Source organism: Melospiza melodia, chromosome 9 (assembly GCF_035770615.1).
Source record: "Melospiza melodia melodia isolate bMelMel2 chromosome 9, bMelMel2.pri, whole genome shotgun sequence".
Classification (NCBI taxonomy): Eukaryota; Metazoa; Chordata; class Aves; order Passeriformes; family Passerellidae; genus Melospiza; species Melospiza melodia.
Genome location: NC_086202.1, coordinates 35,471,486 through 35,613,238, shown reverse-complemented (window position 1 = coordinate 35,613,238; position 141,753 = coordinate 35,471,486). Strand labels below are relative to the sequence as shown.

Here is a 141,753-nt window from a genome sequence, read left to right as displayed (position 1 = left end):
CTGGGAAAGTCCTTTCAGGTTGTCTTTTCCAAGGGTGACTATCTCCCTTAGGCTTGGTCAACCTGTTTAACACTGCCCCAACATCAAACACAGTTTTAAGAACACAAACGCCATGCTGCCTTTGGATTTGGATTCTCAGGTCTCCTGCCAGGACAGAATCAGGGATCCGTTCAAGGCTGGCTCAGGTTACAGCCAGTGGCACGCTGTGCATGGGACACCAGCACTGCTGACAGCCACAAGGTGTTAAAATCCTGCACGGACAGCAGCCAGCCTGAGCTGCTATTTCCTTTGTGAGGCACCACTGAGGCAAGGTGGCAAGGGCCTTGAGCAGCCCCCAGACGTGGCTGGGAGCAGGACCTGAGCTGCACTGCTCCACACGTCCAGTGGGGAGCTGGTGGGAGCAGCAGCCCAGGCTGAGACACAAACTGCATCCCACAGGCAGGAGCAATCCAGGGGCTGAGCACTTGCAGGGAAACAGCAGGGGAAGTGCCCACTGTCTGCAGCAGAGACAGGTGTCATCTGCATAAGAGGGTGGCCTCAGATGGACAGTCTGTGGCTTTCTCTCAGTCACTGTGGCATTTTTTGTCCTTTAAGCATTTTTGTTGCAAGGCACGTATAATTCTAGGGCTGATATATATAATATATATCACGTATAATTCACATGGCCTGATGGATAGACACCTTGGTGTTTTTCCCACCTCTGCCACTCTGTTGCTTGGTGGCCTTTGGTGATCAATGAATGCTTTTCATTCTTGGAGTATTCCTCCCTTTCCTCCTCAGGGAAACAAGGCCACTCTGAGCTGCCTTAAGATAAACTGCTGACAAGGGTCAAAGGAAGAAATAAATGAATAAACAGTCAGTAACAAGGAGTTTCAAGGCAAAGTTTGATTACTTTGCAAGTCCTGAATCTCATGGTGCCCACGAAGGCATCCTCCTCCAGGCTTGGAGAGGTTCCTGTCGACCAGGACATCACTCAAAAGCCTGTTTATGTTCAGCTCACACCTCCAGGGCACGCGTGCCACGTGTCATCCAGGGAAAGGCAGTGAGAGGGGCTGAGGGTGACCTGAGAAGCCCTTAGGGACACCAGTGAGTAAGCCTCCCTCACTCTCAATGCTTTGAAGCTGATAGAAGAACAACCATTCCATTGCAATGACTCTGTGCCCTTCCCAAGCTCCTCCATGTTTTCAGGGGCTCTGTCAGCCTGGCAGCATGCATGGCACCAACATTATCTCTTTGGGAAGAGGTTAGGAACAAGCTTTCTTGGGGCCATCATTCTGGACAGCCAGAGCTTGCAAAGCAGGCCAGAGCATTGCCAGTCGTCCTGTGGATGGGCAGGGTCACTCCTGAAAGCTTTACTGAAGGCCCACACTGCAGCTGAGCGGCTGCACTCACTCATAACAAGAATTACACCAGGACACGACCACAGTGGCTGGCTGCAAAGAGAGGCTCAGCCAGCCACGTTTGCTGTGGGGCAGAGCCAAGGTGTTGAGCAACACCCAGCACGGACAGGCACATCTGCTGCCAGGTGTCCCTGACACAACCTAATGGTGCCCACGCATCTCCCGAGTCCCCACCTCCCAGAACCTCTTGCAGGGACACACATTTAGCAAACAAGTGTAAACCACCATCAAATCTGAGTGGCTGCACTTCACAGCCACTTCAGCTCAGGCCCAAACAACTGCACGGAGTCCACACTTGCAAAGACAGAGACCGTGTGTGGCTGGAAAGGAACAGTTTGTTTTGGTTTCACTTCCCTGCCCACACCTCTCTGAAACTGCCCTCTGTTTGCCTGGGATATTTGCAGGCATGCAATGTTTTCCTGGCTGACTTCACGAGGGACACTGTGGTCCTAACAGGCTCTGCCTTTGACTCCTGTGCTGCTGCGGCCAAGTCCTTGGATTCCTCTGTGGAGTAAATCAAATAATGTGTGCAGAAGCAGATGTGAAAAAAATAACATATGCAGAAGAACTGACATGTTAAACTATAAGCAATAACTGCAGGTGTGCAAGAGAGCTCCAGGGCTGATGCTCATTGCTCCATTGGATAAAAAAAAAAAATTAAAAGTCTGGAGGACCGGGCAGCTACACAGTAGGACCCAAGTCAAATTCAGGCAATTTTCCCCAAAAACTGGCATTTTGCAAAGTATGGAGACTGCAACACCAAACACTCTCAGGCTGCAAACAGTTCCCACCAGGCCCTGTCCCCTTTGATGCTCCCCTTGCACGGGACTGGGAGGCCCAGCAGCAGGGACTTATGAGAACTGGTTTCTGAAAATAAGGAAAACAAGTTTCCTGAGGGAAAACAAAACTCAGGCTTGTTTCACTTTGAAGCCTTGTTTGTTTGCTGCCTTTGGAAAAAATGAAGGAAAATAGCGATGGCTTCGATGAAAAGAAAAGCCCAAATGCAGAAAGAAAGAATGAAAAATTAAATATTGTTTTTTGACAAAATCATATTGCCTGGCTGCACTGCTGTGTCTATGTCAGACACAGCTCAGAATAAATGAGAGTCCTCACAACCATTGCTGGCAAGAGCCACTAAAAATTCCACTGAAAATGGCCACTCTGGACCTCTCACCACCTCTATTCATATAAATTCTGTGCAGTTTCTAGGAATGGTATAGTCCAACAGCAGGTATATTTATCAATCTGTTAATGGCAAGCTCTTGCCGAGCACACGCCAGGGTCACCAGCTCCCTCTTCTTGCTCTGCCTCCACCTAGACAGAGCCCACTTTGCAGGTTTTTCCTCTCCCACCCCACCGTGCCAAGGAGCACCTGCTGGGGCTCAAAGCCTCCTTCCACCAGGGAATCAATTTCCTAAGTACTCCCATCTGGCAGATTTCTTGGGGCTACACTTCCAAAGAACCATGCAAGGGTTGTTGTGGGGGAGCAGTGCTGGAAAGTGCATGGAATAACAGAACAAACCCTAGAATGATTCAGAGTGGAAGGGACCTTAAAGATCAGCTCATTCCAGCGCCCTCTCATGAGCAGGGACACCTTCCACTAGATGAGGTTCTCCAAGCTCTGTCCAGCTTGGCTTTGACCAGTTCCAGGGATGGGGCAGCCACAGATGCTCTGGACAACCTGTGCCTCATCCCCCTCTAAGAATTTCTTCCTAATGTAGATCTCTCCTCTTTCAATTTGAAGCCAGACACTAAGCAGTTAAGTATTTTTTCTGTGTGAGCAGCAAATCAGTCCATCAAGCTGCTCCCTCATGCTCCCAGCCTCACGAGGACAAAACCACAACGAATGATCCAAAGAAGTAGTCCTCAACATCCCCTTTTAGCCCTAAGCCAACTAATCTGCACAGTCACAAACTATACGCAATTCTACAATATACCAGAGGGAGGGATACCTTTCCTGGCAGAGCTGTGTCTCAGTTTACATCACAATTGCCATAAAATCATGTTATCTGCATTTAACTTTGCACAAATCTATCAAATCTATCCTATAGTCAAAACTGATTGTCTCACAAAATACACGTTATCAGTTTCAAGTGCCAAAGCAACTTTTCTTGCTCCTTGCTTAGACAAAACACCTTCTTGCCTCAGAAAATGAGCACATTACAGGGTTTCTTACATGATAAGAGAAACCTGTGTTGTCATCACAGCATCTAGTACTCTGAAACTGAAAACCCACCCAAATACTTCCCTTGAAATGAGAAAATGGAACTAAAAAGCTGTGTGTGGACCCAGCAGTGGGGTCCGCAGGGCCTGAGCCGACCCCTCAGACCTCAGGGTCTGCCACTTGAACCCACAGCCATACAGATGAAATTCACATTTCTAGACTAGTTTTCCACCTTCTCCTCGCATAAATGATGTGACCCAAACCCAGGTTGTGTCGGGTTGGAGGTGCCCAGCTGTCACCCAGAGAGTCACTCACATGCCCCATCACGGCATCTCCTCAGGTGGGACGGGGTAGGATGGGGTAGCACCCCCACCTCCTCCTCATCCCCCTAGTCCCCTCTAGGCTGTTCAGCACTTTTTCCCCCCCTCATTTCTATTTTCCAGCATTTTCCCCGTCCTTACCTCACTCTGCCCAAGGTGTCACACCAACGGGTCTGAGGGGCTGGGCTGAGGCGGCTGAGCCGCCAGAACCGGCTGGAACCGGCTGTACCTCGGGCAGTTCCCGCCTTCCTTCGGAGATCTCTCTGTCCTGCCATCATTGCCGGGCATTCCCGCCTGCCCTCACAGACCCCCTCAGCCCCACTGCCATCATTGCCGGGCATTCCCGCCTGCCGTCACAGACCCCCTCAGCCCCGCTGCCATCATTGCCGGGCATTCCCGCCTGCCCTCACAGACCCCCTCAGCCCCGCTGCCATCATTGCCGGGCATTCCCGCCTGCCCTCACAGACCCCCTCAGCCCCGCTGCTATCACCGGGCATTCCCGCCTGTCCTCTCAGACCCCCTCAGCCCCACTGCCATCATTGCCGGGCATTCCCGCCTGCCCTCACAGACCCCCTCAGCCCCACCGGGCATTCCCGCCTGTCCTCACAGACCCCCTCAGCCCCACTGCCATCATTGCCGGGCATTCCCGCCTGCCCTCACAGACCCCCTCAGCCCCGCTGCCATCATTGCCGGGCATTCCCGCCTGCCCTCACAGACCCCCTCAGCCCCGCTGCTATCACCGGGCATTCCCGCCTGTCCTCTCAGACCCCCTCAGCCCCACTGCCATCATTGCCGGGCATTCCCGCCTGCCCTCACAGACCCCCTCAGCCCCACCGGGCATTCCCGCCTGTCCTCACAGACCCCCTCAGCCCCACTGCCATCATTGCCGGGCATTCCCGCCTGTCCTCACAGACCCCCTCAGCCCCACTGCCATCATTGCCGGGCATTCCCGCCTGCCTTCACAGACCCCCTCAGCCCCACCGGGCATTCCCGCCTGCCCTCACAGACCCCCTCAGCCCCACCGGGCATTCCCGCCTGTCCTCACAGACCCCCTCAGCCCCACTGCCATCATTGCCGGGCATTCCCGCCTGTCCTCACAGACCCCCTCAGCCCCACCGCCATCATTGCCGGGCATTCCCGCCTGCCCTCACAGACCCCGTCAGCCCCACTGCCATCATTGCCGGGCATTCCCGGCTGTCCTCACAGACCCACTCAGCCCCACCGCCATCCTCGTGCATTCCTGCCTGTCCTCACAGACCCCCTCAGCCCCACTGCCATCATTGCCGGGCATTCCCGCCTGCCATCACAGACCCCCTCAGCCCCACTGCCATCCCTGCCTGTCCTCACAGACCCACTCAGCCCCACCGCCATCCTCGTGCATTCCCGCCTGCCCTCACAGACCCCCTCAGCCCCACTGCCATCCCTGCCTGTCCTCACAGACTCCCTCAGCCCCACCGGGCATTCCTGCCTGTCCTCACAGACCCCTCAGCCCCACCGCCATCATCGGGCATTCCTGCCTGTCCTCTCAGACCCCCTCAGCCCCACTGCCATCCCTGGACATTCCCACCTTCCTTCAAAGACCCTGCAGCTCCACTGCCAAACCTGGATATTCCTGCCTGTCCTCACAGACCCCCCTCAGCCCCACGACTATCCCCAAGCATTCCTGCCTGTCCTCACAGACCCTCTCAGCCCCACCATCATCCCTGGGCATTCCTGCCTGTCCTCACAGCCCTCCTCAGCCCCAGTGCCATCCCCAGGCAGTTCCTGCCTCCCCTCCGAGATCCCTCATCCCTAGTGCCATCCCTGGGCAGGGGACACCTGCTCAGCCTCGGTGGTTTGGATACCTGGGATAAACGTGCCTGTGCTCAAGGAGCCTCCTGTTCCTCACAGGGACCACTGAGTTCTTCCCTTCAGCTGCCATCTCTGGGGGTCTCGCCCTGTGCACAGATGCATCGCCATGTTCAACACACCCCTCTCCCCACCTCAACCCAAGTTTCACAAAATGACACTAATTACATTATAAACACTGCCCTTCCTTCCCCCCCACCACCACCTCCATGTGTTTTCACTTCAGCTAAACAGCAGAAATATTTCCTGGCAGCTGTCTTCAATTGAGGGCAGGGAGGGAGGTGAGCTGGTAGGGAGGAGACCTGTGGAAGGGACACACTCTTAAAGCCTCTTCAGAAGGAAAAAAAAAAAAAAAAAAAAAAAAGGGAAAGGGAGAAGGAAAGGCGTCATTGCTCAGTCATGATGTCAGTAATGCTGAACACAGCCATGGGGAAAGCAGGCAGTGAATACCAGCCCCATTACCTCAGGTTCTGATGGCAAAGCCTGTGCATCCATCCACCCTGCACATGCAGCTGCACCAAGCATGGTCCCCATGGCTGGGTTCAGAGGATCTTCACAAGAGGCAGAGAAGCTTTTCAAAAACCTGTCTGGAATAGGAACCCACTGACAAATCCCCCCAACTGCAAGAAACTGTACAATGGTAAAGATGGTTTGCTGTCTTAGGGGTGAGGGGGTGCTTTCACACACTGCTTCCCAAGCCCTGGAAACCTGAAGTGCCCCTGAAATGCCTCTTCCCAACTGGCAATCTCCTGCAGGAGGTGTGCAGAACCTGCTGGCAGCAGGGGTAGAAAGTGATGCTACCTTGGCTTTATTCACAGTTGCAAGCTGAAGATCAGGACTAGAAAAATCAAGGATTACAAGGCAGAGGTTCATGATCCAAACTTGCTCCCTATCAAGGAGCACTTGGAGCTGGATAGAAACTCTACAGCTCCTCTTCGGGGACAAGGGCCCATGGCATCACATTCCTGTGCAGAACTGTCCTGCACCACAAGAGCAATACAGTGAAGTATCACTTGTAAGCGGGCAATTTCACCTCACCCCCATTCTCCCCATGCACACATAGTGCTTCTTTTCCTGCAGTACACGAGGTTCTCTTCAATGTTACAACACTTCCAGCTGATTCACTTGTACTTTTTTTCATAACCTTGCTGAGACACATGAAAAATAAATAAATAAACAACGCAGTGCAAAGCTGTTTTAACTTCCTGGCTTCCCTTCTTCTTTCTATAATCCCAGTTTTTCTAGGACCTTGTACCAGAAACTGACATTTATTTACACTTGAAACACACTCCTGCTTGTCCCAGCCCCTATGTTGAAGCAGCCATTTCCAGAAGGAAAGTCCAGTAATTAACAATCATCAGAACTCTGGTGGCTAATCACTCTGCATGAGTTATATTTCTACTTGCATTTTCAGACAGCACCATCCCTCCTCTATTGATCCCCTCATCCATAAAAGCCAGATCCCAACCAGCCCTTTCCAGGCCACTCCAGCCTTTATTTTGCTGCGCCACAGGCTTGAAGGGTAAATATCCCATGCAGGTTTCATCATGCCATAAAAACCAAAACATCTCAACTGGGCACTTGCTTCACTTCAATATCCTGCAGAAACCCCCAAATGCCCACAAAAAATGGGCAGACACAGCCAGCCACATTCAATACTCAGAGCTCCACCTGGATGGGAACATCCAAAAAATCCTAATTTTACAACATCCTCTTTACCTTTCATCTCATGCTACACCCACAGTGGGAGAAGCTGTGCCCCACCTTGCCACACAAGCTCTTCCCCTCAGTCCTTACAACAATCAGCCTGCAATCAGGAAGGTTCCTCTTGCTGCCACGCTTCGTGGTGGTCCCAATTAATCCCATGGAGTCAGAGCACAGCACGTAATCGGGAGCTCGCCCGCACAGTCGGCCACTGGAAGCCCCAGACACGCTGTATTTATCTGTAAATCAAAGTGAAGCTAAGCAGCTCCCTGGCCCTGACACCGTTGGTGTGTCTCCCAGAACATTTTACAAATTGCTTCTATGACATGCTCCGTGCCTCTCCACGTTGGACAACGTGTTTACTCAAGGGTTTCTTCCGAAAAAACGCCAAGGACAGCCTGTTGGGACCAGAATAAATTCAAGAGGATATGCTGTCCTGTTTTATTTTTTACCCATCAGCAGCTATTGTGCTGTTTAAAGAACTCAGAAGAGTTTTGTTACTGGAAAGCTTTTCAACACTTTGATTTCTACTTTTTTTATCCTTCTTTTCTCTGCAAAATTCCACTTGCAACCCCCCCCTCCCCTTTTTTTTCTGGGTGATTATGCTAAAACTTCTGCTCAAAGGCTTTTGGCCACATTTTGCCCTCAGATATGCACATTCAACTGCCAGTGAAATTAGTGGCTTGTTTGCATGCGAGTTGGAGGAAGGAATTTGGCTCCATCGGCAACATTTTCTGAGTGGTCACAGAGTGCAATGCACACCAAATTTTTGGACCCCTGCTTCAGACACCACAGCCAAGAGGCAGCTAAATTCCCAGACCACCTCAAGTGGCATACCAAAACCTTCACACTGGTGAGCAGTGCAGGAAACACACTGAGGCCTTGGCACTGGAGGGGCTGTGACATATCCCCATGGAATGCCAGCATGGGAGCCAGATGCTGGTTTTGCTCTCCAGGACTTCACTGCTCTTCTGGTCACAACCCAGCTCAGCAGGTAGGGAAGTTGGTGCTACACATTAAAAACATGCAGTACCCACACATTGAGGATCTCCCTGAGGTTCTTGGTGGGCTCGTGAGTGATTCACCTCATGCAGGAGCAGCTCCCTCCCTCTCCCACTGGCTGCAGAGGGAGATGAGTGTCTCCATGCGCTGCCTGGAGTTATTTCACCAGACATCCACAGGCTCAGATGTCACATCCCATCAGATACCCCCCACAAAGGCAGAGTGGAAGGAGGTTTGCTTTCATCCTTCCTGGCATCTGGAAATGTAACAGCCACTCTTCGATCATCTGCTCCTCTTCAGGCTCATACCTTCCATGTGTGGAGGCAGAAAAAAGGACCTCAGGGGTGGCTCCTGCAGTTGACCCCAGCAGGAAGAGCGGGTCACAGAAAGGCTGTTTTGAGGACTGTGGCAGACTCAGGTAACAACTCAACTGACTTTGTGCCCAAAAGTCAGACAAGACCAAGCTCAGGCCTTTCCCACAGACATATGCGCATTTAAATGTGAGCACACGCACACATTTAAATACATACAGGCAAACATAAAATTAACATCCCTCAGCCCTTATTGGTTCTAGTGGAAAGGAATTAGCACGCAAGCCAGCCTTGTGCTGGGAGCCTGGTGTGACCAAGCCATTTTGGGGAGGCTTGGCTCCTTTCCTATGGCTGTGCCAGCCTGGTGCTCTTCATGGACAAATCTGCCATTACATGGAAGCTGGGACAGAGGAAGCAGCGCTGTGCATGGCCGGTCCCCTTGTTTTTTGGTTAGTGGCAATGAATGGTAATGAATTCCAAGATGGGTGGAGGGTGGAAAAATGAACCAGCCCAGCCTTAATCCCTTTTGTTTGCTCAGCTAAGAGCATAATCTTCAAATGCCCACAGACAGTTCTTCAGAAGAAGGAGGATAAAGAGCAGAGGATGTAACATGCGCGACACATTTCCAGTCCAAAGGCCTTCCTGGTACTTCTGTCTGTCTGTGTTCCAAACCACTCCAGGCTGAGATGGTGTTTTCTCCCCTGGGTATCTCTGACCCAGGGTGCAGCCAACATACTTTTCAAACTTGATTTTTCCCTTTCTTGGGTTTTAGGAAACACCCTAAAACACACCCTGAAATGGGCTGTTTCTAGAGATGTCCCAGGTTAGCTGTTGAACAAAAGACAAATAAGGCATTTCCAGTCTACAGAACTGAATCCTGATTTTTGTCTATAGGATTTCTTAGCACCTCTGGACCAGCACCTTCTTCCAGGAATATGCAAATGACTCAGTTGTTGAAGCTGCTAAATCTTTCAGTCATTCAGTTGATTTTCTCGGCCTTTATCCTGCAGTTCATGTTCTGCAACAGTCCCACTGACCTCCATGAACAAACACTCCTTGCCATCAACAAGAGCATCAGAAGGTGACTTTGTAGGAACACACAGGACTTACAGACCCATTGGGATAGTGCAGTGCTTTCAGACCTTCTGCCCCGACAGTGCTCACAAACAAACTGCAACAGCTTCACCTTGATTTTAGACCTGAAATAGAAATATTTCTATTCCTCAGAAGGCTCTCTACCTCAGTAAATGTGAGGGGGTTTTTTTGGACTGAACTTGTCCTCTGGCATCCAAGTAGTCCCAGTGGATCTGAACCAAAAGAAACTTCAATAAACTGCTCAGCTAAAAGATCAGAAATAATTGCCCCCAAAGGAAGGACCTCTCCAGTGTCACAGCTACACAACACAGTGATAAAACTGAGTAAAACTGGTCTCGGTCTCTGTTGACTCCTGAGATCTGGATGGATTTTGTTGCCATCACTTTGAACTGAAGGACACAAAAGACCTCATTTAGTCTTACTTCTTCGTTCCCTGCCATAAAAGCCAGGAAATGCAGTAATATGGCATTTCCAGTGCCATTTCATTCACTTTGTGCCTGAATTATTTTTATTTCCCAAGGCAAATGGAGAAGCGTGAGACAAGCGTCCGTCCTTAATTCCAAATTTCCTGCCATTGCCCAATTTAAACCATAGATTCAACGTTGTTAGGACATTTTCTTCTATATGTGTCTTACTATTGATGTTAACCACTTACTGTTTATTTCCTACAGCAGCTGGGAACATGGAAACATGTACTGAAAGGACTGAGTCACCTCCCTGTTGTCTCATGCTAACCTTGCACGGTTCAGTAAGGTCATTTTTGACTCCAAATTCAGGAGCCCCTCGTTGTGGCTGAACACAGACCTTCAAAGAGAAGGAACAAGTAGCAAGGAGCCCTGCCAAAACAGGGAAGGCCAAACAAACAGCGAGCAGGGGCGGACAGTGGACCTTAAATCCCACTGAATGCAAAGCAGATAGTGCTGAAGGAAAGGGATCTCCCGCTCGTCTGTCTGGTGGTCAGAGCAGCCAGGATTCCAGCTCTTTGTGGAGAACAAGGGCTGGCAGGGATGGAGGAGAGCCTTTATTTCCTCCTCAGTTTACACCACTGGCTGGAGGCGAGCCCCCAGCAGCAGCCCCTGGCACCAGCCTCAGGACCCCTCCATGGACTCAGCTTGGGTTAATGACATCCATCTTCCCTGGGAGCAAGGGATTTGTTGTGGAAACCCTGCCAAAAGAGCCTGACTTTGGCTTCTCTTCCCAAACATTTGTGGAAAGGCTGCAAAGCATCTGCTAGGGCCCGAAGCTGAAGATAAGCCAAAGGCAAGCAAGGATAGATGTCCCATTAGGATTATAATTCCTGCCAGAGATGTGATGCAGCATCGGATCCCGGGTCTCCTGGGTAGGGATGGATAGAGGATCTGCTTCTTCCTTCCCTCCTTTTTCCAAAATCTTCCTCCAGAAAAGTAAAATCTGGAAAGGCTAAATCTAGGGGGTCCATAGGCACCAGGGGTGAGAGCTCAATGGTTCCTTGCTGCCCACACCACTTTTGCACATCTCCCTTGGTAAGGAGAGGTAAGCAAAGGTGCAAGGAAAACATAATTAAGTTCCTATTTTTTTAGGGAAATAAAGGAAAAACAAAGATGGAGGATATGAGACTGCCAGCAGGAAACCAGGTCTTGGCAAAGTGAGGTGTAATGAACAGAAAACACCAGTCCATAAGGCTCTCCGCAGGGGATGCTCACAACTGTAATGGAGCCATCAAGAAATTATTGTTTTCCTTTCAGTAACACCTCAAGCTCAATTTACAACAAAGGAGAGAGAGCTGTAAAAGAGTTGGAAGTCTCTTCACCCGCTGCAGCTTCCCAGGGACTGCATGAGGCCAGTTCAATTTGCACCTTTTATCACCCCCGCCTGTGTTTCACTTGTTTGCAGGAACCCTCACCCCTAGGCAATAAAACCAAAATTACTGCAGAAAGCAGAGCAAAGAAACTGCTTGCTTGGAATCCAAAGGGGCTTTACTGAGGTGAGAGCTGCCAAAAAGCACTGCTGGACCACTCTGCCCCAAGCACCCAAAAGCCCTGATCCCACTAGTGCCCCTCACACAACACTGGAGCAGTACAAAATGAGCTCCCCATTACCTCGAATGCCTTCCCATCCATGCATTTCCTCCAACCTCTACTTGAAAGCCCCAGCCCAACAGGAACCTGGAGGCTGAACCCTAACCCTTAAAAAAAATACAATTTCCCCCACATTTTAGGGAGCCACAGCTGCTCAACAGCCAGCAGCACCGTGCCTGTTTTAGGCTCAGCCCAAAACACAGGAAGCTGACCTGCTCTACTTGGTTTTTTAGCTTGCAAGCTTTTCCCCCAGCTTGGCTGTTTGCTCTTGTCATGGAAGTATGGACCAGCCCTCCAAATTACAGCCTGTTGTAGGGCCCAGCTGCTAACCAAGACTCTCTCAAAACTTTTTCCATCATTTGTCTTCTCCATTCCTGGGAATTGGGGTCCACAGGGCTCCCTGCCTCTCTCCCAGTGCAGCACTGCTGAGGATGTGAATGGCCTCCAGGAGCTGGTGCACTCATCAGCCAGGACACACAGCACCTGCATGCAAAGGCAGCAGCAGGGGAAATAAAGCTTTCTGCCACGGGGGTTGATCAGGGTGCATTTTTAGGGGCCTAACTGTGTTAATGATCCACAAGCAGCCAGAAGCAATCCCCAGCTTGCTCCAAAATGCCAAAGGCATTTTTGCCCATCATCTTCAGGGTTCTGTACCGGCAAGAAATTAGCAATACAGGCAGCCCTGCTTCTGTGGGCTGATAATTGCTGTGAGCTGATAAAGTGCAGCTCTTCAGGCTGCTGTGACCTGCCAAGCACCCCTTCCCTGACCCAGAACTCCTCTCCCACTCAGCTTTGCTTTCAGGAAAAATTAGGCTGAGTTTCAAGCAAACCTGGGCTGAGCTTCAAGTGAGCCTGAGCCAACTCCTAATTTATGCAGTCAGTGCATTGTTTGGGGTCAAAACCACAAGACACATGAAGGCTTTGCCTCATTTCTGCTCCAACCTGCAAGCACATCTGAGACTGCAATTCTCAGCCAGCAGTGCTCTGGACCACAGCACAGTGCAGGGGCAAAAGGCAGCAGGGCTCAGAGGCCAGGCTGGAGCAAAGGGTTAATGCACGGGGGGGCAAGTCCAGCCCAGGCAGTTATTTCAGGATTTCCCTCCAAAGTGATGAATTCTCAAAAAAACCCAAACCTCACTGCAGGGAAAGATGCTGTTACTCTTGATTAGGCAGAGGTGCACCTTAATCAGTAACCCTTTACCTGAGAGGGCACTGCACAAAAGGTGAAGTCAGAAACAGGCTTGTGAAAGAGGCAGAGGGGCTGGAGGTCACCCCCAGTTAGCAGGGTGTAGGAAAATGCTTTTTTATTTAAGGGTACTCCAGAGACTGGCTGCATTTTACAGACACCGGGGTATCAGAGGGGTTATCATACGTGTCTGTTACACTGACGATACTTAGCTTTGCCCCTTTTGAAACATGAAAACTGACTCCTGTCCTGGTCACTTCTTGCAGGGCAAGACAGAAGAGACTTGCAGTGGAAAACAAGGGCCAGAAAAGCCACTGAGTCACTTCCACAGCTGCACATCCAGAGCCCCTCTGCTCCCCACCCTGACTTAGACTATTTGCACCGCATCAGTGCTGCCAGAAAGGCAGCTCCAAATGCAGGAGAAGGTCTCCTGCCTCATAGCAGATCTGCCAGGTGAACTGAAGAGCAAAAGGTCAGACTTGCTCCTTTTAAGACCTCTATTCAACTCCTGTAAAATTCACAGAGAAAGATTTGGCACCATAAAACCCCAAACCACCTTAAATTAGCAAAAGGAAATGGTAAATTAAAGTAGTATCAGGGCACTAAGGTAGGATACCCCCATTCTCATAAATTTTAGCAACAGCACAGCTGGAAAAATTGGTCAAGCTTCACCAGGAACTTCAGTTCCATAGAAAAATCCCCACATATCTGTGGCATATTGGTGTGACATACAAAATACATTCAAGCCACCATTTCACAGCATCAGCACAAGAGGCAAACCACTGTGTGCAAACAAGGGGTCTGTAACTGCTTTCACAGCAAACACTGGCCTGGAAGTGGCACCAAAAAGGTGTCATGGAGGTTTCCATCTCAGTGGAGGAGGACAAAGGAGAACAGCTCTTCTCCTCTGAGAATTTTGCTCATTTCTATGAGAAAGTTTAGTCTTGCTGGGAGGTTGCATTTATATTGTGGCTGAAGGGCTGCTCCAAACTGGAGACCAGTAAGTTAAACAATCTCCCCAGCTTGTCTTTGTCCTGCAAATATGTTCCACAGTGCTTCAACAGTTTGGGCAACAGTGGGGCTGTGTGTCATGTATTATTTCTGTCCATCTGGAAGAAGCATTAACCACAAATAAGCAAATTTGCTTGTTTTCTACTGCAAAGAAAGAAGAGCCTTGCCAGAGCAATGCTCACTTCCCCCAGTGACAGATGTTTTGGGTATGCTGGGGTACCAACAGGCTGCATGTAAACCAAGAATCACCCTCCTCCACCCTGAGAAACTGCCAAGTTTTATGGGCTGAGATGCTGAAAAACTAGAAAGAGAGGGAAGAAAAAAAAGATATCTTTTAAAACTGACCTTTTCCTATGAGTCAAGTTTAGTTATTCCCTGGGTTTCTGACCTGGTGTCCCTGTGGGGTGAAGCTTTCCCAGTGGGTCTCCACTCCCCCTTGCCCTGCCAGTTTTTGCAGCTTGCAGACGAGGTAGAAGGAGCTGGCCAGGATGGCTGCCTGGTTAAGGATGGAGGCACAAAAGCAGAGCCCCCTGTGGACCATCTGAACTGGTGCTTGGGGGGGAAAAAAGCCAAATCAGGGGATTGCAAACTTCAAGTGCCAGCCCCACACTCCCTGTATCCATACACACTTTTCCTCCCCCACCTTCTCATACACATACAGGCCACTGCTTTCCCTCCTCCAACCTCCCACATGAGCCAGGGGGACAGAATGAAATCAATAAATAACTACTGTTAGCTCCTGCATTTTCAAAGTGGCACTCGGGGATTTGAGTACATGCAACTTTCATTAACCTCATTTAGAGTCAAAAGCGTAACACCTTGGCCACTGCCCTGCAAACGCTGAGACTTTGCTGCAAGCCACTGCTGCTGGCAAGCCCCTGCTGTTTCTTTGCCTAGACCAAGGCTGAGGTTTGGGTTTGCTTTTGGCTTTTTTATTGCTTTGCTTGGGGTTTTTGGATTGTTATTTTTTTTTGTTTGGGTTTTTTTTTTTTTTTTTCCAAAGAGGAGCAGTTGGTGTCCTGAATTTCTCATTCTCCCATTATTGTTTTTGATTGCTGACATTATTCAGAGGTGATCTGAGATCCAAGGCCATCACATCCCCATATGTCAAGGTTTCAGCAGCAGGCTGACAAAGTGCTCTGTGCTCTACTGCTAACTTACATCTGCTTGGAAGGGACACCCAGACAGTCTCATTTCTTGTAGAAGGTGCCCCAAAATTGTGTGGGCTGGGAGCTCCTGGCTCAGATGGCGTTTGTCATTCCTTTTACAAACAACCCTTGCTTTACAGCAGGTAAAAACCAAGGGCTCACTTGCTGCAGGCATTACTGCAGCCTGAGAGCAGAGGATTTCTGATTTCTGTGTTTTTCCAGCCTTGATAGGCAAGGGGTGGAATCAGCAAATTAAAGCAATCACAGTGTTCGTTGTCTTTGCCCTGAGTGGCACTGAGCAGCTCTCCAAACCACACCTCAGTAGCACATTACATTTACACCCTGATCAGCCCAGAACTTTGACTGTGTATTTTTAGAGAAGCTTTAGAAAATACGTCAATTGTCTTCCCTTTTGGGAAGAAAAAAATATCCTTTCCGAGAAGACTAGTTTCTAATCAGGTCTGGCTGCAGAAGAAAAGATCCTTCCACAGGAAACAGCCATCAGAAAGGTTTCCAAAATGTTCAGCAGCAAGTTTGGGAGGCAGGTGAATTGTTCATAGAATCCTAGGATGGTTTGGGTTGGAAGGTACCTTAACAATCATTGTGTTCCAAAGCCCTGCCACAGGCAGGGACACCTTCCACTAAACCACATTGCTCCACCTGGCCTTGAAAAGTTCCAGGAATGTGGTATCCACAGCTTCTCTCATCAACTTGCACAAGTGCCTCACTGTAAATAAGTTATTTCTAATATCTAACCTAAATCTACTTTCCTTCAGCTTAAAGCCATTCCCCCTTATCCAGGGAATTGTTGCAAGGTTTTCCTTTCTACTCATTTTCTCTTCTTATCTACTAGAAAGCAGACAAGAAAAATAGAGAAAACGTTAATTTCTCTAAAATTACAAAACAAAACCAAACATTTGTAAGAAAAATGGCAAAGAAAGAAACATGGATATGTAAATTTCATGTAACTGAAAACACTACTTCAGGTAAAGATACTTCCATAAGTTCATTCCCATGGAAAAAAACCCCAAACATAAAACATTTGTAACACTTTTGTCAGAATGTTTTTAAACAAATGCCTTTTGTTTAAAGAAATTCAGCTGCATCTCGAGCAGTTTAGCACATGTAAAGAAAGTGTGCAGGCTGTTGGCAAAGTTATTTCTCTGTCAGAGCAGTTGCAAGGATTTCTTATTAAAGAGAGCAGCTCTGAGCTCTTTTCCTCTCCCTCAGCATCACCAGTGTGGATGATGAATCCATGAGCTTGGTCAGTGGAAAAAGCTTCATTATTCTATACATTAGCTAAAAAAAAACTACACAGAGGCTGGTTTTGCTCAGTGAACGACTTGTTTTCAGCTGCACTTAAGCAAAGCTTTCGGGTCGTGTCTGGAGATGAGTGAACAAACCCCCAAAATCTGTATTTGTACACACGGATGCTCTTCCATACACCTGGTGATAACAGAACAGGGCCATCCAGGGAGAGCCACTGGCACAGGGAGATACACACTGTTGTACACAGCTGTGGAGCAGTGAAATTTATGAAACCCTTTACTACGTCCTCAGACATCTGGCTTCGCCTCTCCGGTGTCTGATACAAGTTGTACTCACACAGTGTTCCCCTCAAGCACATGGGAAGATTGTGCTTTTTTTAACCTTTTTATAAGGTCACCCATTTTGTTCAAACCCTGAGAGAAGTGAGAAGCCTTGGGGTTTTCTCCCTCCCTGCCCTTAGCTCAGGCTGAAGCCAGCCAGTGTGGGGAAGACACATCAGATGCATGGAAGTGCTGCCATCATAACTCACTTCATTTCTGCAATAAGCTGACCAAACCCATCACCAGACAGAACTGTGTGTAAATACTGAGTCTCTGCTCGGTTCTGCACCTACACCTGGTTGCAGAGGGGTACAAGTTCAGCAGCAAACCCTACCTGGGCTGCAGGAGCACACACCTCTCTCACCATCAGCCTTCCCCTCACATAGCACGGGATCTGCCAGCCTAAAAATAGGCAGCCCTTCGACAGCTGATCCCCACACAAAGGGCCCTCCGTGTCCCAGGAATTCCACATGGCTGACAGGCAGGGGAGCAGCCCTGCTTTGTGCCCCAAATACCGCTGTCAGTCTGTCTGTCCCTGCCCAGCACCGCAGCATCCCCACAGCTGAGCTCGCCGCAAGCCCCAGCAGCCCCGCACGCCCCCGCAGATGCCTCTCCCTGAGAAAGCCGGCATGGATTTACACCAGCGCATAAAAACTTGGGCTCTTATCATCCTCACAGCCTGGGCTGATTTGCCACAGAAGAGGTCCTTCTGCTCCTTTTCCTTCTTCAGCCTAAATCTGTTCATTGTAGCCTTTATGGTGGTGCTTTACAGCATCCACACAAACTGCTCAGGGCAGGACATGCTCATCATAGGAGCCAAAGCCTGCCAAGTCTGACAGCAAGCTAGGAGACAAAGCCAGACCCCAAACAGCACAAAGCTGCCTGAAAGGCATCAAAATTATGCCACAGGTAAAGATATGGCAGTTTTGAAAATGGCCAGCAAGCTCGGAAAGGACCTGCTGCCTGCTGGTGTGCCACTCTGGGTATTTTAAATACCCTTGGAGTGCCAGTATTGCTATGGCAAATCATTGCAAAACCTCATCAAAGCCAAAGCATTGTTAGGTTGGTGGTTTTGTTCCTACCCTGAGAGCAGGTAGGAAAAGGAGCATGTGCAGACTGCAGCACAGCCCAGGCAGAGAGGGAAACAGGGAGGAAAAGCCTCGGTGAGGCTGCCCAGAATGACCATGGGCAGGAGGACAAGCCAGGACCCCACAGAGAGCCCTTTATCCAAGAGCAGTGGATAAGGCTGGATAAGCCTCGACCTGGGGCAGCACATGGCAGGTACCACCCTAAATTACAAGGGATAGAGCTGAGACAAGCAGGACACCTTTTTAGGACAGCAGGAGCCTTGTGTAGGAGCTGTCTGGGCAGGCAAGGCTCCGGCCGGGGGGTCCATCCCAGTGCCACCTGCCATGGCCAGTCAGCACCGCAGAGCGAGCCCACTGCACACGGACACAGCTCCATGGCAGGCTGATAAATGCCTTATCTTGTCGTTCCATTATCCATGTGCACTTAAAGCCTGGAGCAGATTTCACTGGCTCCCAGCTGCGCTGCCCCGCTCGCGCCTGCCAGGCTGGGCAGCAGAAAGGTGCGAGAGCTGCTCTGACACCAAATCTCTTTGTTGTCTATTTATACCCTGCCCTCTGGAAGCAGCTCACTGGCGGCTGTCACTTGGTGTCTTATCTCCCCTCGCTTTGCAAACTGTCTCCTGGCAGCCCTCAGCACCCCTGCCACCGCCTGGGAGGCTGCTCCCTTCCCACTCACTGGGGTTTTGTTAAAAATGTGATCATCACAAGGCACTGTTTGGTTAAAAGGCAGGGCTCCGCTCTTTGCCAAAGATCTCAAGATCCAAGCCCTTGCCTTCATCTCGTTCTTGGCTTTAGAAGTTGATGCCTCCTGCTACAAAAGTCGCTCTGATTTTTTAAGATTTTCTAAGCCTTCTGATGTTTACATTCTTGTAACAAACTTTCTCACACACTTTCTGTAAATAACTTATTGTTTTGCATTCTTTTATGGAAGAAGAGAAATTTGACAGACTGTTGGTTTGTCCAGTGTCATTGGAGAGGTGGCACTGGTGGCACCCTCCAATCCACTGTCACTTTTGGAAATCTATAAATGTTGGAGTCAGAAAATAAACTTCCCTTTTCCACCTTGAGAGCAGCAGTGTGTGCACTCGTGTTGTTTCGTGTCCTATAGTGACAGTTACCTAAGGCAGGGCACTAAATAAAATTCATCACAGTGAACTCCAGCCATGCCTGTTTGCATAGCCTTAGATCTCAAAGTCCTTTTAAAAGAATTTCTGTATCATTATTCCCATTTTATAAAAGGCAGAAAACCAGAGGCACAGCAGAATCAAATGACTGCACATGTACACTCAGAAGCCACGATCCCAAAGCCTTTGAGTTTGTAAGGCATCAAGAGGAGCAGGTCAGCAGTGACTGACCCATGGATCCACAGAGCACCCCCCTCCCTTCACTATCAGCACTTGAGGCCCATTCTGTTCACATCTGCAGGGACTTCCAAAGAAACCAAACCACCTTCACCAGCCATGACACAGTATTTGACTTGGCCCAGAGAAATTTCCCATTAAACCATCTCTCGTGGCACAATCTCCCTCCCAGAGGAGGCCCAGAGTGGCACTGGGGCCCAGCACCACCCAGGGATGTGTCCCAGGGAAGGACCGTGGTGTACCCTGCTGGGAACACCCCCAGCCCTCTGTTAATCCCCATTTTCCCCAGCTCAGGCGGCAGACAGGCATCCAGGCACCAGGACTGACAGACAGGGGGGTTTATGAGCAGCCCGTGTCTCTGCACCCCAGGGAGCCTCCAGCTGTCTCTGGAGCTGCCTGCAAAGCCACAAGGGCAGAAAGTGTCAGCTGGGGCTGGGGGAGCCCTCCCTGCCCGGCTCCTGTTGCACAGTCAGCTGGGGATGGAGGAGGATGAGGAGGGCAGCCATGGGAAGCAGCCAGGCTGTTGGTTCCTGCTGGTCATGGAAGAGTAAAATAGCCAGAACAGGGAGGGAGTAGGAGCAAAGGGTGCTGTGGGCAGGTGAAAGGAGGCAATGGGGTGCCAGGATGAGTGATCCCACCACAGCAGCAGGGACACACGCAGGAGGGGTGACCATGCCCCAGGAGCAGAGAACCATCACAGAAAGGCCTGGGCTGGCAGGGACCTTAAATATCATCTGGTTCCACTCCCCAGCCATGGGCAGGGACACCTTCCACCAGATGAGCTCACAGCCCCATCCAACCTGACCTTGAACACTTCCAGGATGGGCCATTCTCAGTTTATCTGGGCAACATGGGCCGGTCCCTCACCACTCACACAGGGAGGAATTTCTTTCTGACATCTCATTTAAATCTCTCCTTGCTTGGTTTGAAAATGTTCCTCCTTCTTCTACCACTATTAAAAGTCACTCTGTTTTTATAAGTACTGAAAGGCAGCACTGAGCATCACTGGGGACAGGCTTGCACCTGAGCATCCTCTTCCTTTCACCCAGCCCGGCCTTCTCTCCCGGCTGTTCATTCATGCTGCCTGTCCTCAGGAGCAGGCTGGAAATGCGCTCCCAGCTCCGAAAAGCTGCTGCCATCTCCTGGAAAGAGGCTCCATCCCTGGAGAGCGGCGGGAGCGCCCTGGGAGCGCCAGGACACACGGCAGGCAGGAAACAGCACAAGATGATGCCCTCACAGCAGGCATCAGGGCCCCAGCACCCCCAGAAGGCTGGGGGGGAAAACACTGTGCTCCCCGGGTCTCCTTCCCTCTGCAAAACAGAACTGCCCAAAATAAAACCCACCCCTTCCACAGCTCCACACTGAGATAACTGGCAGTCCCAGAAACCTCTCTCCGATGCTGATAAACACATCTGGCAAACAGTCCCCTAAAAAGGAAAAAATCTGAGCCGTCTCTCCCCAATGCTGCTAGAGCAAGGAGTTGGGATTGCCTTCCCCGAAGAGCAAGGCACAGCTGATGGCCCCACAGCAGGCTGCTGGTGCCCAGGAGCTCTGAGCTGGCCCCAGGAAACGTCGCTGCAGTATTTATATCCTTTTATTACACTTTAAACCACTGGGGAGAAACAGGTGCAGAGCTGTCTGTGAAAGAGTGGCCAGCAAGTACCCCCCACCAAGCCCTGAGCTGTTATATACACCAGGACAGACACACACACAAGGGAGCTGTTATATACACCAGGACAGACGCACACACAAGGGAGGACAGAGCTGCACCTTTTAAATCACTGCTGAGTGCCAAAGTCATGGATGAAACCAGTCCAGGAGAAGGACCCACAGTAAAGAGCTGATGGGTAGATTAAACACAATTAATCTGGCAAGGACAGCCCATGCAGCAGTTCAGAGGGGTCACAGTCAGCTGGAGATACCCACAAGTGCCTGAGGGAATCTTTTCTGGCTTCTTCAACAAATAAATCACTGCTGCCCTTCCAGTGCCAGTCCAGGAGTGCAGTCTCAGGGGGATCTGCTGTCTCACAGATGCCCAGAACAGGCTGGAAAGGCCATTTGTGGTGTGCACAGGGCTTGGGCTGTACCTCTTACCCTGTTTCTCAGCCAGCAGTCCAATGGTCAATCTGTCATTCCTCTGCAGAGAGGCTGGGATGTCTCCTTGAGGATAAAACAACTCTTCTGGACACACACCAGGCTCTGCCCATTTGAGAGCCTCTGAAACCTACCCACCTTCTTCCTTAGAAGGAGAATGGTTGGCACATTTCCTTGAGGAACCTCCAAGGAAAAATCCTTTTCCAAACCAGAGTGGAGCCACAGCAGCCTCCAGGGAACCAGAACAGAAGCATGGCCCAGGATGGGAACATTATTGCCCTCACCCTAGGCAGGGTGCCACCATCTAACCTGAAATAAACCTGACCCAGACCCTCCCAAGGCAAAATTCAGGGACAACTGGAAGACACCAGCAGTTTTTTAGCCTGAAGTCAGCTGAAACAAAAGTCAAGTGCCCTCACTGAGCAGATCAGCAGTGCCACAATTTGGGTTGTGTTTGGGGACACCTCCCAGACCTGTCCAGCCAAAAACACATCAAGGGAGAGCACCAGGTGATACCTTCAGGGTCACAGCTGGCTGGCCAGCACTCACTTTTCCTTAACAAGGATGAAGGGTGGGTTTAGGATTAACAGTGTAACAGCCCAGTGCTCCAGCCTGCCTGGCTTGGAGCAGCAGTGAGCTGGGCAGCAGAACTCAGTGGAAGCACCTGGATTCAGCTTGTCTGCTTCTCACAGGAAGGACACAGGAAGCCTTGGACTAATGGATCCAGCATTAATACTTCACTGCTAGAAACCAAAGCCGAGTTTAGCTTTGAAACCCAGCTTTTATGGGTATAGGCATTACCCAGTGCTGCCCCACACTGCATTACTGCAGAGCAGGATAAATCCAGGTGCCACTGTGACAACTACTGTACTGAAAACGAGCCCTTTTCCTTCCCTTTCTTCCCAGGCAGGGGAGATCAATGTCAGAGTCCCCTGCAGCCGAGCACCTCATAAATCTCCCCTCTGGAAGCAGGGCAGCCCCCCTGAGGGTGCAGGGATAAAGCAGGTATTGTTCAGCCAGACCCAGGTACGCCGCAGGGAGCGTCTGCACCGAAACCCAAACGCGAGTGCCGTGGGCCAGGCTGCTGGGACAGCCAGCCCTGACAAAGGGCTGCACTTTCCTCCCAGCCAGGCTCCAGGGGATTGTGCTTCCGAGCCTCACGTGGCTTCCGAACAGCCATGCACTTGGGAATGGCTGAAATGGAAATCCCAAGATCAAGTTTGGCTCCTCCGCTCTCCTCCTGCACGTGTGGTGGGGGGGTATCTGCTGCTGGACAAAGCTGGGAGGTTCCATTTCCCCCAGTACCATCCCCAGCAGGACAGAGCAAAGCTTTCACAGCCCACCTACCAGCATCCTCCTCCTTGGCTTCAAGGCAAAGCTCAGGGCACCTTTCCACCCCAACAGCCTGGGTTTGCAGATCTATCCAACATCTGGCTCGGCAAGGGGAGACCCCATCCTCTGTGTCACTGCCATGGGGAAACCACTTCCTCTCCCTCCACACACCTCCCCTGGGGAACCAAAGGTCAGGGGAACAGAGGGAAATTTATGGGCTTCCCCTCCTAAAAGACTTCTCCAGATGGGTCTCCAATGGTGGATTTTTTTTCCAGGTGAAGGGAGAGAGGAGGAGGGAAGGAGAGGTGGGGAGATGGGTAAGGCCAAGACCACAGGTCAGTCACACTTTTCTCCTCACAGCGAGCACGTAGGGCAGAAGGACCAGCGAGGGATCAGGCTGCTATTCCCTCTCAAGCTGTGATGGCAGCAGAAGATGTCAGGCTCAACGGCATGCACAAAGCCAGCCCAGGCTCTGCACTCCCAGCTCACACCCAAATCCCCATCACAGCAGCTGGAGTTGCCCCCTGGAAAATCTCCTTGTGCACACAGCACTGCTTTGGTGGTTTGAAGCACCAGCCCACGCTGGGAAGCAGCAGTGTTTTAGTTGCACAGAGGCACTGCACCCTGCAACACCCTGCCTGTATTGCAGCCAGACCTGCAAGCACCAGCCTCGCCAAAGCCGCCGGCAGCAGGGCCAGGGGTGACATTATTTCAGTGCCCTGCTCTCCATAGCTGTCACCTGCGGGCAGCCAGCACAGCAGGGCTACAGGCATCACCCAGCCTGCCCGGATTGCCTGTCAGGAAGAGGAAATGCCACGCATTTTCCAGCCGCTTGTACGTGTGCCAGGTCTGAGTGCCACCCCTAAAAATACCCCCGGGAGGGAGAGATGTCACTGGCCGCTCATTCACTCACTGCAGCGCACACTTCTGCTCAAATGGGGCAGCTGAGAGAGCCCAGCCTGGGCTCCTGCTCCTCCCCACACGGGTCACACGGTGACAGCCCAGCATCACCCACCACAAGGCAGCAGCAGAGCCACGGGAACACATCACACTGGCAGGAGCCCACACCCCAGGAGCGGCTCTCAGCACCTGTGGGGCACGCCAGGGATTTCAACCTGTGCTCCTGCAGCGCTCCTGTCTGACCATGGGCAGCCCTGCATTGCTTTAGCCCAAAACATTCTGATCCCTCTGGCAAAAGACACCAGGCACCTTGAGGGCTTCCCAAAAATCGCTCCTCAGGAGAGATGGGGCAGTGGCACCCACGCAGAGCGTCAACATCCAGCCACAAAAAGCATTCCTCAGCTCCAGACATGTGCACCCAGCAGGCCTGAAGCTATGTCGCGGACACCTTTTACGAAAAGTCCTTTCTTTAGGACTTTTCCTCCTGAGAAACTCAGAGGCCTCAGGAACAGAATGTAAACAATGATGATCTGCTGCTGTGGAATGCAACAGGTGCATCTGTGATTGGTCTCATGTGGCTGTTTCTAATTAATGGCTAATCACAGTCAGCTGGCTCAGACTCTCTGTCCAAGACACAAGCTTTTATCATAATTCCATTCCTTTTCTATTCTTAGCTTAGCTAGCCTTCTGAGGAAATCCTTTCTTCTATTCTTTTAGTATAGTTTTAATATAATATATATCATAAAATAATAAATCAGCCTTCTGAAACATGGAGTCAGATCCTCATCTCTTCCCTCATCCTAAGACCCTGTGAACACTGTCACAAAGCAGCTCTCCTGATTTTTGGGGTTTTTTTTAACTGAACAGTGCCTTATTTCCAGTTCTGACTTATCCAGGGTAAATCAGGATGAAACCATGCAAGTCACTAAGAATTACCTTCTTGTTTTCAGCTGCTTTCATGCCCCTAATAGGAAGAGATGGCTGGGACAGTTCAGGGAGGCATTACACACCTGGGCTGAGCTGGATGTCATCCCCCTGCAGCCTGAGCTGTTCCTCTGGGACATTTGCACCTCTAAAAATCTACCACAATCCAGAGCTATCACACTGCTGGCACAGAGCAGGCAGAGCTCAGCAGTGTCTCTTACCTCCCCTCCAAAAAGATCCCTGCAGCTGGTGGTACCCACATAATTCTGCTGACATCAGTCTGAAACGAGGGAGAGCTTTGCCGTTTGCTGTTGAAGCAGTGCCACCCTCTCACCCCAGCACCTCACAGAACAAGGTGCAAAGGGCACCCACACACAGCAAGATGGACAAAACACCTTGGGAGCCTTCCCAGGGCCAAGAAAGGCAACAGCTGCAGCTCAGCAGCCACACTGCAAAGGCAGCAGAGCCCACCTCTACCCAGGATATAGCACAGGCAGAACTTTGCTGCCCAATTAATATAGAGAATTTAAGAGTTTAAACTTAAAGAGCTTAAATACCAGGCTGGCTAAGCAAGACTCCACAGTAATTATTTAGAGCAAAATAATGCACTTTTTTCTGTTCAGTACATTCCTGTCACCTCTCTGAAGCCACCTCAAGCCCTGCTTGAATATGTGGACTGTGCAGGCCCACCTGATGGCTGTAAGCATCCCAGGACAAAAGGCTCCTGTGAGGATGAAGCGGGTGTCCAGGGAGTGCAGAGGCCACCAGGGGCACATCAGCAGCTGCCCCAGATCCAAAGGGATGCAGCAGCACCATGGGGAAAATTGATGATGATGAGGGAAGTGCACCAGGCTGCGTGCTGGCCCCGCAGATTGATGGCCTCTGCAACAAACCCCACATAATGGCCAAGTTCAGGCTGCACTGGCCGGGAGCTGAAAGGCAACAGCCATAAATAAACTGGGAAAAAGGGGGAAGACAGAAAGCTGGCAGGGATAAATAAATACTCATGCTACAGCAGGGCTGGGGGCAGGCACAGGAGCAGCAGCAGAATGGGATGCAGCCCACACTGGGATGGAGGTGCTGCCTCAGATGTGGCTGTTTTGGGGTGAAATTTCCCCATTTGATAACACCGAGGTGTTTCCTCCCCAAACCATCTTTTCACTCAAAACCAAAGCCAAGTGGGGATAGGGAGGGCAGGGGTGCCACACGTCCTCCCCCCAAAATATAGTGCACGGAGATAAAAGTAACCAAAGGTGCTTGGGACAAGGGATTTTAGCGTTATAGTCCCACTATTGCCTGTGGAAACCGAGGGCACTGGGAATATTTCCCTGTCTGCTCTGGGGTGCCATGACCCTCAGGGGAACACTGAGCTTGACCCTCATTCATAGAGAAAGTTTCCTAAACTCCAGCTCCAGAATAGATTAGAATCCACTAAGTGTGAAGTGGATTGTAGAGAGCAGTGTAGGTGTATCACTTAGGAGGGAAATTTGGGATTTTTAGTATGTTGGGGATGGAAGCAAGATGGAGGGCACAGGGTGTCATCCTGGGTTTCTTCTTCATGCTTCTTCTCCTTCTTTGGGTGGCATTTTGTAACTGGGTGGAAAAGTCCACATTGCAGGCTTTTAGGGATCAGTTAAAAAGGGAGGTAATCTAGGTGTCAGTTCTTAATTGGATAGTTTAGCTTTTAAACACCTTGTACCAAGAGATTGTTGGCCATTTTTGTGGTGCTTTTCCAGTGTGCTGAGCCTGGTGTGGGCAACGTGCAAAACCCTAGGTAAGATAACAATAAACAAGAACCTGAAGACTGAAAAAATCCAGTGTGTCTCTGTTTCCTGACACAAGACCATCTGGGATGGCCCAACAAGAGTCCCAGAAGTCGGGGAATCGGCAACAGAGACCCCAACAACTACCAAAACTCCAATTTAGTCTGAGGTTTCCAAGACCTGGGCACCTCAGCAAGTGTCTCCCTGCCTGACCTGGCCAGCTGGGCTCTGCTCACCACCTTCCTCAGTGACAGCATCAACCTCAGACCGTTCCCCTTTCACTACTGCCCAACAACCATGAGGGGAGATGGAGGGGGAGCGGAGATGGAGCTTCCCTCATTGTCCCCCATCTGCTTCATTCAGGACAGTTCCTCTGCCCCGGTGTAAATAAACCCTTTGCATTTTGTTGCTGTCTTGTCTCCCTTTTGCCGTTTTTGTCAGGAAAAGCCTTGCCCCGAGGGCGCTGTGATTTACGGCTGCCCCAACAAACGGCAGAGCTGGGAGCCTTGCAGGAGCTGCTCCCTGGCAGCCTGCCTGCACAAACACACTAAAAGTCAGCCCTGGCGTGGGCACTTGAGGAATTGGTGTCCGTACAAAGATGCATTAAATACGGGGAGAAAGACGGGGAGTTTTACAACGGAGGTTTGAAAGGTTTCTCCGGGCTGTTTAACATATGGTGCCTCTTCCCTGCACCTGCCCCTGGCCAGAGCAGCTCCTGCATTCCTGTCCCGAATGCCACTCGAGTCGCTGTCCCCAGTGTGGCGGGGCTGAGCCTGCCTGCGAGGTGAGGGTTTGCGCATCCATGTGCTAACAGGTCATTTTGCCCCAGCCCTCTTCAGCAGATGGGCTTTGCTGGTAGTGGATATACCATAGAGCAGCCCTGCTCAGCCAGGCAAGGTTCTCCGCTTGCTAGCAAAAATATATAATTTTTAAACATTTTTTTTAATATATAACACCGACAAACTTTTATATATATAAATTTTAATGCATAATTTATCTTAATTTATTTTTTATTTTTATTTAATTTTATTTAATACATAATTTAATATATTTTAATTTCTTTTTTCTATTTTTATTTAATTTTATTTACTTTAATACATATTTTAATATCTTTTAATTTCTTTTTATTTTCATTTAATTTTATTTACTTTGTTTAAAGCATATTTTAATATATTTTAATTGATTTTTTATTTTCATTTAATTTATTGATTTATTTTAATTAATGTATTTAATTAATTTTGTTTTAATTTATTTTTATTTAATTTATTAATTTATTCATATTTTATTTTTTTATATTTAAATATATTTTTAACTATATTTTCAATTTAAATATTTTCAATTTAAATATTTTAAATTTAAATATTTTAAATTTAAATATTTATATTTTTTATATTTTAATAATATTTTTTAATGCAATAAGCAGAGATTAAATGTTTTCAAAGTCCATAAATCAAACATTTTGCTCATGAAATCCTCACAACCAGCTCAGCCACAGGGGAGCGCCGACCCAGGGTACCCTGATGGGGAGAACTATTAGGAAAGCAGAGACACAGTGGCAAAAATAACAATGTTTAAAAACTCTCAACATTTCCTCAGTGGCTGCCAGGAGCTCCTCAGCCCTGCCTGTGTTTGGCTGGACCCTCGCTGCCTTCGGGCCAGCCCTGCATCCCACGCAGCCCCACCGCTCTGTTATTGCCATTTGCTCAAATCCCAGGTGCTGCATTAGAGAGGAATACTTTGCATATGCGTTGTCTGTATGTTTTTAAAGTTAATTCCTCCTCTGCCACCTTCTGCTCAACAGATTTGTGCAGCATCACTGCAGAAAGCAGTCAGGAGAGACACACTCAGCCTTGCAAAGCATGGCCAGGCAATGTTCCCTGCCTGATGCCAAAGTTCCAAAAAAACAGAATATAGAAAAATACCATGACCTAAAAGTTTAAAAATGAAGTAAAATAAACACCCCACGGGGCTCTCAATTGCACAAAACATTTTTCTCATGCAAACCCATTGCCATATATGCACTGTCTGGGGTGTGGCCATGCATACATGGGAATGGATTTGTTTTTGGAAGCAGAGGTGGATGGGGAAGCTCTGGAAAGGCAGTTATAAGAACCAATGTGCTGTAAATCTCCTGAATTAAGTGGGACATCATAACCTGTGGTAATTTAGCAGCTCAAGAACCATCATGCTGACCCAGCTGCCATGATGTTACCTTAATTTACCTCCACGTTCTGCCTCCAAAGCAGAGCTCCTCACCCGTCAGGCAACACCCACTGGAAATTGAAGGAAAAGTTGGAAATCTCTCCTGGCTATTTATGCAGATGGCAGGGAATGGATAAAAGAACCACTTCCCCCCCACCTCCCTGAGCCAGGCCAGCAGAGACAGAGCCTGGACCTTGTGTCCTCACCACAGCCACAGCCTGCAGTGGGAAGAGGAAGGTTGTCCTAAGATGAAAAATTTAATGAGGAATGTGTGCTTTGTTTGTTATCGGTTAGAAATGGGAAATCTTTTCTGTTAATTGAGCTGTTTTCTTCATCTCTTCTACAAACTAATTGTCTTGCTGGGAAATATCTTCTGTTAATAGGCTATTGAGTATCACTGCATGACTGATAAAATTACATCATCTTACTGGGAGATGCTCTACTCAGGAGGAGGAGCTAAGCATTTTTATTTAGATATAATCTGAGATTTAGAGCACTAAAACAGCCTTTTCCTGCTAGATTTCCAAAAGAGCAGCTGTCTTCTTTAATAGGTTTCCAGAAAAAGACTAAACTTATCTACATTACTACCAGACTTTAAGAGTAGAACTGTACCCTTCTACAAAATTACTACTTCAACAGAACTAAATCTGTCGCTCTAAGAACACTACAGCCACTATTTAATTAGACTGCTACTAACACCTAACAGGGTGTCAGGTCATATTTTGACTCTGTTAGTAGATTATTTTCTTTTTTTTTTTTTTTTGTACTATTACATTTGTATTTTTAATTTTCCTATTAAAGAACTGTTATTCCTACTCTCATATCTTTACCTGAGAATCCCTTAATTTAAAAACTATAATAATTCAAAAAGAGGAGGTTTGCATTTTCCACATCAAGGTAGGCTCCTGCCTTCCTCAGCAGAGACCTGGCTTTTCAAACCGAGACAAAGATGCAGCCAAACACTCCCAACACCACTGACCCCACCTTTCCCACAAACACATCTGCTGGATGAAACCCTCACCGTGATGAGCTTTCCCCACCCAGCCTCTTCCTACCAGAAAGCTGTTTCTCCATCAGGTACCAACAATCCAGGAAGGGCTGTTCATCTCCAAAGCAGCCAGGGTGCAGGGCATGAGGACCCTGTGAAATAAACTCCAGTGTGGCAGCTGGCTTTACCTGCATGGAGCTGCACGGAGCAGGAGCTCAGCTCTGTCCCCAAATTCACACCCTCCTACCCCTGGAGGAGGAAGGAAAACCTCAGCCACCCCAGATTGGGCTTAAATAGAGCCAGACCATGGGTATGAGTAGGCTCCAGGTGAGGCTGCTCAGGGTCATTATGATGCCTCAGGTTTAGCTTTTATATTTTTCACATTCTGTGCTGCTCTACTGTGTGGGTCTGGGCTTCACATCAGGGGATGGTGAGCTCTGTGCACAGAGCAGGGAGACAAAACAATTCCTGCTCCAGCTGGGCACCAAGGACAAATGACCCAAATCTCAGGCTCAAGAGCATAAACAAAAACAAGCAGGGTGGGACTGCATGGGCTGGAGCTGGAATTGGACAATGAACTGCAAGGTGCAAACGGAGCAGAACTGATCAAAGTGAGAGACCCCGTGGTTGGGCATTTTGGGGCCATTTTGGTTCATCCTGGGTGCAGCCCTAGCTGGGCTCTTGTGGAGCCCAAGGTGCATCCATGGAGGAGATCCTTTGAATAAATCCCTGCTCTATTCTGTAACTCTGTCTGGTCTCTGTTCTAGGCCAGCCTTCCCAAGCCGTCATTAATGAAAATTAATTCCCTCAAGGCCTGACAGAACCAATAACTCTCCCAGGGGTCTTGCCCCTGCTGGGGCTCATCCCTGGGGGTCTCACAGACCTGTCTGTCCCCAGGCTGTGTTTAGATCTGTGACACCAATCCACCTTGCACTGTTCCACTGTGCCCTGGTTAATCCTACCCCAGCCCCTCTGGATCCATGCAGGACTAGTGCTCACAGACTTCCTTTGCCCATCCCCAAAGCAAAGCCCAAAGTCACCCTTGCTCTTGCAGAGCCTGCCATGCTCTCTGGGCAGGGCTCAGGGCAAAAAGCTTCTTTATTTGCCCTGCCAGGCCTTACAGAGCTCAGCTTGGGCATGAGCCCAGCCCTGCAGTATAGGGAAATGTTGGGAAGGATGAAAGTTTGACAAGAAAGTCTCACAGATATGTGTGCTTAGCAGAAAGATTTTTAAATGTAGAGTCTGATGAAGGAATAGAGATGGAAGCAAGTTTTGATATAGAAGAAAAGAATTGCTGACCAGTCTCACTGGATAACCAAGGAGGCAAAGGGTGTGTGAGTTAGAAGGGGTTTTTATGGCTTAGAGCAAAGGATAAACCCACCCCAAACAAGAGGATGTTTGTACCAAGCAGAAAGATAGCACAGGCAAACAAGGCAGCAAATGTGGCAAGTAGAAAAAAGGTCTCAGAATTTTCCACTGCAAGAAAACTGAAAAACAACTTCTAGCTTAAACTGTAATGTACTGACTTTTAGTGACTGGAGAACAGTAACATAAATATGGTAATTATAGTAGTTATGATAGGCTATAGATAATATTTAAGGGATAGATTGGTTCTACTGCATTAAGATGCTCAGCAAAGAAAACTCTACAATGCATTGTAACCAAAAGAAAAGTATATAATGCATTGGAACCAAAAGAAAAGTCTATAATGCACTGTAACCAAAAGAAAAGGGTGTCCAGGCCTGCCTGCAGCTGGAGCTGACAGCTGTGGGCACAGCTCTGTCACCCAGCACCCTGGGCTGCTGTAACACCTTGGATGTAATAAACTGCATTTTGGAGAGCCACCTGGTGTAGGAAAGACATTCTGTGCTGTTCTTGTGAGCCAGCAAAGGCTTCCTGATGATAAGGAAAGCCCCATATCTGTCCTGAGGAAGACACTGAGGTTGTCACCACGGAGATGTGATGAAAGAGAGAAAGTTAAGAGATATGGACTCTAGCTGGCTCACAGAGTAACGTGGCTCCCTGATCACCCACTGAGAACTTTGTTTCTTCCCTATAACCACAGGGCAGTGAGTGTGTCTATTAAGTGAATGTAAATACCTTGAAAGAGTATAAAACCAACACGTTGCTATAACAAATCTCTCTTGCACCCTTCTGATGGAGTCATGGTGCTTTGTGCTGTGTCGTGCTCTATAACGACAGCCTGGAGTCCTGATCCCTCATTTGGGCTCTGACAGGGAATGCACTGGCTGTGCTTCTGGCTGCAGTGAGCCATGGCACCATCCCCTGGGTGCCAGCTGGGTCTGGGACATGCCAGAATCACTAAATCCACCTCTGACAAAACTGGGTCTGTTCCCCGCCAGCCCTGGTGCCAGCCAGGTGTGGCACATGCCAGCATCACCAAATCCACCTCTGACAAAGCCAGGTCTGTTTCCTGCCAGCCCGGGTGCCAGCCAGGTGTGGCACATGCCAGCATCGCCCAAGGCACCTCTGCAGCCAGCCAGGGCTGGGACAACTCTGACGCCTCTTGTTGGGGAAGATGAAACAGGAAAGCCTTAGAAATATGATTGCCTGGCAAAAGATTTTGAGAATATGGAAACTGTAAGAGAGACTGAAATGAAAGCAAGCTTTGAGATACCTCAGTTACTGAACAACTGGAAAACAATGATGTAGCCAAACTGAAAGCAATCCCCTTTTGATGGAACAACACCCTCTGCTTGCAGACAGGCCCAAGGGTCAGAGCAGACCCTACAGCTTGGCAGAAAGGGCCCAAAGAGGAGTTTTTATGGTTTAAAATGTAACACGGTATGGTAATGCAATGATTCTTATAGGCTGTATGTAAATGCTGTAGGATTTGTATCTTGTACTAGATTGGTTAGTGAGAATCAGAATATTCAACACAGAAGATTTATTGTATTGTAACGGGAACCTCACTCTCTTACCCTTTTACTCTCTTACCTTTTTTACTCCCTTATGCTCTTACCCTCTTACTCTCTTACCCTCTCATCCTCTCTGCCCCTCTCTTCTCTGGGGCCTGCTCTGGGCTGTGGCTGGCAGCTCCCAGCAGGGCCCTGCACCCAGGCCCTGTGCAATAAACCCCAAGTTCCATAACCAGAAGAAGATTTATTGTATTGTAACGGGAACCTCGCTCTCTCATCCTCTTTCCCACTCTCTTTACCCCTCTTTCTCTCTCTGGGGCCTGCTCTGAGCTGTGTCTGGCAGCTCCCAGCAGGGCCCTGCACCCAGGCCCTTTGCAATAAACCCCAAATCCCAGCAGGGCCCTGCACCCAGGCCCTGTGCAATAAACCCCAAATTCCACAACCTGGCTGCAGAGATCTCTCATGTCCATCCATCCCAACCATCCCATCCCCTTAGCTCTCACAACCTGTGACAGAGCCGGGTCTGTCCCTCCCCTCCCCAGTGGTGCCCCAGGCCTTGCCCAGGCCGCGGCTCCGCCGTCAATGGGTCCCTGTTCAGAACCCAGGGTTTTATTGGCCCCTCCAGCCCCTCCGATTCCCAGAAACTCTAAAAAGAGAGTTTGATTTCCAGGGTTTTTTCTCAGGGAGTTAGAATCCCTTTCGTCATCGCACACGGCAGAGCGGGGCTGGAGAAAGAGGGAGGGAAATTAAAGTAATTGGGGGGAATTACTGGAATGTGCAAGGCCCCTCCAGACACATCCCTGGCACGGGAAAGCAGCTTCAGTCCCATCTCCCTGCGGCAGGAAAAGCTCTGGATGTCCATAAGCATTTCCCAGCCTTTTGGGGACACAGAGAAGCCCCTGTGCACAGACCCGAGGCAGAGGTGAGATGGAAGCCCTTAGCAGAGGCTTGGGACAGGCTGCCATGGGATGCTTGCCCCCAAAACCCAGCTCACTGCCTTGTCAGAGCCTTTATAAACCCCCAGACTCACACAGAGCAGGGGCATGGCCACTTTGCCCGGCTGAAAAAACCTTTTCAGCTGAAAAATAAGAAAAAAGTACTGAGGAATGTTGACTGGAGTTGATGAAGTCATTAAAGCCATATAAAGAGTAATAGTGTTGAGAAAGGGCCCTTTAACTTCTATTTTGATACAAATATTAAAGCAAAAGTACATTGCTGTGCATTAGTGGTTGAAGTACACCCAGCAGGTTGTTCTGAGAGCTTGTGCAGTTTGGCTCTGGAGAGATGAGGCTTTTTTTTGAAACTAAATTTTTTTTAAATCTTATCTGTACATATCTGTGTATATATATATATATATATGTGTGTGTGTGTATGCCCACACCAAAGCCAGGAGAGGGGACAAGTATTGCCAGGGCTCAAACTCAGGCCACAGGAGGCAAAACTGGCCAGTGCTATAAGAAATGCACATTTTCCCCCCTCTGACCAGGTTTCTCCACACACTATTAGCAGATCTTGTTTCTGCCTGGGCCAGGCTGCTTGGGAATGGTGCAAATGCAAAAATTGAGCAGTTTGATGAAAAAATAAATAACTGCTAAATAAGTAGATGAAGAAATATTTGGGGAGCTGCAAACCGTCTCACTCAGCCACTCTAGCATCGAGTCTGGCCAGAACAGCCATGCCATGGCACGGACCTTCAGGCCAGGAAATGCTCTAAATCAGGCTTCTCCCTGCAGTGTCCTGGGCTGCTTCCTGAGCTATTGTTGGCTTTTTTCACCCTCCTGACGTAGTGTCCTGCAGCACTTCGGGGGCTCCCAGCGTGTGCCAAGAACCCTCTGGCTGTGACGCACCACGTTTTAGGTGGCAACAGCCACTCCTTCCTCAGGGAGCTGGAAGCCAGGGCTGTGAACTGTCTGGAGCTGTCTGCAAAGCAGAGCCCATTGCACTGCTCCAAAGTGTAAGCCATCCCCTGAGTTTTCCTGGATTTGGTCAAATAAAGATAGGGAAGGAAAAAAATAAAATAAAAGCGAGCCACACCTTTCCTCAGCCTGGTTCCCAGGCAATAAAAATATCTTGGAGCAGGAGCCCAGGCTGCACAGCTTGGCCAGTGACACAATCCTGCTGTGAGCCAAGGCAGCAGGGAGCTCACCTACACCCCTTGGCTTTGCTTGGCCATAGGGGGGGATTTTGGGGATCCCAGTTCCCAGGCAGCATCAGCAGAAGTGATTTGAGTGAGGAAATAATTGGCCTTCCCTTCCCAATTCTCCCACAGACCTCCTTCTCCTTCTCCTTCTCCTTCTCCTTCTCCTTCTCCTTCTCCTTCTCCTTCTCCTTCTCCTTCTCCTTCTCCTTCTCCTTCTCCTTCTCCTTCTCCTTCTCCTTCTCCTTCTCCTTCTCCTTCTCCTTCTCCTCCTCCTCCTCCTCCTCCTCCTCCTCCTCCTTCTCCTTCTCCTCCTCCTCCTCCTCCTCCTCCTCCTCCTCCTCCTCCTCCTCCTCCTCCTCCTTCTCCTTCTCCTTCTCCTTCTCCTTCTCCTTCTCCTCCTCCTCCTCCTCCTCCTCCTTCTCCTTCTCTTTCTCCTCCTCCTCCCTGTCCATGGCCTGCCCTGCAAAATCCCAAATCGCTTTTGGGGACCATTCACCCAGGGGTACATTTTTCCAAGTGTCTCTCCAAATACATATGCCAGCAGCAGAGAGGAGGGGAGAGCAAGAAAGAAAACCATTTTGTGACTATCTGTCTGCTTGCAGATCATTAATTCTCCCTGGGGAACCCCAGAGCTCCTTCATCTGCTTTTTGCTGAGTTCAGGTCGGAGGTTTTGGGGTGCAAGTGTGGCTCAGGGAAAGGCAGAGGCGCTCTGGGCTTTAGCAGATCGCTGGGGAGGGATTTGGGCAGGCCACAGGAAAGCTCTTTTCCCGGCTGGGAGGCATCCAGTGAGGACAGAAACAATCCTGGCTGCTGCAGGCTTTTAGAAAAGCAAGAATAGATGTTTATTCGCAGGAAAGCGAGGAACGGAAAAAGTTATCAACGCCATTGTTTGCCACAAATAATTTCACCTTCTCTAGTCATACGAGAATTTTTAAAAAGCTCTTCTCTTGCTTATTTAACATCTCATACCGGGGTAATTGTGCAGCCCCTAGGTGGGTGTGCTCAGCCCCGAGGGCTCGGCTGGAGCTCGCCCCGGCTCTGTTCCCATCCCCTCCGCATCCCTCCCGTGCTCCTGTGCCCCGGACCTGGCATCGGGTTTTACCCAGCAGCTGCCCCTCTGCGGCTGCCTTTGGGGGCTGCCAGCTCCGTGATGCCGTTTGTGGAACCCTTCCACAGCCCGGAGTGTGAGGAATTTCCCGGTGCTCAGCTAAGGAGCCATGCCTGACACACAGACATCATCTGCTCTGTTTGCACAGCACCGAAAAAACAGGAGAGCTAAAGCTTAAAGCATCGCCTTCCCCTGATTGCAGCGGGGTTTGGGGGTTCACGAGCGAGCTTCGGCAATGTCAGAGCAACAGGGGACCGAAAACCTGCCCAAAATTCTGTTCTTGAGGCGGAAATTGCGGTCTGTCCGTCTCTGAGGCATGCTGCTCCTGGGGAATGGCGTGAACCGCAGCTCGCTGCCTTTCCATCGGCACCTCGTGGAGGGCTCCCTGCTCTCCTGCCAGGACCCAGCATCGCCTTTCCCTGCCCCTCGGAGCCCCCAGGACCCATGGCTCCTTGGAAAAGGCGGCGTGCCCAGAGCCCGGCGTGCCCAAAGCCCTGAGTGCCCAAAGCCCTGAGTGCCCAGAGCCCAGTGTGCCCAGAGCCCAGCGTGCCCAAAGCCCTGAATGCCCAAAGCCCAGCGTGCCCAAAGCCCTGAGTGCCCAAAGCCCGGCGTGCCCAAAGCCCTGAATGCCCAAAGCCCAGCATGCCCAAAGCCCTGAGTGCCCAGAGCCCAGCGTGCCCAAAGCCCTGAATGCCCAAAGCCCAGCGTGCCCAAAGCCCTGAGTGCCCAAAGCCCGGCGTGCCCAAAGCCCTGAATGCCCAAAGCCCGGTGTGCCCAAAGCCCAGTGTGCCCAGAGCCCAGCGTGCCCAAAGCCCTGAGTGCCCAAAGCCCTGAGTGCCCAAAGCCCTGAGTGCCCAAAGCCCAGTGTGCCCAAAGCCCGGCGTGCCCAGAGCCCTGAATGCCCAAAGCCCAGTGTGCCCAGAGCCCAGCGTGCCCAAAGCCCAGTGTGCCCAAAGCCCTGAGTGCCCAAAGCCCAGCGTGCCCAAAGCCCTGAGTGCCCAAAGCCCTGAGTGCCCAAAGCCCTGAGTGCCCAGAGCCCGGCGTGCCCAAAGCCCGGCGTGCCCAAAGCCCAGTGTGCCCAGAGCCCAGCGTGCCCAAAGCCCAGTGTGCCCAAAGCCCTGAGTGCCCAAAGCCCAGTGTGCCCAAAGCCCTGAGTGCCCAAAGCCCTGAGTGCCCAAAGCCCGGCGTGCCCAAAGCCCGGCGTGCCCAAAGCCCAGTGTGCCCAGAGCCCAGTGTGCCCAAAGCCCTGAGTGCCCAAAGCCCAGTGTGCCCAGAGCCCAGCGTGCCCAAAGCCCGGTGTGCCCAAAGCCCAGCATGCCCAGAGCCCAGTGTGCCCAGAGCCCGGTGTGCCCAAAGCCCTGAGTGCCCAAAGCCCGCCGTGCCCAAAGCCCGCCGTGCCCGAAGCCGTGTCCGGCCAAGGGCGCAGGGCCCCAGCACCACCTCCTGGTAAGGAGCAGCCATGCACGGCCACAGAACTCCCCAAATCCTGGGCACAGAACCTCCTGGAGAGAGAACCGGGGCTGCCAGACCCCAGTCTTCTCCAGCCAAGCACGGGCATCGCCCCCTCTGCCTGGCACCACAGGCATTTCTCCTCTGCCTGGCACCACCGGCGTCTTCCCCTCTGCCTGGCACCATGAGCATCCTCCCCTGTGCCTGGCACCACCACGGGCACGGTCCCCCGTGCCTGGCACCACCGTGGGCATGGTCCCCTGTGCCTGGCACCGCGGGCACCGTCCCCGCTGCATGCCCCGGTGGCCCAGCTGCCTGCTGCGGGGTGAATAGCGGCGCGGCTCGGCCGAGAGGGGACGGAATTTCATTGGAGATGAATGGGCACCTCCCTGCAGCCCGTGACATTTTCATTGCGGGCTAACAAGGGGAGAAAAATCCAATTAGGCGACAAAGAGGGCCCCTAATCGGCCGTGCAGCCCGGCGTGGGGCAGCCGGGACGGCACAGCATCCACAAGGGAGAGGGGAGAGACCATGGGAAAACAGGGAAACGCTCCAAAAGATTCCCCCTGGGATAGTGAATGTCCCAAAGATTCCCCCTGGGACAGTGAATCTCCCAAAGATTCCTCCCGGGACAGTGAATCTCCCAAAGATTCCTCCTGGGATAGTGAATCTCCCAAAGATTCCCCCTGGGACAGTGAATGTCCCAAATATTCCTCCTGGGACAGTGAATCTCCCAAAGATTCCTCCTGGGACAGTGAATCTCCCAAAGATTCCCCCTGGGACAGTGAATCTCCCAAAGATTCATCCTGTCGTGCTGCAGGATGGCAAGTGCACCCCAAAATTGGATTTACGGTGTTGCTATCTGCACCCCCAGCGTCCCATCTGTCGGTGTCCCAGGTCACTGAGATAAAGTGCCCCAAAGTGAGCTGGGCAAGGCAGGGACATCTCCCCACAGCTACGGATTCCGAGGGCAGGGGTGAGGAACCTGCAGCCAGAATCGTGCTGCTCCTCAAAGAAAATATTAATAAAATTTGGCACCCACCCACCACCAAACATCCAGCAAAACCAAAATCCCGGGAGGAGGTGGGAATGATCCACATCGGGGTTTGTTACACATAAAAAATAATAAATTATTATTTTTCAAACCACAAAAGGGTTTGGATAACCTGTTGCAGTTTTTCCAGCAACAGGTGCCTTTTGCCCTGTCTGAATGCCTGCAGCCAGCAGTGCCATTTATCTCCGAGCTCTGGGTGCCTCAGGGCAGGATTGATGGGGTGCAAACCCCTCCCTGCCCAAATGTGGGGGTGCTGGGGCAGCAGGGCACGCAGGGAGGGCACAGCAGAGCACTGGGAAAGGCAGGGGGGCGCGCTCATAAATAACAGCTGGGTTTGGAGGGAGGCTGACGAACGGCAGTGCTGTGATCCCTCGGGAATTATTAACGGCGGGGGAGAGGCTGGAGCCTTGGCTTTGCCCCAGGAGCTGCTGTGCGGGGAAAGCTGACGGGCAGGGGGAGCAGATGGCCGGGGGAGGCCTGGGGTCCATCCCGGAGCAGGGGCAAGGGGCTGTGCTGAGCCACAGCAGCTGTGCGTGCCCCAGGAGCCCCCCGTGTGTGCCCTGTCCTCCCTGCAGCCCCTCCGGGGGCTCCAGCCGCGGCTCCAGGTGGCCGGCGCTGAGTATTGACCCAGTGCTATCTCTGCTCCCACCTTATCAGGGCTGCAGGCAGCTCTGGGCACCAGCACCTGCCCCATTAATCTTGGCCCTGTCCTGCGGGCTGTGCCTCCAACAGGGAGGGAGCAGCAGGTTTGGGATGATGGATCGGTGCCTGGGAGATGACAGGACAGGTCCCTCTTTCCCCTTCACCTCGGCTGTGCCCCTGCCCCGGAGAGGGGAGCACCCTCTAGACCAGGGCATATTGGTGGCAACTCTTCCCACTGAAATGTGCGTGCTGCAGGCTTGAGGAGGAGAGGAAATGAGCTCCCCTCGTGAGCACGGGGTGGGAAGGAAGGGAGAGACCATTTCCCTGCGTTTCAATCTGAAATAACAAGCTGAACCCGGGTGAGCAGCCCACGTTCCATCCTTCAGGCTGAAGGTGGAGGTGGGATTCCCCAGGGCTGCACAGAGTCCAGGCCAAATCCCGTCTGAGGCCCCGGGAAAAGGAGGTGAAGCCTCCTCACAGCTCTGGCTGAAACGACAACAAAAGGCGGCGATTCTTCATGGCTGCAGCTGCACAACCCCTGGCTTCGAGGGCTAAATGCAGGCAGAAACATCAGGGGGACCACTGAGCACACAGAACTCGTTTGTCCCTCGCACAGAATGGGGAGAGCAGCCCCATATTTTGACCAGGCAGGATCCACGATGGGGTGGCTGAGGTGATTCCAAGTGTCTCACCCCCAGAATTCTGCAATCCACTGTGGCCCAGCAAACACCTCCATGGGGTGCACAGAGCTCACAGGGGCAGGGAGCTCCTAGTGGGAAAACTCACCCTCCTGCTTGTCCCAGGGTTTTCTAGGGACATTCCAGTCAAGAGAATGGGAGGCACAGTGACCCAAGCAAAGGCACCACTGAGCTTTTGCCACAAAAGCCACCAAAGGGAGGGAATGGAGAGGAATGCTGGGGGTGGCATCACACACCTCTGCCATGGGAAGGAAGAGCATCACTGAACAGTCTGAGCAGAGCCCAGCTGGGCAGCCAAGGGCTTGGGTCCACAAGCACACAGCACCTGCCCAGCTCAAAGTGTGAGTGAGCTCTGATTTACCCTTTCCACGTGTGCTGGGCAGTGCAGAGCAGTCCTGTTGGAAAGCAGGGCTGTCACACCAGCCCAGGCTGTGAGCAGAGCACAGGCCATGGCACTGGGGGCTCCTCAGGGTGCTCACTGCTTGCTCGATGCTTTTGGCCTCTCCTTAAGAGCCCCTTGAACCCTCGGGTTAGGTTTCCCTTGGCACAGAAAAGCCCAATTCCGTCGGTGAGGGTGCCACATGAAGCCCAGGCCAGGCTTGAGGTGGCTCAGGGGTGCTGGCACCCAGCACCACACTCCCTCCTGCTCTCCCTGTCCGTGCTGTGCAGACAGGATGGAGTTTCCCCCTTCCTTGCACAAACTGGGGATCTCCTTTCAGCCATTGCTCTTTTTTTTTTTTTTTTTTTTTTTTTTGTATTGATTTTTAAAAGGGGGCACTGCAGCTTTAAAGAGCTTCCCAGACTTGCCTTTGTGACCGGAGGAGAGGGTGGGGTGGTGGCGGAGGTGGGGACCCAGAAGAATGAAATAAAGAGAAGTACAACAAAAAGAAGTTAAAAGTGTGAGTGACAAGTTTTCGGCAACAGGCTCCAGCCCCTGTGGGGTCGTTTGGGCGAAGAATGGCTACAAATGAACAAATGAGCTGGATTTTCATGCTTGGTGGACGGTGAATGAATAAGCATCTTTTAAAACCCTATCAGGAACTCTTTGGATTGTCATTATAGCCGGGAGGGGGGGCGGGCAAAGGCAGACTTTTGAAGGCTGATCATGTGAAAGAATCCCGATTCTTCGCCTTTTCTCTGCCGGCAGGCACGGCTACCCCGAAACGTGCGGGCAGTGCAGCCGCAGCCCAAAATCCTGCCCTGGCACCCAGCATTGTGCCCTGGCACCCAGGATCCTCCCCTGGCACCCAGCATTGTGCCCTGGCACCCAAAATCTTGCCCTGGCACCCAGCATCCTGCCCTGGCACCCAAAATCCTGCCCTGGCACCCAGCATCCTGCCCTGGCACCCAGCATTGTGCCCTGGCACCCAAAATCCTGCCCTGGCACCCAGCATCCTGCCCTGGCACCCAGCATTGTGCCCTGGCACCCAAAATCCTGCCCTGGCACCCAAAATCCTGCCCTGGCACCCAGCATTGTGCCCTGGCACCCAGCACCCTGCCCTGGCACCCAGCACCCTGCCCAGGCCCAGGAGCACTGCTGGGGCACCCTGGCATGTCCCTGGCACCCTGGAGGAGCTGGAGGCTCTGCTCTGCTCTGCTCTGCTGGCAGAGCCATGGAAGGGACGGGCAGCGCTCTGCAGCCTCCTCCTCCTCTTCCTCCTCCTCGGAACCTGCCTGCGGTGTCAGGGGCGCACAATGTGAGAGGGCAGGAAGCAACTCACTTAAAGGCTTGTTTAGGGCGCGGAGTGGAGGCTGGGGTCAAAGGAATTGCCCTGGTATTCTGGGAATCACCTTGGTTTTCCTGGCAAGCCTCCGGGCACGGGGGAGCCGAGCAGGGGCGAGCGGGAGGGGGATGAGTGTGTTGCTGAGGAAAGGAGCGGGGTGTTTCCCCTTCCCTGGCCCTGACAATGAGCCTGGCCTCTCTGAGCCGTGCGGATAATTTACAGCCTCTGCTTTCAGCTGTTTGGTGTCCTCAACCCCCCGTTTTAACCTTGGCTAGAGCAGAGCAGTGGTGAGACAGTTGTAGGAGACTCCGCAGCCAGGGTTTGCTGAGCACCTGTAAAGCCACAGAGGAGAGGGGAGATTCAGAGCGAGACAGGTACAAAACCTCCTTACTCCTGTAATAAATTATAATATCACATATTCAAAGAATCACGGAACTGGGGAATTGGTAAAGTCGGAAAAGACCTTTAAAATCATGGGGTCCAACTGATGTTTAGACTGAAGGAGACCTAAAACTGAATACTGAGTGCATGAGAACAGCAGCTCGTGGTGAGGCATTCTTCCCTGGCTGCAGAAATAGAATCTGAGTTCACCTGGCGTGGGGATTTCAGCGAGCAGGGCTCGGGTTAAGCCGGTTTTCATCCTGTTGCCTGCAGATATGTGAGGGCACAAGGCCGGGCCCCTGAAAGAGCCCCGGTGCCAGCAGCCACCTGTTTGCCCCACACCAGAAAGCGCCGAGGCCACCGTGGCTGTGAAAGCCGGGCACTGGCACTGGGACAGCCCCGCCAAGAGAAATGAGACCATCGTGCACTAAACGTGGGGAAAAGATAAATGGAAAAGGAGTCTTTCAGTCTTCATTATCAAGTTTCCATGGGTTTGCTAAAACCATAGCAACCGGTTCAAGCAATGATTAACCTAATAATGTGGAGGCAAAGGAAAAAAAAAAAAAAAAAAAAACGCATTCAAGCCCCTAAAGAAGTCACTAGTTCTCCAGAGGTAGTAAATCTGGCCCCCCTCCCCTTCCATCCACCCCCAGCCCACAGCCCCACGGCTTCAAGACCAGAAGCATCCCAAGTCTCCAGAAAAAAGGAATCAGCACTGCAGCAAACCCCACTCTAGTGACCCCTTTCTGAAAACACTGCGGCACAGACGTCTTTGTGAACTTTTGGAATACCTGTCGTGCTCTTCTTGCTCCTTTCCTTGCCCATGTCCACCCTGGGGTCTCTTTTTGCCATTTTTTGCAAAAATGCTTCTTTTGCCCATGAGTGAGAGTGTTGTGATCCCCCTCAGTGCCGCGGTGCGTGCAGACAGTGAGGGCAAGGTGACACCTCCTGTGGGGAGCTACGGAGTGGAGCTGGACTGGCAGGGAAAACATTAAATGATTTTATCGCCCAAATAATGACGGTGTTTCCCCTTGCGGCCACACACGGAGGCCTTGGGGCACTTTGCAGACTGTTAGAGCAGGAAAACAATGCACAATTCAGCCAGGAACGGGGGGAAGGGGCAGGGGTACTGTTGGGTCTTTCAGTGTGCCTATCTGATCTCCGACACAGATAGATCACGGTCAGGGCTGTGAGCACACGCGGGGATGGGCACACAGGGCCCTTTCCGAGCCCTGCGGGTTCACAGGGCTCCCTGCGTGAGGGGAGAGAGAGGATCTGACTCTGTGTTTCAGAAGGCTGATTTATTATTTTATGGTATATATTACATTAAAACTATACTAAAAGAATAGAAGAAAAGGTTTCATCAGAAGGCTGGCTAAGAATAGAATAGGAAAGAATGATAACGAAGGTTGTGTATCGGACAGAGAGCCTGAGCCAGCCGACCGTGATTGGCCATTAATCAGAAACAGCCACATGAGACCAATCCCAGATGCACCTGTTGCATTCCACAGCAGCAGATAACCATTGTTTACATTCTGTTCCTGAGGCCTCCCAGCTTCTCAGGAGGAAGAATCCTAAGGAAAGGATTTTCCATAGAAGATGTCTGTGACACCCCACGGCCCGTGTTTCTTCCCAAAGCAGCGATCAGGCAAAGGAGGGGGCTCTGCACAGCTGGACGGCTCCCAGGGGGCAGCAGAAAGTGCAGATCTCCAAAAAAGCTCACGTGGAAAGTGAGATCTGCTCACCTTGCCTGCCAGCACTGGCACCGTGCTGCCCCAGCTCCCTTCTCCCGGCTGTGTGGGGACTGGATCGAGCTGCTTCTCCAAAATCCACCGAGCCCCGCGTGTTCTGTGACCTGCAGTGTCTGCTCAGCACCAGGGCCGTGCCGGCCTCTCCCTTCCTGAGCGGACTGCACCCCAGAACTCCCGAGAGAGGCGCATCGGGAGCGGCTCCGCATCGCCCGGGCCGGGCTGAGGCTCCTCGAGGGCACAGCGGCGCCGTGCCTTCAGCACCATGGCCAGAGCCCGCTGCGGGCCGGGGACCGGGGACCGGGGACCGGGGCTGCGGCGGGCATCGCTCCGCGCTCCCACCGCACCCAGCGCGTCCGATCCGCACCCAGCGCTCCCACCGCACCCAGCGCATCCACCCGCACCCAGTGCTCCCATCCTCACCCAGCGCATCCATCCCCACCCAGCGCTCCCATCCTCACCCATCCCATCCATCCCCACCCAGTGCATCCATCCTCACCCAGCGCATCCACCCGCACCCAGCGCTCCCATCCTCACCCAGCGCATCCATCCCCACCCAGCGCATCCACCCTCACCCAGTGCATCCACCCGCACCCAGCGCGTCCGATCCGCACCCAGCACTCCCATCCTCACCCAGTGCATCCATCCTCACCCAGCACATCCACCCTCACCCAGTGCTCCCATCCTCACCCAGCGCTCCCACCGCAACCAGCGCATCCATCCTCACCCAGGGCATCCATCCTCACCCAGAGCTCCCATCCTGACCCAGCGCATCCATCCTCACCCAGCGCTCCCACCCGCACCCAGCACATCCACCCACACCCAGCGCTCCCACCCGCATCCCAGGGAGCCCGGACAGCGCGCAGGAAGGGGACAGAGGGGCAAGAAGGGGCTCCCCGTGGTTGTCCCCCCATGGGCGGCACGGGGAGCCCGGGCTGCCGTCCCCGCTCGGGTTCCGCCGCTTTGGCTGCGGTGCGGGAAGGGGAGGTTGTTGCGTGACGGGGCGGAGAGGTGTTTGTGCGTGCAGCTCTGTTTGCAGTAACCAAATTTCTTTTGTTCTACAAATTGCCTCAATAGCGTCCCTTTGCCGCGGGCGAGCGGGCTCCGCTGGGAACAATTAGCATCACAATGCGCTTCTGGCCCCGCGGGCCGCTTTGTCTGGCGGCGGCCGCCCCGGCGGGGCAGCGCGGGGCGGGGAGGCGGCCCGGCCGTAAATCCACCCGCTACAAATTGAGTCCCGGCAGGAGAGGGCTGATGGAATTCATGCGGGCTCTCTTCTCACCGCGGCAGCGCCTTTCCCATCTCCTGCGCTCCCCCTGCCCCTGTTCAGAGCTTCACGTTCCGGCTGCTGCCCCCGGGCCCGGCTAAACTCATCCAGGGGAGGGATGGGGTGGCTCTGACCGCGGGCACCAGCGCCGCGTCCTCAAAGAGCCCCGCACCGGGCACAGCTCACCTGGAGACGGGAGCAGCTCTGCGGGGAAAGGCACCTGCAGGGAGAGCCGCGTTTAAATCCGAGCGTGGGCCTGGACGGGCACACTCCCGGGACCCCGCTCTCCATCGCCGCTCCTTCCCCGAGGGGAGCGACCTCTCACCGGGCACCGAGGGAGCCCCGCGGTCCGGCGCTGCCCTCCCTCCTTTTGAAACTCTCAGAGAGCCCTCGGCGATAAAAACACGGCCTCGCACAGGTCTGGGCCGCGACACGCTTTATTTTTCCTCTTCTTTTTCTTCAGAACAACTCAAAATATAGCTGCGGGCGCAGACAGCTGGACCACCGCCGCTGAAAATACTCTTATATACAAAATACACATCTGTTACGAAATACAATCAATAAATACCGATAGCGACAAATTAATATAATTTACCGTTAACGAGTACAAAACCGTGATTTGTTTCTGTCCGGGCAGGGGGCGGGGCGGGGGTCCCGCGGCCCCCCGGCCCTTTGGGGGCTCACAGGAAGGCGGGGAAGGCGGCGGGGCCGCGGCGCAGGGCGGCGGGCGGCGGGGCCGCGGGGCACGGCGAGTCCCAGGCGCCGGGGGCGGCCCCGGGGGGCGGCGGCGGCGCGGGGGGCTCGGGCAGGCCCTGCTCGGCCAGGCGCAGGCTCTGCGTCAGCGCCCAGATGTAGTTGTGCGCGAAGCGCAGCGTCTCGATCTTGGTGAGCTTGGCGTCGTCGGGGAAGGTGGGCAGGACGCTGCGGAGGGCGTCCAGCGCGGAGTTGAGGTGGTGCATGCGGTTTCTCTCGCGGTCGTTCGCCTTCATGCGCCGGCTCCTCTTCTGCTTGCTGAGCGAGCCCTCGCTGCGCGCCTTGCCGCGGCCCCGCCGCGCCTTCCCCTTCCTGCGGGCCGCGTCCCGCGGGGCCAGCGCGGGGCGGGCGGGCGAGGCGCCCCGGCTGCCCGGGGAGGGCCCGCCGGCGCCCGGGGACGGATCCTCCGCGCCTCCGAAATACGGCTGCCCCTCGTCCGGAGAGCGGTGGCTCTGCGGGGCCATGCTGAGAAGGCAGCCCCGCGTCGGGCGGCCCGGGAGAGCGCTGTCCGTGCCCTGTCTGTGCGAGCCGAGCCGGGCCGAGGCTGCGGGGCAGGAGAGCGGCTCTGGCTGCGCGCCCCGCGCTGCTCGAGTGCGGGCAGGGAGCTTGTGCCGCCGGCACACGACCGCCGTGCAGCCCCTATATATAGGGCGGCACACAATGGGGATTTCCCGGCCGGGCGGCGTGTGCGCCCCCCCGCCCGCACCCACCCCTTGGCACGCTTTTATCTTATCAGCCCGACGGGAGCGTGCCGGCTGCGGCACCGCCTCTGCCCCGGACGCGCCGCGAGAGACCGCGCTGCCTTCCACAGCGGGACCCCCGGCGCTGCCCGCCAGCCCTCCCCGGGACGGGACCCCGGCCCTGCCCCGAGGCCGCGCTCCCCGGGCTGCAGCGGGGGTCGGGGCGGGTGCAGGGGCCCAGCGGTAACAGAGGGCTCCCCAGCACTCGGCTGCGGAGCGCGGGGAACCCCCGGACCCCGGGGTGGCTGGGAAGGCGCCGCCGGGCCAGGCGGTGTCTCAGCCGGTGCCAGACGTGAGGGTGCAGCGGGCACCGTTCCGGCTGCGCTCCCCTCGGCACAGCCACAACCCGTTCCCGCTGCTCCGGCGCTGCGGGGCACTCCCGGAACATCCCCTCCGATGTTCCCGACGCCTCCCGTTGAATCGATATTTCACCGTCACCCTTCTCCTGGCCCTGCAGCGCCGGGAACATCCCCGCGCCCCCCGCGCACCGACCGGCCGAGCTGCGGGCGGCGAGCGCCAGCACCGGAGGGCACCGAGCGCCGTTCTCCAGCCCCACTCGCGCCGTGGCTTCGCTCCCACAAGGGAAACGGGGGCTGGATCCCGCGGGGGAAGGACTCTCCCGATGCCCGAGGCCGCCCCGGCCCCGCGGGGCCCGGCGCCGGACCCTGGAGCGGCGGCGCTGCCGCGGGAGCTCGGTGCGCAAAACGTGCCGGGGATTTTTGCGCACCGGCCGCGGCGGGGCGGGGAGCGGCCCGGGCCCGGGTCGCCTTTCCCCGGCCGAGGGCGAGGCACGGGCAGGAGTGCGGCCGGGCTCCCCCTGCACGGCCCGACGCCCCCGGGGGTGCGGGCAGGGCGGCCGGGCGGGCGCAGCCCCGGCGGGGCCGGAGTCCCCCCGTCCCTCACCAAGGCGGCGCGGCGGGGCCCGCTCGGGGATCCCGGGGCCGCAGCGGCCGGGGCGGCCCCGGCGGGCCGTGGCGGGGCGGGGGGCAGCTCCCCGAGCCCGGGCCGCTCCCCGGCCCCACGGGGCAGCCCCGGCGGGCGGTGCCGGCCGTGCGGGGCCGTGCGCGCCTCGGGCCCGGAGCGCGGTGCGGCGGGCGGGCGGCCCCGGCGGGGGAGGCTGCCGAGGGGGGGCGGCCACCGCGGCGGCTCGGGCGCCCCTTCTCGAGGGGCGGCTCGGAGGGCAGCGCAGGATGAATAGGAAGGGCCCGGAGGGGTTGGGGTTTTTTTTTTTTTTGTGCCTGTGCAATTGGATGACAAAAAAATCTGGCGAGCGAGTTTCCAAGCCTCAGACTGCCCACTTCAAACGTCCTTCAAACAAAAGCTGAAGAGGAAAAGAAAGCCCCACCTGGTACCGCTGTTTGCTAAAATAATAATAAATAGATTTCGTTTAATAAATAATTACAAGAGATTGTAAAGTGGAGTACTTTGGGAAGCATTAATCACGGGGCTGGGGGCAGACATCACCTGCTGGCAAACAAGACAACTTTATTGTTAAATCACCTTCCCACTGCCACTTTCCGATAACTCCCTCCCGTCGCCACAAAGCCCGGCCGGGCATGTTTACTCATAGTTAGCATAACAAGCACCATATTACCACGAACGTGATAAAAACCCGCGGGGGCACCGCTGCGGGCTCCCGCTCACACCTGGCCGGGCCGCCCGGCGCGGAGCTGGCACCCAACGAACCTTCCAGGAGGGGCCCTGCCGCCGTTTACATTGGCCTGCTTTATGCTGCTTTACAACAGCTTTACTGCAATCCCTATCTCCCGGCCCTATTTGTCTTATTTTATTGAAAACATATGGTAACCAGCGCGGCCGCGGCGCATCCCTCGCCTGCCAGGCGTCGGCGGCGTTTGGCGAGCCGGGGCTCGGCCGCAGCCCTGCCGCCCGCGCTCCGGGGGCTGTTTGCTCGGCGGAGGGGAGGGTGGACGAGGCCGGGGCCCCTCGGGGTGCTGGGGGTGCCCGCGGGGCCCGGGGGGCTCCGGCCGCTCCATCCGGCGGTGCGCGCCCGCGGGGCCGGGGCTGCGGCGGGGAGCGCACGGCACAGGCACCGGCACCGGGGCCGCAGGCACCGGCACCGAGCCCTCGCCGTCCCGCCCCGCTCCCTCCGGCCCGGCTGCTCAGGAGGAACCGTGATTTGCGCTGCCATATGTCGGGCGGGCCGGCGGAGCAGCTGCGGCCCCGGCCCTACCTATTCGGGGCATTATACCTGCGAGCCCCGCGCCCCCTTTGAGAGGGCAGCGTCTCCTGTTTTGTGACTTTGTTGTGGCGCCCAACAGATGCACGCCGGCCCCTCCCGGCCCTGGCCCCGGTGCTGGGGACACAAGGAGCGCAGATGCCAGGCGCAAGGTGCGCCAGATGCCCCCCTTTGTCAGTTCAAACAATATTTCTCCCTTGCTCCCCCCGCTCCTTCCTCTTCCTGCAGGAGCGGGAGGTGAAGGGGCGCAGAAAGAATTTTATATATATATATATATATATATATATATATATATATATATATATATATAAACAGTGAGGGGAGGAAAGGAGAGCACGGCAAGAGGAGCGCGTCCCCCGGAGCCGCCCGATGGAGCGCACGGGAGGGAGGGAGGGAGGGAGGGAGGGATGGATGGATGGATGGATGGATGGATGGATGGATGGATGGATGGATGGATGGATGGATGGATGGATGGATGGATGGAGCCGGCCCCGGGAATGCCCGCAGGGACGGCAGGAGCAGCCTCGGGGAGCCGTGCAGAGCCTCCGAGCGCTGCCCTGGACGCCGCAGAGCCCTGGGAGCTCCAGATGTGACCGGCCCTCGGCGGCTGTTGTCGCATCAAAGTGTCCCCTGGGGACACGAAAGCGCTCCAGGGGCTGGGAGAACCTCGGCTACGGGAGAGCCGGAGAGGGCCGGGGAAGGAAAGGCTCTGGGGAGACCTCAGAGCCCCTTGCAGGGCCTAAGGGGCTCCAAGAGAGCTGGAGAGGGACCAGGGACAGCATGGAGTGACAGGACAAGGGGGACAATGGGAGAGGGCAGGGATGGATGGGATATTGGGACAGAATTCCTCACCATGAGGGACGTGAGGACCTGGCACAGGCTGCCCAGAGGGGCTGGGGCTGCCCCATCCCTGGAAGTGCCCAAAGCCAGGCTGGACAGGGCTTGCAGCAGCCTGGGACAGTGTGTGGCACCCCTGCCCACGCCACGGCAAGTGGAGCTAGGTGATCTCCAATATTCCTTCCATCCCAATCATTCCTTGGCTCTTTGATTCAGTGCAAGGATAAATAAGCCCTGGGGTGAGGGATGCTGTCACTTCACTGGAAAAGGAGAAGCCCTGATAGAAAGCCCAAGAGTTTTCTCTGGGGCTTTCGCTTTCAGTGTACAATAAACCTCTCTCCATGCTTGTGTGCCCTCAAAACAGCCAGACAGGAGCTGGCTGCAACAGGCTGCGAGAGCAGGCAGCTCTTCTGAGCCATTCTGGATCAGAATGCAGCAGCCCTTAGCAGAGAAAAAACCTGGATTATCTCTGGATGGGAGAGAGGAAAGGAAGAGAAATACCATGGAACAAATGCCAAGTACACGAGGGTCAGTCTGTGATGCTTGCAGGTGGGTCCTGTGAAACCTGTTACCTTAAAGGTTTTATTCAGCCATCCAAGCATCTCCCCAGGCAGAGAAGGGTGGTCCTCACTTCTCTGGGAGCCAGCCAGCCTCTCCTGTCATTCCCAGCTCTGCCAGCCTTGCTCCCCTCCCTGTTTCCCTGAAAAATGGGTTTCTCCTCCACCCTGTTGCCAGCCTGGGCAGACAGGGTGGGTTACACATCTCCTTCACTTGGCTTTTCCAAGTTCTTTAAGTTTTGCACCAAGTTTTGGTGAGCTCTGACGGAATCCAGAACCCACTTGGGCAACACAGACCTGAGGCTTCAGTGCCCATCTGCACCAACCCTCCTTTGGCCACCAGTGAATGATTGCAGGCCGTGGCAATGCTGGGCTCAGAGTGCCACCTTCCTGCCCAGCCCCTCGTTCCTGTGAGGATAAAAAGGTGACTTCTGGCATTTTGATGCACGATGGGGTTGGAGGCACAGCAAGCTGCTTGTGTGGGCTCTCCCTGAAATCCCTCGCTCCCCATCAAACAGACGCGTGACCCTAATGGCCTCCAAAAATGGTGAAAGATGTGCTTACCTCTCTTGGTTTGGAGGCTCCACTGGTCAGGCTTTGATCACACCAGGATCCACCAGAGCTGGCTTTTGAGAAGCAAAAAAGTCACTAAAAACCAGGAGCTGGAAAGGAAACAAATAGCCTGTCCAACCTGGAGAAGGGGCAGAGGTGCCCTGATGGACTCACACCCCACCCACCCCTCTGCAGAGCTTCACCCTTGCTGGTTTTCCATTCCCGTGCTCCCTTGCTGTCGGAACGCAGCGCATCCCTCTGGGTGTCCAGAGTTGCTGGGACCCCTTTTGGGGGCTCACAGACCCTAGCACACAGCCCAGAACACCTGGGGGTTTGATTGTGACCCCTGGAGCAAGTTACCAGCTTTGTATGAGGACCTGAAAGTCACACAGGTTTGAATGGCGTAATAACAAAATGATCACAGGGTGAAAATGTAGATTTTAGGATTTTTGGTACGGGGGTTTTGGGGACAAGATGGAGGAACTTGGGTGTGTCCAGCCTTTCTCCTTCTTCTTCTTGTTCTCCATTTTCTGCAGTGATGCTGGCACTTTGGGATTGGTTTAGAGCAGAAGCTCACTGTCTAACACAGGTGATGGGTATTGGGAATTCAGTGTAAATATGTTATAGGTAGTTTGTAGTATAAAAGGACAACACAGAGTGCCTGTGGCTGCCCTGCTGAGCAGACCTCGGCTGGGCAGAAAGAAAATTTTACAGATAAGAATTAATAAACAGCCTCAAGACAGAAAAGTGAAGAGTCCAGACTCGTTCTTCAGTTGTGTGGGCTGAAACAGAGACACCCTGCACATCTGGGGGGCAGCAATTGACAACCAAACTCCGAGACCTTGTGAGTTTCCCGCATTTTCCATTCCTTTTGTCCCTTTCTAGTCTTCCCAGTTTTCCATTCCCTAGTTTTTCCTTGCTAGTGTCCCCAGTTTTCCATACCCTTGCTAGTTTCCCTAATTTTTCATTCCCTTGCTCCCTTGCTAGTTTCCCCAATTTTCCATTTCCTTGCTACTTTCCCCAGTTTTCCATTCCCTTTCTAGTTTCCCCAGTTTTCCATTCCCTTGCTAGTTTCCCTATTTTCCCATTCCCTTGCTCCCTTGCTAGTTTTCCTTTCTCTTGCACCCTTGCTAGTTTCCCCAGTTTTCCATTCCCTAGTTTTTCTTTGCTAGTCTCCCCAGCTTTCCATTCCCTTGCTAGTTTCCCCAGTTTTCCATTCCCTAGTTTTTCCTTGCTACTTTCCCCAGCTTTCCATTCCCTTGCTCCCTTGCTAGTTTCCCCGGTTTTCCATTCCCTAGTTTTTCCTTGCTACTTTTCCCTATTTTTCCACTCACTTGCTCCCTTGCTAGTTTCCCACTTTTCCATTCCCTTGCTCCCTTGCTAGTTCCCCAGTTTTCCATTTCCTTGCTATTTTCCCTAATTTTCCATTCCCTTGCTCCCTTGCCAGTCTCCCCAGTTTTCCATTCCCTTGCTCCCTTCCCCAGCTTTCCATTTCCTTGCTATTTTCCCTAATTTTCCATTCCCTTGCTCCCTTGCTAGTTACCCCAGCTTTCCATTCCCTTTCTAGTTTCCCCATCTTTCCATCCCCTTTCTCCCTTGCCAGTTTCCCCAGTTTTCCATTCCCTTACCAGTTTTCCATTCCCTTGCTCCCTTCCCCAGCTTTCCATTCCCTTGCTATTTTCCCTAATTTTCCATTCCCTTGCTCCCCTGCTATTTTCCCCGTTTTTCCATTCCCTTGCTCCCTTCCCCAGCTTTCCATTCCCTTGCTATTTTCCCCGTTTTTCCATTCCCTTGCTCCCTCCCCACATCCCACCGCTCTCTCCCGGTGCCTGGTGTCCCCACCGCAGCGTTCCCAGCCGTTCCTGCCCATCTGCCCTCGCAGCCCTTCCCGCAGCCCTTCCCGGGCTCCATCTGCCGAGCTCCCAGCCTTTCAATGGGAGCCTCCTCCTGCCCTGCCCTGCCGCGGCGCTGGGCAGGAGAGGGTTTTCTATCCAGATGGGACCATCTGCTTCCCCAGGCCCAGGTGTGCAATAACCTGGGGAGGTTCCAGCAGCAAAGCCCACGCCAGGACCTCTGTAAAGCTGAGCCCCATAAAAAAAAATCATGTATTTGCAAATTAAAAAATAAAATAAATCGGTGTATTGGCGCCCAAACTGGAGTTTAGCTGCAGCAGGACACCTGTGGGTGTGATTTCGGCGAGGCACAATTTAAGCTGGTGCGGTGGGAGGAAGGCAGTGGTCTCAGGGCAGGTAAGAGCAGGGAGAGCTCGGAGCCCCGGCCACCTGCGTGCAGCAGGGCATTGTCACCGTGCAGGGCATTGTCACCGTGCAGGGCATTGTCACCGTGCGCAGCGCTGTCACCATCTGCCCCAGCTGCAGGAGGGAGCGGCGCAGCCCTGCCCGCAGCTGGCCTGGGGGAGGGAGGGATGCTCCGGCCCCTGCCCATTCAGCATCCCCGGGTTTATCATTGTCCTTCCTTGGCAGGCACCCAGCCCCGGTGCCCCCGGCAGCTCCCGGGGGTTTTTGGGGTCCCTGGCTCCAGCAAAGCCCCCGTGCTCGGGGGTACACTGTGTGACACCCTCCCATCATCCGGCATCCCCTCCGCACCTCCCTCCCCCAGCTCTTCACCGCAATCCCCACCGTTTTCCACCATCATTTAAGTTTCTGAAGTAATTTCTTTTTTCCTTTTTTGTCCTTTTTTTTTTTTTTTTTTTTAAAAAAGCAAACCATCTACCATATGTTCTCCCCTGAAAGGGGCAATTGTTAACAGATCATTAAAACACCGTGGCGAGTGCTCTGAGATTCCTTCCCTCGGTCTTACGCTTTATCCCGTCTCTGTCACCCTTTCAATGCGGCTTTGAGGGCTCTGCTTTTCTAACTTCCTTCTCGGGGGGGAGGAAAAAAAAAAGAAGAGAGAAAGAGCCACTGAAATGACCCTCTTCACAGCTCTCCTCCTTGCTTTTCAATGTCCTCGGCGACACCCCAGCGTAATTGGGGCGGGGGGCCGGCGTGCCGCCGCCGCTGTCGCCGGGCCGGGGGCGGCAGGGCCACATCCTGCCCCGCTCGCAGGGTGACAGGGCTGGGCTGGCAGCGCCAGGGGTGGCAGGGGGGCTGCAGGGAACCTCTCCTTGCGCTGCCGGGCAAGGGCACTGCTCCTCTTGGGGGGCTCAAACAGCACATGCCAGCCAGCCTGGCGCTGCGGGATGTGGCTGGGGATGGCCCCGTGGCACACACGTGTGCAGGCACAGAGAGCTCATCCCCAAAGACCTCATCTCTTAGAGACATCATCCCTTAGAGGCATCATTCCCCAGAGATCTCATCCCTGGAGACCTCATCCCTGGAGACCTCATCACAGAGACCTCATCCCCAGAGACCTCATCCCTGGAGATCTCATCCCCCAGAGACCTCATCCCCTAGAGGCTTCATCCCCAGAGACCTCATCCCTGAGACACCTCATCCCCAAAGATCTCATCCCCCAGAGACCTCATCCCTTAGAAACCTCATCCTTAGAGACCTCATCCCTTAGAAACCTCACCGCTAGAGACCTCATCCTTAGAGACCTCATCCCCCAGAGGCCTCATTCCAGAGGCCTCATCCCTTAGAGACATCATTCCCCAGAGATCTCATCCCTAGAGACCTCATCCCAAAGACCTCATTCCCTAGAGACCTGGTCCCCTAGAGACCTCATCCCTGGACACCTCATCCTGAGAGACCTCATACCCAAAGATCTCATCCCCCAGAGACCTCATCCCTTGGAAACTGCATCTCTTGGAGACCTCATCCCCTAGAAACTCCATCCCCAGAGACCTCACCCCCAGAAACCTCACCCCTAGAGATCTCATCCCTAGAGAGAGACCTCATTCCAGAGACCTCATTCCATAGACACCTCATCCCTTAGAAGCCTCATCCCCAGAGACCTCATCCCCTAAAAACCTTATCCCCAGAGACTTCATCCCCAGAGACCTCTTCCCTAGAGAACTCATTCCCCAGAGACCTCATCCCTTAGAAATCTCATCCCTTGTAGATGTCATCCCTTAGAAACCTAATCCCAGAGACCTCATCCCCCAGGGATCTCATCCCCAGAAACCTCCTCCCCCAGAGACCTCATCCCCAGAGACCTCATCCCTTACAGACATCATTCCCCACAGACCTCATCCCCTCTGGTGCACCAGGTGCTTTCAGCAGCACAGATCCATTATTCCCACTTTGTACGGAAATAAGCTGACAGCTGGCTGGGACGTGAGCAAAGCCCAGAGATGGAGTGTGGATATTCCACCTCCCTTTCCTGGAGAACTCACTCTCTTGTAGGAAACACCAAACAATGGGAAGCTGGGGACCACCAGCTGGGGACCACCTCTGCCTGAGCAATGGCCTTGGGCTGAGGGACCCTTCCTGCAGGCCCTGTGCTCCTGTGATCAGGAGGGACAACGCTTTCAGAACTCACACAGAGGTTCCTTACCTGCATCCTCTCCCCTTCCACCACGGATCTGGCCATTTCTCCAGAGGACCACGGTCCCCAGCTCATCCAGCCAGGGTTTGCACCTCTGCTCCACCTTCCCCAGCAACCAGCACCAGGCCCTGAGAATCTGCACTTGCCCACCTCTCCTCTCCCAGCAGGGCAGCTTTCAGCTCTTCATCAGGACAAACATTCCACAGGGAAAGAAAAGGTACCAGGAAGAAGAAATGCCCGGACTCCCACTTTCCTGAGGGCATTTAACAGCTGCCTTTGCTCTGAACGCCAGGAATCCCTAGTCAAAGAGCTTTAGGAGCACAAATCTACAAACCAGCTTCTGGCTGAATAGTTTTTCCATCTTAAACACTGGTATTTTTCCCCATCGGGGGGCAATCAGCTCATCCCAGCTCCGAGGGACGCAGGCGAAGCTGTGAGCAGCAGCTGTGCCCCGAGTGTCACAGGAGCAGGTGATGATCACCGCAGGGATTTCCCTGGGAGCTGTGCCTGCCCACGGGAGCTTCTGGAAGCAGAGCAGGGCAAAGGGCCTCTGGAGAAACCCTGCACCTGTGTGGATGCAGGCATCTCATTCCCAGCCAGCAGGGATTTAATGATGCCCTGCGGTACCCGCGCCACCAGAGGGAGTCCTGCTCTGTTAATTAAAGATTTCTATTGGTTTTTATTTATTTATTATTTTTACATCCTGCGCACGGGCACCCAGCTCACCCAGGTGCTGTGCCTCGCAAAACAGAGAGGCAAATCTCTTTTTCTGAGCCCTGATGGAAAGCAGGAACACACGGGGCATGAACCACGGGCAGCTCACAGCTGTCAGAGCACACACACAGAATAATGCACGGCTCTGGGATTTTGTGGAGCTGCCTCAGCCTTTCAGGGAGCAGCCAAGGAGCATTTCCTTAAATCAGGTTAAGGATGCATCTGTGAGGAGCAGCCCAGCTGTGGCTGCTCCTGCCAGGAGCACAGGGATTAAATCAGATCAGCATTCTTCACCCACCTGAAGACAATTTTCTCATCACCTCTCTGGGAAGGCAGCTGAGCAGGGAATTGCTGCATCTCTCACCTCCCAGAGGCACCATCCCTCCCTGCAGTCCCCATGGCCTGGGTGCCAAGAGCTAATTCCCTCAGGTCCTAGGGAATGGGAAGGGTCAGGAGCTTCCGAATCAATCATTTATTAAGCAAAATCACACTTTGTGATTGTCAGGTTGACATCACTCCCACCCAAACACCGTGAAGGATGGCTGAAAATTCAGTACAGCCCACAAATCTTTGTAAGGGATAAATGCTCTCCTGTATCCCAAAACACTCTCCCCATTTCATTTAAACCACCTGAGGTTTAACCACACTTGTGCCACCTCCTGGTTTCTGGGCTATCTCATATTTTACAGCACCCCTACATTTACATTTATTAAAATAAATAATGAATTATTATAATTTAATAATAAATTTAATGATAATAATTCATTATTTATTTTAAAATAAATAAACATTTTAATAATAAATTATTATCATTAAATAATAATAATAACAATTATTATTATTTTTAATTTTGATAAATAATAAATTATTTAAATAATTAATTAAATAAATTCATTAAAATAAAAACCCCTTAATTTTGTCGTCAGTTTCTCTTCTATGTCGTTCCCACCTTCCCAGCCCAGTCCCTGCTACAAACCAGCTCCAGCTTTAGCTTTCCCACCCTCCCAAGCTGCTCCTCCTCCCTCTCCTCGTACACCAACCCGCCCTTAAAACACACCTTGCTTTTTAACTTACCAGAACGCATGATTCGAGGCAGAGCCCAGGAAATTTTGGGTGAAAAGAAGCAATTAAATATGTAAGTAGCAGCCACTAGAGTGTGCTGTGGACCTGGCACTGCCCCTGCTGCACTGGGATCTGTCCCTAAAAACCATACAGGAACTGGGTGAATCCTTTTTTTTGCTCCTGGAAATGCACGAAGTTTGCTCAGAAATTCTTGGTGAAGGCAGGGAGTTAAGCAGCAAATGCTGGGTTTTGAAGAAAGCAGGGAAAAAAATGTCCAGGACAAGAAAATAAAATAAAACAAAAACAATAACAAAAAGCAGCAAAGAGACTTCATTTTATAAACAAAATCCACATGTTTTTGTTTTTTTTTAAGAAAAAACGACTCATTGGTTTTATTTCAACAGTAAATCTTAGGAACATCTCGACATACAAGAACTCCAAAAAAATATAAAGTCATAAATCACCTAGTTAATTTACTAAAGGGGAAAAATACAGTACGTCCAAGACTCAAACATCTTGTAAGTTTGTACAAAAGCCACACAGTAATAAACTGCATTAAAAAATAGATCAAGCATTACCTGACTGATTTGACACTGGCATTTCGCAAGGCACTGAGCAATGAAAGCGATCAGCGTCACATCCATTACTGTCAGTAAATTCATCATGATTAGCATAAAACCCCACTATTAAACACAGCTTTCACCTTCCCCGTGTGGATCAGCAAGAAATCTCTCTGGAAGGAGTAAGGAACAAAGCTGGACGAGCACAAACACTCAAACCTGACATCCAGGGATGCAAAGAGAGCTCCTGCAAATGGAAGCCCGGCTCTTCCCCAGCTCCCCGGCTGTGTCAGCTCCCAGCAGTCACTCAGAGGAATGGATGCCCCTCTCAGTGTGCTGGCTGTCCCCTGCACCCTGGCGTGCCCAGCTGGTGCCCATCAGCCCGGGTAGCACAGGCAGCAGCCAGCCCCGGCCCGCTCGGGGGCAGGAGGAGCAGCCCCAAAGAGGCTCTGGCCCAGCTTGTGCTCCGAGATGATGTCCTCCACCCTGGTCACGTACAGCAGCGTCAGCAGCACGCCCAGGAACTGCCAGGGAAACAAAAAAAAGGGCATTGTCACATCACACACGGTGTCAGCTTTGGATTTATAGCTTTACATCATTTGAGAAGACAATTTTCGCTATTGTTGTTTTTCTATGCATTTAATTATTTGTGTTATGGTTTTATATTGGGTTTGTTGTATATAGAGATCATTTGTATATAGGTATTTTCATGTAATACTTCTTAGGATTTGTGTTTAGAGTTGTGAGGGTTAGATTTTTATTATTTTTTGGTTGAGATGTCACAGACATGTTTTATGGAAAGTCCTTTCCTTAGGATTTTTCCTCCTGAGAAGCTGAGAGGCCTCAGAGGAAAAGAAAAACAGTGATTATCTGCTGCTGTGGAATGCAACAGGTGCATCTGGGATTGGTCTCATGTGGTTGTTTCTAATTAATGGCCAATCACAGCCCAGCTGGCTCGGACTCACAGAGTCACAAAATTTGTTATCATTCCATTCCTTTCCTTGCTAGCCTTCTGATGAAATCCTTTCTTCTATTCTTTTAGTATAGTTTTAATATAATATATATCATAAAATAATAAATCAGCCTTCTGAACCATGGAGTCAGATCCTCATCTCTTCCCTCATCCTGAGACTCCTGTGAACACCACCACATACATGGTATTAAGTTTGGATTTATAGTCTTTACATCATTTAAGAAGTTATTTTATTTTTATTGTTATTTTTTTAAGGGTTAAATTTTTTGTTTTATGTTTTTTTATTGGGTTTGTTGTATATAGAAATTGTTTGTATACAGGTATCTTCATGTAATGCATTTTAGGATTTGTGTTTAGAGGTTGTGAGGGTTAGCTCTTTTTATTATTTTTGGGTTGATGATGGTGAGAGAGAGCAGAAAATTTCCAGAGTAGAAATCCATTTTGATTTAAGCGAAATGCACATCTTTGAGTTATGTCTACAGTCTGAAAACACAGCTGTTTAGTCTGACTGCCTGTTCTCATAAAAAGCCTAAGCTCAGAAAAACTACTTCACCCAAAAATAAAGAGAGGAAGACAGAGAGATAAAATAAAATAAAGAGAGAGACAGAGAGGCTGCTGTGAGAACAGGTGAACCTGACCTAAGAATTCTTTCTGATAAAAAAAGAATTAGCAGCAAATATCATGCAAAATTTGTAAAAATGAATATGTAAAAACCTATTGTGAAACTGCAGTATATGGATTTGAGAGAGAGATTTAAAAAAATCCAGATTCCCTAGAGGTGCACATGTCTTTTAGGGAGAGGAATCTCCACGTGCCTCCAGTGCTGTAATAAACATACCAGCTTTACAACTTTCACAAAGTTGTGGAGTTTTATTTAGCTCCACAAAACAATGGGATTATGTGACAGGGATTTTAAATATTTTATTATTGTTTAAAATTGTAGCTTTGTTTGTAGTATTTTAAAGATGGACTAATTAACTAATTATGGATTTATTAGGTTTTTGAGTATAATTTTTTTTTTATCACTTACATTAAATTCAAAATTGAACAGGATTTCACATACTGACAAATGAGATTTTTGATTCAAATGCCAGAATGCAACCCCAGCTCATCAGTTACATTAAATGCAAAAAGAAAACCATGGTTATGGTCAAATGGGATCTCACATACTGACAAACGATTCAAAAGCCAGAATACCACCTCAGCTTATCAGTTACACTGAATTTGAAAATAAATTTATGATTATGGTAAAATGGGATTTCACATACTGACAAATGAGATGTTTGATTCAAATGCCAGAATGCCACCTCAGCTTATCAGTTACATTAAATTCAAAAAGAAAACCATGGTTATGGTAAAATGGGATTTCACATACTGACAAATGAGATTTTGATTTGATTTGATTCAAATGCCAGAATGCCACCCCAGCTTATCAGTTACATTAAAGAGAATTGCCTCACCAAACTCTCCAACAGTGAAGCTACTAAATGACCAGAATGCCACCCCAGCTTATCAGTTAAATTCAAAAAGAAAATTATGATTATGGTCAAATGGGATTTCTGACAAAGGAGATTTTGGTTAAAGTGCCAGAATGCCATCTCAGCTCATCAGTTACATTAAATTCAAAAAGAAAATTATGATTATGGTCAAATGGGATCTCACATACTGACAAATTATCCGAATGCCAGAATGCCTCCTCAGCTTATCAGTTACATTAAACTTGAAAATAAATTTATGATTATGGTAAAATGGGATTTCTGACAAAAGAGATTTTGGTTCAAGTGCCAGAATACCACCTCAGCTTATCAGCTACATTAAATTTGAAAATAAATTTATGAATATGGTAAAACGGGATTGCACATGCTGACAAATGAGATGTTTCATTCAAATGCCAGAAAGCCACCCCAGCTTATCAGTTACATTAAAGAGAATTACCTCACCAAACCCTCCAACAGTGATGCTACGAAATGACCAGAAAGCCACCCCAGCTTATCAGTTACATTAAATTCAAAAAGAAAAGCATGCTTATGGTGAAACGGGATTCCACATCCCCACAAGCCAGACGCTCCCCCTCACCTGGGGCAGCAGGATGCCCAGCAGCACCCCAGCCATGATGCTGTAGTTGTCCAGGAACCAGATGAGCACGGCGTTGGTGCAGCCGCGGACGTGGATGACGTGCTGAACGCTCAAGCGCTGCAAAACACCGGGGGCAGGGCTCAGCAGGAGCTGCACTGCTGGGAGATACCTGTGGCACCTCAAAACTCTGGGAGCCACATGTGGTCTGCCCTCCCACCCCTTTAAACCCACCGAGTTTAACCAAAACCTCATCAGTAACTCTTCCATCTGTTGTCAAGCTGCTCCACTCCTCAACAAATCACTCAATTTCTTAAAAGTCATTCTACACCCAAATAATTAACTTCATTGTCTTAAACCTGCTTGTTGCAGCTATTTTTCAACAAGAAATGCACCCAACCCTCCTTTAAGACCACTTGGCAAGCAGAGAGGTCTCTCTTCAGCTTTCATCTCTGCTCCCAAGTTGAAAACGCATCAGTGGAAAAACATAAATTGTTTGCAAAAAAAGACCCTAAAAAGGACAGGAACAAGAGGATTTGGGATTCAGTGCTGCAAGCTGTGCTGCTCCCTGACCCCAGCCCATAATACAAAAGCACTTGAGGCTGCAGAGGGCCCTGAGCAGTGCATGGGGTGAGGTTAAGCTGGAGTGCTCGCGTTGGAGCCTGGCTGCAGCGTTCAGGTGATTAAGCCACAAATCAACGAACCTGAATGAAGACAAGCTGCATTTAAAGATGACCAGTAACCCCAAAAACCAACAGCCCGGGCTGGCATTGTGCTCCAAGTGCCTCAAACGAGCTGGGGAGAGGAGGTTTCCAGAGCAGCCCCTGCCCTGCCTCCTCCCAGCAGTGCAGAACTCAGGGCAGATCCAATTACCGATTTCCCCTGCTAATCACTCTGCAATTACTGCCTTGAGCTGGCAGCCCCTCCTCGGGAGCCTCTGGGGCTGTTCCCAAAGGGGAGGGTGAAGGAGGAGGCAGCCAGGGAAATCCCGATGCTCCTCCAGGTGTGCCACCGCAGGCTTAAAATAAAACACCCATTCCTGGGGTATAAAATACCTAAAAACACCTTTTATCAATGCCGATTTTACTCAGTGAGAAACTTTGTTTTTTAAGTACTAAAAGCTTTCCCCAGCTCAAGTCACTGCTTCAAATTTTGAGAGCAGCTTTTTGTGCATTAATTGTGCAATTAGCTTGGGGAAGTTGTCAACAAACAAGGAATCAAGGAAAATGAAAAGAAGGGAAGAGACAAAAATCAAACAAGATGAGGTTTTTCTCACATGTGGAAATTACTCCATGAAAAAAGAACCATTTAAATTGCCAATTTAACTGCCTGGCAGATGAAAGCACACAGAAAACACTTTTATAACAGACAAAACAAGAAGCAGCACCCTCTGCCATGCCAGGGTGGGCACTGGCTACGTTACCTCTTGGTCAATGGTTTTGTATCCACACATAGTGTTGATAATGTCTGTCTGAAAAGAAAACAACAAATATGAACTGCAGCAGGAAACTAAAATCACAGAAATATTATTTTTACCCTGTGTTCACCCAGCTCACAGAAAAGCAATGACAGGGTTATTTCCCAGCCCAACAGTCAGATTTAGTCAGAGCTCCACAGGATTTTAGAGCAATGAGTATTGTCAGCGTGTCACTGACAATTTGAGCCATTGCCATCCAACAAAAGCAGGGTGGCACCAGCATCCAAACCAGGCTGTGACAGAGCTGTGTGACACAGCTGCTCCCACAGAATGAACAGCTGGATTTCCTTTTAGAGCCTCCAGAACTTAACACACCTTATTACTAAAATCAGGGGTTAACACAGCCTTCGTGCCAAATTGATGACAAATTTAAGCTCAGAAATATTTTCAGTTCCAAATAACTTCCAATACTATGAGTGCTGTTTACAACGCTAAATTCATTACAATATCCATACAATACCATTATATACATGAATATAAAACTCGTATGTTTAAAATGAGTTAAAATGAGACTGAGTGCTGGCATTCACCACAGACTACTAACACATTTTCTGCAGCCATGTAATGCCTTCTGTGGTTTCCAAGGCTCTACCTTGAAAGCCTGGAAAAGCCAACCTGGAAATCATGAAAACGAAAATCGTCCAGGATGTCGTGGCATAAGCAAATGCACACGGGGAGATAAGTGCATTGGAAGCAGAGGATTGTAAGCATTTGGGAGTAATTTCTATCTGCTCCACTAGTGTAAGTGTTTAATAAACAATTTGGCATGAAGATAGCTCCTTTAGAGCCCAGCACTGGCTGCTGTTAGCAGGAGGCTTTCACAGAGGATCAGCACCCAGGCACCCACATGAGCTGGAGTTTTCCATGACTACAAAGCCCATGAGTAATCACAAACCATATCTGCAGCTTCCCAGGACAGAAACCAGCCTGTGTTTGGAAGGATTTGTCAAACACAGCAAGACTGATGCACGTTCTGGTTGTTTTTTCCTGGGGCAGCCATGCACAGCCCTGGCGCTGGCTCCACACAGGGCTCAGCACCAGCATCTCCTGCTCAGGGCCACCAGCCCTCACCATGCAGGGACCACACTTCCACCCGGGGCTTCTCCTGCCTTCCTTCAACTTCCCTGAGCTTCACACCTCGTGGGATGCACGCAGCTAATCCTCCCTGCCCCAGCTGGCAGTGAATATACTCCCTGTTTTTCCCTGGAGAAGTTTTAATTTCAGTGCTTTCCCTTTTCCTGAAGGAAAAATCCTGAGTTGTTCTGCTCCATCCAGCTGCAGGTTCTTATTCTAAAGCAGCTCAGACTCAAAGCATGGTGTTCAGGTTTGGTTTATGAAACTAAATCAAAGCTCATCACAGATTTAAACAGACCCATTCCCACACACCAAAAATGAGTGTGCACACACAATAAACACCTTCCCGTGACAGACATTTCTCAGCAACACCCAGCAGGATTACTGACACAACCACTGCATCTCTTTTTCCCTTTTTTTAAATTAAACAGCCATGCTCAAGGCAGAGGTTGAAAGGGCAGCCCAAATGAGGCAGCAGCAGAATATCCATCACAAACTCTGCTCTTACACACACCAAATCTCTTTATCTCATGATCAGACTGGAGACCAAACCCCAGAGAGGCAGGGGCTGCCTGTACTGGGTAGTTGAGGAATTGTTCTTTATCAAATTCAGCATTACATGCATCCCTCAGAAGAAGAACAGTGAATTACAGAATCAATTAAAACACATTTGCACGAAAACCAACCCCTGCTCCTGGTGCTGCCAGCACCAGTTAGGTGCAGACTGCAGTCCCTCCAGGGTTTTACAGGCAGGAGGTTTTCAAGGATAGGCTGGGACAAAACTGTGCCCACAAGCATGCCCTCACCCTGAGGTCACATTTTTGGGTTATTCTGGAGATGACAAGGTCATTCTGAATGGTTTTTGATCCACTCTGACCCCCCAGCCATGGAAGCCACCAGGGCCCAGGCTGCCTGGCAAAGCTGGAGCAGCAAACCCTGGGGAAAACACCAACAAAAGTGAATTTTAAACAGCTCTGGTTCAGGTGAGCCACGAGATTAGTGGAGCTCCCAACATCCCTGTTGGGATCCTCTGGGAGGTGGCTCACTGAAATGGACCACAGCCACCACATCTAATCCATTATTTCCTCCCTTTCAAGCTGCCAAGCCCCACAGATCCATCAGGGGAGGAAAGGACCCATTTTCCTTCACTTCTTGCCCCAGGTTTCCTGAAATCAGCTCCTTTTTGGGTGAACAAAGTGCCAGGACTCACCTTGTTCCTGATGCAGCAAGTGTAGGGCACCCCACAAGCCAGTGGTCCTGGAGCCTCGCAGTTGTGGTACACGTTCTGGGACCAATCTCTGTAATCCTCCCCACCACAGCACTTGAACTGGAGAGAAAAACAAAAATAAAATTTAAAAAAGACACAAAACTCAATGATCTTTAAGGTCTTCTCCAACCATATCGGTTCTACGATTCCAAAAGGAAAAGGAAAACAAAATTTCTACCTTAAACTCTTTGAAAACAAAGTGAGAATAAAACAATTTTAAAATCCCTGAGCTTGCAAAAAATTCTATTTCCAGCTCTGGCCATCATTCAGCAGTGCTTTTACATTGACCTGCAATCTACCTCTGCAGTTGTTTTAAGGGTTCCAACCACATTTCCAACTGGATCTAACAGACAAAAACATTGCTCCAAGGCATAAATTCATCTCACCAAAACGTTGTGGGTGTAATTTAGAAGAACTGAAAGCTGGCAAACAAGTACTCTAAGTTTACACTGACTTAATATAAATATTCCCTTTATAATTTAAACCAAGGGGAAAGGAGGAGCTCATTTAATCACTAACATGAACACAGCCATCATTTTGGGCAGTGCATGGAAAATTTAAAGCATGATGAAGCCTAATGACAAAATTTCCTCAGGATGCTCTGCTTCTGACAGACTTTCCATGCTAACTTTGTTTTCCAAAGCAGGCTGCCATCTCCATAACGATGTCCTAGAACATGTGGAGCACTTCCTAAGTCAATTTTTTAAATTACCATTACTTGGCATGGTCACAGACATCTCACATGGGCCCTGACATCACCTTGCTGAACACTTGTTGCTTCTTCTGCAGCCTCTGAGCTGCATGGCAGAGCTCCTCAATAACCCAATAAACATTTCAACAGATCAGCCTTATTAAAAAATAACATTAAAAAAGGCTGTGAGTCAACGCCACGTGCCATTAAGTAATGCCCAGCTGGGCTCAGCACAGTTTCTGGATTTTAATGACAGGTAAATGCTCTTCCAGTGGTGTCTCCCACAGCTCTGTGCATGCCCTCCAGAAGCCACACAACTGTGGCAGCCTAAATGCCACCTCATTTCTCTTTATTTCTCTTTTTCCAGTGCCTCCTGCCACCAAGATGCTTCTCAACCTCCTGCACCAGCCAGCAGAAGCACTGAGTGCCAGGCATGGCTGGAATTTAGCCTGAATTTGTCTCAATCCAGCTGTGGGGCCTCTATAAACCCACAGGTTTGTAGGATCTGACCCTGAGCATTAGAATTGCACCTGCCAAGGCAAAAAAAAAAAAAAAGCTGCATTTTGGGCCTCTCTTTTTGCAGTGATGTTTTAAGTTTTGAAACCATTTAAACGGTTTTAAATCCAGCTGGAATGCTGCATGAGCCCAGACCTCAGCAGCAACACCATCAGAGATGACAGACAAAATCTCATCCCCCTCATCAGTAATAACCTGGTTGGCACGCCACTGGAAAAACTCAAAGCTCAGTTAGTCCAAGGGGTAAAAAACAAAACAACAAACCTGCTTTTGAACAGAATCCATGATGTTCTTGAAGTCTAAGTCATCATAGTAATTCTCAATTCCTCTTCTAATGTTATCATTCAAAAATTTGATTGTCTAGAAAGCAAAAGGAAAAACAAGATCCATGGGTTGCACAATGGGCACATGGGCTGGAACAGAGTTAGAAGAGCAGCTTAAAGTGACAAGTGTAACCAATGTCACCACCTTCCAGGAATTTTATTTTCAGTGAATTTTCCATTAATTTGATTTTCCAAAGAGTCCATAATTGCCAGATAGAGAGCTTTGCTCCAGATGGAGTGGAAAAAAAGGTGTGTTTTATGTTTTACAGTGGTTGTTTTGAGAAATACGGCAGTGAGGCGGCAGCAGATGTAAAATGGTGTCTCCTCAGCATGGCATACTAAAGTTAAATCAACAAAGTGTTTTTAAAGCTCAGAAGATGAGAGAAAATAAAAAGGATATTTAGTTTTTAAGATCCAGCACAATCTCAGCACAGCAAAACCAGGGACCAACCACTACCAGAATGTAACAACTCTCCTTTCAATCCAGCTGCTGAAATGACAAAGTTAAAGCCTTGCAGCTCAGAAAACCTGAAATACACCCACTCATCTGCTCAGTATTACAAACTGCAACACCCACAAAGTAACCAGGACAAAAAGGATCATCACATCAGTGATGAGAAATAATACAGGACCCTCCTAGCTGGTAAAAAACTTCATTTAGACTCTACAGATTTGAAAAGGAAGTAGAGAAAGAAATGGGGAAAATGCACATGACATGCAAAACAAATAGGACATACATAGAGGCTACCACAGTAAGCTTCCATAAATACTTTCTTGTTCCCCCCATACTGACCCAAACTTCTCCACTAACCCTGAAAAACAAGGGAAGAAAGCTGTCCCTAAGTGTAGCTGTCCTGCTATAAATGAAAGCAAAGGCATCTAGTATTTGCCATAGTGAAAACATTTATGTTTTAAAGCATTTCTAACAGAATAGTCTGCTGCTTTCTGTGCAGAAAAATCAAGGGTTGAAAACAGCTACAGCATGCTTGTCAATAATGGAGTCTCCTGTATAAATTTGTTATGTTTCTTATGGATGTGGGCAGGGAAGGGCTGTCCTTTCACTGAGGCAAAACATTTGGGCCATTAAAAAACAACAGCCTCCAAATCCATCTGGAAACGTCCCAAATCAGCAGCCAGACCCAGATGGCCAAACAGAAGAAGGCATTTTGTCCTCCACCAAGAGCTGGAAACTCATCCTGCCTGTATTGCACATTTGTAGCCACCAGATTTCCTCCAAGCTCCTTAACCTGGAATTCCTCTCCAGAACGGTGACAAACCCCATGGCTGAGCCCTGAAAAGCATTTCCTTATCTCTTCCACAACCACTCCTCCCTGGGAGGGGAACACCTGCTGATAAGAGGCCATTGAATGTCACTGCATGGCTGATAAGAACTATAACATCCCATTGGGAGATGCTCTGCCCAGGGGGAGGAGCCAAGCATTGCTACCCAGATATAATCCAGGGGGAGGAGCCAAGCATTGTTACCCAGATATAATCCAGAGGGAGGAGCCAAGCATTGCTACCCAGATATAATCCAGGGGGAGGAGCCAAGCATTGCTACCCAGATATAATCCAGAGGGAGGAGCCAAGCATTGCTACCCAGATACAATCCAGAGGGAGGAGCCAAGCATTGCTACCCAGATATAATCCAGGGGGAGCAGCCAAGCATTGCTACCCAGATATAATCCAGAGGGAGGAGCCAAGCATTGCTGCCCAGATATAATCCAGGGGGAGGAGCCAAGCATTGCTACCCAGATATAATCCAGAGGGAGGAGCCAAGCATTGCTACCCAGATATAATCCAGGGGGAGGAGCCAAGCATTGCTACCCAGATATAATCCAGGGGGAGCAGCCAAGCATTGCTACCCAGATATAATCTGGAGATTCTGGAACACCAGCACAGCTTTCTCCATGGGATTCCCCAGAGGAACAGCAGCTGCCTCTCCTTCCCCTGGATCTTCAGAGGAAGAATACATCCTTCTCTACAGGATCCCTGCTCCAACAGAACCACCCCTGACACTGCAGGAGGGCTGAGCCACATTTCCAATGGGACTGCCACCAACACCCTGACCCACAGGGTGTCAGATTGGGTTCTGACTCTGGCAGTGTTGTTCTACTGTACTGCATTGTTTATTTTATCCTTTTATTTTCTTCCCTATTAAAGAACTGTTATTATTGCTCCCATATTTTTGCCTGAGAGCCCCTTAATTTAAAATTTATAACAATTCTGAGGAAGGGAGGGTTTACATTCTCCAGTTCAGGGGAGGCTCCTGCCTTCCTTAGCAGGCACCTGTTTTTCCAAGCCAAGCCAGCAGCTGTTGTTTAGCAGAGCTCAATCCTGCCAGCACCTGAAGCAAGCAGCTCACCTGGTTCCTGAAGATCAGGGCCACCACTCCACCTGTCAGCTCGATCAGCAGGCAGATTCCAAGGATGTACATGAACTGCAGGAAAACAAGTGCAAGTGAGTCATTAGCCAGAACTCCAATTACTCTTGCAATTAGTTCCTTCGAGTCTAGCATTCTATTGCCAATAGACTTGGCTTTCAGCATGGCATTTGAAAGGAAAATATAAAATTATAGGTTTGTTCTTATGAAACTGTCAATGTCAGGAGAAAGCCTTTTTTCCTCACTTAAATTATTCTGGGTTTTGCCCAATTGGCAAGCACAATATTTTTCTGCTCTGAACTGACTCAAAACCATTAGATGAAATTATCCTGCCAAGATATTCCTTTCCACACCAGCATCCCAGAGAAGCACATTGATGGGCTGCTGAAAACAAACCACACTTCATGTTTTTATGCTTCCTACAAAACCAGTACTCACCTGTTAGCTTTCAATTAGTGGATAAAGCAGCGGCACACCTTAAGATAATCCAAACCACCTTCTTCTACACTGCCAGTGCTAAATCAAAGCAAAATTCCAGGCTTAGTAGCTTTTAATGTGTTGCTTCCCACATTTATTTGCCTGTGTATGTGCACGTGCACACAAGTGCACTCACACACAACCACGTGTGCATCCATGACTGCCCATCAAAGCACGTGCAAAATGTGAAAAATATTTAAAAAAACGCATTGCACTGTGAGAGAGCTGCTGCATGCCAGTATTTGAAATGTTTTTCCAACCCTTCAGGCATAAAAGACAGGTGTTGGGTGAATTTAGGTCTGCTGTGTAACAATGAGCTTCATCAGGAGCGAATTTTCCAGATCCCTTGTCTGAAAATAATCCCTCGTGCTCTCCCCTGAAAGCTGCTTTAGCTCCTGTGTGCTCAGGGTCAGGAATTCACCAGACAGGTGTCTTTTCTCCTGCTAAATCTGGAATCTGCCTGGGAAGCTGGCATCAGGGACTGCTTTGTTCAGTGCCCAGCTGGGTTTGCCTCCAGGATGGGAACAGAAAATGTTCCTGGCATCCAACACACCACCATGCTCAGTGGGGAAGAAGCCTGAGGAGGGGCTCTCAGTAAAATTCCAGTATAACTTCAAAATCCATGGTTATTTCTGGCCTTGCCCTCCAAAACAAACCAGGAATTTAGCATTTTGTTACTGATGTGACAAGGCCAGGCTGGGTCAGGTTTTGAGCAGCCTGGTCTGGTGGAAGGTGACCCTGCTCACTGCAAGGGGCTCAGACCAGGTGGCCTTTAAAAGGTTCCTTCAGCCCAAACCCTGTGTGACTCTGTGCAGGTGGAAATGAAGTTTGCACACCTTCATTTTAATTAGTCACATGTGCAGCTTCTGTCTGCAACCACAGGAATTTCCCTAAAATCCACCTTTCCAGAGGCACTGGGGAGAAAAACCCTGTCCCTTTCATTTCACCCTCTGAAAGCTGCAGGTCTCACTCTGAACACACATTTCTGCATCTCCCCTCTGCACTGCACTGCCCAGGGAGGGCAGACAGACTCTGGCCACTGAGCCAGGACTTTTCCCCTGAGCTGCTTCCTGACACCCAGCATCAACAGGCACGTCAGCAGCTGAGTTTGCACAAGTGACTGATAATATCTCACATTCCTGCTCGTTTTCCATAACACCTGAACTGAGATTCAATTAAAACTTTTAAAAAAGAAACCTCATTAAAATATTTTTCAGTGCAGGCATAATTCTGGGTGTGAATTCAGAGGACAGTGGAAAGCAAAAGCAACGAGCCTCAGAAACTAGGAATAAAAATTCCAACACTTACTGCTTGCAGGAGGCATAAATTGTCTCTCAGGGAAGCCAGTACACCCACAAAGGACACCAGGAACATTACAATGCCCAGAAGTATTAAAATAATTGCTGGGGCTAGAAAGGCACTTTCTAGAGTTTTGTACTTCTGTCTTTCAATTTCTGCATAAATCCCAACGGCGAGGACGAGGGCTCCGATCACCTGGAAGAGAAACAGATTGTTTAACATCAATAACATGTTGTTTTTTCCGCCAGTAAACACAGAGATGACAGGCTGTGAGTACACAGGAACCTGCCACTGCTCACTTCAGGATTCATTATAAACAATGAAACCCAAAGCAGAAGTTTGGATTAAAAAAAAAAAATTAAAAACTCTCAAAGACTAAAGAAGAAAAAGAGCTGAGTTGGAAAAAAAAATGAAAGTTGTTCACTTCAAAAATATATTTCATCATGTTTTAACATTCTGGTAGTTAAACTAATCAAAATATACATCAGTGGCTGAAATGTAATTTATTACCCATCTGAGATCACGTATATTACATATATGAGCAACTGCCATGGCATTAATGACTCTCCTTTCTGTGTTTGTCTGTCCTTCTCTCTGTGTGTATAAATATACAGAAATATTTATGTGCTTCTAACAGAACCAGTTTCCAGGCTGGTCTGCAAACAGCCTGTCTGTCCCTTCATATTAACTCCTGCTGTATTTGGGCTCAGTAAATACAGTCAGATATTACCTAGCCGGAGAAAGGCACCAGATTTAAAAAAAAAAAAAAAAAAAAGAAAAACAAACAGCCAAGTTCCAAGTTTGAAATTATATCACTTCCTTGAGCAATTACCTGATAAAGCTGACAAGTGAAATAGGAAGGGACAAATTTCATTTAACAAGGTAAAGACATTTCAATCAAAATAATCAGATAAGTCTAAAACATTTAGTAATAGGAAGGGACATATTTCATTTAACAAGGTAAAGATATTTCAGTCAAAATAATTAGTTAAGTCTAAATCATTTGGTATTAAAACTGCAGCGTGGTGCAAATCACTTTGAATTATGCTGAATTTATTAAAATTAAAAATAGCCCACAATAGCTAATTACAAAAATTGCAGTGGAAAAACTTCGCTGCCGGCTCCAGCAGCCAGACACATCATCAGGGAAGGGACCAGACACAAATCAATCATTGTGGCTATGTGATAAACAACACTCCTCTTTCCTGACCTGACATTGCCACAGGAAACACGAGTCTGCTCTCTGCACAACAAGGCTTCTTAATTACACCTCCGAATTTTTAATTTCACTTCTTCATTTTGGATGTGACACAGTACATCCCACACAAAGGGCCAGAGGGACTCACAGTGTGAGTTACCAGCTCGTGAGCCAAACAGCTGAAATACTTTTTTTAATTATGGGATAGCTTAAAATAAATAGAAACTTACTGGAAGTTCCTGATTTTCTATGGAAATGAATAATGACACCAAAGGACAACATGCAGGGAATGCCCCCAGTTTGTCATTGAAAGAGAGAAAATTCTCAGAAGGGTTCACCAATAAAAAAGAAATATACTGAAGCTATTTAAAAAGCAACTCAAAATTTGAGCAAATTGAGAGCAACCCCAAAACCAGATTCTCCTGCAAACACTGAAGTGCCATTACCAGCAATAACTCTTGCCTGGTAGAGTCCTTGTTTAAAAAGTAAAAAAAAAATAAACACTGGATGGAAACCACAGGTATTAAAGCTTGATGGGGATTATCAGAATTTCAGAAAAGTGTTGTTTCAAGACCAGAACTTTGTACTGAAACGTCTTTTTCTTAACCACAGTTTTCTCATCAAAGCATTAAATTTCAGGGGGATTTCGACTAAAAGGTCCCTGGGAGTAAAATACAAGATACTTCCTACTTTAAGAACTTAAGATACATAAATACATAGAGCATCTTTATATAGACATATCCTCATCCATTTTCACTTCCATCTGTGCTCCCACACCCTCCAAGATTTATGCTTTCATTATCTTCTATTTTCTTAGGTATTTAATAAAATTATTTTCAACCTTTTCAACCTTGGCGGCAAGGAGCTGTGCAAACCCAGCAAATCCATCCCATCCTGTGCCTGGGCTGGGGACACAACATTTCCCTCAGGAACCAGGGGCTGTTTACAAAATCCTGCATCCCTCACAGCAGCTCCAGCCTGGCAATTCCAGCTGTGAGCTCAGGAAACACCGACTGCCCTGACTCACACCGAGTGAGCATCCTCCAGCAAACACCAGGGGATTTCTCTCTGGGGCTTCTGCACACACAGGAGCTGCTTTCCCAAGAGAAAGGAGAAGAATTCATTTATTAGCAGAAGCTTTAACCCTGTGTTTGCAGTTCTTCCTCTTAAATAAAGCTTGGGTTCTGTTTAAAACGCTGGATTTTGTTTCAGCTGGGCAAGAAACTTACATGGCAGCCCCATTCACCCCAAATTACACGACAGCCCCATTCACCCCAGTTTACATGACAGCCCCATTCACCCCAAATTACACTACAACCCCATTCACCCCAAATTACACAACAGCCCCATTCACCTTCTCCAGAGGTGTCTGGAAGAGTTACAGTGACAGCAGTTTTTAAAAAGCCCAGGGTGACAGGGGAAACCACAAGGGCTGTAGCAAACATCCCCCCCGGCAATCCCAGCAATGCTTTAATTTCCTTTCTGCTTTGGATAAGGCTGGTGTTTCATTCCTGGGGGTTTAAAGCCATCCTGGGGACTCAGATCTGGCACTTCATCACCCGTGAGGTACCAGAGGAACTGCAGCAGCAGGGAGGGAACCGAATGAACTCGGCATCCAGCGGGTCAAACCCCAAACAGCAGCACAACGCCACAAACCACCCAACGCTCAAGAAAACCAACGCTCCCACAGCTTTACTTCCATTCACACTGATCAAAAACCCAAACCCAAACCAACAGAGTCAGCAGCGCTGAGAAGAGAAGTGACATTTCCAGCTGATGAGATCTGCTTGGCTGAGCCGCCACAAAAGGAAATGCCCACACGCCTCACACGGCACCAGCAGGACGATGCCCAGCACCAGCAGGACACTGCCCACCACCAGCCACCCCAAAACACCCCCCCTGTGCTTCCCCATCCCTCCTTCTCCCCCTGCCAGCCCCCATCCTCCCCCCTGCCAGGGCAAACCATCACCCCCGGCCAACAAATGGAAGCTCTGGTTTATAAACCAGGGCAGAGCATTGAGAACCCAGAGCCAGCGACTACAAAGAGTAAATAAAACCCTCGGGCTGCCTGAAAGGGGCTTTGTGCTCCGGGGATGGATTCAGAAGGGCCCTTTCTGTGCCCCCGGAGGAATGTTTACATCCCACCAGCCAGGGCCCTGCTGCCGACTGAAAACGCAGGGCAGACAACGAGCACGGACCTCTGCGAGGGACATGCTGCAAAAAAGGGCCTGGAAAATAACACAGAATTAAATAAATATATTTGAATTTCCCTTTTCCCGAAACCCACAACGGCAGAATAGCTGTGGAGGAACACAGGGAGCATCAGGAGTCTGAACCCAAGGGTTGGTTTGTCTGCTAAGACAGACAAAAGATATCCGAGATCCCAAACCGCCTGAATTGCACCCGAACTCTTTGCATTTCAGTCTTTGTTCATTAAATCCCAGGGTGAATCTGACACTCTCTATCAAACCTGGTGGATCTAAGCCTCTTCTCCCACGCAGCAAAGCAAAAAAAAAAAAAAAAAAATCCTCATGCTCCCAGCTGGTAAACACCATGTCAGACAAAACCAGACCAGCCAAACTAGAACTCGAGCAGCGCTTCAAGTGAAAAAGCCAGATAGAAAAACCCCTGCCTGAGCACCTCTGACACCAGCACCACCTGGAGCCAGCATGTTCCAGTATCCCAGAGCCTGAAAAAAGCACCTGTAAAAATCAAAGAAAGAGGAAGAGAGAGAGAAAAAGAGAAAAGAGGGAGGGAGGGAAGGGAAGGGAAGAAGGAAAAAGAGAGAAAAGAAAGAGAGAAAAAGAAGAAAGGAAGGAAGGAAGAGAGAGAAAGACCGACCCACTTGCAAAGGGCCCCAAGGGCTCCTCCAGCCCGGGGGGTGCCTGCTGTGGATTTACCACACCTCAGAACTCGGTGCCCACAGCCTGGTCCCACCACCTGGGACTCTCTGGCTTCACCTGGATGAGGACAGCAGGTGCCACCCACCTGTGCCTGTCCAGCCTGGCAGCCTCACCCTGCCGAGCTCAGGACATCCCCACACAGCGGGGAGAGACGCTGTGGGCAAAGGCTCCGTGTGGGCAAAGGCTCCGTGCGGGCAAAGGCTCCATTGCCCACCCGCCCCGCAGGCAGAGCCGCGTTCCCTGCGCTCCCGAACCGTCTCCACCTGCCAAACTCCCAAGCCACCCGCCAGAACCAGTCTGTCCGTCCCTCGGCAGGGTGTCACGGCCGTGGTGTGGCACTCCCGGTGTGACAGCCGCGGAACGCCCCCGCACTGCCGGAGCGGCCCCTGCTCACCCAGAAGGTGGTGGAGTAGGTGATGAGGCTCAGCTTGAGGCACAGGTACGAGAGCCGCCCGCAGTACCGCGCCTGCTCCGGGTCCCCCGCCGCCATCCTCCGCGGCACCTGCCGGGCCCGCCGCCGCCCCTCAGCGGCCCTCCGCCCCTCAGCGGCCCTCCCCTCACCGAGCCCACCGCCTCTCAGCGGCCCTCCGCCCCTGCCCGGCCCTCCGCCTCTCCCGGGCCCTCCTCCGCCCCTTGCCGGGCCCGCCGCCCCTCAGCGGCCCTCCCCTTGCCGGGCCCGAGGGCCGCCCCGACGGGCGGGCCCCGCCAGCGCTTCCGGCACCGGGAGCGACAGCGGGAGCGGTGGGAGCGAAGCGCGGGAGCGGCTGCGGAGCTGCGCCTTCGCCCGTCGTCTTTATTTTTTTTTCTTTTTTTTTTTCCCCCCCCTTTTTTTCTCTCTTTTCTTTTCTTTTCTTTTCTTTTCTTTTCTTTTCTTTTCTTTTCTTTTCTTTTCTTTTCTTTTCTTTTCTTTTCTTTTCTTTTCTTTTCTCTCTCTTTCTCTTTCTTTCATTTCTCTTTCTTTCATTTCTCTTTCTCTAGTCCCCCTTCCCTTCCCTTCCCTTCCCTTCCCTTCCCTTCCCTTCCCTTCCCTTCCCTTCCCTTCGCGAGCAGACCCCTGGCCGCTCTCTCTCCTCTCTCTCTCGGGCTTTTTCCCCGCAGCAGAATCAGATCCGGCTGCTCCCACGGGAATCTGGCAGCGCTGCCCGCATCCCCAGAGCTCTGTCATGGCCATTGGAACAGCCGGGACAAAAATCCGCCCCTGGGAAGGCTTTTTTGGTGGAGCATCCCAAAACTGGCTGAGCAGAATTCCTGCTCCAGGGTCTATCAGCAGAATCCCTGCACCGGGGTCCATCAGCAGGATCCCTGCACCAGCATGAGGAAGCATCCCAGGGCATTTCCCCCTCTCCGTGTCACCCAGGCCATTGCACACGCAGGGAGGGTCAGGTGTGACCGTGTTCACAGGGGTCCGAGGATGAGGGAAGAGACGAGGACCTGACTCCATGTTTCAGAAGCCCGATTCATTATTTTATGATACAGATTTTATTAAAATTCTACTAAAAGAATAGAAGGGAGGATTTCATCAGAAGGCTGGCTAAGAATAGAATAGGAATGGAATGATAACAAAGGCTCTGTCTCGGACAGAGAGCCCGGGCCAGCTGACTGTGATTGGCCATTAATTAGAAACACCCACATGAGACCAATCCCAGATGCACCTGTTGCATTCCACAGCAGCAGATAACCATTGTTTACATTTTGTTCCTGAGGCCTCTCAGCTTCTCAGGAGGAAGAACCCTAAGGAAAGGATTTTTCATAAAAGATGCTGTGCCAGTCGGGTCCTGCCCATAACAACAGCACAGTGCACTGGCCGCGGGCCGTGCCTGTGTCCATCCCCATCCCCATCCTGCCGGCTCCGAGCTGGATCATGAACTGTGAATTCCATCGCTGCCTCCGGGATGCAGTCAGCCCTTTCCAGCCCGCCGTGCTGCTCTCCTGACCCGGAGAGCTATTTACCCCCGGGGAGAACAGCCCCATTCAGAGCAGCAGACACTGTCACAGAGTGGGTTGTTTGAGGCTGGCCCGAGCAGAGACAGATGGCATTGAAATCAGTGTCTGCTGTCAGGGGAGATGAAGTGGGGCAGCGTTTATCCCTAAGTCACCCAGCAAAGAGACTGGGAAACCTCTGAGCTGCCTGTGAGAGCTGTGTAAACATTGTCACACATCGCTTCTTTAGGTCATAAAAGGCACCCAAGTGTTGTTTCTGAAGGCTAAAAAATATCCCTGGATAATTCTGTTATAAAAAGTGCTATTGCTATTGCCTGCAGTGCTACCACATCCTGCTTCTGGAAAACAATCCAGCCCAGGACACTCCCAGCAACAGAACAGCTCTTCACCTCTGATGCTTCTGACAGGAATACAATGTCCTGGAGCAGTCATCCTCTGAAATATCAACAGCCTCGATTTTCAGGGAGATGTGCAAACATCCCTGACGCTCAGCAACGGCATGCAGCTGGAAATCCCATCGCATGGAGCTGCTGGGAATTAGTGTCTGTCACATGGTCCCCATGTCTCAGGGGTGTCATTCACATCCGAGCATGTTCTTGTCACTTAGGCATCTTCCTTGTTTGACTGTTTAATTAAATTAAGTGCTGTGGTTTGATTTTTTAACACCTTACCTTGTCCCTTGTGCTGATTCCTGCACATAAAATTTCAGGGCACATCCTGCTGGACGGGGAAGCTGAGTCAAGGAGTGTCTGTTTTCCTGTTGTTTTCCCTCAGAACTGAGTCAGTGTGTCAAAACAGGTTCCTGCTTTGAACCTGCACGACCAGAACTGGGCAATCCCTTTCTTTTCCTGAATCCCAGACTTGGTCTATGCAAGTGGCAAGATCTCTGGACACAGTTATAGCTGGGCAGCAAATGGTGGTTAAATTAAGATTTTATGAGCTGCCTAAGGGTCCATCAGGGTTGGGTTCTCTCCCCCTGAGCCCGGTGCAACACAGGGCTGCACTTTCCAACAAAGAGCCTGGCAGATTGTTCATTGCAGCATCTGCTCCTGGGACCATCCAGCAGCACAACTGGCAGTGGCTTTGTTCATATTGTGAAAAATGCGTATTTTATGACTGGCGTTTCACAAATATTCAAATGGATATTATATGTGTTGTGTTAGAAAGTTGTGCTGTATTCATTTTCTTAAGTAGTGTGTTAAATACAGTTTTAGGTTACAACGTAATGTTAAAATAGAAACCATGCTAGGTAAGATACTTTTTTTAAAGAAAGGACTCACACCAGATAGCAGCCACAGGACACCCAAATCTTTCAGAGAAAGAGAATTTATTGCTCCATTATCGAGTTCTTCCCGCCTCGCTCAGCCCTGAAGACTCAGTCAGGATTCAGAGGAAGAAGCTGACACTGCCCAGACAGAATCCTGTGTTTGAATGGAATTTTGCATCATGGATGAGGTGTATGAATATGCAACAGGCTGCTGCTTTTAAGGGTTAATCCTCTGTTAACGTGGGACATTTTTCGGGCTTATTTTGCCCGGAAAAAGGTGCCGGGACTGTCTGTAACTCTATTGTCTCATATTGTCCTAATCCAAATTGTCCAAATCTTTATTACTCTAATTATATTGCTATTTTTATAACCATTTTATTATCATTAAACTTTTAAAACTTTAAACACCAAGGGATTGGCATTTTTCGCAATATGAAGCACCAGTAACTTGCACGTTTCCTCCCTGATGGCCAGGGGCTGTCCTGAGGACACCAAGAGCCACACGGCCTGCAGAGCATTTGCCCCAGGGCTTTGGGAGCTCTGCAGAAAGCAGTGAACCCTGCATCAATGTCAGAAAGCCCCAAAGCTTTTCGGTGCTTCCAGAGAAAAATTCTGCTGCTTCCTCCCAGCCCAGCTCGGGCTGAGGGAGCTGCACTTTGCCCCAGCCCAGGTGGATGCTCATGGTCCTCCTGGACAAAGGTTCTTCCTCCAGCAGCAGAGCCCAGCTTGCAGCACAGTTAAAGCCTGCGCTGCGTGCATTATTACCTTGAATTATGTTTCCAAAGCACAGAACCCCCCTCGATCTCCCTTCCTGACCTTGCAGACCCACATGCTTTGTTTGCATCTCTCACCCTTTGCTCAGACCTGGGGCTGGTGACTCAGCACTGTAACAACAATCCTGCCCACAATAAAAACAACAGTGAAACCAGCCAAACCCAAACCCCCTGCTCCCAGGTAATCCCTTTCCTCTGGTGTGACCCCAAAACCACTGACTGCTGAGGCAGGTTTTACCCAAATGCGACTTCCCTGAGGAGGCTGGAGCCAGCCTGTGTCAAAAATTGCTGCAGTTTCCAAGCCCAAGGGCTGACAGCACACACTAAAAGGCTGGCCAGGCTCCAGGAGGATAACCTTGTCAATGCTCAACCAGCACAGGAATAAAAGGAGTGGGTGTGGGTGCAGGAAGGCAAATCCCTCCTGGCTCTACCATGAAATGTTGGCCAAAGGGTGGCTGCTCCTCGATTATCACCTGAGCAACTGATCAGGAACCAGGGCGGATGGGTCACAAGAAGGTTCCTAAGAAACCTGAGCACCTTCAATGTCTTCAAAGGGTCAGTGAGTGCAGCCCTTTTTATGAGCACTTGCTTCCGTTCTGCTTTCTATAACCGATAAACCACTTTGCTGCACTCCCAGTGAAATGTGGGGAGGTTTTTGCTCCTGTTCTCCTTCAAATTTTGCAGGGATTTCAGACAGCACATTAAAAAAAAAAAAAAAAAAAAAAAAAAAAAAAAAGGACATTATTAGCTGTCGAATTGGTATTGCAAGTCATGAGCAGCCCTCCTGAAAATAGTGACATAATTACATTAATAAAATTTGGACAATTTGGATTAGGACAATATGAGACAATAGAAGCAAAGAGTTATGAGCAGTCCAGGTACCTTTTCTGGGCAAAATAAACCCGAAAAAGGCCCCACGTTCACAGAGGATTAACCCTTAAAAGCAACAGCCTGTTGCATATTCATTCACCTCATCCATGATGCATAAATTCCATTCAAACACAGGATTCTGTCTGGGCAGTGTCAGCTTCTTCCTCTGGATCCTGACTGAGTCTTCAGGGCTGAGCAAGGCAGGAAGAACTCGATAATGGAGCAATAAATTCTCTTTCTCTGAAAGATTTGGGTGTCCTGTGGCTGCTATGTTGGTGCAAGTCCTTTCTTTAAAAAAAAAGTATCTTACCTAGCATGGTTTCTATTTTAACCTTATGTTATAACCTAAAACTATATTTAACACACTACTTTAAGAGAATTAATACAGCATAACTTTCTAACATAATACATATAACATTCGTTTGAATATTTGTGAACAGCCAACCAGAAAATACCCATTTTTCACAAAAAGCAGAGTATTGCAACAGAGAAAACCTGCTTGAAGGAGCTGGTTAGGTGATGGGTTAACTCAAGGCTGCCTCCAGAAATTAATGAAGCGAGGAAAGACTCTGGGCTGAGCTGGTGCAAAGGATCCCGAGCTGATAAACACCGCCCTGAGAGAGCAGTGTTTATCATCTGATAAACACTGGCAGGAGAGCCTGCAGGAGCTGGAAAAGCACTGCCAACCCAGCACTGCAGGCAGCTCTTCATACCTGCAACCCCTTCAGCTCCCAGGCATGGGGCAGTGCCAAGAGCTCTTGGAAACCTCAGCCCCGAGTGTCACCTCTGCTTTGCTTTAAGCTGGCAACGAGCAGGAATGCTGTGCTCACTGCAGAGCCAGGGGCTCCTCCTTCCTACCCCAAATTTCTGCCTGCGTGAGGTGACCAGGTTCCCACAGCACACGCTGGGTGTGAAAAACGCCAGTCACTTGTTTTTAAAATTTTTAGAAGTTTAATAGCAATAAAATGGTTAAAAAGAATAGTAACGCAATTAGAGTAATAACAATTTGGACAAATTGAATTAGGACAATATGAGACAGTAAAAACAAAGAGTTACAGACAGTCTGGGTACCCTTTTCTGGGCAGCACAAGCCCGAAAAAGGCCCCACGTTAACAGAGGATTAACCCTTAAAAGCAACAGCCTGTTGTATATTCATACACCTCATCCATGATGCATAAATTCCATTCAAACACAGGATTCGGTCTGGTCTTCATCAACTTCTTCCCTCTAATCCTAAGAGCACCTTCGAGGTGGGGAGAAGTTCGTTTCTGCTGATAAGAGGGCAAGAAATTCTCTTTCTCTGAAAGATTCAGGTTTCCTGTGGCTGCTATCTCACTGCAAGCCCTTTCTTTTAAACAAAGCATCTTACATAGCACAGTTTCTATTTTAACAATTTTTAATAACCTAAAACTATATTTAACACAGTACTTAAGAGAATTAATAGAGCATTACTTTCTAACACAACACATATAATATTCATATTAATATTTGTGAAAAGCCAATCATAACATACATGCATTTTTCACACTGGGGAAGGAGATGCAGCCATCCAAAAGGAAGGATCTTGCTGAATTGCATCAAATGCAGTGTCTCTCTTGCTGTGAGAGCTCACGGGAATTCAGGCAGGGTCCTGGATTCCAGGATTTCAGGACTGGTGAAACTGGGGCATTAACTATCCCCGCATGTAAACCTGTAAAATCCTGACAGAGCAGTGTGGCCATTGCAGAGGTTACTCAAAACTGAGTGCAGCAAGGGGGGAAGCTTCACGTACCGCTTTGCCGCATTTAATTTGATGTCAAATTGGTTGTTTAGCTCTCCCCTGCAAGAGACTCCACCTCCTTTCAAAGTCCCCTTAAAACCTGTTGAGATTTTATCCCAGTGCAACTCCTGCCTCGTGCTGAATAGTTGCACAGGGAAAGAACAGCAAAGCTCCTCAGTCCCACTGCAGGGGATTCAGACACCCAAAACTGCTGCCCTGACAAAGAGTTTCTACTTGGATTGAAGTGGGTTTTGGATTCCATTTATGTTCTCTTGTCCCTAAAAGCAATCTAAAGGAAGACATCGCTTGCCGCTGGCCTGGAATACATCTTCCTTTCCCTTTTTATTTCTTCCTTTTTTAGAGGAAAAAAAGAAACTTGAAGAAGAGAGTTGTTCTTCAGTTTTTTGCTCTTCAAGCACAGGTTAAAATGCCAGGGAAGAAGGAGGAGGCCCTTGGCATGGCTCATCTCCTCCTGGAACTGCACTGCATCACTCGGAACACAGGAGGAGAGGACACCAGACAGCTCATCCCCGCGTCCTTTTAACAGCACTTGCCTAAATGCACGGAAATTCACACACCAGCATCCACGGCAAGGAAATGAGCAGGTGCCAGGAGATTTTCTTTCCCACTCACAAGAAGTGAGAGCCATGGGCGTGTTTTCCGTTTTTAACGCCAGCAGCGTTTCGCAGGCCGGCTCCAGTTTGCTGGAGAATGGCAGCAACTGGACAGCAGCAACCCAGTTCAGCCAGCCAGGCTGGAGGATTGCTCTGTGGGCCATCACCTACTCCTTCATCGTCGTCACATCCATCCTGGGCAACGCCACCATCATCTGGATCATCCTGGCTCACAGGAGGATGAGGACGGCCACCAATTACTTCATCGTCAACTTGGCCCTCTCGGACCTGCTGATGTCCGCCTTCAACACCATCTTCAACTTTATCTACGCCAGCCACAACGTCTGGTACTTTGGTGAGGAGTTCTGCAGGTTTCAGAACTGGTTCCCCATCACTGCAGTGTTTGTGAGCATTTACTCCATGACAGCCGTGGCTGCAGAGAGGTAAGAGGCGAGTGGAGAAGGTGAGGTCCCAAAAGATCCCCTGTAAGTGATGGAAAAATATCATTGCAACAGTTTGGCCCCCACTCTGTCAGGTGCCTTATCAGCAAAGTGGAAGGAGTGCCAGGCTGTGGGGTTTGATGCTAATTGTGGCATGATCCTCTGGTTTTTATCCTCTGGTTTTTATCCCGGGTCTGAATCACACCTGAATCTGTAACGAGTGGAACTGGCTGGTGTTTTTGTTGTTCCCACATTATTGATCATAAATTGCTTCCCGATCATCCTGAAAACTCTTCTGTGGCTTTGTTGGGTTGTTTTAAACCATGAGACTGATATATCTGGAAAAAGGAGAATATGCTGCAGGCTGCTGAAACTATCAGCAGCCCTAATCCTGCTGTGAGTCCAGCAAACCAGCAGAAATAATGGGAATTAGATTAGAAATGGCAGAGTCTGCTCCCCTGGTTCATTAGAATGACTTATTCTGAGAGGGAGGGAAGCAATTACAGTGATTCTGTTTGATTTCTGGGGCAATTGGCTATTTTCATAAAATTCACTTCCAACTGCCGAGTCACTTTTACTTAAGCTTTAATTTCTGGAGTCTGACTGTGTCTGACTGCAAATCCCTATTTAGAACAAATAGCAGCTCAGTTTTAATTACTCTTTTGCTGCTCCTGGCTGTAAATCAAGGGTCGTTGCTATTTTATACATGTTTTCTGACAAAGAATATTTTTAAAAAGCTGTTTCAGCCTGTTGTCACGTCTTCTTACTCTTGCTCCTTGGGGATTTTTGGTGAAAGCACCTATATAGCCAAAATCCCTTTGGTCACGTGGCACAGATCAGAAAGAGAACTTGGCACCTCTCTGCAAACCATATTTAGCTATTCTTTGGTTGGCCTTAAAATAGATCCTGGAAACTCGACACTTCCATTTATTGTTAAGAGAACTTGTGTCCACTCCAGCCTCAGTGTTTAACTTCTATGAAAACAACACCTTCTGAAGTGGTTTATTTTAAGGAAGGAGGCTGAGGAGCAATGGCTCTAAGTCATTTGCCTGGCAGGGAAAAGGCCCTGGTGATGTTTCTCACTGCTGGCTTTGGGATCCCTCCATCACTCCATTTCCCCGTTCCCAGAGCAGCTGCTCCCACTCAGTGCTCGAGGCAGAAATGCAGCTCTATTGATCAGCTCCACTTTCACACTCTGCTCAGCACAGTCTCCTATGGCCTTGCTTGGAAAGTGCGCCAGAGGCTCCAAAATCCAGCTTGTTTTGCCTGCTCTGGAGATTACCCACCAGTGGATTCCTCCCTGAGCAGGCTGGAGCACTGTGTGACACTGCCTATGGCAAGCTGAAGAAAAGCGAGGTGACACGAGAATTTTATAGCTAAATAAAGCCCTGGACTGCTCACTGGGCAGAGCTCCCTACCAACAGCCTGGCCAAGAAACAGCACAGCTTGTCAGATTTTCCCTATGGAAACCAGGAGGCAATGGGCATTTTGGCATTTTCCTCTCTGCTTTGCCTTTGCTGCAGCCACGACAAAGAACGGGGACAGTGCGACAAGAAATGCATAATTGATTGTGTACTCCTTACAACACCGTGCATTACCACACAGGAAATTTAAAACCAGAGAGCTGCTGAGTAATCCAATAGTCAGATGTGCCTGAGGGCTCTGAGCAGGTGTGGGTGAAAGGGGCAGCCCTTCCCTCCTCTGCAAGCACAAGCGCTCAGGCAGCCACAGAGGATTTTCCACAGCCCAAAATCAGTGGGGAAAAAATCAGGGTGAAGGGTAATCAAGAGCCCAGTCTGCTCTTGTGCTAATATGGAGCATCAGAGATGGACATAGTTAGGAGGAAAAAGCATCTTTGGCTGGGCTTTTTTTGGTAAGGCACTTGCAAAAATAATTTAGATAAAAGAGCGAGAATGCTTTTTACAAGGGCCTGGAGTGACAGGAAGGGGGGAATGGCTTCACACTGATGGAGTGAAGGGTCAGATGGGATATTGGGAAGAAATCCTTCCCCTGTGAGGGAGGTGAGGCCTGGAACAGGGTGTCCAGAGGAGCTGGGGCTGCCTCATCCATGGAACTATTCAAGGCCAGGTTGGACAGGGTGTGGAGCGACCTAGGACGGTGAAGGGTGTCCTGCCCATGGCTGGGGATTTTAATAATCTTTAAGGTGCCTTCCAACCCCAAACCATTCTGGGATAGAATGAAAAATTCCATAAGGGGGATGCTTGCAAAGCCTGTCTGCAGAAGACATAAAGGGCAGCTTCCTCCTCACACCAGCAGCATCCATCCACCTGGGTTCCATAAATCCTGCCCTGAGACTTGCAATCATTCTCTCCAGAAAGGGTTTAGTTCCTTACTATTTACAGCCTGTAAATAGTAATGTCTGTATTAACAAAGCCCACTGACTCCTGGTGAGTTCTTACACTTGCTGCTGGGTTTGTTGTGCAGATTGCCAATCTCACTACACATAATAAAAGCTCTGCACCTGTGTGTTGCAGGTACGTGGCCATCATCCACCCCTTCAAGCGCAGGCTGTCTGCTGGGAGCACCAGGGTCATCATTGGCATCATCTGGCTGGTGGCATTCGGGCTGGCCTTCCCCCAGTGCTTCTATGCTGAGATCACCATGGACAATGGCACCGTGAAGTGCATCGTGGTCTGGCCTGATGATGTGGGATCCAAGCACCAGCTGGCGTAAGAGGCACCGTCAAACTCCCAAATTCAGCCTAGAGTTAGCCAGGAAAATCATTTCTAGCTGCAAGCTGCTGCTGTGGGGAGTGCAGGGAGAGAGCAGCAGAATGTGGGGCTGGGGCAGCCCCATCCAAATTCAATGTGCAAAAAGCTGCCAGGTGATGGTGGCTATGGGCAATCCTGAACCTGCCACCCTCCCCTGCTTTGAGAACTGTCCAGAAATCCTACATATATAATGTAGGATTATTATAATGTCCAGAAATCCTACATACAGTGTGATTGTGTTCACAGGGGATGAGGGAAGAGACGAGGATTTTTACTCCATGTTTCAGAAGGCTGATTTATTATTTTATTATATATATTACATTAAAACTATACTAAAAGAATAGAAGAAAAGGTTTCATCAGAAGGCTGGCTAAGCTAAGAATAGAAAAAGAATGATAACAAAAGCTTTTGACTGACCAAGACAGTCTGAGCCAGCTGACTGTGATTGGCCATTAATTAGAAACAACCAACATGGGCCAATCACAGATGCACCTGTTGCATTCCACAGCAGCAGATAATCATTGTTTGCATTTTGTTCCTGAGGCCTCTCAGCTTCTCAGGAGGAAAAAATCCTAAGGAAAGGATTTTTCATTAAAGATGTCTGTGACAATACAGGGCTTGGGGAATTTAAGAGAATCCAGTGCAAAAAGTCTCTGAACAATCGGTAAATCCTGGTTTCAGAGGTTCTGGATTTTCTTCCTCTGTCAGGCAGGAGGAAACTGGGTATCTTTAATGCTGAGAAGCCACGTAATTAGTTAAAAATTATTCTGCTCTTTGTGGGGCAAAAGGAAAGTAAAACCTGAGAGCAGCATGTTTCAAACATCCCAAGGTTTTATAGGTATATTTATCTGGGCACACATCTGCACTCCTGAGGGTTCCTGAGATTATTTCCTCCTGCCTGAAAGCAAGATTGCTCAAACAGATGAAACAGGCCGTACCCTGCATTCAGGGGATCTGCTGGGATTACTCATCACTCAGAGCACACCATGAACCTTGGAGAAATTTATCAAACAAAACTTATTTATACAAACTAGCAATGGAAGAACTGAGGAAAAGGAACAAATCGATTGCCAAAGCGCAGTTTTCCAAACCAAACCCCACTGTGAAGGGTCCATGCACCTGGGACATTTTCCCTGCTCACTCTTCCTCTCTGGGTGCCTCCTCAACTCAGCTTTTACCAAATTAACTGATTTTCACACTAATGCAAAAAAAATTGAGAGCTGGGTTCCTGTGCTGACTGTGTGTCCTCTGAATCCTTTGCAGTTGAATGAACCCACCTCTCAAGATTTCTAGACTTCAGAACATAGGAAATTCCTCTTCTGCAGGAAAGATGTGCGTGATTATGACAGAAAGAAGTAATAATAATAATAATAATAATAATTTTTTAAACCACAAACAAATGCACTACTGACTGCCAGTGCCTGAAAAATGCTGGATATAAAGGATATAGAAGATTAACCAGAGCAAAGAACCTTAACCACAGAGTTTTTTTTTTATTTCCTAGTGACAGGTTAACTTGAGCCTGCTCAGACTGACAAAGACCATTTGCACGCCCCAGCAGCGTGTGCCAGAGCCCTGCTGCCCAATCCTGCTTTTCCCTGTGTTTATGTTCATTTGGCAGCTGCTCTAAGGGACTGGGCAGGTTGTTCCCTTCCCATAAATGGTGCTTGCTCAAACTGATCAGCCCCCAGAGGAGGGAGCCTGCAGGAGTCTGTGGGGTGGCACAGAACGCTGGAGAGGGCTGAGGTTAAAATGCAGCTGAGGGGATGTCAGTGCTTTCAGCTGGAGCAGAGCCTGAGTGCCCTGCTGGTGGTATATATAATATATACATATAATTCCTTTGATAAAGGAATTATGGTGGTGGTACATTAGCTGTGTGTGCTCACACAAATACAAACAGCCAGCTACACAAACACAGGCAACACCCCTCCCTCACTATCTGCATTTTGTGCACCCTGTTAGCAGCCAGATGCCTTTCACAGTCACAGATCTGGCTTTCTCCCACTGCTGCATTCATGGAGTTACTCTGTAGTTTCTGGGCTATTCCTTCCCCTTAGCTGTGATTTAAGGGTTGTGCTTTCACCACCATCTCTCTCTCTCTCTCTGTCCTGGCTGCAGGGGGATAGCAAAGCTCAGTGCAGGGGGCTCTGGAGTGCAACCCTCTGCCAAAAGATCAGTGATGTTACTCTGCCTTAAAGGAGCAGGGAATCCAGCCCAAGGACCCCTCATCACACCACCAGAGAGACGAGATTGTGCTGCTTACAGAAATCCCTGTATAACAATAATTATAGGCAAAATTTCTTATTTGTGGTTTCACTAATGGGAGCCAGCACACATATCCAAAACACAATTTCTGAAAGAACTCTGCAGGAGCCACACTGACTGTGAAATCTGCTTGTTCCTCTCTTTCAGGTACCACATTGCTGTGATTGTGCTGATCTATTTACTGCCTCTGATGGTGATGTTTGTGGCATACAGCATTATAGGAGTCACTCTGTGGAGCAGCACAGCTCCAGGCAGCCACCTGAACAGAGTCCACTATGAGCACCAAGTCAATGCCAAAAAAAAGGTCAGAAGTGAAACTCAAGTATCATTACTCCCAGCACACCAACCCTGCTGGCTGCAGTTCCAAACTTGTGTTCCATACAGAATCTTGTGGTTGGTTGGGCTTGAAAGGTTGACACAATATTTTGGGTCCAGGGTAAAGGCACCCAAAATGCCCAAAATGAAAAAAAATGGTGATGGCATGCACCAGGCAGCCTGCAAGGAAGAAAGGCTCACAGCAGCAGGCTGGCTGCCAGCAGAGAGTGAAGAGAATCCACACAGGATAAACCAGGGTGAAACTCTGGGCAGGATGGAGCAGTCTCAGTGTAAGAGCAGAGATCTCCTTTCCCTGCACACCCCCTGGTGCAGCCACAAGCAGTTCCTGTGCCCTGGGAAGGGTTTGCTTTAACTCCCTGCCCTGTTCCCATCACCAGGGCACTCCCTCCCTCCCTGCTCCAGTTTCCATGGCCAGGGCACTCCCTCCCTCCCTCCCTGCTCCCAGATTGCATCACCAGGGCTTGCTTCTTTCCCTTCCCACAGCCGTCCAGGTTTCCTTCCCACAGCATTCAAGGTTTCCTTCCCACAGCAGCCCAGGCCTATATTCCATGCTCTGCACTTTGGGCCTACATTCCAGGCTCCCACTGCCCCAGCAGGCTCAATCACCCAGAGCCCCAAGGAATAACCCCCTGGCTTTGTTTTCCCAGTTTGTGAAGACCATGGTGGTAGTGGTGATCATTTTTGCTGTCTGCTGGCTGCCCTATCACGTCTACTTCATCCTGGGCAGCTTCAAGGAAGACATCTACCAGCAGAAGTACATCCAGCAGGTGTATCTGGCAGTCTTCCTCCTTGCCATGAGCTCCACAATGTACAACCCCATCATCTACTGCTGCCTGAACCAGAGGTGAGCAGGGAAAGCTGAAATCCCAGCCTGAAAATGCATAAATCTCTGGAGCAGTAAACCCTGTGGAGGTGCCATGGGGAGGTGTCACACGAGGGAGCACTGGGGGAGCACATCCCCAGCGTGCCAAGAGATGTCCCTCTCGCTCTGCGCTGCACGGTGCAGGGAGCTGATCTGGCTGATCTCCGTGCTAAATCCCACATCCACAACGCCCCCAGCCCTCTCCAGGCTCGCTGAGAGCTCCAAAGGCAATAAATGATTATCAGTGCAGTGCCACTGGGGCTGCAGCAGGCAGTGTTTAGCTCCACAGTGATGCTGCAAGGCTCGCTCCTGTGAGCTGGCACAAGGAGAGTGCTGCAGCCCATTCACCCAAACTGCATTTAGCATGGAGCACAAAAACATCTCCTCCTCCTCCCCTCTCAGAAAGCAGACAGCTTCCTCTTAATTTATTAATTATTAATCGTGTTTTTTTAAAAGCTCCCAGTGGGTAAACACTTGTATTATCCTCGGCTGTTCTGTGTCTCACAAATACAGTTACCAGCACAGCCAGCACCATCTACTGAGCACATCAAACTCCCTGCCATTTCACTGATCATGTATGTTAACTTAAAATACAGGGAAATCTGTGTCTCACATCAAACTCCCAGCCATTTCACTGATCATGTATGCTAACTTAAAATACAGGGAAATCTGTGTCTCACAAATGCAGTTACCAGCACAGCCAGCACCATCTACTGAGCACATCAAACTCCCTGCTATTTCACTGATCATGTATGCTAACTTAAAATACAGGGAAATCTGTGTCTCACATCAAACTCCCTGCCATTTCACTGATCATGTATGCTAACTTAAAATACAGGGAAATCTGATCAGAAACTCCCAGTGCACCTCCCTCCATGCTCTCATGCATTTAGCTTTTCACCTCATTCCTTTGATTTTAGTAGAAATATTTATTTCATAGCCATTCGCAGGAAGAACCAAGCCATGAGTTTGCTTACTCCCTGCACAATTAGAAAGATCATTTCACCATTTAATTGCTTTTCTCCCTCTGCCAGGTTTCGCTCTGGATTCAAGCTGGCCTTCCGCTGGTGTCCCTGCATAAGAGCAACTGAGAAAGACAAACTTAAACTCATGTCCCCATCTCTCTACCAGACAACCCTCAGGAAGTCAAGAACGAGTTTCAACACAGAAAGTCAGCTGAATGAGAAAGAGAAGACATCCTTTACCCTCACCCAATTAACACTCTGATTTCCTGCTCCTGGTTCTGGCTCCGTCCCGTACACCAAGCAAGGCAGCAGATCTGCAGAAGCTCTTTTTCTCTGGAGCAGCTATTTCCTACAGGACTTCTTTAGATGCCATCAGCATTGAAGGCAGCATGTTAATAACACTTCTATCTATGTAGGTCCAAGCTGCAGGTACAAGTTTAGCCCTCCCTTACATCAACAACCGCAATACAGAACAGACATCGGGCCCAGGAGGCCAAAAACTCAGCAAAGCAGATCTGAGGCAGTGCCAATCAGGAGAATATAAATTCTTCTCTTCTACACTGTGATCTCCTGATTTCTGTTCCACCAGGACACCTGAAGTCAGGAAAGGGTTGATGGAGCAGAAAGGCTGGGGCTCACGTGGCCCAGCTGGGATGGACCCAGGGCTGTGTGGGCAGCCAAGTGCCAGGGCTCAGCACCCCAAGGCACTGTGCACCAAAGCCTGTTTACAACAGAGGCAAACACCAACACATCCAGACTGAAAAATCCAGCCTGCCCTCAACATTCTCTGCATTCTGGGATTTTCATGCCGGCAGTTTCACCAGCAGAAACAGTTCCTTAAGATGTTGTCATTAGATTTCTATAACCTTGTCCCAAAATATGATGTTAGTTTCCTATTAAACCATGCTCAAAACCATCTCCTTCACATTAATTGTGGTGCCTAATTTGCAGAGTGAGGCTCTCAGAAGAGTCAGTAGCCAGGGATGGCCACTGGCTTGGTCAGGGCTCATGGATCCACTCAGAATCCACCTTCTTTACATCCTTTTAGCCCTAACAGCAGTGCTCCATCGCTGTCTTGTCCCAGACAGTCCCTTCACCTTCCCTCTCCAGACTTACCCCATATTTATCCTCACTGCTCTTCCCAGGTATGAAAATAAGAGCTGGAATATGTCATCTTCCCAGGCTGAGGCATTATGTGCAGGCACACAAACCAGGAGAAGCTGAAATGTAAACATTATGTAAAAGTAATGCAGCATTTAATAATGGTGCAAGTTAGCACCTTCACCTCTCCTGACAGGTTTGTAAATAGTATCACAGATCCATACCTTATCAATTAAAGAGCTCCTGTGATGTTGACAAGATCCAGTTATTTGAAATATTCTCCTTTGCTCTGTGAAAGCCAAACCTGAAAGCCCTTGTCACACAGCAGGCCACATTATTCCTGTGATACGTGAGGCATGCCCCATGGTAAATCCATGCAATTCTCCATTAATAAATACAGACAGGGTTAAATGCCACACAGCTGTAAAGACATCCAGGTCAGCAATAATTCCCTCCCCTGCATGTTCACTTGTGCTCTGAGGAGCAAGGCAGTCCCTGCAGTCAGTAAAGAAAAACACTTGAAAAATCTCATTTTTATGGCAAAGGAATGAACAAAAAGCACAGAACGGGGTTCAGAAGTTCAGAAACACTTTATTTTGCCTTCTGCTATTTTCTTAAGAAAACAAAACAAAACAAGGTCTGCTTGTTTTAAAACTCATTCAAAAGGCTTCTGAGAGAACCCCAGAGGAGTAAGGAGCAGATGACATTACAACAGTGGTATGCAAATGGTCTTTTCCCCAGGAAATATAAGATTTTTGTGTTCATATTGCAGTAATTACAGCTTAACAGTTAAGAGGACTGTGATTTTATTCACCAAGCCTAAAAGCTTTAAGAAAGACATCTCAGTCATTGATTGTATAACATTGGAGACATTTCTTCAGACAGTTATAGCTTGTGATTCACTTGGAACAGTTTCCTAGGGGTAAGAAGTAGTCTGGAAATGGAAATCCCACCATGTCTCCCTTTGGAAAAGAACTGCCGTGTCTTACCAAGCACATCAACTATGGTCCACGGTAGGAAAAGTTAGAAACACAAACTCACTCCCTATTTGTTATGAGCTGGATCCAATAAACAAAACGACCTATGCCAGCATCTCCAAAATCCACAGTCACCCTGAGACCAAGTTTAAGTTCCACTTCTCCCTCACCCTGTATCCTGCTCTGAGCCTGGCCCTCGGGTGCCAAAGAGCTGCAGAGCCAGGTCCCAGGCACGGCACAAGATCTGCAAACCTTCAAGCAATCCAAATGCAACGTGTCCCCTGCGCCCAAAAACCTTTCTCACCTTCTTCTGTCTCCTGTTTGGGGTCATAGCTGCACATCAAGGCTGTCAGAGACTATTCAGGCTGTAACATAAAACGCGTTATTGGAGAAGCACAGCTTTAGTGTTCGCAAAAGGGGCTTCCATCCAGCACAGCTCCATCACGGGCTGTGCCAGCCAGGGCTGCAGAGCACCTGACAGCGGCGCTGGGCCGGCGTTCACCCTACACACACAGGGAGCTCACAGCCTGGTGACACCACGCCGCCCTCAGCGCAGCACCCCACGGCTTTCCTGCAGCACACACCCCCCTGCACAAGGCAGGGGCACCCAGGGGCCCCTAAGATTTGGGCGCTGTCAGCGCTGTGCCTCTGCTGAACTACGCTAGGAAACACGAGGCACGGGGACCTGTGTGAATCTGACCCCGAATGCCCGGGAATAAAAACACACACACAAAACACAGGCACCACTGGGATTAGGTTGCAGCTCTCCCTACACAATAGCTCTTCCCAAAGCACTAAGCCACCAGCCAACAGCACCTCTTCCAGAAAGAACCACTAAACACCAGTTAACGCACATCAAAAAAGTTTAATATTTTCACAAGTATCACGTAACACTAGTACCGGAGCTACTAGTGTGCAAAGTAAAAAGACCCTCTACCTTTGCAAAACCAGTTAGGCATGCAATTTTTCAGGTAGACACACACTTAAAGCTGCAATGACTGTTTGTGACTTACAGGTTACTTTACAACATTCACTCACAGTGCACCATAATGCATATTGAAATGTTATCGATAGGTAGGGGCAATCCAAATCTTAGGGAGTGGAACGAGAGCAGAGAAGAGCAGCCTGCAAATTTCCATCTACTTTCTGCAGGAAAAGGCAGCAGGGAAAACCATGCGGACATCTCAGATTCATTTTTGGTAGAAGAGTGGAAATTAAGGACTAAACTGTGTGGTCTCCCTCTTTGCAGAAAGTGGTGTGACTTACAAATGTTACTCAAGATGTACCTTCCTAACTGCTTCTCAATTTAAGTGATGGAAATACAATAATGCAAATATAATAATGGCATTGACTGGACAGAGGACACCACGTGTAAATGATCTGCTGTTGCCTTCGTCCTTGGAATAAGCTGCACCCACTTTTGGCTTTTTGGGTTGTTCACGCACCCGGGTCCTCCAAGGCAAGATCAAAACACAACCTTCCCCTTCCTTTCTGCGCACTACCTCTGGCTGGGTGTCTGTGTTCCGAGTGGCTGCTGGACAGCATTACAGATTAAAGCTCTGTGTGGAAGCAAATACCCATTTAAGGCGAGAGACGGAAGCAGGCGCATCCGGGGGACGCGGCTGAGCTGCAGGTTTGGTGCAAGGGCAGCTGCAGTGCCCCGACCTAGACTGACAAGAAGAGACAGGAACTGTTTTCTGTAAGAACCCTCTGACAGAAGAACACAGCACAGCCGTGTAGGGAGCACAGATCTATCGAACTGGCAGGTCTGGAGATTTGGATCACCCCAGTCACCAACCACTCTTTAGGGATTTCTCGCCGAAACGTGACGGATTTCGCCCAGGAACACAACACTACTCACAGAAGCAATGGGGAATACCAGTGGAACCAGGTCTGTGGGACAAGGGTGTTTACTTTCACCATGACAGGAGGCATCAAGGAAGCGAGTAAGTCGCGGTGTCAAGTCCCACTACAGAGTTACGTGCGTGCACGGTGCCGACACACCAAAATGTTTTCACAACCGCTTGAGACGAAACAACAGCAGGTAGATAATGCAGGAGGGAACTGTTGCTTCCCCTTCACTTAAAAGCATCAACACCCAGGTCTGGTGGTCAGCGTGCTGGCAGTGTGCTTAACAGGGATGCTGCAAAGAACACGTTTGGTACGATGCAACGGGAGCTCTCAACGCACATCACTTGGGGGCAATTTCGTCTCAGACAACAACTGATTTTTGACAACTGCAGAAATTATAGACTGGTTTTTTTTTCCATGACCTACAGATGGGGGAGGTACCGACAAGGTGAGTAAGAAACATGCAGATTGGGGTCCAGAAACAGGAGATATTATTAAGAGCACACATTCTATCTTGTATCCTATTTTTTTTTTTTTTTTATGTCATTAGTTGTAATATTTTTTTCCCCCGATAAAGCAGTGAGTTCTGAGTTTTTTACCAGTTCTGACTATGCCAGTCGCTGCTTTATGAGAAACACAAGACAGAATTGAGGCCAGGGGTGTGGAGTTCAGTTCTGCTCAGCCTCACGGAGCCTGCATCCCACGGCTGTGATGAGCGCTGCCCCTTTCCCGCTGCCGTCCTCCGACAGCAGGAAGGTCACGTCGCAGTTGGGCGCCAGCTCTTTGACTGTTTGGTGCATGATCCTCGAGAAGCTGGGAAAGCAAACAAGGGCAGTGGGTGAGGAAGGTCCTGCAGCAAGTGCAGGGCACTGCCACAGGCACTTGCGTCCCCTTTCATCAGGCTAAGAAGTAAAATGTTGGAAACCAGGGTGGATTTGAAGCCTGGGAGCAGTAGGAGTTAAAGGGAAAAAGCACTTGCATCCCAGCCCCACCTGTCTGTGTGAGGTTAACTAGGATCACTAATCCACAGCAACAGGAAAAGAACAGACCACATAAGTCCTCTCCTTCCCACCCATCTTCCTTCATGCACACTAGCTCTCTTCTGCTCCTGCCCTCACCTGCATTGCTCTGCAGCAGCTCTTCTCCGCTGGACACTGAACAAAAACATCCTCCAAAGAGGCACCAGGCATTTCAGCACTGCTCTGTCATTGCCTGTCCAGAGCCAAGAGATCCTTCCCTTGCTACACAGCGTCCAACTCACTCGGCAAGCTGCGTCCCCTTCAGTTTGTCACCACCCCAAGAATCTCTCACAAGTCACTCTTGATCCTCTCATTGCCCTTCAGAAAGCCCTGAGCCCCCTGATTAAGACATTTTTTCCCCTGGCTCTTATCCCAGCAAGCGAGAGAGTCCAGCTGGGAGCATCAGGAGGAAGGACGTACACGCAAGGCACAAAGAAAACCTGAGAAGGCAAACACTCACTGTGGGTGGAGTTTGTAGAGAGTTCCATCCACACCAACCGTTATCTCCAGGCGCTCCAAGCCTCTGTTCTCCCTAATTTTATCTACAATGGCAGCCATTCCAGCCCCACAGAGCTGGGCTGCTCGCCTCGACACCGCCCCGCAGACCGTCTTGACGATGATGCTGTCGTCACAGGTGCTGTTGAGCCCCAGCTGCTGGAGGATGGTTCTCACCTGCAGCAGGGCTAACCTGTCACTGTGGGAGGAGAACACCGTGTTGCAGCTTTCCCTCAGTCATGCTGTAAACCCCACAGCACGGATGGTGCACCCACCCCGGGCAGCAGCCTCTCCTGACAGCACAAGTGATCCCAGGGAAGGCAAATTCAGTCACCCCTGCACTGTGCTGCAGTGCAAAGAGCAACACAGGCTCCAAGTCCAGCTCTGCACTGCCTCCCCTTCTCTTTTCTTACCATGGGGCATTCCAGGAAAATATTTTTAACAATGACCTTGGGGTTTTTTCCCCTGTGAAGCCTCAGAGATTGCTTTAAAATCCAGAGTCCAAGCAATAACAGCACAAAAACACCCAGTAAGCAGTGCTCACTCAGCTAGTGCTCATTCAATTCCACAACTGCAGCTAAACACACACAAGGGGCCCAGGAAAATGGCTTGATTCTCAAACAAGGAAATAAAATGATAGCATGAGGGAACCCTTGACAGCCCTTCCCTTTGGAAGTGAGCATTGCTAGAAATTCAGTTGATATTGTAAAGAATCCTCCCGCACACACACGGGCTGAACCCCAAATTCTCTCCAGAGAAGCAAGCAATGCTCCCCAGCTCTCCCTCCCATCCAGCAGTGTCACCAGATGAACACTACTACACTATTTCACCTCCCCTGCAGTGCTCTTACCTCTCAATCTGAGAAAGGAACTTGGTTTCAAAGATATGCCTGGTCTTCAGTGTCTCTGAAATCTGGCCTCGGAACAGGAAACCCCGCTTGGTGAAGTCGATCAAAATATTGCGCACTATTTCCCCCAGGTACATCCCACTGATCATCTTCTCATACCTGCAAGGAAAGACAGCAGTCCAGCTCAGAGGGAGCCTGCCCATGTTTGCAAGGGCAGCATCATTATCAGCCAGGTGTCCTGTGCACAGAGGGCTGCAGGTACCAGGGCCAAGCGTCGCTCCTGGGACATTCCTTATCCTGTCTGCAGGTGGAAGAGATTTCCCCTCTCTAGCCTGAGGCAAGGCTGCAAGTGGGAAACTTGGGTCCTGTGTGCAGAGTTGGGGGCTGAGAGGGGTTCAAGACAGTTTTGGGACAACTGGTTGCCTACTAGAAACCAGGTGCTTGAATTAACTGAAGAACAAAACCAATCCTGGACCACAAATTTGCCAACTTGCAGGTCAGTGGTCCTGTGAACAGGCTGGACATGGCTTTTCCCATTCTTTATCTTGCACAGGACTCCCCTAAAAACACTACATTTGCAGTGACTGTACCTTGTGGTTTCCCTGCAATTTTGCTGCATGGAGCCACTGCACTTTTTCTGTTTGGAGGTCTCAGCTGTGTTTTGCTCTCCCTCCCCTCCTGGTTTGAATGGAGCATTTTGGGGTCTGTAAATTGTGTCCCTACCAACAAGAACTGAACAGCCCAATTTCCTGAGAAGGGCATTCAGTGATGCATCCTTTATTTCACCTCCTGAAGCTCCACAGCAGGGTTTGTGCCCTGGCCTGAGCAGAGTCCAGCACGCCATCCTGCTGGAAGCGGGCCACGCAGTCCATTTAATACCCTGAGCTCTCTCAAGCTTGTACCCAGCAAGTGTCCTCCCTCCTGAGTGCCTGACTATCTCTGGAATAAATTATTCCCCTGGCAGTCTCCAGTACTGCCTTTGGCTGCTTACTCCATGCCAACTCTGCTGCTGCACCAGGCTCGCTCCACGTCTGCCCCTCTGGGTCTGTTTGAGCCTCAGCTTCTAAAGAGCTTCCCGTGGGACTTGCCAGCTTGTCTGTATTCCTCAGGCTTTTGTGGGAAGATTTACTCTAGTCACAAAATCTTTTTAAAAGCTCCTGGCATCAAAGCACTGCTGCAAAGAAATGATGGAAGTTTGTAGTCCTAGCAAGCAACAGTCTCAGCCCAGTTTTAGCAGTGCTGGGTACTGGGTTCACCTCCTTGCCAAGTTTTTCTTGAAGGGGACGGGGAAGCACTTGCCCAAACAAAGCTGAGCCCCAAAAAGGGACCAAACTCAAGAAGCAAGAAAGGCATGCCCTCTGACATGACCTATCCCATCCAGAAAATTATCTGAAATAAGAGCTGGCTGCAACTGCCTGAGAGCTCCTGACTGCTTTACAGTGAGCAGCTCCAAGCTTTAACCATGCCAGCTGGTGTAAGTTCAGGACTGCCACAGGCACAGCCCTCTACAAAGAGCTCAGCTAAAATAGATTAACCTGAGACCCAGGGTAAAAGAATGACTAGCCATCTTATCCCCCTCTATACAGCACAGGATGAGAAAAAGGGTCTCTCCATAATTCCAAGACTTTTGAAGTCCTCACCAAAAGCATTTCTGTGGAGTCCTATGGCAGCAAATAAGTAAAAAAAAAAAAAACCATTTTCCAGGAAAAGCACAGAAAGGGGAGACCCCACAGGACAGCAGGACTGCAGTAATTTTCCACTGTCACCCTCTCCTTTCTCAGCTGGTACAAACCCAGTTGTGTCTCAAAAGCACTTAGGGCAGCCTGGCTGACAGGCCCAGCACCCCTTTGTGCTGCAGTACCTCTGCTTGCCGGCGTTCAGGGAGAAGTCATCCACTGCTTTGTCATAGATTGTCCTGATGTCGTCCAGGCAGCCGTTGTCCCCGAAGGCTCCCCACTCCGTGTTCACACACATCCTGCCCTGCTCACCATCCACCATCTCAATGTTCCTCATCTCCTCCATGTAACAGGCATTGCTGCCCGTTCCTGAAACAAACACACGCTCAGGTTACCTTGGGTTGCAACAAAACAACACTAAACCCAGCACCACAGCCCTGACAAGCCTTCTGGGGGATCTTGAATGTGTTTTTTTCTGAAGGAAGTAGTTGAATCATCATTTGAAACACCACAAAGAAAACCCAAATCCTGACTCTTCGGCAGCCCTGAACTGAAGGAGAACATGACTCCTGTGGTGCATTGCTCAGGGTGGCTCAGAGAGGAAGCTCACCCAGGCCACTGCAGGGAGGAAGAGCAGGGCAGCCCTTTCAGCACACAAAACCTCACATGCTTCCGAGCCCAGCACTTCAGCTGGACTTTGCAATTGGGAACATCTTCCACAAAGCCCACACACCCAGAGAATTCAGGGGGAAATATGCTGAACTGGAAACCTCAGCAAGTTCTGAGGCAGCAGGGGTTTTACCAGCTGATTGCTTGGGGGGTTTTCTGATTTTAATTGCTCATTTTCTCCAGCAGGAAGGTTACTTCCATTTTGAGATGAGGCCATGTCTGATATTTCTTCATAGAGGATCCTAAGGAGTGTGGCAAAGTGCTCCATGTACACAGAGGTCTTTAGGAAGGAAAGCTTTATTAGTAAAGAGAGGCTTTAGCTGCTACCAGGGCAAAAGTTCTCTTGAAGTCACTTTAACTCTCATTAAATCCTGCATCCCAGATGATACACCAGTTGCTCCAGCATGTCTGTTTTCCTTTGCCATGCTTTTAGGGAATTACATCAATACAGTCTGAGCTAAAATAGATCCTCCCACAGCACTCCCCTGCTGCAGCACAGGCTTTGGCAGCGGGAATGTCTGGGTGTGCAGGAGCAAACCAGACCAACCCCAGTGCAGACTGCCACCAGTGAGCCAGGCAGGGCAGAGGGAGCTCTCTCATTGCCATCATCCCAGAGGTGCCCGGGTGCTGTGGCACCCTGCCCTGCACACAGACACGCTGGCTGCACGGCAGGGCTGGCAGGGCTGCAGAGGACAGTCCCCAAGGACACGCTGTCCTTCCTGCAAACAGCCACCATGGAGCTGCTCAGGCACGGCCTCCTACCCACACTGCGCCCTGCTGACTCATCCTGGAGGCTTTCCAGCTGTCTGCAGGAGAAACTGGGGGGGGGTTTATTTTCCTCCCAACTGAGAGCACTCCTACAGCTTGCAGGTGCCTTGTCCCCTTCCTTCCCACTCCTCTGGAGAGCTCTGGGAATCCAATCCACCCTGCCCCATGACTCAGGCTGCTCAAGCGTGGCATTTGCAAAGGCAGCAGCCCATGGAATTCCTTCAGCTGCCTCACTGCTGGGAAGGGAGCTGTGTGTCACTGTGCCCAGGCTGGCACAGCTCTCCAGCACATGCCATCTGGGAATTGTGGCTGCACTCTGCAGCTTTATTCTGAGACACCACTTGTCACCCTGATTTTTTAGGATTTTCTAAGCGTTCTGATGTTTGCATCCTTGTAACAAATTTTTTCACATACTTTTTGTAAATAACTTACAGTTTTGCATTCTTTTACAGAAGAGGAAAAATTTGATAGACTGTTGGTTTGTCCAGTGTCATTGGAGAGGGGGCACTGTCACCCTCCAACCCACTGCCACTTTTGAAAATCTATAAATGTTAGAGTCAGAAAATAAACTTCCCTTTTTCACCTTGAAAACAGCAGTGTGTTTCATGTTATTTCGTGTCCTATATTGACAAGCACTGGCTTGAGGAAAGCTGTGGGGCACCAGAGCACCCAGCAGGGACACTCTGACAGGCTAAACTAACAGGAGCTGCTGAGGCTCCCTGAGCCCATATTTGCTCTCCTCCCCTCTCCCCCTTTATGTGCCTTTATCAGATAAAACAGGCAGGATTTATTGTGCATCACAGCCTCTGCTCACCTCCACTGATTGTGGACAGAACTAAGCTGGCTGTTGAATTTTGCTCTCTTTTACTCCTAGGAATCCTAGCTTTATTTTGAGTTAACCACAGGGATGCCTCCAGGAGAACACAGGCAGATGTGTGGATGTGCTGTTTGATAAAAAGCAGCTCTAGCACGTACCCACAATGAGCCCAATCTCACAGTTTGGATCTTCATAAGCACAAGTCATCATTGTGCCCACGGTGTCATTCACCACAGCCACCACATCCAAGTCAAATTCCTTTGGGAGAGAGAAAACAGCAGTGAGAAAATGGCAGTGAGTCCCTCCCACCAAAGGGGATGATGTAGTGAAAAACAACTGAAATCACCAGCCTCATTTCACACATGCAAAAACAGGAACCTAATGTACCAGCAGGCAGCCAAGGTATGTGCTCTACCTGTCTTCAGAATGAAATTTATCCCTGGCTTAAGTATGTTTAAGCACATATCTTTTACACAGGCACATGGTATAAACATTCACTATCGCAGCAATTGTGTAGCAATTCCAGTAACAAAGCTTTTAAGACTTCCTTTTCACTGGCTGATAAAATCTGTGCAAAATTAACACCTTTCTCGGGCTGTTTTTCTTCCCTTCCTAGAAAGTTTTGGCTAAAGTGGTTGAGGCTTTTTCAAGATCAAGAAGAGGAGGAGAAAACTGTCCTTCAGGGTGCACCAAGGTGCATTCCTACAGTCATAATTTCAAAAACTCCTTTCTCCATGCATGTGGAAATTGCCACAGAGTTTGAAAGAAGCCTTGAAAGTTCTGGCAAATGTGGAAAGTCAGAAGCCTCTGGGGAAGAACAATCTTCTGTGCAAGACAGGAGGCACAGTCCCTGTCTACAAGGCACACAGATCCTGTGAGAGGGAGCCAGCCTGACCCACAATGTCTGTCAAGTCTGGCGAGGAGCAGAATGAGGAAAAAAGAGAAAGAAAAATCACCTCTCTTCTTTTAATTCCTTCTCTAAGTAAATATACCACATCTTCTCCCTCACAGTCTGTAGCTTTGAAGCCTTTTGTCCAATTGAGAAGGATACCCTATAAAGCAAGAAAAGAGGTTATCAAGTAGGACTCAGATGTTATTCTGTACACTTAATATCTCAAATACCCAAACTCTTCTGTAAAGCATCACTTTAATGTTATGTTTTACAGAAGAGTTTCTGTGAAAAGGACTATCTCCTCAGTATATCAAATTTGTATCTAAAACAACTAATTGTGATTGGGCTCTAAATTTCCAGAGCAATGCAACAAACTAAAAAAAAAAAAAAATAAAAAAAGAGGAGACAGGAACAACAAACTCAAAAACCCAAAGAAGTGTTATAGAAAATATGTCTTTCTTGAAGGAAACCCCAGCTAAGCACACAGGAAACTATTAACAGCTGCAGAGGTTGGTGTAAGGACGTGGCAGTGAAGAAATTGAACACAAAAGTGCAAAGAACCCAAGTCCATTTGTCAGGGGTGTGCTGCAGGCCACCCTGTCACCCTTAGGGTGACACAGCCCATGGATTCTGGTGCAACCACTCCATCCAGTGAGACAAGATCTTCTGGGAGTAGGCACTGGCAGCAGGGATGGACTTTTGCTTACTGCCTGCAGAACCAGGGAAGTGGCCCAGACCAGCAGGTTTACACAGTTGGAAAAAACATAATGCCTTAAAAAAGGGCTATGACCACCATGGAAAATTTAAATGCTCTTATCTGTCACAGCCACGGGCAGCATCTGCATTACCACCCTTAAAGGGACTATTTATAGGAGCAGCTGTACTGGTCAGGGTCAGCACAGGAACCTTCCCCTTGTGTGACCTTCCTGTAAGTGTCACATGGGTGACATGAAGGCACAGAAACCAGGTCTGGCATAGGCACAGAAGCAGATTGAAGAGGTACTAAGGAACTTACAGCATCCAGACTGGTCTGCTTGCAGGGGAAGGAAAAGGTGAAGCCAAGAGGAAGACGTGCTCCTTTAATCCCCATATAATCCAGGAAGTCAGAAATGCAGGTAACGATGTGATCAAACAGCTTTGAAGAGAAAAGTCATAATATTTGAAGTTGCACACGTTATGTGCTCTTAAGGAGTTATTTAAAAAGCAGCAGTGCAGCCAAAGAGAAGCACAAATACCTCTTCTCCTGTTCCCTGCATCACCTCTATGGGAATGGCGTAGATCTTGTTGTGCATCTCCACTGTTCTCCTTTTACCACTGCGGATTTTCACCAGCAAAACTCTAAAGTTTGTCCCTCCGAGGTCAAGTGCCAGAAAGTCTCCATTCTCTGTAAAAGAATATGCGTGCATATTTGAAGAACCATAAGTAACATCTGAAGAAATGCTTCTCTCAAAGTATTTTGATAGAAAATCTCCTAAAAACTCAATTGGGAAGATCTTCATCAAAGGAGGACTTCAGATGTTGCTCTGATTATTTTGTTTTCCTTTAAATCAACAAGGGAAAAAGGACTTACACAACTGTTCCCTGAGAGAGAGCTGAAATTTGGCCAGCCACCCTGAAATGCAAAGCACCCAAGGAATGGGTACTTTGAGTTTGGGTTTATGATCACAGTGTGACAGCGTTCACAGGGGTTTTGGGATTGAGGGAAGAGACGAGGATCTGACTCCATGGTTCAGAAGGCTGATTTATTATTTTATTATATATATTACATTAAAACTATACTAAAAGAATAGAAGAAAGGTTTCCATCAGAAGGCTAGCTAAGAATAGAATAGGAATGGAATGATAACAAAGGGTTTGTGGCTCAGCTTTCTGTATGAGCCAGCTGACTGTGATTGGCCATTAATTAGAAACATCCAATCACAGATTCATCTGTTGCATTCCACAGCAGCAGATAATCAATGTTAGATAATACATTTTGTTATTGAGGCCTCTCAGCTTCTCAGGAGGAAAAATCCTAAGGAAAGGGTTTTCCATAAAAGATGTCTGCAACATCCCAGCTGTGGTTTTCCCCCTCAAGCTGTGACTGTGCTTGCACCCTGAGGCAAGTACACGGCATCAGGCTGCCAGCAACCAGCACAGGGGCCAGCACTGAGATCTCCTCCTTTGCACGGCTCAGGCTCCTCTTTGCTTGCACCAGATCTGCTCAGCTTTGCCAAACCCCGCACTTGGAGCCCGTTTTGAGGCTGTAACCAAGCCATCACCCCCACCGCAGCGAGGGCGCGCTCTACCTGTCCCATCGGGCGTGCTGCGCACAAAGGTGGGCAGCATCTTCACTTTGGCCGTGTCGTGAGTCTTCTTCTTCAGCCCCGCCTCCATCTCCGCCCTCATCCTCTTCTTCACCTGCAGCAGCTGCTCGTGGGTGAGCTTGAACTCGGCCAGGGTCTCGTCGATGAGGCGGTGCTGCTCGGCCAGCCGGTACGCCACGGCCGTCACCATGGCCGCGCCCTTGCCGCTGCCGCTCTCCGACAGCAGGAACCGCACCTCCGAGTCGGGCACCAGGCGCCGCGTGGTCTTGTGCAAGCGCCGGGCGTACCTGCGGCCAGGGGAGGGGAGGGGAGCCTGCGAGGCCGGCCTCGGCACTGCCGGGCCCTAAATCGGAGCTGCATCTCCCCAGGAGCAGCACTGCCCAGGCCCTGAATCTGCACTGCCCAGGCCCTGAATCTGAGCTGCATCCCCCCAGAATCTGCACTGCCCAGACCCTGAATCTGCACTACATCTCCCCCAAATCTGCACTGCCCAGGCCCTAAATATGCACTACATTCCCCCCAGAATCTGCACTGCCCAGGCCCTAAATCGGAGCTGCATCCCCCCAGGATCAGCACTGCCCAGGCCCTGAATCTGCACTGCCCAGGCCCTGAATCTGAGCTGCATCCCCCCAGAATCTGCACTGCCCAGACCCTGAATCTGCACTACATCTCCCCCAAATCTGCACTGCCCAGGCCCTAAATATGCACTACATTCCCCCCAGAATCTGCACTGCCCAGGCCCTAAATCTGAGCTGCATCCACCCCAGAATCTGCACTGCCCAGGCCCTGAATCTGCACTGCCCAGGCCCTGAATCTGAGCTGCATCCCCCCCCCAATTCTGCACTGCCCAGGCCCTGAATCTGCACTACATCTCCCCCAAATCTGCACTGCCCAGGCCCTGAATCTGCACTGCCCAGGCCCTGAATCTGAGCTGTATCCCCCCCGAAACTGCACTGCCCAGGCCCTAAATCTGCACCGCCCAGTCCCAAAACCTGCACTGCATCCCACCCAAAATCTGCACTGCCCTTCCCTGCAAAACCTGCAGTGCCTTCCCCCCCAGAATATGCACTGCATACCCCTCAGAATCTGCACTGCCCACACCCCAAAATCTGCGGTGCATCCCCCCCAAAATCTGCACTGCTGCCCCACCAAAATCTGCGCTGCATTCCCCCCCAAAACCCCAAAATCTGCACTGCCCATGCCCCAAAATCTGCACTGCCCATGCCCCAAAATCTGTACTGCTTCCCCCCTAAAATCTGCACTGCTCCCCCCCAAAATCTTCACTGTCCTTCCCTGCAAAACCTGCGGTGCCACCCCCCAAAATTTTCACTGCCCTTTCCCCCAAAAATCTGTGTTGCCCTTCCCACCAAAATCTGTGCTGCATGCCCCCCAAATCTGCACTGCCAACACCAACCCAAGGCAAGGGGAGTGGGCAAACTCACCATGCTCAGACTAACTACAGCCTCTCAAGTAGGAAAACTGCCAGGGAAGTGCAGTTCTTCCCCACTTCTCCTTCCTCCTGAATTTCTAATTTCTTCCTCCCTCCTTCCTCCCAGATTTCTAATCAAAGCCAGCAAAAAGCAGGGGAGAGCATCAGTCTCATCCCCTGAACCCAATCCTGGATGGAGAAACTCCCTGGCTGCAATGCTGCTCCAATTCCCTCTCCTGGGGTTCTCTCCCGAACTCACTGGTTTAGATGGTGTGGGAAACAGTTAAGAAACCAAAATTGTCCATGTTCATTATCTTAACAATCCCCAGACCTTGCCCAAGCTGGAAAAGCTAGTCAGAACAGCACTCTTGGAAACTTTTTTGTTCCATGGTTTTCTTTAACACAGGAAAATAGCTTTTTCAACAAACAATGAGAAACTGAAAATGAAACACTAAGCATACTTCTCCTTTCAGAGGTTTCCCCATGAACATAATTTTCTGATTTCTACATAAATCTATACAGCTGTTTCACTAAAAGTGTAACTTTCAAGATGGGGAAAACAGGACAAAACCAGTTTTTTAAAGGCCACAGAAATCTAAGCACTATTTCCCCACCCCGGTTTCCAAGTGTATCTTCAGAAAAGACTGGCAAAAATAGGGTTAAGAATGGGAATTGAACTGGAAATGGAGGTGAAGGTGAATTAATGCAGATGTCCTCACAGCCCAATCAATGGGCACAAAGTAGTATTTTGTACAAAGAAACTCTCCTCTCCTCCCAAGAGGTCTCTTGGTGATACCTTAAGCTATCTCAGATCACTGTAGTTTTCCCTGACTTTGCAGTACTCAGTCACTCGGGGTTTTTGCTTCTTTTCTTCACCTAAAAGACCTCTCTCCTTTCCAACAAGCTCCCCAGCTCAGACCTGGACTCTTGTGCCCACAGTTTGGGTTCATCATCTCACAGCCCACCTGGGTGATGCCCTGGGACCACAGGCAAACAGAGACCCCTGGATGATGTCCTGGGTCAACAGGCAAACCAGAGACCCCTGGGTGATGCCCTGTGACAACAGGCACACCAGAGACCCCTGGGTGATGCCCTGGGACCACAGGCAAACCAGAGCCTGCCTGATGTCCTGGGACAACAGGCAAACCAGAGACCCCTGGGTGACCCTGGGACCACAGGCAAACCAGAGACCCCTGGGTGATGTCCTGGGATGACCCCTTTACAAACCAGAGCCCACCTGGGTGATATCCTGGTACAACAGGCAAACCAGAGCCTGCCTGGGTGATATCCTGGTACAACAGGCAAAGCAGAGCCCGCCTGGGTGATGCCCTGTGACAACAGGCAAACCAGAGCCTGGCTGGGTGATATCCTGGTACAACAGGCAAAGCAGAGCCTGCCTGGGTGATGCCCTGTGACAACAGGCAAACCAGAGCCTGGCTGGGTGATATCCTGGTACAACAGGCAAAGCAGAGCCTGCCTGGGTGATGCCCTGGGACAACAGGCAAACCAGAGACCCCTGGGTGATGCCCTGGTACAACAGGCAAACCAGAGCCCACCTGGGTGATGCCCAGGGACGACCCCTTTGCAAACCAGAGCCCACCTGGGTGATGCCCAGGGACGATCCCTTTGCAAACCAGAGCCTGGCTGGGTGATATCCTGGTACAACAGGCAAACCAGAGCCCGCCTGGGTGATGCCCTGGTACAACAGGCAAACCAGAGCCCGCCTGGGTGATGCCCTGGTACAACAGGCAAACCAGAGCCTGCCTGGGTGATGCCCAGGGACGACCCCTTTGCAAAGCAGAGCCCGTGGCAGCTGAAGTGCCAGCAGCAGGAGAGCAGCACTCACTGTGGGTGCATCTTGTAGAGGGAGCCATCCACGCCCACGGTGGTGCGCAGGCGGCCCACGCCCTTGTTGTCCCTCAGCTGGTTGAGGATGGCCCCCAGCGTGGAGGCCACCAGGTTGGCGGAGCGGAAGGACACGATGGTGCACACGTGCTGCACGGCGATGCAGTCCTCGGGGGACGGCTCCACCCCCAGCCTGGTCAGGATCTCTTTGGCTTTGTTCAGACCTTCTTTGCTCCTGCAGAGGAAAAGGGCACTCCTCAGCGGGTGTGTGCTGGGCTGCGGGACTGAGGGACCTCCAAACATGGGTGTCCCTGCCTGCCTGGGGTTTGAGAGAGTCAGGAAGAACATTTCCTGGAGATCTGGACTAGAACGCTCCGTGAGGCTTGGAACATGCATTCATTCACAGATGGAAAAGCTTTCCATTAAAGCTGCTTCCACTAAAGCCACATGTTTTCCTGGTGCAAACATGCCACCTACAAACACTGCAGGTACCAGGCACGGCGTGCCACCTACAAACAATCCAATGCCAGGTACCATGGCAGCCACACCACGGGGAGGACCTGGAGCAATTCAAGTGTTTTTTCATTACAGTGATGCTTGAAACTGCAAATGGCTTCTCTTGAGCATGAAGCAGCAGCCCCACAGTTCAGCACACCTAATCCCACACTCATTCCTTTGCATGCCTGGATAAATTAAGCCCGGTGTGAAAGACAAAACCCTAAGCAAAGGTTGCCTAAGCAATTTCATCCTAACGGGTCTCTTTTCAGGCTTTTACAACCCCACTGAATCTCTGCCTCTTACATTTTATTTTTCCTCATTAGCATCCAGGCTGAGAGCAAATCTTCTGGCCAAACTTCTCCTTGTCCAGCTCAGCCATTTCCCACACAAAAATAAAATGGATATATATCTTGTCATCCCTAAGTGCACTCCATACATCTTTTTAAGGACTCTTGCATCTTGCTAGCACCAGCTAGAAATTTGAAGCTGTACAGGCACGTACCCCCCACTTATAACCAAAGCGCCTCTTCAGGAAGTAAGGTGGGATTTCAGGGCAAATTTTTCCTCTTTGTTACTGAATTTCTCAATAATTGCATTTTTTCTCACTGCTGTTCAACAATACTTTGGTCCACAACACAGACCTCTGTGGTTAAAACAAATTAAAAGCTAAAATTTAATGAAAAGCTGTTCAGACAACGTGGTCTGCAGGGAGAGGGGTAAACTGTGGCAGGAGGAACAGGCATTACACAAGTTACTGGCTGTTCTCTTGGAGTCATACTTGCCATTTCAAAAAGAAAATCCAGCCCAATGACTATGGTATAAACTATCCCAGTGATGTGAATTTTAAAAACACAGTGGGGAAGAGCCTGTGAGCACTGAGCAAAGGGGTGATGACACTCTAAGAAACCAACTGGCACATAGCTCAGAGGTCACCGTGCAGCACCCGGCCCTGCCTACGAGACTGAATGCTCTGCCTTGTCACACTTGTTTTCCTCCTGCCCAGCAGTCCCAGGGATACAGCAAGGAGCAGCACAAGCATTTCTAGGAGGCACTAAGCCAACTCACTGCCATGTTTAGCTGCGGGGTGGCAGCTCTGTGAGCAGTGAGAGAGGTACTGCAGCTCGTACCCTGAAAGCTGCGTGGACTGGCAGATTTTAGAGCTCCTCCCAACACAGAAGAAGGGAGAAATCTCGGGGAGGAGGGCACACACTGTCTGCTGGGGGTCCCCACATGCCAGCTCTGTGCAGGCAGTAGAGAATGGCAGATATCCCCAATGCAGCACACAAAGCAACAAGAGCAGGAAAATTAACATTCAGAGTCACTGTGAAGCCCCAGGAGTGAAAAGGGATCCATTACTCACTTTTCAATGGCAGAAACATGCTTTGTCTCAAACTTCCCTTTGGTGAGAAGCTCAGGGGTGATTCTCCCCTCAAAGAGCAGCCCCTCCTTGGCCATCTTCACCAGGATGAGCCTTACCAGCTCCCCCATGTACAGCCCACTGACCATCTTCTCAAACCTGCAGGAGAGGACAGCAGTCACCCACGAATCCACGGGCAGCACTGGGAAGCAGAGCCCAGCCAGAGCTTTGCCTCACCACAGACAAGGCTTTACTGAGCTGCAGAGTTGCTAACACAAGAGAGAAACGGGGCACAGAGCAGAAAACACACGTCCACAAATGACTCACAGCTGCTTGCCAGGATTCAGGGATCCGCGGTCAATCTCCCGATCGAACTCGGTCCTGATGTCTTCCAGCGAGCCGTCGTCCCCAAAGGCCCCCCACTCGGTGTTGATGCACATCCTGCCCTCGTCCCCCTCCACCAGGTCGATGTGCCTCATCTCCTCCATGTAGCAGGCGTTGGTGCCCGTGCCTGGGGGGAAGCAGAGCAGGAGGTGCTGAGCGGGCCGGGCAGGGGCAGAGGCAGAGCCGCCCGCGCCCGCCCCGAGCGTTACCGATGATGAGGCCGACTTCGCAGCGCTGGTCGTCAAAGCCACAGGTCATCATGGTGCCCACGGTGTCGTTCACCACTGCCATGATGTCTGCATCATAGTCCTGGGGAGCAACAGGGCACGGGCATTTTGCAAAGAGTTCTCAGTGAGTTACAGACAGCAGCTCTGAGTTGCCTTTGATGGTGCGGTTTATTTTTTTATCTTCTGCGTAGGTAGGAAGGGTGAGTTTGGCTCACATCTTTACTGGTTCAGAAGGTCACAAGACTCCTAGTTACAAGATCTTTTAAGGATTTATTGACTAATAAAACACTATATATGTTTCTGACTCAATCCTTAAATATTTCATCTTATGGACTCATGCTACAGTGTAAGCTTTCTTTGTCAATCGTATTATAACACACAAACCTACATTACTGCATTCTAAACTTCTTGTTTACCCTTGTAGCTACTTTCATTTTTATATCTTAAACTCTAAAACTCTCAACTTTCCTCCACTTAGCTTAAAGTGTTTCTGCTTCAAACTATAAATCCACATTCTTGCTTCTAGCACCTAAGTTTGGAAGCTTTTCCCAAGGTCTCAGATCAAATCTTGTGTTTAATTCTAAACTTTGGCTGTCAGGCCCAAAGTTCTGAGAATTCCCTACATTTCAAATTCCAACAGCTTGGGCCACAGGGCTGCTCTGGAAAACGCTGCTCCTGTTCCTCACCGGTTTCCTTTCAGCAAAGAGTCTCACAGGGAACAGGAGACAAATAATCTGTCTGAATACCACAGCTCATCTTTTAAAATATTCCCTGTTCTGTCTGCCAGCTCCCCATCCCACGTAGCCAAGAAGGCAGTGAGAGCAGACGAATGCAAGCAATAAAACAGCACCAGGATCACTCCAGAGAGCACAGGCCTGCTCTCACATAAGCACACAGGCAGGAAAGAAAAGGCCTATACATGAGGGAGAAGGAACTTTGCACTGAAATATCATGGAATGGTTTGAAGCAGTTGCTTGAGGCATCAATCTAGAAAATATTTCTTATAGGTTTACTTCAACCATCAATGTGCTTTATTTCAAGTGAAGATTTTCCTACTAAAATAATGTAATTAAATAAATTACATGCAGCCATTTCTTTCCAGGTCCTTCCGTGTGTGAGATTCTGCCAAGTCTAATGATAGTAACTGACTCCTGTAATGTTGTTTGGAGAGGGCAAAACTCAGGTTTGCTTGAGTCCACAACTGCCCAAAGAAAGCAAATACTTCACACTTTCCAGTGAATTTTTGGATGCTGAGTAATCAGCATATGACCTGGCTGCAAGCATCATGCAAACCCAAATTCATTCCCTCTCATGCTCGGTGCCTTTTTATTTGTTTAAATCAGCAACCTGGTCACCTTGACTCTCTATAAAGTCAACACACAGAAACTGCAGGGAGCAAGAGCCTGCTGAGCCTGAAATCCCCTTCTCCTCAGCTCAGCTCCTCTCCTGCTCCCACGCACAGCAGGTGCACAGCTCAGCTGAGTCCAGGAGAAAAGGAGAAACAAGTTTCTCAAGAATGGGACTTAGTGCCGGTATCACTGAAAAGCCACAGCACTGCCACACGGCACTTCTCCAGTTTCTGAAGAGTGATAAAATCACTGAAGGTTGCCAGCAAAAATCCACGACGCAGCAACTCGGCTCAGAGCTGTGAGGAAAATCACAGCTTCCACACGGCAGCTCTGGCGCCGCCTTGTTTCTCCAGCAAACCCACGCGCTTTCATGCAGGGAAGCAGAGCTCCACCACCACTCAGACCACCTGCTCAAGTGAGTGACATGAAGAGAGGTCCCTGACAAAGCTGAGATGCAGCTAAAAGAGAAAAGGGAGTGCAATTTACCCCGCGTTTCTTGATGGCCTTGTTGAGCAGCCTCACGACGTCTGCCCCCTCCACTCCGCTTGCTTTGAAGCGCTTCGTCCAGGTTATCAGGAAACCCTGACAAAACAACACAGCAACATTCAACATAAGACACACGCTGATTTTTTTCTTTTTCCTTAAAAACAAGATTTTATACCTCAAATGAATCTTCAGGTCTCTTTTCTCACATGACCTCTGTGACTGTGTTCACAGGGGTCCGAGGATGAGGGAAGAGATGAGGCTCTGACTCCATGGTTCAGAAAGCTGATTTATTATTTTATGATATAAATTATATTAAAATTATACCAAAATAATAGAAAAAAAGGATTTCATCAGAAGGCTGGCTAAGAATAGAAAAGGAATGGAATGATAACAAAGGCTTGTATGTCGGACAGAGAGTCTGAGCCAGCTGACTGTGATTGGCCATTAATTAGAAACAACCACATGAGCCAATCACAGATGCACCTGTTGCATTCCACAGCAGCAGATAACCATTGTTTACATTTTGTTCCTGAGGCCTCTCAGCTTCTCTTAGGAGGAAAAATCCTAAGGAAAGGGTTTTCCAGAAAAGATGTCTGTGACAGACCTCTAACAATTGGTGATCTTAGAGCCTAATTACAGTGAGATGAAAGATGAAAATTCTTTTCCCCCATCCCTTGCTAGAAAATGGTGTGTTTGCATTTTGTATTTTCAGCCTACTCTTCTCCCTGCTACTCCTCGACAGTTTTTCTTGGAAAACCATTTGATCCTTTTGGGCCATGGAAATAGAGTGCTTTCAGAAAAAGCTGACTGTACAGGACTGACTACAGAGCAGGGATGTGATGCTGGCATGTCCAGGATTCAGCTGCAGTGGGGATCAGGCTGCTGCACATTCACTGCCTGGGCTCCCATCTGTCTGGGCTTATTTAACTGTGGGATTGTGTTTATGGGTTTGAGGCAAATGAAAATACTGGAGATGTAATAATGCATGTCCCTACTTTACAGCACAGATCAAAAAGGAAATCCTGGTATTGAATTCTTTGCCTGCAAACCATCATGAGGAGCCTGCAAATCCCCCAAGGTAATGACTACACTGATTTTTTGCTATTTGCATAATTCCTGGCTGAATCAGAGCATTCAGTGCACAGGTAAATAATAATAAAAGAAAGAAAAGAGTATTGACAGTAATCAACTGACAGAAGGACAACTCAAACCAGCTCAGCTTTCCATACCCACCACAATATTCACATCTGCCACAACAGGAGTCCAAGCAGCTAAAAACCAGAAAAGCTGAAGCTTGTAGGCACAAGCAGCCACTGCCCAAGCATATGTTTGCCCATATCTCAGCTTAAAAGTCAAAATTTCCCTCCAAACTGAGACAGCTACAGGGAACAGAGGGTCAGGGCAGCTCCTTCCAGACCAGGGGATACTCTCCTACCCCTTGACCACAAACTCAGTTTGTGCAAGTTTTGCCAATGTGCTGCCCTCGTGGGCACCATTTAGAAACCCAGCAAAGCCCCGTGCTGCTGGGCAGGGAAACTGTGGGCAAAGCTGGCACAGCCTTCATGGGCAAAAAGGGCACCTTGTTTCACTAAACTTTTATAAGGAACTGGTCAAACCACACTGGCAAAGAGCAGCTCCTCTCAGCGTGACTGGCCGCTGTGCTGGAGGGAATTTCTCCTTCCCCAGCAAAGCCTTGGCAGCAGGAAGGAGCCCTTGGAACACAGCAGGGTTGAGTGGGGCCCAACCATGCAGTGCCCATCTTATCACCCTTGGAGCAAACAGGGACCACTTTGCCTCCTCCTGCTCCCCAAGCACAAGGAAACAGCACCCAGGCAAGCACAGCCTCACAGAAGCAGCAATCCAAGAACAAACCTGGCCCACAGAATCCAGAGAAAACATTTTTCAAACACTCAAAACACATCAGCAAGACTGTCGATATTTTTTTTTTTTTGTTGTAGGATTTCTCTTCAGGAGGAACCCTCCCTTGCCTTGTTACTACCCCACTCCACTCTGGCACTGCTCGGGTGTCCCCATGGCCCCCCACGTGCTGCCTGCCCCTGTCCCACACGAGCAGGACTCCATCCCAGCTGGCTGGAGCAAACCAGCCCACAAACAAGCACCTTTCATCATGCAGCAAACAAACCTTCCCAAGGGCAACTCAGCTTCACAGCCACAACACCAGCACGGCTCTGCTGTGGTCAGGAGCCTCACCGTGCACCACAGCCAGGTGGGAGAGCTGCCCCAGGATCAACTCATCTCCTCTGACTGATGCAGGTGAAGGCAGCTCTCTGCTCTGAACTGCTTTCAGACCCTCAGTTAGTCAGCACCCTTGGGTTCAGCTCTCAGCACTGCCCAAGTATGAAATGTAATGAAAATCATGGCCTCACCTGCCCTCCTCAGCACCAGCATCTGGGGGGCTGTTGCACCAGGCTAACCTAGAGAGCTGCAAGCTGGAAAAGCAGGTCATGCTTTAACAGGGCAACCTCTGTGTGTTTCGTGCAGATTTAACTTTTCCTGTGCTCTTTGCTACACCGTTGCCATGGCAATGCTGTACCAATGCTGTACCAGGAGCCTGCTGAGTCATTTGTGGTACAAGGAGCAAAAGGAGGAAAACACCACAGCATCCTTGCCATGGGAATCTCAGCAGCCAGTGCACAGGCTGGTTATCCCATCCTTGCCATGGGAATCTCTGCAGTCACTGCACAGGCTGGTTATCCCATCCTTGCCATGGGAATCTCAGCAGCCAGTGCACAGGCTGGTTGTCCCATCCTTGTCCTGGGAATCTCACCAGCCAGTGCACAGGCTGGTTATCCCATCCTTGCCATGGGAATCTCTGCAGTCACTGCACAGGCTGGTTGTCCCATCCTTGTCCTGGGAATCTCACCAGCCAGTGCACAGGCTGGTTATATCCATCCTTGCCATGGGAATCTCACCAGTCACTGCACAGGGTGGTTATCCCATCCTTGCCATGGGAATCTCACCAGTCACTGCACAGGTTGGTTATCCCATCCTTGCCATGGGAATCTCAGCAGCCAGTGCACAGGGTGGTTATCCCATCCTTGCCATGGGAATCTCTGCAGTCAGTGCACAGGCTGGTTATCCCATCCTTGCCCTGGGAATCTCATCAGTCACTGCACAGGCTGGTTATCCCATCCTTGTCCTGGGAATCTCAGCAGTCAGTGCACAGGGTGGTTATCCCATCCTTGCCATGGGAATCTCACCAGTCACTGCACAGGGTGGTTATCCCATCCTTGCCATGGGAATCTCTGCAGTCAGTGCACAGGGTGGTTATCCCATCCTTGCCATGGGAATCTCTGCAGTCAGTGCACAGGCTGGTTATCCCATCCTTGCCCTGGTAAGCAGTAACACTGAGGAGCTCAGCACAAAACATTGGCTGTCTCCTCCTCTTTTGTCACCCAGCTCTTTCAGGCAGAAACATAAACACAAACACAGTCTGACAGTGAAAGATAATACTCATTTATCCCCAAAACGAGACCTGTCTGGGATACTGCTTTAATGACATGGCAGCTCTTCTGTGTATTAAGAAAATTGTGAAATCTTCTTACCTCATCTAGCTTGGATTGTCGACAGGGGAAGGAAAATGTAAACCCAACTGGCAGTTTCTTGTCTTTGATTTGTTGTTTCTCCATAAAGTCTCCCAGGCATTCAGCAACATGATCAAAAAGCTGTAAGAAAAATATAAAACCACTGTGATTAGAGATACAGCTTCAGGGAGAAAATGTTTCAAACTTCACATGAAAACTGCTCTGAGTGAGGGGAAAGAGGAAAACAGCTCTCCAGATTTTAAAAGATGTATAAATGGCATAGCTATGAAAGTACTCTCAAGCAGGGCATATTAACACCTTATTAATACATTATGAAATGCACTGTCCTTTTACACACCTAATTCTGCAGGCATCTTTTACACCCATATAAAAACACTTCCTGAAACAAGAGGCTCGTGGCTCTCAAGCCTGCTGTAACCCTTCCACTTAACATCTGATGAGAACAGAAATGCTCTTTTAACCTTTCTATAACAGGAAGGAGCCAGTCCAAAGAACATTTGGGATCCAGTCCCAGAGGAGGTTGAGCACTTTTACAGTGATGCAGAGAAGACATCTGCTTCACTCAAGCATTGCTGAGAGCAGAGAACCCAGCACTTTGCAGGAGCCACCCAAAAGAACATCATCTCAAATCTATTCCCAAAGCACACAATAAGCAAACAAAAAGGAAACCCGAGGGATTCATCTAAATATTTCCCATGTTCTGAGAAACAACCCAAAATGGGGATGTTTTCTGCATTGTTTGAAAGGTTGAACTATGCAGGCAGCCTGCACCAGGCTTGTGGGTACCAACTCCCACCCAGATGGCACCTGTGACCACGGCACTCTGTGTCCCTGTCAGCCAGGCACAAAGCACCTGGAAAGCCCCTCAGGCAGACTGCTATGCTCAAAGCTGAAACCAAGCCTGAGCAATTGAGACAACAAAACCACAGGTTTGTATTTACCAGCACCAGAAAGCCAGACATGCCTTCAACTGACCCATGCCACAGATGGATGGCAAGCTATTAACAAGTCACTGCCTGCCCCAGGATATAACTGGGCCTCACATTTTAACTCCCTGAAAAACAAAAACCCAAAGAAAATTAAACAAATCCTGTCTACAGCATTGGTGGGATGAGAGGAGGTAATCTGCCTAGAAGACTGGGGATAACTGGGAGGGAGTGCACAAAGACATCTGTTGGTTCCAATTAGCCCACACAGCTTTATTAAGAACAATTGAGAGTCTTGGAGAGACAGGAATGTACCACAGACAGACTGCAGCAATTACAAAGGATGAACAGGAATATTCTGTCCTTCAAAGCAGGTCGAGAAACAGTGTGTGTAATGTTACAATTAAACTGAACACCTTAAAGTCATGCCTTAAATGAGGTCAGATTTGATTAAGGAAAAGTACAGTGGTTTCCCAGGGAGAATGTTGCCATTCATTGCCCTGGGCAAATCAAAGACATTTTCCTGAGCCCACGCAGAGAAACAACTTGGGAATGCAATGCACTCTGCTGCACTTCTGGAAGACAATCTTCAGCTGTCCAGATGAGGGACAGAGGAACTAGGAAAAGAACTACATTTACATAATAAAATATGGCAACTTCTCCAGGAGGAACACAGAAACAGCAGGAGGCTGTGTTTTGATTATGCTTCCCATCTGAAAGTATCTTGCTGAATACTCAATCCTACTAAACTTTCAACTGCTTCCAGGACTACAGGGTCTGATGCAGGGTCTGGCTGTGCTGCTGCTGCTCATAAACCACAGAGGGATGGCATGGCTCTAAAGCAGAAAAGAGACAGGCATTTATTGGCTTTGCTACCACTGACACTCATATTTTTTCCTGAGGAGACTAAAGTGTGTGTCCATGCCCACATTAACATTCAAACCTCGCCAGTGCCAAATGACTCTGACTGGACAGTAGAGGCAACATTACAAAAATCCAGTAAAATTTCATTAAAGTAGGGAAGGTGCACTGAGGAAAGAAATCAAAATCTTCTTTTACCCACAGATTTGCAGTAGGGAACAGTGTGAGCCAAATATTTTATCATATGTCAAAATTATGGACAGAGAGAATGCCACAGCCAAGAGGAAAGGATCAGTCTGATTTATAGACCTGAGGCAATACAGCCTGAGACCCTGAACAGATCAGGCTTAATTCCCCTGACCAAGGAGCTGCCTCTTGGGCTCCAAGAGGTCTACACAAGGATGCATTTGGCCAGCAGACAGGAGACTTGGACAAGCAACTGGAGATCCAAGCTCAGACCCAAGCCCCTCAGTGGGGATGCTTTAAGGAGCAAGGAAACCACAGTTTCAGATCCAGAGAACAGCCACAAATCCATAAGTTACCTGCAGTGGTGGCAGAACACAAAAAGCAAGACCAAAATCAAGTCTCAGGTACATTCCCATTCACTGAGCTGACACAGGAGACAGGACTCTTACAAATTTTAGACCTGCTACTACACTGCTGAAGTGAATCAGAGTTTTACCCTTGACTTCAATGGGAAACTGTCTGTGACTGGCAAAACTGTGAGCCCATGCCTGACAGATGGACAAAACTGGAAGCTTGAATGCCGTGAAGTAGAAAATACCAAAATGAACCATGTTAGTGAGAGGTGAAGCCATAAATCACAATCTTTCAATAAGCTGATTAGGCACTAAGCTTTAGGAGTGTAACTCAGCAAAGTTAATGACACAGCTTGCTGGGAATCATTAGCAGCCTACCCTACACAGGCAGCTCAGTCCAAGTATTCCACAAATCTGGCTCGGACATGTCAGAAAACCTCAAGGATAGGCATCAGTCACAAACCAAATCATCAGCTGCCTGCCTGCCCCCTGGGCATCCCCCATGCTTCCCTCTGAGGGCACACAGCAAGCACTGGACATCATCACAGAACAACTTCAAACCCAGCTGCTGTTCTGATAATGCTTCCAAGTTCTGCTCTCGTTCTCCTGGTACTTCAATACTGTGCCCACGGGGCCAGCAGAAGCCTTGCTTGCCTTTCTTTCAGCCTAAAAGCCATGACAAAGCCTATCAGCCTGAGCTCCACGCTGCTCCTTCCCAGCAGCCAAATGGCCTCTGGATATTGAAAAATTAAAACACAGACGTGACAAAGACATGGAAAGAAAGCAGGCCTGATGTCTCCCATCCCAGCTTCTCCTTACCACCCTTATCAGAATCCCCTAAAGCCAGCCTGCAGCTCCTGTCAGCCTCCAGCTCCTGACACCCATCCATGGACAAATAAACAGCCCCTGCTGCCACCCTGCAGCCTCTGAGCAGCCCACCCAGCTCCCCTGGCCCTGGCAGCCACAGGCAGCTCAGCTCAGCTCAGCTCCAAAACCACCCTGTGGAAAAGCCACTGCACAGACCTTCTGGCCCAAAAACAAAGCAATAAGGTTAGGAAGAGTCCTTGCAAGAAGGTCATTTCACTGCTGTGGTTCAGATATGACAGCAATGCTTTTATCAGTTCTACTGATAAGCCATGAGTGCCATCTTACACTCACTGCTGCACTCACTTATTACACACAGACAATAAAGGTATTAAGGTGACTACAGAAAATATATGAAAGGTAAAAATGCTGTTCCCATAATTTTTCTTTCTCTCCTATTTTGCTTGTTCTTCTGAAACAAGCTTTACGTTTCCTGCAGGTCTCACACTCCTGAACAGCACCTCATTCTAATAAAAAGTGTAGAAACCTTGTTGTTTCCAACAGTGAAAATTACTTGTTTTGCCTTAGGCTGACAAGGAGACAAATCTGCCAGTGTAATCCACTTCCTGATCATAAAAAAAAAAAAAAAATACTTTCAAAGAGCTCAATTTGAAATCCGAGTGAATGGATACAAATATTTTCTACTCTTGGAACAAGGAAGACTGAAAAAAAAACCCCTTTCAATTACTCAACAAAACTTAAGTGAAGCTGTGCCAACACATTCTATCAGCTTCCCGTACCGTAATTTTTTCAGTGTACTTGTACTTTTCATGAATGCTGAGTTGCTCAGACTGCCAGCACAGAGATGTGGCTGTCATGGTGATTCCTACCCCTCATCCAACACTACAATTGCAGGGCTGGTCATGTTCATTGCTTACAAAGGCTAAGTTGTTTTCCTGCTCTCCATTTGTACTAATGCAAAGTAAGTTGACGATAAAAGCCAGAATTTTTATTTCTAAGCCATTTTTTCCCCTCTCTTATCCAGAAGTCTCCCATGGGATGACAGCTTTGCAGCACCCATGCATGCTCTATCACACTGCTCACTCCTTTTCAGTGCTGACACTGAGGTGCAGGCTGCACGCTGTAGGTACAGCTGTTACAAAGCTAAGCTCAGTCTTGTGGGATTTTCTAAAACCCAAGGAGCTAATCTCCAGAGAGATGTGCCAAGGAAGAGGTGCTTACCCGTGTCCCACTCCCGTGCATGATGTCCTCTGGGGTGTTGTAGATTTCACTCTCCATCTGCACCGTCTGCTTTTTCTCATGCGAAACCTTCACCCGAAGGATTCGGAAGTAGGAGCCACCAAGATCCAGTGCAATGAAATCTCCTTTCTCTATGTGGAAAACAAGACACGAGCGATTAAAAATCACACGCAACACAAATCTGGGAAACATCGAGCTTGGTTAAGTGCAGCACTGAAGCAAATGTCCAGTCCCTACAGTGGCAGCTGCAGGGCGTCCACGTGAACCTGATTCCATCAGTCTGATTCCCTAAATTCCCTAACTGGTGCAATGGCAAAGCCAACCACCACTGACACACAGGCAACTGCAATGAAGTTGAATTCAAAACAGTGAACAGTCTGTATCCAGATCTCATGATGAAGATGGCAGAGCAAAGATCTCAGGAGAGACCCTAAAGAGATGTTGAAAGCAGAGGCAGTAAAATGAAGGGATGCCAGACCACTGACAAGCAGCCTTTTGCTGTAACTAAACCTGTGTCTAAAATTAATCTAAAACTAAACCTCTAAAATCAACAAATTACACACAGATGTAATGAAAGTAGGAACCACCCCTAATCTCATGTCCAGAAAGGCTGAGATTCACTGCAAACTGCAGACAGGTAAGAGAAGTCAGAGAAAGGACAGCTTAAAAAACCAGCCCTGTACTGCTGCAGGAGTTACTCAGAAGTTGTGATGCCTTGCACAGAGCTCCTAATATCTGCCCAGGAGGAAACAGTTGGGGTACACCTCCATCTCCCCCTGTGCTGGAGAGAGCTGAAGCCAATCCAGCAGCCTGCAATGTCACAGACTGCAGGCACGTGGGCTGGCTGTCAGAGCAATGGCACCTCTGGCACCCCTGGAGAGCAAGGCAAACATATTTGCCTGACCTGCTGTGCTATCTCGTGCCCTACAGAAGAGGGAGCAAAGACAGGGATTGCCAAAGCCTGCCAAAAGATAATGCGTAGGGAAGCAGAGAGCACAGCTTTCTCACACAGGAGTGCGTGTCCAGGCTGCAGATAATCACCAGGGCTCTTGGCAAGGATCTGTGTCTGTGCATGGCATCCCCACGCTCACTGAGGCTGCTCAGAGGGCAGCAGAGCAAAGGCAGTTTTCTCATCATCTTGCTCATCAGCTGTGACTTTGTGAAGGCCGTTCCTAACATTGCTGTTTTCCCACTTCCACCTAAATTCAAAGTGGAAGAAGCTCAAGCAGCTGGGAAGATTGTTGTGACGTGTTATCTCAAACACACTCAGCTCCCAGAGCCTTCTGACCCCAGGCTGTCATGAAAATTCCAGGTATGCAATTTATCCACGAGCATTTCCAGAGCCATTCTTGCCTCTGAGATTGTTCTGTCCAATCTCATGTCAAAACTCCTAAAGTCTGACCTAGTGAGCTGCTCCTCCTCATCACCCCCTGCACCTCTGGGAGCCCCATCCCAGTCAGCAAAGCAGATGAACTGCACAAGGTGTCCCTCAGGACAGGATCTTAAACAGAAACAGACCCAGAGAGGCAAAAACACACTGCAAATGTCCCTTTGGATTTCCAAGGTTGCAGTGTAACACAGAAACAAAACACTGTCATGTGAGAAACCACAAAGAACAATAAACTCCATACAGAAAAACACAGCAAAATTACAGTGGGAGCCCACAGCTTCTAATACATCTCCAAATTTCACTGCACTGCAATGCAACTTGTCCTTCTTGCTGCCCAAGACATGGGCAAGCTGAGTTTGGTAAAACAGATCTTGCAGTGCTTCCCTACCTGTTTTTGAGCAGTGTGGCTTTAAACACTGCTTTGCACCAGTACAAATGTCACTTAAAGCATGAGCACACACAAAATGGAGATGCAGCTCCCTTTATTTGGCTCAGCATAAAAAATGCATAACCCACTTCACTGCAGCCAGTCTGGAAGTCAAACACTGAGCACAAGTTTCTCATTAAGCCAAACACCCAAATAAGCTTTATCTTATGGGTATCATCTGTTGAGTGCAGGCCATTACCTCCAAGAACTAATGGGAAAATCAACACTGGACCAGCTGGCCCTTTTTAGTGTTTACCTCGAACAAACACTACACTTCTGAAATACCTTCCTTGTAAATAAATTAATGGGTTAGGGTGCTTGATTTCCAGCACCATCAAGCTCATTGCAAGGCAAAAAATTATTAAGAATCATCCTTCACCCTTTAAAAGGTCTCTGAACTAGAGTGTAAAGCTTTCTGAATGCAACTAGAGTTTTCTCTTAGTGCACTTGTGGAATTAAACCCAAGTAGCAGCATTTAATCTGTGCTTTGTAACACCAAGGCCCAATCAAACCTGCTGTGAATTTATCTGGACTTTGAAAGCATTTTGAATTAGCTTGAGGTACCATTCTGGGCACTGGGGACTGAAAAACCTCATGGCTTTTGTAAATTAAACAACTCTGAATGAAAGGGGGGAAAAATCTGCTAACATCAACACCTCCAGAGTCTCTAGAATTATTGCTCACAAACTCCTTGTTGAAAAAGAACACAAGCACAGATCTGAAACTAAACAACAGTATTTTTCTGAATAGTCAGCTCCCATAATAATAATTGGACTCAGAGGAAAGAGCTTACAAGGCAGTAATTAGAGACAGGCCAGAGAAAAGGGCAGGCTTTCAGCCTCTGGCTTTCACGGAGGGACAGCTGAAGGCACAAATTGCCATCTTTGGGCACATCAACGCAGCCACCTCCCCGAGGGCCCCCCAGCAGCTTTGGGAGGAAGAGGGAAGGGGCTGTGCACCTGTCCTGGCAGCACCTGTGCCACGGCTGTGCCAGGCACACGGGGCTGAGTCAGGGCAAGGAGCGCCACAACACCCCCTCAGAGCAAACATTGCTCATACCCGGCCTCAGAACGTGCCCTTTCAGGGACAGAATGGAATGGCTCTGCCTGATTTCCAACACCCATCCAAAGGGGCTCCAGGCAGCCCCACACACACGCACAGATCACTGTAGAACCGGGCAAGGCACTGCCTTGCTCTGACCCGTGCTGCAAAGCACTGCCAGCAGCGTGCCCAGCCTGGAGAGGCTGGCAGGGGCCAGGCAGGCTCAGGAGCAGGAACTGAGGGCCCTGGGCACAGCACACCAGGTTCTTTGTTAAGGAATTGTGTAAGGCATGATCTGAAATGAACGCCCTGACACACGGACACGCCTGCACACAGCCAGGGCTGCTCGCTGCTGGGCCAGCTCTCATCTTCCCAGATTCAACCTCTCACACCTCTCCTGGCCATGTGCAGATCCTCCTTTTCCTGGGCCACCTCTCACCTTCCCAGATTCAACCTCTCACACCTCTCCTGGCCATGTGCAGATCCTCCTTTTCCTGGGCCACCTCTCATCTTCCCAGACTGTACAATGGAACAGTTTTCAGAGTCATTTGACTCACTGCGAGCAGCTCAGGTTTGGTGCTGAGCAGTGCCTGACCAAGCAGGGAACTGGGGACAAGGCACTACTCAAATGAATTCAAATCAATGAAAAAACAGGGATTTTGGAGCCCAGTAGAAATGCTGGGATTCCACACAAAAGCCCTCAGGTCACCTCGTGTGCAAACCCTGAGTGCAGCCTCTGCCTGTGACCCAGCTGTGTGTGTGGCAGCTTCTGGTTTTCTCAACAGGCTGCAAATTTCAACACAACATTTCAACATAACAGCCAGCACTGCTAAATTAAGGGAAACAGAGGATTCAAACACATTCTCCCTTTGGCTTTCCTCAGGCAGCAAGTCACATCTCAACTAAAAGCTTGAGATGGCAGAAAGCAACACCAAAGCAAAGCTATCAAAGAATTCCACCTGCCAGACAGCAGCACCAATTTACACAAAGCACCTGGCCTCATGCTCTTTCACCAATAAATTCTCGATTTTAACTCAAACAAACAAACAAACAAAAAAGCCTCAAAATAGGTAATAACTCTGTTATGCAGTTCTTGCAATCTCTGCACACAGGTAGGCACCAAACTAGTTAATTTGTGGTAGGCACCACATTAGTTAACCAGCTTATGCTATATGAGAGGGAAATCCAGTGTTACTACTAAATAATAAACACTATTATATAATGTTTATAAATACATTTAGATGCTCTACATATGGTATTTTTTTAAAACACATAGTAATTTTTAAGTAACAGAGGCAATCTTGTTCTCAATGACCAACCTAACACCTTTTTGGTGTCTGATAGCAGTTTGTGCCACTTTTATCTGGTACAGTGGGCATGGAAAAAACAAGTCCTGCATCCAGATGGAAAAAGCTTAGCACAACAGAGCAGCAGCTTTGCAGCCACACGCTACATCCTCCTCAAGTTCTGTGAGTTTTCCACCAAGGCAGTATAGAAGAGGAAGCTATAAAATGCAAAATTAATGCCAGGAAACTCAAATTCAGCCTGTAATGGTTCATGGTTCCACTGGGGAAAAAATAAGAAGAGGAGATGTTAAAGGAAACAGCACATCACTAAAAGCCACTGTATTTAGGACTCCAGGTCATGTGAGTGTGAACTGCATGAATCAAAAATCATCTGTGTGAAGTACTGACTGCCAGCAGACAGGTCTCAGAGTAAATGTACTGAGGGATAGTGAATGACTGCCAGGAAGGGCCCTTCCATTGGCACCAAGATGCCTTTGACAAAGGGATCACAAAATCTGTGGGAACAGACCTGCACACAGAGGGGAGGCTGCCCTCGAGATGCTGTCTGGGCTTGCCAGGAAGCAAATCCCTCTTGTTCTTGGTAGGACATGGTGCATTTCCAACAAATGTGCTGGCTACGGAAAACACACCCTCAGCTGCTTACCTGAGCCGTCAGGAATGGACCTCACGAAGGTGGGAAGCATCTTCACAGTGGCTGTGGGGTTGAAATCCCTGGAGAGGCCGTTCTTCATCTCCCTCCTGAAGCGAGCCATGACGTCCAGCAGCGTTTCGTCCGAGAGCCGCATGGCGTAGAGGTACTTGTCAATCTGGGGGGGACACACAGCACCCCGGCATCAAGGGCTGCCCTCTCTTTCTCTGCAAGGCTGCTGCAGCCCCAGCACGGCCCCAGGGCTCTGGCCAAGCTCAGGACACAGCCTCATGCCTTATCTTTGGACTCGAAATCACACAGAGTGTACGAGTCCGAGGCCTCCCGAGGTGAGCTCCATCCTACTGTCATCACATGGCAGCCCCACATCGATTTGCCTCCTCACTCCCACACAAAACCATCTTTCCACCACCACCTCCAGCCCTTGCCCCCACTTCTCAGCTCTCCTGACTGTCCATGAGCTGAACGGCTGGAGCTAAAAATCCCTCTTTTGGCACCTTGTCCCAGCTGGGGAGATGTGGGTGTCGGGGGTGCTTTGTGCTTAAAGCCTCACACTGGCAAGGACTTGCCACAGTGGTTTTGGGGCTACATCACAGGCTGAGAAATTATTTTGATGAGAGACCACTCTCCCTATCCCATTCCAAAGCTACAACGAACAGAGGGTCTGCAAAGACAGAACTTGACTGTGAGCAGGTGGCACCTTCCTCCTCGTGACAAAACATCAAATTAAAAGTTGCTGACTTCTCCCTTGCAGCTTCCAATGACAGGAGCTTGCTTCACCTCCTTGGAAAAAGGAGGCAGTCCTAGTTTTCCAACAATATTGCTTTCCATAATATTACAACCACCTTCACTGTCAGGAAGACTGAGAGATGCTTTGATGCCTGAAAAATACAACATGGCCTGGAGGGGTTCTTGCCAAACACACCTCCCACACTTTTTGCCTCAGTTGCCAGTCTATTCTTGCCTTGTTTCTTTACCTGCCTTGGAAATTTGGTTCCACAAGTGGCTCTGATCGAAGCCACACCTTTGGGATCACTTTTGCTTGCAGCTTAGCAAGACAAAAAAAAAAAAAAAAAAAAAAAAACAACCCTGCCCATGTTTTCTGTCCTCAGCAAAACTGGAAAAGCCACCTCATTTTAAACCCCAGGCCAGCTCTGTGCCAAGGCTCCCTGTGTCTCCCTGGCTGCTCTGGAAGCCCTGAGAGCAGCTCATCTCCAAGCTGGCATTTGTGTCCTACAAGACCAAGGCCACAAAAAACCACTTTATGTAAAACACAGGCACACAGGCACTCCATATTCCAGGGACTTTGAGACGGGAAGCGATGAATAATGCCCTTCACAAAGGAAATGCAATCAAAATCTCATTAAACCCTCAGCTGACCATAAAAGCAGCACCAATCTAATTGCTCATACACAAAGCACTCCTGCCCACCCTACTCAAGGTCTCCCCAAAGACAGCATCTCCCTGAGCCAGACACCCTCCTGCCATGACCCAGCACTTATTTACACAGGCAGGCAGAAGGCATGGAGAGCGCTGCTGGGCACAGCATCCAGCCTGGTCCCCAAGCACAGGGCTGGGGACCGCAGGGGACACAGCCAGAGGCTGCACAAGCCGTGAACTTTTCAGTGTCGTGGCTTGCAGAGGAACAATGCCACGATTGATAACGCCACGGTGAAACGAGACCGTGCATTCTCCCCACGAAGCGGTGACGTGACGGTGCGGGCGTACAGCTGAAGGCCAGAAGAGCTGAGCTCAGGTTCTCTGCAACAGAGGCCGAATGCAAGACCCCAGGGCAGCATCCCCACATCCCTGCTGTGTCACAGCAACAACCACAGCCAGCCGCGGGCATCCTTCCGCTCCGAGGATAAAATCCTGGATGGATGGGACGTGCCCTCTCCGCAGCCCCAAACGCCGTGGGGATGGACGCAGAGGCTGGAGTCTGGCTGAGCAAGAAGGTCTCTCGCTCATGGCAAACCCTGCCATGTTTTTTTTTTAGCAGAGTGTGTAAAGCCATGATGTCAGAGCATGAGGATACTCCCTTTGAAAAGGAGGGGAGGAACCAACCTCTTTTTCAGGCTGAGCTTCCAGCAGCCCACGCTGCCGCTCAGAGGGACGATTCCCCAGCTCTCCCAGTGAAAGCTACAGTAAACACCGCTCGCAGTCAGACTCATACACCCCTCTACAAAGCCCCAGCGCTGCATCCTCCTCCCAAAAGCAGGGCGGAGGGGTTCCCGCTCACCGAAAGCGCTGCTGTGAGCGCAGGTTGTGGCGTTTGCACAGTCAGGACTGACGAGCCCATTCTCCCCACCTCTGCCCCTGCGCTGCCCTCAGCAGCGAGGCAAAAGGGAGGGAGGGCTCTTTCTGCTGCCGTGAGAGACCAATGAGCGCGGCCAGCGCCCTTACATAATTGGGCTGGACGCTCCCTGCAGGGAGCATCCCCTGCCCGGCTTTGCACGGCACCCGGGCCATCCATCCGCGCCGCCGAGACTCCCGGGGCGGGGACACCGAGTGACAACAGTGGCTCCTGCGTGGCACAGCTTCAAAACCACGGAAAACTAAAAATATAAAATAGGGGGGGAAAAAAAGGGAGGTTTTTATTCTCCCCGGCGGGAGGAGGGTTAGTCATTCCAGCAGTGTGGCAGCAAGGGAGCCAGCGCAGCCCTCCAAGGGAGAACTCCCGGCAAATAGCCATAAATAACCCGAGGCAGGGCGGGCTGGAGGCTGGATTATGGCGTGCAGGTTTAATAACTCCCTGCTCTGCCGGCAATCAAAGCCGATCACAAAGCAAAGCTCAAAGCCGGGGGAAGCTGTGGAAAGGCTGCCCAGGACGCACAGGAGCAGCCCCACCGAGGCTCCCGTGGGAGACAGGTACCAGCCCTTCCTTGCCGGGGGATGGCAGAGGGCAGGAACAATTCCAGACAAGGAGCACTCCTTTATTTAGCTGCCACCCCAGAGTCACCCCCTGAGCAAGGGCATCTTCCCACACCGCCACTATGGGAGTCCTCCTCTGAGAGCTCAGGCACTTTTTTTTTTTTTGTCTTTTTCTCAAAAGAGACCAAAACAAACCGGAGACAGAATCTGTGAGCAAATTTTTAAAAGTAGGATTTCATCATCTGAACCACATTCACATAATTTTTTCCGGTCGCAGTTTGTACTCGGGGAAAAGAAGTTTCTGAAAATCCAGCCACTACAGCAGTCGTGAATAATTATATATTAAACAGGCAGTGCCTTTAGCTTAAGCTTAAACTTAAAGGCCATTCCTTAAACACACGCCTCCATCCCCAGACACTGACAGCAGTCAGTGGCATCCAAGAAGAGAGCACACCCAGAACAATTTCAGAAATCATCAGCACCTATTTTACCTCCATGCCAAAACCCTTCACCACGAAAACATTTTTCTGCAGAGCTAATCATACTCCTTTCAGCACGAGGAAGATTCATCAGGAGCCAAAGCAGGTTAAAACAAGTAGTTTAGACATTTGGAAATTGTTTGCGCTTACTGATGATTTATCAGATCGGTTCCTAAAAAGCCTTTATAAGGGCGGGTCACCAACACGGGGCTCTTCTGGATACTAGTTGTTACATTTTATACCGCATTCCAACACGCTTTTTTCAAGGTTAAACATCCACACGTCCTCCTTCCTGAACGGCAAGATCTTTTCCTTCGCTCAGGTAAGACAACAAAAACATATTGTTCCCCTGACAGACAGAAACCAGGCAACACCTGGAGGCTCCCTGTGCCGGGGCAGGTACGAACCTGCTGGGAACAAAAGGCAGCTTTACAAAGCCGTACAAAGCTCTCCCCACACGGGGCAGCGGCGCAGGTACACTCTGAGTTTCCCTCAGGATGGGAACCAGCCCTGCAGAGAAATGGGGGCCACAGCCGAGTTTGGGCCAAGCGCCCTGTCTGAGCCAGGGCTGCCACAATGTCACAGACATTCAGGTGACAGGTGTCTGCAAAAACATCTGGATAACTTGAGCTGCTTGGACCACGTGTGTACTCATACAGCACAGGGCACGACACAGTGCCCAGCAGCATGGAAGTGCCTTTATGAGTGGTTTCACTGGAAAACACTCCCCTCTTGCAGGGGCCACAGGGTTCACACTATGAGCAACCCCTTCCTCCAACTCTACACCTCCACCCTGCCAGGACTCATCTTGAAAAACATTCAAAAAATGACGATTTGAAAAAAGAAAATCAAGGGGGTACACACAAACACAGCAGAGCCAGTAGAGAAGCACTAGCTCTTAGATGCAGGGTCTGAAACCACCGGCCCCATCCATGCCCCTCCACAGGGTTTCCACCGTGGAAAGGCAGCTGCAGAGCATTTCAGAGATGGGAATTTAAAAACAAAAAAAAAGGAAAAGAAGGTCACAAGTGAAGAAAAAAGCTCAGCTTTGGCTTGTCAGTACTTTTAACCCCCTCCCAGCCCTCCTGCGACCCACAGCAGCATCCTGAAGGTGACCTGCCCGCCGTGCCAGCAGGCCGTGGCAGAGCAGCGGGGCAGAGCAGAGGGGCAGCCTGGCACCCACGGGGAGAGCAGGGACCACGCCTCGCTCGGCAGCCCGGAGCCACGGGCACGTACCAGCAGCAGAAAGTGCTGCTCTCCCGGAAGCCCGAGCAGAGGGAGGGACCTGAAATGAAGCCGTGCCTGCACGTATCCCTGGGAGCAGCACACTGATGGAGCACAGACCCCACAGCAGCACGCTGAGGTGGAGCAGGAGCACTTTTGCCCCACGGGGAAGCAGGGAATGGAGCCCACCAGCTGCCACAGGCATCCTCCCCACAGGACAGCCACGACCGAGGAGGCTCAATATCCGCTCCAAAAGGACACAAACAGGAAAAGATGTCTTGCGGCCTCTAAAAGCAGCAGCCTGCTTTTCTTGACTGGGTTTTCCTTCTTTCTTCGCTTTTCCAGACAAAACCAGCTTGATCCATAGGAATGCTTTACAGCTCCCTGGCCAAATGGTTTCCCATACTGCCAGACAATAGCAGCCCCACGGTGCCAAGCCAGCCTGCAGTAAATAACCCCCAGAACACCGCAGAGTTTCTCTGAGCCTTCCCCACAGCCTTTCTGCCGCCCTCACCGCCACACACACTCCTGCTTATCTTGGCCTTCTAAATATAACACGCACAGCGAGACAGAGAAGGAAGGCCCTGGCCGGGCAGGCACGCCTGGCACCAGCAGCAGCACTCACAAATCCTGCAGGCAAAGGAGCACAGCGGGCCTGGCAACAGGAGAGGCAATAGGAGAAGAGGTGCAGGGCTGCAGGCTGAGCCTCTGGCTCCTCATGAGAGCCCCCAAAAGCCCCAAAGCAGGGAGGGAGACGTAGAAACCACGGGGAGCTGTGCTGGGTTTTCTCGAGTGGGGCAGGGTGGGTCACCCACACACCGGAGCTGAGGCCAGCCCGGGCACAGCCAGCAGCCCACAGGGATGGCTGCTGAGGCGCTCTCCTCCTGCTGGGGAGATGCTCAAGCCCCAAGAACACCACAGATCAGTGCTACTAATGCCGCCATTGAGGCTTTCCCGGAATATTTTAGGGATGCCCACACGCCCAGGTGGGGCACACGCACGCCTGAGGGGGTGGCAGAGGGGAAGCCTCGCTTTCCTGACGTCAGCCCGACACACCGACATTTGCAATTATTATCCCCATTCGCGTCCCCACATCCGAGCCCCAGGCTTCCCGCTCCCTACAGCTCTGCAATATGCTCGGATATTGGACCTAACTGCCATGTTTTTATTTATCCTGAGCCCCGCTCCCTTTTCCTTGTGGCAGTGCTCGACCCCAGCGCTGTGCCAACCACACGGCAGCAACCCCCTAATGCTGGAGGAAAAGAAGCCTATAGAAATGCTTCTTTTTGAGCACAGCCGACAACCATTTCCTGTGAATTCCGATCCTCCTGCGGCACTTAATTCAAAAACTGCCTGCTCCTCGCCTGCTCGAGTGGGGATGCTCCCAGGCATCCTCGGAAAGAAGGGGAAATTCCCTTTCCGGGGATGCTGGTGCCGAGGAACACCATGAAAAGCCATCACATCCCCATCCCTCACTGCCAAAGCCCCCGGGTCCTGCTGGACCGGCCGCTGCGCATCCATCACCCGCACCCCGCTGCCATCGCCACCGGCGATGCTCTGGAGAGTTTAAACCCGGGGTTATCCCTCCTTCCTCCCGCAGCCGGGTGGCTCTGGGGACAAAGCAACGAAACCATCGTGCGGGCGGAAAAAAATCAAAATATTTTTTTTAAGACAATTAAAAAAAAAAATTTTAAAAAACCAAGAGGCGTGGGCGGGGGGCGGCCCTCGGCGGGGGGATGCCCATCTGACCTTTTTGACCTGGTCCTCCTTCAGCTCCGTGAAGTAGTAGGCCAGGAGCTGGGCGGCGATCATCCTGCCGGCTGCAGCGGCGGCTCCGCGCACGCAGCGATGCGGGGCCCGGGGATGGCCGCGCCGAGCCCGGCCCAGCCCAGCCGAGCGCCGCCCCTTCCTCCTCCTCCTCCTGCTGGGCCCGGCCCGGCCCGGCCCCGCCCGGCGGCTGCGAGCTGTGCCCGGCCTGCTGCCGGAGGAGAAGGAGGAGGAGGGCAGCGCCCCGCTTCACCCTGAGGGGCGCCACAGCCGCCATGGAGGCGGGCCGCTGAGGGCTTCCCTGAGGGGAAAAAAGGAAAAAGGAGACAAAAAGCCCCCTTGGTGGCCAAGGCATCGTGGCCTGTGCCAGGGACAGCGTGAGGAAGCAGAGGATAGAGGAATCAGAGCCAGGAGCAGGGCGGTGATTCTCCGCCGTGCTCAGCGCTGGTGGGGCCGCACCTCGAGTGCTGTGCCCAGTTCTGGGCCCCTGGATTCGGGAAGGTGCTGAAACGTGTCCAGAGAAAGGCAGCGGAGCCGGGGAAGGGTCTGGAGCACGGATCTGACCAGGAGTGGCTGGGGAAGCCGGGGTGTTGAGCCCGGAGGAGGCTCAGGGTACCTCTGGTCACTCTCTGGCAGGAGGCTGTGGCCACGAGGGGATGAGGCAGGACGAGAGGACACAGCTTTGAGCTGTGCCAGGAGGGTTTAGGTTGGGCGTGAGGAGGAATTTCTTTAGGAAAAGGGTGATTCGGCATCGGAATGGGCTGCCCAGGGAGCGGTGGAGTCTCCTTGCCTGGAGAGGTGTGAGGAAAGATCGGATGCCCTGACACGGTGGGGTCAGGCCTGAGAGGCACAGGGTGTACTGTGGTGATTGTTACAGGGATCCTGTGCAGGGCCAGCCAGCCCCCTCTGATCCTGTGGATCCTTTCCAGCTCAGGACATCCTGTGATTCCACGGTAATACACCGATGGAGACGGCTCCTCCTCCCCGCAACTTTGCCATGTTTATGCATTCCCCTTCACCCCAAGGAGACATCCACCACCATGAGGGCTCTGAGGGCCCACACACAAAGTTGTGAAAAACGCCAATCACTTGTCTTTAAAATTTTAAAATACAACAGTAATAAAATGGTGAAAAAAATAGTAATATAATTAGAGTAATAATAATTTGGACAACTTGAATTAGGACAATACGAGCCAATAGAAACAAAGAGCTACAGACAGTCTGGGTACCTTTTTCTGGGCAGCATAAGCCTGAAAAAGGACCCCCGTTAACAAAGGATTGACCCTTAAAAACAACAGCCTGTTGCATATTCATACACTTCATGCATGGTGCATAAATTCCATTCAAACACAGGATTCTGTCTGGTCATCGTCAGCTTCTTCCCCTGAATCCTAACAGCGGGAACAAGTTCATATCTTCTGATAAGAGGGCAATAAATTCTTTTTCTCTGAAAGATTCAGGTGTCCTGTGGCTGCTATCTCACTGCGAGTCCTTTCTTTAAAAAAAGTATCCTACACAGCATAGTTTCTATTTTAACTTTTTTTTATAACCTAAAACTGCATCGAACACACTACTTAAGGGAACTAATACAGCATTACTTTCTAACACAACACATATAATATTCATTTGAATATTTTCAAAAAGCCAATCATAAAATACATGCATTTTTCACAAAGTGACACAGGGGCCGTCCAAAAACAGCTAAATGCCTTTGTCAAGTGACTCATGTCAGCACCTTGTCCTTGCACAGGGACAGGAAACACACACCCGTGCAAAGGAGGAGGTGTGATTTGCATGCAGATTGCCTGCCACACTATAAGTGATTAAAAATCTGCCTCTTGCATTTCCGGCTTCCTTTTCAGTGCTGCTTTAATTAAATGGCTCCACTGGCCAAAATCAAGAGCTGCTTTGGCAGGCACATGCTCCTGCAGACTGCCCTGGTCACTGCAGGCAGGGTGGGCAGGGTTTCCTTCTCTGGCTCCAGGCTCAGAGAGATTTCCACCAGGCATCTCACCGCTCTGCGCGTGTTCCTCCTGCTCATTTCCTTGCCAAGCTGGGGAGCACGCTGTGCTCCCCAGAGCAGCCAGGCTGCCTGCTGCAGGCACAGGGCCCTGCCACAGCACAGCTGGAGCTCACAGCTGGAGCCCAGGGGCGCCACGGGGACGTGGGGCTCAGTGAATCATCCCCGGGTCCAGCGGTGGCACCAATCCCCAGCACAGACTGACCGAGCTCTCCTGCAGATGTAATTCCCTGCTCAGTCACGCTCCTGGTCAGAAGCTGTCTTTAATTCCCAGCCAGGCTTGCTCCTGCTTTCAATCCATCTGTCATCTGCTAAGCCCTGTCTTTCATCTGAAACCACTCTCCTCACTCTCGGGTGCTGGCTTTCTATAAATACTCCGGAGGTAACCCTACACATTCACAGCTTTTGCTTCACTAGGTGAGACAGATTTCGCTCTTTTTGGTCTGGATGCTGCCTGATACTTCTCAATTCCCACAGGATTTGTGTCACTGGAGCTGCCTCTACGTGTGGTTTGCAAGTGCTACTATCTATCTCCTGCTGCTCAGACACCCCAAACACCACCCACATGCACAATGCCCCCCTCAGTTTTCTTGCTGCAGGAATGCTTGCTCATTTAAAACACCTGGACACAAACTTGAGTGGTTTTCAACCAATCTTTGACCAAATATAAAGGAATTCAAAGCATCCCCTCTGGCTCTCAAGGAATTTGAATCAGACAGCTAAAATACTCACAGTGGTCTTCTCTTTAATATGACACCCTGTTGCAAGAATATGCAAGAGGAGGATATTTGGGGGTTTTGTCTGCCAAAATTGACTTGGAAGTGAATTCAGAATGTCATAGATCACTAAAGTGGCCTTTGGCTCCCTGGTCATTTGTATTGTAACATATATCCAAACTCAGAAACAACAGTCTTGGATTTCCTTTAAGCTACAAGAAGCAAAAAATAAGTTCAAAACATCACCAGACAAGGATATCCTATGATTCGCACTTGGTTCTGTGCAATGAAAATAAAACCTGCACACATCACAGTACCCCAAATAAATTAAATAATTAAGTCTAGACTGGTGCAGAAGGGGGTTAATGTGACGAAGTCAAAAGCAATCAAGAGATGGTTAAACAAGTATTGCGAATAATTGGGTTTGTCTTCAGTTGTTGAGGGTGGCACTCGGGAAGAGTGGACTTGACAGAAGCACAGGCTCCAGGGAGAGGCAGCCAGCTCCGCACTGCTGCCACAGCACCCAGCCCTGGGCTCTCCCCTCTGCTTCACTGGAAGGGATCAATTCAGCAGCCAATTAATTACCAGCATCTCCGCGCTCTGCCAGGCACCCAGCAGGCTGCTCTGAAAGGCACTGTCCTTTAAGACAAATTACTGGAGGCTGAACGTGACACCTGATGACTTGCAGCTATTTTCATTGAGCTCTAATCTTGTTGGCCCCACTTAACGCTGCCCAAGTGTCTCAGCTGACTGAAGTAATTCTGTGAATCAGCTCTCCTGGATGTGGGTAAAGATTTTTTCCCCCCCACTTTGCCAATTTCTTCATTAAATGTTCACTGCTCTATAAAAGTCTGCATTCTGATTGAACTGTACAATGAGGGGATTTTTTGGTTTAAATCTTATCACATAGTTTTGATGTACACAGCTGATAGATGCTTCCTACTTTGTAGGAAAAAAATAAAGTTGTAGGTGTGTTTACTGGGGGGTTTTTTTAGATGTCTGAAAAATGCTCGATCCCCTTTTCTCCCACATTGTGTTTTCCTTTCATAATCCTCAAAGCAAAGTGAAAGAAAGCAGCATCTCTAATAAACACTAAGTTCCCAGTTCCTGCCAGCAGTTCTGACTGAGGAGAGAAATCTCCCATTCCACGGTAAGAAACCAAATACTTGCATAGATGAAATCACCATTTCTTTGTGCTGAACTTAATGCAGAAGCTACCAAGAAGATCTAAAAGCAGCAGATAAATCAGTTTGATGAGCAATTCAGTTGAACAAGTTTAACCACATGATATGCAGTTTCACCTTGCCAGGGGCACAGCAAGCAGGCACTACCACACAGGATGCTTTCTCTCATGCTTTCCCTATGGAAAACTCAGATTAGCTAGGAAAGCCTTGAGGGGAGCTCATTCCATGCATGGGAAAGGCCATTCCATGTGTGGACAGAGCACTGCACACTCTAAAAAAGTGGGTTTTGTGCTCCTGGTACAGCATTCCAGGAGTGTGTTTCCAAAAGATGCTGAAGGCAGGAAGACTAACAAGGGGTTTGGCCCATTCTTCTGGAAATGCTCCAGGGGAAGGGGGAGCTACTTTTTAATGAAGTCCCTGTAGGAAATGGAAAGATAAAAACTTCCACAGACACTGAAGGGTTTGATTTGCAGCCTTGGGAGAAGCTTGGATTGATGCACAAATAAAAGTGCACAAACATTAAGTCGAAATACTATAAACTTATGTTTCTATAGTTGTAAATAAGAATATGCCTTAAATAAATGAGAAAATATTGAGTAAGATAGTGAAGGGTTTGATAGGGTAGTAATGTAATTGTATAGAGTAAACTAAGAGTTTAGAAGTTGTAATAGAAACATGTGTGTTTACATGTAGTAGTAGCCCAGTGGATAAAAATGTACACAGTGCAGCAGAATTAGGTAAAGGTGATAGGTTAGAAAAACAAAATAAACTTTGTAGCAACTTTCCATTGGATTGGAATGTTACATATTGCCTTGCAATGAAGAAACTTGTGACTACTCTGAGCTGTGGCTGACTTCCTACTGCTCTGAAATCCCACAGCCTCTGAGGCTGATGTTTATCTGAGCAATAAATCCTTCTGAGCCCAATGGTCCCATCCCTTCATCAAGGCATGGATAACACTCCCTACCTTTGGAAAGGTTTTAGCACTGCTCACCACACTGGGCATTTGAGGGCTGAAGACACTGCACACCTGAGGGTTTCCAGGCTGAAATCACACTGAGCATTTGAGGGCTGAAGACACTGCACACCTGAGGGTTTCCAGGCTGAAATCACACTGAGCATTTGAGGGCTGAAGACACTGCACACCTGAGGGTTTCCAGGCTGAAATCACACTGAGCATTTGGGGCTGAAGACACTGCACACCTGTGGGGTTCCAGGCTGAAATCACACTGAGCATTTGGGACTGAAGACACTGCACACCTGAGGGTTTGCAGGCTGAAATCACACTGAGCATTTGGGGCTGAAGACACTGCACACCTGTGGGGTTCCAGGCTGAAATCTCTCCAAAGACCAGCCAGTACTTCTGTAAGGTGTGCACTAAGCAGCTAAGGATCACAAACAGCCAGGTCTGGACTCTCAACTCTGGCCATAGGAGAGAGGACAATGGAGAAGGAAACATCCATCAAAGAAGGAATGTTTGCTGATTCACATGGGAACATTCCTGGGGCAGATGGAGATGCTCCGTGCCTCAATTCCCCATCCCTGAGCATCAGCCAGCTGTGTTGGCTTTTATTTCTTTGAACCAGCTGCTGTTCTTCAGCATTAGAGGGGTGCAAAGAACATGACCCCCCCAAAAAAGGAACCAAGAAACCAGATAAACACAAGCCCCAACCTCATGGCTTACAATTAAGCCCCATTATTTGGAAGGTCTGGATGATGATTCTTTCTCAGCCTCTTAGTGACTGCAAGGTTCATTAAGCTGGGGACAAACCCAATTACTCCAAATTCAGTTAACTGCTGCTTCCAAAAGCTATGGGTTGCCTGAGCAATCCTGCAAAGGACTTCCCACATCTGCACACGTGTGGGGAAAAGAGGAAACTGCTCCCTGGAGCCTCACCACCACAAAACCCAAACTCCAGCTCCTGCGTTGCACAGCAGAGCTACTCTGTGCTGCTTTCCACCCCTCTGAGGTTTCCCAGCTCAGGTCCAGCTGCTGGCATCCCTTGGCACTTGGCATGCAAGTCACTCACTCTGCTCTTCCCTTACACACCAAGGGGAAACACAAGTGCAATCCAACCAAACTGATCTCTTGCTTTTTTCCTTTTCTGTCCTAGACATTCACCACTGCACCTTCCTTCTCTCCAGTATCAGAAATAAAATTGATTTTACATCTCTGCAAAGGAAAGCAATAACAATTCCAGTTTTCTGACTCAGCTTGGGCCCTGCACCAGTTGAACATTTTTTTCCATTGAGGTGAGAACTGCTGGGTCAAGGAAGCATTTTTTATAGTGCTTTGGTAGTAAGTCATTATTGCAGCTCATGTACCTATGAATCACACCATACACACACATATTTATATGCAAACAGAAATATATCAACAAACTCAATGAACTGCCTTTCCTGACCAGAAGGTGAAACCTTTGTTTCATTTCATAAAACATTTCTTGATGCCAGCAAGTGCAGATTTCTTGTATCTACTAAATGTCCAGTGCTGGTGAACAATGCTAAAAGAAATTATGCTGAAAAAAGGGCAAAATATAGAGTGCATACTGGTTTAAAATTTCAAAAGAGGCAAGTTTAAGGTATTTTCAATTGTTGGATTCAAATGTTATTTTCAGAAGATGCAGTTCAACACCAGTAAAAGGATGGCTGCATAACCAGCAACTCGCTTAAGCGATAAGGCAATGATTTAAACAAAGGAAAATATAATCTAATTTACTGTACTCTATAGAGACAGTTTTCCTAAATCTGCTTTCAGCTCCTCACAGGTCATTGAGGTCATTTGCCAAAGTTTAGCTCTAACACACCCACTAATGTGTAATGCTCAAAACCAAAGCAGTCCTTCAGCCCTGGGAGAAGCAGAGACCCTCAGCAGGGACATTCACAGACATTCTGTGCACTGTCCCAGGCAGGTCTGAATGGCAGGGCCCAAACCTCAAACTGTTGTCAAAATGCCATTTAACCGCAGTGCACCTGGGAAAAATGCCTATTTTATGATTAGCTTTTCACAAATATTCAAATTAATATAATATGTGTTGTGTTAGAAAGTTATGCTGTATTCATTTTCTTAAGTAGTGTGTTAAATACAGTTTTAGGCTATAACACAGTGTTAAAAAATAAACTATGCTATATGGGGTACTTTTTTTAAAGAAAGGACTGGCACCAGATAGCAGCCACACAGGACACCCAAATCTTTCAGAGAAAGATAATTTATTGCTCCATTATTGAGTTCTTCCTGCCTCACTCAGCCCTGAAGACTCAGTCAGGATTCAGAGGAAGAAGCTGACAGTGCCCAGACAGAATCCTGCGTTTGAATGGAATTTATGCATCATGGATGAGGTGTATGAATATACAACAGGCTGTTGCTTTTAAGAGTTAATCCTCTGTTAATGTGGCTCCTTTTTCAGGTTTGTCCTGCCCAGAAAAGGCACCCGAAATGTCCATGACTCTTTGTTTTTATTGTCTCATATTGTCCTAATCCAAATTGTCCAAATTATTATCACTCTAATTATATTGCTCTTTTTATAGCCATTTTATTACTATTAAACTTTTAATTTTGTTTTTAAACTGGCATTCTTCACACACCTTTGCACTGTGAGCAGTGAATCCATAACCAAGAGCTCATCCTTTCAGCACAGGGAGCACAACCTGCCCCTCTTCTGTGGCTTTCCACCAACACCGGGCAGGGTGACCCCTCTCAACCCAGCCTAAGAGGCCAGTTTCCATAAAAATGCACATTTCTCCTTCATCCAGCATTTGATGGTAGCAAAAATCAGTTCGTGTCACACAAACACAGAGGTGCCAAGGCCTCAGGCTTGTGCTCCTTTTCCAGCAAGCCCCGGTGTGAGGTGCAGTCAATATTCAGCAGTCAGACCCTCCAGGGGCAGTCAACATTCTCTCCCCAGCAGGGATGCAAAGCAGGCACTCACCTGGCACGGTGGGGAGCAGCAGGAGCCAGGGACACCCACAGCACTGGGCTCTTCCCCCGTGGCCATGGCAGGAGCACCCCTTCTTCTGTCACATGGCCATCACAGGGCACTGCCAGCAAAGAGAGAGGCAATATTGTAGGTTTGCACAGCCTCGGGACGTCTCTGAAAGCCACACTCCCCACAGGCTGCTCTGCTCTCTTAAAAACCCCTCCAGAGCTGGGGTACAGCAGGTGCAGGCGCTAAAATCGGCAAAAATCACCCCAAGAAAGAGAGGAAATTGGGGACATATGGGCTGTGGAGCACAGGTGTGACCCAGAAGAATGGTGGGAACAGGGAACATGGCAGCTGGCACTGCCCCTCACACAGCCCCAGGGTGCCCTGAGACTCCTGCCACACACTGGTGGAAAAAACAAATTTCAATAAAGAACTTGTGTATGTGTCAGAAAGCAGGTTCTTGTTTTAATTGAACAGGTTTCTCCATCCCCCTGACCCATTCCTGGTAGGAAACCTGAGAGTCTGGCTTCACCACATAGCTGCAAAAGATGGGTAATGGATATTTTCCTAATATAAAAAAATAATAAAAAATAACACTATAAATAATAATAGTAAATAATAATATGAAAAATCAGCTTTTCTTGTAATCTCAGTGCTTTAAACGGGGAACTCAGCTGTACTGACTTCCTGATGAACAGCTCTGCCCCCAGATTTCAGCTGTGGTCCCAGCACTCACTGCAGCCAGAGATAACCCCACCCTGCTTGCCTCTCCCTTCCTTTCTTGAAGAACACACAATTTTCAGGAAAGCAGAAGTTTCCTCACAAGAGCCCCTGTATCTTGGGCCACTGCAGCTCATCCCTGCTGGCTCCTCTGACAGCTGCAGAGCCTGTCTGGGACTGACCCAGCAGTGACAGACCCATGGGCACCCCTGTCTGCCCGCAGGATATTTCTACTCTGACATTTGGCATCGATACAAACACACGTTTTAATCACAAGTTTTATCTATAACCTTGCTTTGGGCAGATGACAGCAACAACAGCCTGTGGCTACGAGTCAACATTCAGACCCAGAAAACACCCTCAGCTGTTCCACCACCTGCCCTCTGTATCAGGTGCTGCCCTTTCAGGTTGGCAGGCAGGTTTCAGGTGTGGCACAGGTGAGATGCTGGGCAGGGCCAGCCCCTTCCCTCCCCTCCCAGCTGGGTCATTTCATGTGGCTCATCCATCGTGCAATGATGCTGCCCTGGCTGCTGGGATTTGTCAGCCCCCCAGGTGCCCCCAGGGGACTGGTTCCACATTCAGAACAACAGCTTTGGCTCGGGCTCTTAAACTTTGACCAGAGCTGGGACAAAAAATCCAAACGACTTCCAAGTGCACAAGAGGAATTTGCTTTTAAAAAACCCAAATATTTCACATACCCTTAGCTTTATCTGGAGAGCAGTCTGGAAAGTACAAAGACACAACCACCAGCACAGGGTCCTAAACATATTTGTTTAGGATTTGTTTGTTGTTGTTGTTCCAAACAGGATCCTAAATAGATTTGGGAAGCACGAGAGCCTCTCTGCAGTCGAATGGCGGTGGTGCTTCATTTGGCTCTGCTTTCCAAACCCTTCCACAGCAGCCCCTTCCAATCACAACATGCCACTTTGAAATGCCAGCACCACTCAGCTCCTGAGCCTGTTGGACCATGAAGCAATAAACCCAGGGAAACAAAAACAACCCAGATACCTACTTCAGCAGCCAGCTGAGCAGCCAGGTGCCATCCCGAGGGTTCCATGGCAAAAGCATCCTCAGAAATGCCATACCTTGCACGACAGGTGGCATGAAGCTGCTCTCCAGAATCCGTGGTGTCCTCCCCAAAGGTGCCAATATTAACTCCAGCCCTTTGTTCCTTTGCACTCAAGGTTTCTCCCCGTCAGCTTTCTGGTGCAGATATTGAGCTGCAGATTCCTTCACACTTCTCTGTCCACAGCATTCTGCAGCTAAAGCTCTAGCCGGCCAGCAGATGAAAATGCCACTTACTGCTTATTCCTGCTGCAGTTTGTTGAATTAAAACCTCTTTGTTTGCAAGCCGTAAACAAGTTCTTCTTAATCTTTCAATAAAAAATGTCAATTATGCTCCCTAACAATGTAACTTCATTGTGATGAAAGAAGGCATTGCTATTGCTCTAATCATGATAACATATCAGCTGCTTTTAGAGTCAATTCCTTTTTGTGCAAAATTTAATGACCATGCAATTATTCAAATTTCAGACCGACACACTGAGCTTTAGACCTACAGCTCTGAAAACCCTTTTTAGACCTTGCCCTGGAAACACACACTTGAAAGCAACAGAAAAGGCTGCAGCAGAATTTCTGAGCTCAGAGCACAAAACACCTTTACAAATCCTTCAGCACAGCCAGCCTTGGGCCCGTGTTAAACACAGATACGTCATGGGAGAGCCAGGGGAAGGATGCCAAATTACCAGCCAAATTCCCAGCCAAATTCCCAGCAGTTACCACAGGCACTGCCCAGGCCCTCAGCTCCCATTGGGCTTCACTGGGAGCCCTGTTCATGCCCACTTTCCTCGACTCTCTCTGGTCTCAGTGCATTTCCTGCAGAACTGCTGGCCACAGCAGATGTGCAATTCAGGCATTTCAACCTTGTTTTTTTTTTTTTTTTCTTTCTCATGCCAGTATTTATCCCATTTGTTTCCAGAATCACCTGCTGCTCCCAAATCAGCGTCCGTAACTTTCCACTTTGGAGTGTTCCCTGCTGGAAAGGGAAAGCACCTTCCTTGTTTGCCTGCTCACAGCCTCCCTGCCTTCCCACCACCCCTTTTCTCCTCCTGCTGCTCAGAGCTCCCTCCAGGCCCAGCTTGTCCATCCCAGCACTTCTGCTCCATTAACCACTTCCATCCCAATCCTTCTTTTGTGGCTGCTGCCCCAGGTGAGCCCTGGGGGGAATGCCTGCTGTGAAAAGTGCATGTTATATGGCTCTGTGCAGATATCTACTATATGTATTTTGTTGTGTTGATTAGTAGTGCTGGATTAACATTTTAATAGTATGGTAAATGCAGTTTTGCAGTTCAAAGGGAACTTTTGTAGTTAAAATAGGAACTTTGTATGCAGGATATTTTTTTTAAGAAAGGAATGAGGTACTTGCACCAGATAGCAGCCACAGAACATCCAAATCTCTCAGAGAAACAGAATTTATTGCTCCATTATCAGAAGAAATGAACTTCGTCCTGCCTTGCTCAGCCATGAAGACTCAGTCAGGACCCAGAGGAAGAAGCTGACACTGCCCAGACAGAATCCTGTGTTTGAATGGAATTTATGCATCATGGATGAGGTGAATGAATATGCAACAGGCTGTTGCTTTTAAGGGTTAATCCTCTGTTAACGTGGGGCCTTTTTCAGGTTTGTCCTGCCCAGAAAGAGGTACCCAAACTGTCCCTAACTCTTTGTTCTTTTTGCCTCATATTGTCCTAATCCAAATTGTGCAAATTATTATTACTCTAATTATATTGCTATTTTTATAACCATTATATCATCATTAAACTTTTAAAATTTTAAGAACAACTGATTGGCATTTTTCACACTTAACTCGATTAATGCCCTTGAATTGTCCTTTTAATTACCAGCTCTTAAAGTTTCACACCTTGCCCTGCTGTCATTCCCTTTCTCCACTATTAACACTTACTTTTTAAGTTTTTCTGATATGCAGTAACAAATTTATGGGGAATCTTTAGCTGTTGATGTGCCATACTCTTTACACATCTCTCCCCTCTTCTCCAAACAGCCTTTCTCCTTTCCAGCAAAAGAGTAAAATAAAATAAAATAAAATATAAAATAAAATATAGTGGCAGTGAAACGGACTCAGTCTCTCCCCATCTCTTTTGGTTTTTGTTGTTTTTTTGGGGTCTTTTTTGGTTTGGTTTTTGTCATCATTTACACAGATGAGTGTAATGCTCAGCAGGGATGGGGCTGGCATCTGGAGGGTGTTAAAAAAGCACACAACCAAATCAAAATTATTTTGGCATTCCCTTCTCAGACAGACATGACCCATCACGTTTGCAGCACCTTCAGTGTGCACCTGCAAGGTGATAGTATCAACGAGAGAAAGGAAAACATTAATTAAAATTTTGGTGGTTTTATATCTTGCTTTCCACATCTGCTTTACAGAGTGGATTCAGTGCTGGGACAAAGAAGATATCTGCCTTACTTCCCTTCCTCCTCTCACCTCAACAGGCCACCTGTGTGCAGGAATTATATTATATTATATTATATTATATTATATTATATTATATTATATTATATTATATTATATTATATTATATTATATTATATTATATTATATTATATTATATTATATTATATTCCCTATAATATTATAAAATATAATTATATTATTATTTTATATCTATATATTCTTATTTACTTTATTATATTATTAAATATATAATTATTATTTTATATCTATATATGTATTTATCCCTTGAGAAGCTACTGACTTTACAGGTCTGAGAGATGCTCTAGATCAGCCTGCAGTGACAGGTCAAGGCAGTGGTGGTTCTTTCTAGAGAACCTGCAAGTTTACCTAGAACAGGACAACATTCACCACCTAATTCCTGTGGTGACCCCAAACCCAAGCCAGTTGATTTGTGCCAAGCACAAATAAACAAATCAAAGAAGATGGAAGGAACAATACTTTCATTTTGGTATTACCTACATGTCAGCCTCAAACTCCTTTACACTAATCTGCTAATCCCATATAATATTGACTTCTCAAGAATGAGATCATGCTAATCAGGATTTCTGAAGGATTTCCACATGATCCTATATTTACTTTTGAACTTTGTCAGAGTGACAAAGGGAATATGTCACCACTGAGCTGCCACTGCATTTTCTGTTATGGGTTATGAGTCAAGGGTCCAAGCCTATGAGTCAAGTCCAAACCTGCAGCCCCAAAAACATGTCTCTCTCTGGCAAAACAAAATATTTAGGATTATTTTTCCCCCATGGATGAAAAGGTAACTGCAACAACCTGCTGAGAATTTCTGAAAGGCACAAACCTTATTTCCTTCTCTCAGTAATACTTCTGTCATTGTACCACATCATACCTGTGATTTAAAGATCTTTCAACTCTCCAGATTACATGTGTCACCTAGATGTGAAAAAAGATGTTCATGCCTTCAAGAAGCATCACAAGTAAATTGATAAATTCAAGCACTAAATGTATTAACTGGAGGGAAGGCAGGTGGAAATGAAGCATCACACAGCTATCCAGGAAGCAGTAGAAAAATAAAAGTAGAAAACCAAAAATCTAAGATGTGAAACTGGAACAATTCCAT

General features: G+C 49.5%; 4 protein-coding genes across 5 annotated transcripts; 1 reads left to right on the top strand and 3 right to left on the bottom strand.

Annotated features, from left to right (window-relative positions):
• Positions 1-44,381: 44,381 nt before the first annotated feature.
• On the bottom strand, positions 44,382-45,795 carry NEUROG3 (neurogenin 3). Its single transcript, XM_063164279.1, has 3 exons — positions 45,326-45,795; positions 44,765-44,798; positions 44,382-44,534 (listed from the first exon to the last, which is right to left on the bottom strand). The coding sequence occupies exons 1-3, from the start codon at positions 45,793-45,795 to the stop codon at positions 44,382-44,384; spliced, it is 657 nt and encodes a 218-aa protein (XP_063020349.1).
• Positions 45,796-56,751: 10,956 nt separating this feature from the next.
• TSPAN15 (tetraspanin 15) lies at positions 56,752-74,169 on the bottom strand. Its single transcript, XM_063164227.1, has 8 exons — positions 74,048-74,169; positions 69,562-69,747; positions 67,759-67,833; positions 65,335-65,430; positions 63,807-63,923; positions 61,469-61,516; positions 60,049-60,165; positions 56,752-57,523 (listed from the first exon to the last, which is right to left on the bottom strand). The coding sequence occupies exons 1-8, from the start codon at positions 74,141-74,143 to the stop codon at positions 57,377-57,379; spliced, it is 882 nt and encodes a 293-aa protein (XP_063020297.1). The 5' UTR covers positions 74,144-74,169; the 3' UTR covers positions 56,752-57,376.
• Positions 74,170-80,286: 6,117 nt separating this feature from the next.
• Positions 80,287-89,393, top strand: TACR2 (tachykinin receptor 2). Of its 2 annotated transcripts, XM_063164225.1 has the most exons (5): positions 80,328-81,320; positions 83,813-84,007; positions 86,462-86,618; positions 87,298-87,494; positions 88,547-89,393. In XM_063164225.1, the coding sequence occupies exons 1-5, from the start codon at positions 80,911-80,913 to the stop codon at positions 88,737-88,739; spliced, it is 1,152 nt and encodes a 383-aa protein (XP_063020295.1). In that variant the 5' UTR covers positions 80,328-80,910; the 3' UTR covers positions 88,740-89,393. The 2 variants fall into 2 exon arrangements, with proteins under 2 accessions (XP_063020296.1, XP_063020295.1); XM_063164226.1 differs by lacking the exon at positions 88,547-89,393 and having other exon boundaries at positions 80,287-81,320; positions 87,298-87,498.
• Positions 89,394-90,149: 756 nt separating this feature from the next.
• HK1 (hexokinase 1) lies at positions 90,150-128,698 on the bottom strand. The gene is made up of 18 exons (XM_063164224.1): positions 128,560-128,698; positions 122,234-122,396; positions 117,408-117,556; positions 113,036-113,155; positions 109,470-109,565; positions 107,617-107,716; positions 107,351-107,534; positions 107,027-107,182; positions 105,170-105,403; positions 101,877-102,181; positions 100,825-100,973; positions 100,605-100,724; positions 99,654-99,749; positions 98,856-98,955; positions 96,629-96,812; positions 94,771-94,926; positions 93,886-94,119; positions 90,150-93,219 (listed from the first exon to the last, which is right to left on the bottom strand). The coding sequence occupies exons 1-18, from the start codon at positions 128,620-128,622 to the stop codon at positions 93,075-93,077; spliced, it is 2,754 nt and encodes a 917-aa protein (XP_063020294.1). The 5' UTR covers positions 128,623-128,698; the 3' UTR covers positions 90,150-93,074.
• Between the last annotated feature and the right edge of the window lie 13,055 nt (positions 128,699-141,753).

What these genes read in the sequence shown, in the direction of transcription:
- NEUROG3 (XM_063164279.1), bottom strand. Translation starts at nt 45,795, where the DNA reads ATGGCCCCGCAGAGCCACCGCTCTCCGGACGAGGGGCAGCCGTATTTC. An exon ending in CCCGGCGCCTGGGACTCGCC is followed by an intron (nt 44,799 to 45,325) that starts GTGCCCCGCGGC and finishes CTCTCCCTGCAG; the next exon opens with GTGCCTTTCCCCGCAGAGCT. An exon ending in AGAGCTGCTCCCGTCTCCAG is followed by an intron (nt 44,535 to 44,764) that starts GTGAGCTGTGCC and finishes CTCAATTTGTAG; the next exon opens with CGGGTGGATTTACGGCCGGG.
- TSPAN15 (XM_063164227.1), bottom strand. Translation starts at nt 74,143, where the DNA reads ATGGCGGCGGGGGACCCGGAGCAGGCGCGGTACTGCGGGCGGCTCTCG. An exon ending in CCCTGATCTTCAGGAACCAG is followed by an intron (nt 65,431 to 67,758) that starts GTGAGCTGCTTG and finishes TTTGCTTTCTAG; the next exon opens with ACAATCAAATTTTTGAATGA. An exon ending in TGGATTCTGTTCAAAAGCAG is followed by an intron (nt 63,924 to 65,334) that starts GTTTGTTGTTTT and finishes TTTTCTCTCCAG; the next exon opens with TTCAAGTGCTGTGGTGGGGA.
- TACR2 (XM_063164225.1), top strand. Translation starts at nt 80,911, where the DNA reads ATGGGCGTGTTTTCCGTTTTTAACGCCAGCAGCGTTTCGCAGGCCGGC. An exon ending in ACAGCCGTGGCTGCAGAGAG is followed by an intron (nt 81,321 to 83,812) that starts GTAAGAGGCGAG and finishes TGTGTGTTGCAG; the next exon opens with GTACGTGGCCATCATCCACC. An exon ending in TACTGCTGCCTGAACCAGAG is followed by an intron (nt 87,495 to 88,546) that starts GTGAGCAGGGAA and finishes TCCCTCTGCCAG; the next exon opens with GTTTCGCTCTGGATTCAAGC.
- HK1 (XM_063164224.1), bottom strand. Translation starts at nt 128,622, where the DNA reads ATGATCGCCGCCCAGCTCCTGGCCTACTACTTCACGGAGCTGAAGGAG. An exon ending in TGCACGGGAGTGGGACACGG is followed by an intron (nt 113,156 to 117,407) that starts GTAAGCACCTCT and finishes TTTTTCTTACAG; the next exon opens with CTTTTTGATCATGTTGCTGA. An exon ending in TTCCTTTCTCAGATTGAGAG is followed by an intron (nt 94,120 to 94,770) that starts GTAAGAGCACTG and finishes CTCCTCCCACAG; the next exon opens with TGACAGGTTAGCCCTGCTGC.